This window comes from Trichomycterus rosablanca, chromosome 9, assembly GCF_030014385.1.
Source record: "Trichomycterus rosablanca isolate fTriRos1 chromosome 9, fTriRos1.hap1, whole genome shotgun sequence".
In the NCBI taxonomy this organism is placed as follows: domain Eukaryota; kingdom Metazoa; phylum Chordata; class Actinopteri; order Siluriformes; family Trichomycteridae; genus Trichomycterus; species Trichomycterus rosablanca.
Genome location: NC_085996.1, coordinates 26785966 through 26895648, shown reverse-complemented (window position 1 = coordinate 26895648; position 109683 = coordinate 26785966). Strand labels below are relative to the sequence as shown.

Genomic DNA, 109683 nt, shown 5'->3' with positions numbered 1-109683 from the left:
GTAAACTCCATGCCCAGGAGAGTTAAGGCAGTTCTGGGAAATAATGGTGGCCACACAAAATATTGACACTTCAGGAACTTTCACTAAGGGGTGTACTCACTTTTGTTGCCGGTGGTTTAGACATTAATGGCTGTATATTGAGTTATTTTGAGGGAAGAATAAATTTACACTGTTATATAAGCTGCACACAGAGTACTTTTCATTGTGTCAAAGTGTCATTTTGTCAGTGTTGTCCCATGAAAAGATATACTTAAATATCTGCAGAAATGTGAGGGGTGTACTCACTTTTGTGATACACTGTACATATGAGTCCACTTTATAAAGATACAATATAGAAGTTCTTGGGAAATATCTACCACAAGGTCACACTATTCCATAGACTCAACGCTGATCAGAGTTGTTGAGGTCTGACAGGAATCAAACACTGAGTGCAAATCAGAAATCGATTCCATCACACACCTCGAGGCGTTACAGCTCCACGACCCTAAACTCCAGTCACTGTCTGCGATGAGTCTGGTGTGTTCTCCTTACATATGTGTGATGTCTATATTTTCCCTGGTAATCTGGAGTTTGTGTATTGTGGTATAGTATTCTGGTTAAAAAGCAGTAGAGTAGTAGGACTTAAGGGGCTGATCATTTTGAGCAATATAAATTGCCACTCTAAGAATCTCTGTTAATAACAGTGTTTCAGGCGGTACAACACTCGGTGGATATTAAGGCTAGTCAAGTTCAAATAAATCTGGATGTATAACAGCGAAAAGACACTTTCACAGCATGTAGTACAGTTCCACATCAGGAATGAGACCATTAGTCCATTAGTGCTGCAAAAACACACCAATATGAAGTTGCAAAAAATGTCGTAGTAATTCAAAGGGTGCAAAAAAACATGACATGTTTATGTGTTTGTACAGGTTGTGGCCAAAATAACAGAAACAGTTAAAGAATAAAACAAGAAGTTACATCTTAACAACTATAAACACACCTGCAAAAGTTGAGGTCTATGAGGTTGATTGCCTATCAACAGAATTTGGCAGCTGTGAAGAAGTTTCAACAATCTGCATTTTAAAACATCATAATGCAACTTGGGGGGTAAATTCAAGTACATACACTATATTGCCAAAAGTATTCACTCCTCCAGATCATTGAATTGAGGTGTTCCAATCACTTCCATGGCCACAGAAGTATAAAACCAAGCACCTAGGCATGCGGACTGCTTCTACAAACATTTGTGAAAGAATGGGTCGCTCTCAGGAGCTCAGTGAATTCCAGCGTGGTACCGTGAAACTTCATGTGGCCTTCAGATTAGCTCAAGAACAGTGTGTAGAGTGCTTCATGGAATGGGTTTTTATGGCCGAGCAGCTGCATCCAAACCTTACATGGCGGATGCAGTGGTGTAAAGCACGCCGCCACTGGACTCTACAGCAGTGGAGACGTGTTCTCTGGAGTGACGAATCACGCTTCTCCGTCTGGCAATCCGATGGACTAGTCTGGGTTTGGCGGTGGCCAGGAGAACGGTTCTTGTCTGACTGCATTGTGCCAAGTGTAAAGTTTGGTGGAGGGGGGATTATGGTGTGGGGTTGTTTTTCAGGAGTTGGGCACGGTTCCTTAGTTCCAGTGAAAGGAACTCTTAATGCTTCAGCATACCAAGAGATTTTGGCCAATTTCATGCTGACCAACTTTGTGGGAACAGTTTGGGGATGGCCCCTTCCTGTTCCAACATGACTGCGCACCAGTGCACAAAGCAAGGTCCATAAAGACATGGATGAGCGAGTTTGGTGTGGAAGAACTTGACTAGCCTGCACAGAGTTGTGACCTTAACCCGATAGAACACCTTTGGTATGAATTAGAGCGGAGACTGCGAGCCAGGCCTTCTCGTACAACATCAGCGTCTGACCTCACAAATGTGCTTCTGGAAGAATGGTCAAAAATTCCCATAAAAACACTCCTAAACCTTGTGGAAAGCCTTCCCAGAGGAGTTGAAGCTGTTATAGCTGCAAAGGGTGGGCCGACATCATATTAAGACTTATGGATTAAGAATGAGATGTCACTCAAGTTCATATGCGTGTGAAGGTAGACGAGCAAATACTTTTGGCAATATAGTGTAAGTAGTATATAAGTCATGAAAAATTAAAAACGCTGTATTGTTTCCAGAACAGTGAAAAGTCATGGCAGCATATGTCATACATGGACGAATGACATGAATTACATAACACCTCAAAATTACAACTTAAAGGAGAATGATTGGTGTAGCAGTAAAACATACTAGCTCACTAGTGCTGAGACCTCAAGCAGCCGGCTAGGCTCCTACACACAGACATGATTGGCCAACATCTGCCGGGTGGAAGAGCCTTAGGGATTCCTCATCACTGCTGCAATTGTTTGCTGCACCTGCAAAGAGACTGGGGATAAAGCAGAGCAGTGCGTGATTTTCCATACATGATAGTGATCCCTGTGTGAACCAGTGTTAATTTCGTTGATGAATGATTTTCGTCATAGTTTTTGTCAACGAACCTTTTTTTCATGACGAAAACGAGACGATGACTAAATAAAAACTACAAAAAAAGATAAAAACTATGACGAAATGAATCGACACTTTCATCAACGAATAAAAACGAGACGAAAATGTTTGGCAGGGACGACATCCAATCAGAACTGATTTAGTTTTGTGGAAGGTAGGGACAAGTTAGAAAGAGATCCAATCATAACTACTTTAGCGTATGTGGAGGGGCGGGACAAGCCGGGTAGCCATCCAATCAGTACTAATCTTTCGCACAAATTTGATCTATACCCGGGAAGACCAGACTAGCCTGTGAACTGTCTTTACTCATGGAACTAGGTTAACTCCACAATGTCAACAGGGAGAAACAGGAGAGCCAATATATGGACACATTTCTCATTTGACGTCGTGAAAAACAAGACGATGTGTAAACCATGTGGGGCGATCTCGGGTAAAAACACAACAAATCTGAAACATCTGGCACTGCTGGCAGTATAATGTCACAGCTGCTTTTATGGTACCCAGTTTTATAAAGAATGTAAAATGCAATTTGTTATGAACAATGCATATATTTTTCAGGCAGAGCAGGCCTACTGGTCATTAATATTTTGTTATTGTTATGCTCAATAAGCAAAGTCAGGTAAATAAAGATGTTTAAAATACGTTAAATCTGTTTTTGTGTGTATTGCACATTCAAACATTAATAATATTCCATACCTGATTAAAAATGTTTCATTTTGTGTAAGTGTATATAATGACTTAAATAATTTAAGGGAAGTGATAAAAAAGCATTTACATTTTACACCCTTTATATGTATTTTAGGGCGGCACGGTGGCTAAGTGGGTTGCGCTGTCGCCTCACAGCAAGAAGGTCCTGGGTTCGAACCCCAGGTGGGGCGGTCCGGGTCCTTTCTGTGTGGAGCATGTTCTCCCCGTGTCTGCGTGAGTTTCCTCCGGGTGCTCCGGTTTTCTCCCACAGTCCAAAGACGTGCAAGTGAGGTGAATTGGAGATACTAAATTTGTCCATGTGTTCGATATAAACTTGTGTAATGAATAACTACCGTTCCTGTCATGAATGTAACCAATGTGTAAAAACATGACGTTAAAATCCTAATAAACAAACAAATATGTATTTTAGTCGACTGAATTGACTGTAGATTTAGTCGACTATATTCTTATGATAATTAGTCGACTAAAACTACACTAAAACTAAAACAATTCAGATGACTAAATTATGACTAAAACTAAATTACATTTTAGTCAAAAGACTATGACTAAAACTAAATCAAAATTTGCTGTCAAAATTAACACTGGTGTGAACCCGCTTTTTGCAGGTAAAAAGAAGAGGTCGGCCTCTACTCGGCCAGGTTGGGGGTCTGCATCAGTGGAGGAGAGATATGTCCAAAGTTAGTGGATACAACTAAATTAGGAGAGAATGTGGAAGATGCACAAATAGAATAGAAAAATAAAGTAAAGCTTAAAATATAAACACAGTATTGACCAAGCACCTTGGTGATCCAGTCCCAACAAAAAATTGTACTGTATATCATGAGCTTTGCTAACCTGGAATTCATCACAGGGTTGCCTTTTTAAAACATTTTGTAACAAAAACCACTGTGCAGTGATTACCTGCCCCTTGAGCATTAACTTTATTTTCTGGACAAATTTTTGGACGATGCCAAAAATGTATTTAATCCACAGTGTCTAGTGTCAAAGTACAGTTTGATTAGTGAATCCTGTGATTGTTTTGCATAATCATGTAACAAAAAGATGAGATACATGCATTTAAAAAGATACATGCACTCTGTGGTGCAAATTTTATTTCAGGTCATATTCTTGCCTTCATACACTGCTAAAAGTGTTCAAGTGATCTGATGAACACCACAGACAGTTCCTTGTAGAACCAACAAAAAGTGACAAATAATACCATGAATCAAAGGGTTCTTTATGGAACCAAACATGATTCTTCTATCTCTATCATCATAGAGAACTTTTTCAAGCCCAGTGTCATTCAAAAGTACATTTTATTTATTTACACATCTATAGTACTATCTTCATCCTGACCGGGCATGCATTTATCATAGGGTGTCACTCACACACCCATCTAATCACACATTTATTTACACACACTCTTAGGGTGGCACGGTGAGTCAGTGGGTAGCACTGTCGCCTTACAGCAAGAAGATCCTGGGTTCGATCCCCAGATGGGGCAGTCCGGGTCCTTTCTGTGTGGAGTTTGCATATTCTCCCCGTGTCCGCGTGGGTTTCCTCCGGGTACTCCGGTTTCCTCCCACAGTCCAAAGACATGCAAGTGAGGTAAATTGGAGATACTAAATTGTCCATGACTGTGTTCGATATAACCTTGTGTATTGATGAATCTTGTGTAATGAGTAACTACCGTTTCTGTCATGAATGTAACCAAAGTGTAAAACATGACGTTAAAATCCTAATAAACAAACATTTACTTTTACATTTACATTTTCAGCATTTAGCAGACTTTACTCAGACTTACAGAAGTGCTTCTATAGTGAACATTTTATTTCTCAAGTTTATTTCAAACAAACACACACACTCACTCACTCACTTAAACAGTGACAATTCAGATCAACCAGTCTACCTACTGACATGTCTTGGGGAGGTGGAAAGTGGACAAATGTACAAAGGTACAAAGGTACAAAACCTTCCTCTCTTATACTTCGGGTCTGTGTGGATTTCTTTAAAATGTGTGTGGAGTACTACTAAAAATATTCATAATGGAATAGCTTCTATAAATTTCCCCCAGATGTAAGAAAGTGAATTTGAGTGTTTGTGTGTTGGCCTGTGAAGGATTGGGGTTTTTTTTACAGCCAGACATAAACTAACCAGTATGAATAAGCTCATAAAAATGCAAATGAATGAATAAATAATAATAATTTATATGGTTTTAAAAGTTTACAATAATAATAATCACATTAGGTGTCTAGCATCCTAAAATGAAAACTAGGCTGGAGCCAGTGCAGTTATAAAACTGTTAATAATTGTGCGACTGGAGATGAGATGAAAACAGAAGTAACCCGGGAGATTTTCCCCGCCACTCAGGCTGCTGGGATGCAGCGCAGTGGGTGTTATAAATAGAAAGCGGTGCTGATTAGAAGCACCATGGCCATGGCCTTTGAGTTAAGCGCTTTAATTCCAGCTCCAGCCTTTTGTTCCGAGCTTCGTTTGAGCCCGAGCAGCACTCTGCTACCGATCCTGAGAGCAAGCAGGTGGTTAGGATCACACATCGCATTCATCTTTTATTCGTGCACATCTGTCTCTACATTGATTATCATCGAACCAGCGTCTGAGTGGATTATTTTTTACTTTGCTACGATGAGGTTCAAGAGGCACTATCGATGATGAGCGTTCATTCGGGTTGTGTTAATTGGTCCACCAAGGGGGGCAATTGAAATTCTATTTCTTGCACAGAATAGAGCTTTTAGGTAGCAAGAAAATAACTCTGAATGAACAGGGAGTGCACTCTAGTGCTCTTTGGCAAGTTCAAGATAACAGTTACTAAAATTAGAAGAAAATTACCAATGCAAAAAAAGAATTTGAGCAATAATGAGCAGAATCAAACATTCTACTGCGTATATTTATTTTAAAGCTGGTGTTGGACATCCCATTCTGAAACTATAGGCAATAATTTAAAGTTTCACACTTACTGCAAACCTCCAATCCTTTGAAGATAATGTTGTGCATATGTTCTGTCATTCATTGGTATTGAACAAGAAGGCCTGCCTTCAATTGATATTCCAATTATACTCAAAAGTGCTCAGTGGGGTTGAGTTCAGGGCTTTGTGAAGGGCAAAACTTGTCTTTGTGGACCTCACTTTGTGCACAAGGGCATTTTCATGCTTTAACAAGAAAAGGCATTCCCCAAACTCTTGCATCATTTTCTTGCATCATATATAATTGATTTTACACACAGCAATGGCTATGTCTCAAACACCTGAATTCAATCATGGGTATATAGTGTATCTTACTGCAAGCAATTTGCACAAAAAACAGTTTGTATTGCCAATTTATAGTTCAGTCCAGTAAACCGGTCAGTTTAATGGCTGCAAATGACCAGCTGATACTTGTGTCCTACCCAGCTGTTGGATTCAAGAACACCATGCAACTTCTTTTCTACCAGCCTGGTCTGGCACTCTGTAGAGTCACCTCATTGCCTCTGCACCGCCTACTGTCTGGTCGAGAATACAGTGCAAACCACAAAGGAACACATAAAGCCTGGCATGATAAGTCATTGCCTGTTATAATGCCATTGTTTGCATTTTTTATTTAAACATTAAATTTAATAAACAATCTTGTTTAAATGTCAGTATACTGGGCATTACATTACCATGAATTGACATCAATATTAAATACTACAGTCAGCAATAAACAGGTGAATTCGTGTCAGGTGACGGTATCATGATAGGGTTATAGAAAATTCAAGAGGAATCCAAAAATTCTCAAAGCATGGGTCAAAGATGGGTCATAGCACACCACTTTGAACTAAACTTACTGAGAGAATTGTAAATCAATTAAAATGCAAATGATTAAGGCTTTTTTTTTTCCATGTATCGTACATAGTGTCAAAAGATTCTAAGAATCCAGAGAAATCCCAGACTTGTAGGGCAAGGCTGGACACCACTTGTAACGGTTTAAGGGCTATGACGGGGCGAGAGGGGCGGACACACACGCAGAGATGTATACACAAAGATATTTGATAATAATAAAAAAGACAAGACAGGGGACTACACAAGACAAGACACAGATACAGACATGTGGTACCTATGCTAAGCTACATACAAACTAATCATGAACAAGGCTAAATGCTAACTACTAAACAAACAATGCTAAATGCTAATTTAATCTAAATATACAAGAACCCTAAACCCGAAGCTAAACAAGAACTAGACAGGACTAAACATGAATGAACTTAAACAGGAACAGAACTAACCAAGGTTTTAATAAGACAAACAGGCTAGGACTAGGACAAACACAGGGTAAACAGGCTAACTAGGGCAAACATGGCTAAACTAGGCTAAACAAACAAAAGGCTAAGGCAAACGAACAGAGACAAGGGTGAAACAGAACTAAACGGGCTGAACAGACTAAAAGACAAGAACAAACCAGATAAGATCAAAATCCAAATTAAACTGACAGTTACAGAAAATAGTCTCCAACAGCTGTCCTCCAGCTCCCCTCTTAAATAGGAACAGATGGAGCTAATTAGCTGAAGGGAGCAATCAGAAATGGGGTGTGGCAGGAGACTGAGTGCTCCCGGAGAGATTGGCGTGGCACCTATATAAGTCCCTCCAGAGCACAGAACCTCCAATCGTGACACCACTGCTCTATAAGAATGACCTTATGGAAAACTATTGTCACTTAATAAAGTCAGCTGCTGCATTAAGAAATGCAACCTGAAATTATATTACACAAAGAGAAAGGCATACTGCATACTGGAAATGCATGCTGTGGTCAGATGAGTCCATGTTTCATCTTGTTTTCAGGAAAAACAGACATACTGTTTAAAAGCCAACTTTTGTCATGGTATAGGGGTGCAAGATGTTATTTCAAGAAAACAATACCAAGCTTTATTCTGCACACATTACAACCAGAGTGTGTGTTCTAGAATGACCAGCCTGTAGTCCAGATCCATCTCCTATTGAAAATGTATGATGCATCATAAAGACAACAGCAAACGCATAATGTTGAGCATCTTGTATCTACTGCCAACGGGAAAATTTCACTTGTAAACTGCAAAAATAGTATAATATAACTCCCAAATGATTAAAAAGTGTAACTAATAGGAAAAGTGATGTAAACTTGTCTCTGTCCTAACTTAGCCAGTCAGCTTACTGGAATACATGTCAAAAACTGAAGTCCCTAAGTGCTGTGCACCCACACAACCTATTGCTTTGACATAAATGCCTTGCATGCAACCTTAAAATGTGCATTTAAAGTCATTTGACATTATAAATGCTACTTTATCTTGCTCTATTCTCAGTACATACAAGCCCTTGGCCTAAAACAGTTACATTACTCTAACAAAAAGATACTAAGATATTGCAGATGTAAAGGAATGAGGAATGTAAACACAAAGCTGATTTAAAAGTCATCGGCACAAAGTTTGAAGAATATGTTTTTTACAAACATACTGTAAAGCTGTTAGCTGGGTGGCACAGTGGCTCAGTGGGTAGCACTGTCGCCTCACAGCAAGAAGGTCCTGGGTTTGATCCCAAGGTGGGGCGGTCCGGGTCCTTTCTGTGCAGAGTTTGTATGTTCTCCCCATGTCTGCGTGGGTTTCCTCCGGGTGTTCCGGTTTCCTCCCATTGTCCTATAGGTGCCTAACTGCTAGGATGCATAAACCAGTGCATTGTAGTGCCGGTCCCAAGCCCGGATAAATAGGGAGGGTTGTGTCAGGAAGGGCATCCAGCATAAAAACTGTGCCAAATCAATAATGTTGATCAGGATCCGCCGGCGACCCCTAACGGGAGCAGCCGAGGAAATAGACCGTAAAGCTGTTAGCTAACACAGAAATCTAAAGAGAAGATACGTTTTTTGGAGTTGTTACATAGTGCAGATTGAGAGTAGAATGAGAAATCAACTTTAAACTCCACAGGGTAAAAATGGACCCCCAATAGCACAATTTTCCAATGTAATGTAAAAAGCTTTCACCAGGCTGTACCTGTAGGTCCTAGGGTTAGGGTCCTATGCATTAGGTTTGAATTCATGCAATTCTAAAGCATTGGTTTGCTAAAATCAACAGTAGTTCCCATCAAAACACACTTTTATCTCAATTAAATGTTACTTAAAGAAAATCTCAGCTGAGTAGTAGCGCTCCAAAAATAACAGTCAGTCAGGTGATCACAGTTCCGCAATGTGTGTGTGTGTGTGTGTGTGTGTGTGTGTTTGTGTGTGTTTGTGTGTTTGTGTGAACGATAGACAAGGCAGAGGAATGGGAACAGGCAGCTTTACATGCACCAGTCTCTTTGCATTATAATTGGATAGTAACAATTGACAAGGAGACACACAGAGAGAGCGAGCGAGCGAGCGAGCGAGCGAGAGAGAGAGAGAGAGAGAGAGAGAGAGAGAGAGAGAGAGAGAGAGAGAGAGAGCAAAAAAAACACAGGATGACAGCTTGCATTTTGGAACCTCCGTCCCTCATTCTGGATGGCTGATGGGGTGATGTCTCCATAGTAACAGAGAGTGAAATATCCCCACACCCTTTTTATTACAGCTTATGTGGTGTGGTACTGTGGTCTATACCACCAAAATACACAAACACTCACATGAACACACACAAACACAACTGTATCCAGTACAGAATTGAAAAACTAGGGACCTTTTACTTTAGGCATTATTAAAGTAATGAAACTAATAAAACTAATTTGGCAAGTTAACAAACAAAAATTATTATTTTTAAATACAAAATTATTTAGGTTTAGAGTTGTACTATGCAGGCTGAATCCAGTTCACTCCTTCTTTAAAGCAAGCACTTGCCTTTAAGCCGAAAACTGGGTGTTTATAAGTTATAGAATAATAATGCAATACCACTATGGTACCAGTGCCAGAAACCATGAAGCAGAAGCAGCAATAAATCATTTGATTATCTATTTTATAAAATAAAATTTATAACAAGAATTTTTTTTCTATGTTATTTATGCATTTTCTCCCATTTTTCCCAATTTAGTGTAGTCAATATGTCCTCCACTGCTGGGGGATCCCTGATTGCAGTCGAGGTGGGTATATTGCTGCTCACGCCTCCTCCGACCTGCATTTGAAGACCCCACCCACATAGTCTGGTCATCCCGCCCTAGCAGAACTGTGTCTGCTGCAGGCACTGCCAATTATGCCCGCTAGATGGCACCCAGCCGACCGGTGGCAACGCAGAGTTTTGAACCGAGGAGTTCAGAATCTCGGCACTGGTGTGCTAGCGGAATATCCGGCTGCGCCACCTGGGCGCTAAGAATTTGTTTTTAAATCGTGATAAACATCAACCTGTACTTTGTATTTCTAGTATTGAAAGTGAATTCAATCTATATAGGTATCTATTTGACAGGTATTTAAATAAAGTCAGTACAAAGACAACTTTAGTTTAGTGAACTAGATAATGATAATAATAAGAAGAAGAAAAAGAAGAAGAAGAACAATATTATTGTTATGCTACTTCTAATTATTATTTTCATTATTATTATTTCTTCCTCTTATTATTATTACTAGGCACTACTAAAACAAGCTAATTAAAATCGTTTAAAATCTAATTGTTTTAAAGTTCAACTCCTTAGCCCACATAAATGAAATGGTGAAACCTCCAAATCAACATCTGGAAGTGAAACCATTCGTCATAACCAGACATGACACTGTAGCACTTCCAGTGCCTGCTGGGGACATTGTTTTACTTGCTTGCTGATCCACCTACATATGAACCCCCTGACTTCCTTTCAACACCTGTCTTGAGCCGGCCACCGGATTCCACGGGGATGTATTCACACAGCCATCCATTTTCAAGCTCTTTCACAGCTCCCCTGAATCATTTTTGTTTCAAAGACTGGGCCGTTGGTGGATCCTCTTTTTACACTCAATCATGATACCATTACCTTTAATATAATCAGTTCATTATTGTGGAATTTTTCACAATGGTGTAATTTGAATATTATGTACACTTTTTTTGCTCCTGTTTCGCCCTCGTGTGTTGCAAGCATCTAACTCAAAATTTGTTCATATTACAATAAACAATCAAGTCAGAGGCACTCAGGTGGGACGGTGGAAAGTTACACTAGCACACTAGCACTAGAAACAGTACTGCAGAGTTAACGGGCAATCAGGCATCTACATACAGACATTATTACATACATACAGAAAGGAGCGGATTGCCAAGACCCAGTGATGAACTGGCATCCTGTCCGGAGTGTGTTGCTGCATTGCGCCCAGTTATTCCAGAAAACCCGGACCTGGATGAAGTGGCCCTGACCAGGATGAAACGTAATAAAATATGAAAATGAAATAGAAGTAAATCAAGTTGGTCAGCCAAAAGATTAAAAATAAGAACTAACAAATCACAGATTCATATTTATTGCATTTAACAACATATCTTTTATAAAATATATCTATTATAAAATAATAGAAAGAATTCTCTCCTAAAGTGTTTTGTTTGAAAGACCATGTTCTTAAAAGGCATTACAAGGACAGGCAGACACTATTAAGTAAAATGTCAATATGATATAGTTTCTGGTAAAATATAAAAGTGTTAACTGACCCAGAAACGCTCCTTTTGTTCTTTCAGTTTCTTTGGTTTACTTGATAGTCTGAAGATGTGTGAGACTGTCCACTCCTGAAATAAGTCATACAGTCCCTGGCCTTTACAACATCGCTTTATCCTGGTCAGAGTCAAGGCGAGACCAGTTTCCAAAAGTCCGGTTTCCAAAAATAGACCTCAGCAAGAAGCACACAATCCATATTGTTTGCGCTGATATGCAATGAAAAAGCTGTAAAAAGAAGTCCAAAGAAAATTATCTGGGATTGTCTGCTCTGCAGTGAGAGTTGGACGTAAATAAATATTTTTGCAATGCAACATTGGTATTATGGTTTAGTGTGGACGATAAGTTCACAAATACTGTAAACTGGGGTCGCTCAGGTGGTGCAGCGGTAAAAACACATGCTGGAACCAGAGCTGGGATCTCAAATACACCATATCACATCTCAGCTCTGCCTGCCGGCTGGGCTGAGCAACCACATGAACAACGATTGGCCTGTTGTTCAGATATGGGTGGGATTAAGCCAGATAGGGTCTCTCTCTCATAACTAATGCAATTACGACCTCTGCTGGCTGATTGATGAGATGAGAAAATAGTGCTGTCAGGGTGTGTCTCTCTGTACACAGTGCTAAGCTGCACTGCACTGGTCACAGTGTAGGTGATAAGATGCATACGGCATGCTGCCCATGTGTCGGAGGGGGTGTGGGTTAGCTTCGTTCTCCTCAATCAGAGCAGAGACCAGCATTGGTGGAGACGAAGCATGGCGCAATCGGGCAATTTGATGCGCTAAAAGGGAGAAAAAAGGGGAGAAAATGCATAAAAAAAAACAAATACTGTAAAGCTTGTGTGGATGCCGATGTATTCTGATAGAAACTATATTTTTCTGAAGCCACGCTTGTTGACATTTACAACTCTTCGCCGTGTTTCCCCTCATTCTGTATCTTGCGTTCTCATTGGCTGGAGTTGTTCAACAGTTTACACATAGCAAAACCTAGCAGTGTTTCTAATTTTTACGTTAGTTTTAGAGTTCTGCTAAGAAGAACAAGCTAAATGCCATTCACAAAGATGTAAATGTCAAATTAGCTTATGACCACTTATATTATTTATATTTATTGATATTTTACATATGTTTAGTATGAATTATTCTTCCCAGTCTTCCCCTACCACTACGATTCCTATGGAAATGCTACATTTGTTTTGTTTTCTTGTCCATTTGTCAACGCACCTCTTCTGATATTGGTTCCTTTGTTCTTTTTGTACACCTGTTCCCCATTATTCACTAATAGGTCAGTGTAATTACACCTTTTGTTTCCCATTGTCCTGTGCAAAGTATTGTAGCTTATATCGTGTCTTTGAATTCTGTATCTTGGTTCTCTACGTCCTGCTCCTGATCCATTTTCATGTGCAATGTTCCTTGTCCTGTTTCCATGTTGTTGTTCTGTGGATCTTCTAGTGTCTGGTGATGGACCTCGATTGTAATTTCTGTCTTTTCCTTAATAAAACTATTTTTAAACATAGACAAATGTGTCTGGTTTCTTTTGTGTTCCACAGGACGTGACGTTAGGTTCGGGAATTTGCATTTAGTTTAAGAAGTTGTGTGATAGTCACAAATCTTAACTACAGTCCCCAACAGAACCATTTTGATAAATAATACATCTAGTTTTAACACACACTTAAAAATATCAATCTAATTACTGCATGTTTTTTCTGGGTTAAAGCACTTTTCTCTTTTACAGTGTTGGGCGGCACGGTGGCTAAGTGGGTAGCACTTGTCGCCTCACAGCAAGCAGGTCCTGGGTTTAATCCCCAGGTGGGGCAGTCCGGGTCCTTTCTGTGTGGAGTTGGCATGTTCTCCCTGTGTCCGCGTGGGTTTCCTCCGAGTGCTCCGGTTTCCTCCCACAGTCCACAGACATGCAAGTGAGGTGAATTGGATACACTAAATTATGGTTGACATAATCTTGTGAACTGATTTATCTTGTGTAATGAGTAACTACCGTTCCTGTCATGAATGTAACCAAAGTGTAAAACATGACATTAAAATCCTAATAAACAAACAAACAAACATCATCTAGTACTTAGTATCACAGACAATGTGAACTCATCTAATGCTTACATTTGTAACAACCTGGCATTTTTCACTAATAAACAAAAAAAACATACTTCAATATTTTATATTCTTGCACCCTTGTTTGATGGACAACGAAAAACGTTATACTTTCTATAAACATGAACATCAAAATTGACTTCCGGTAGATCTCAACAGCACTTCTGAGAGAAGACAGACTTATAAACAGGTTTGTATGTTCCACTGTGCTCAGGTGTGTTTCTGTTAGTCAGTACCTTAGAGATATAACATGAAAGTCCAGTGGGAATTTCTTTAAAAGCTATGTCAGGTGTGACTGGAACTGTCACATAAAAAAAAAATGTTAGAAAGTAATAAAGTGACCAGCTGGATTAGAGAAAAAATCATTCAGGACACTGTGGTTGATGATTGTTGTTTTTGGGCACAACATTTTTTTTAACATATTTAACAGTATATATACACCAACTAGGCATAACATTATAACCACTGACAGGTGTAGTGAATAACACTGATTTTCTCTTCGTCACTGCACCTGTTAGTGGGTGGGATATATTAAGCAGCAAGTGAAAATGTTATCCTTAAAGTTGATGTGTCAGAAGCAGGAAAAATGGGCAACGTAAGGATTTGAGCGAGTTTGACAAGGGCCAAATTGTGATGTCTAGACGACTGGGTCAGAGCATCTCTAAAACTGCAGCTCTTGTGGGGTGTTCCCGGTCTGCAGTGATCAGTGTGTATCAAAAGTGGTCCAAGGAAGGAACAGTGGTAAACCAGCAACAGGGTCATGGGAGGCCAAGGCTCATTGATGCACGTGTGGAGCAAAGGCTGGGCCGTGTGATCCGATTCAACAGACGAGCTACTGTAGCTGAAACTGCTGAAGAAGTTAATGCTGGTTCTGATAGAAAGGTGTCAGAATACACAGTGCATCACAGTTGCAGGGCTGTTTTGGCAGCAAAAGGGGGACAAACACAATATTAGGAAGGTGGTCATAATGTTATGCCTCATCGGTGTATAACCATAAATGGCTGGAAATGACAAAGTGTTCTTTTACTTTATATTAAATTATATATTAATTATATTGTTGTGACAGTTAAAGTCAAACTAAGAACACTATAACATGTTATCATTATATAATATTACCCTCTGTTGTTCTTTATTTGATAGTAAAATGCATATCATCCCTCATAATGACCTTCTGAATTCAGAATTTGGAATAATTTGTACGAGTCCATGTATTTTTGTGTGTTTACAGGTTACTGGTCTTCATTTAAAGAGAGCATCAGACCTTGAGTGTTAATTTATTGTAAAACAAACTTGTAGCCCTGTGAGAGCGTGTAGCTAATCCCTTCTGTAAACATCAGAGGCTGATAATTCTGCACTTTAGCTAAGAGTATATGTATATGCACACACACACACACACACACACACACACAGCTTTTCTCTGAATGGATCTCAGCAGAGCAGCTTAAAAAGTGCAAAACATAAAACAACTAGCATTAGCTTTTTATTTTTGGTTCCCTTTAGATTTTATGATCTTAAATATTTATCCATTAGCTTTATCATCACAAGTAGAATACAGAACAACATCCATGGAGACCCACACCCATACACACAGCTTTGCTCTATTTCTACTAAACAATTTTAAGAAAAAATATATGTGACAAGTTTAATACCTTAGTAAAAACAGCGAAGCTCCTGCAAGATCAAAAAGCAACCTTTAAGCAATGAATATTTTGTAATCCACCTCCTGGCATGTGGGAGGAAAACGGAGTAATCTGAAAAAATGTACACAGCCACAGGGAGAACAGGTTAAACCTGGGTAACATGGGGCTGTGAGGCACCTACTGCCATGCCACTAAATATACAAGTTTTTTTATTATTTTTATTTATTTAGCCTTAACTCCAAGTTTTCCATGCTCAGGTAACCCTCTCTATTCCAAGATGAAGAATTTCTGCCCTGTTCTTCCAAGTTTATCAGTCTAATTTAGTGCAATATGAAACCAAATGTTTACCATAAATAAATATTAACAGATTCATGATATACACTAAACCATTTAGCTAATACCTAACTAACTGCAGAAAATTAAATGGAAAACTCAGTAAAACTTAGTATCAAAACTAGTACTGATTTCATACAGAACATTTACAGGTCTGTGAAAAATGTGCAGTGGTACCTCATAACTCAACGTCCCCTAAACTTGAAATCATTCAAAAATTGTCAAGAAATGTGCACATTTAAACTTGACGTTTCCCTTAATCTCGGCGTCTAGGCAACTGCAGTTTTGTTCAGCGCTCAGCTTAAGCGGTGTGGTAAAACATCTTCAAAGTGCAAATATGAGACGAATCTGTATTTGTGTGCAATAACCGTCAAATTCACTCCGAAAGCATTAACATGTATCTGTGTTTAGCTGGATTTTCCTCCTGTTTTACTTTTAAAAATCAGGACTGCAGGCAGGCCAGTCCAGTACCCGTACCCTCTTCTTCAGCAGCCATAGCTTTGTGATATGTGCAGCATGTGGTTTTGCATTGTCTTGTTGAAAAATGCATGGACGTCCCTGGGAAAGACGACGACTTGAAGGCAGCATATGTTGCTCTAAGATCTAAATGTACTTTTCTGCATTAATGCTGCCATCACAGAAGTGTAAATGACCTTTGACAAGGGCACTGACACCGCCCCATACCATGACAGACCCTGGCTTTTGGACTTGTTCCATCCTAGATCCTCCGAGCCCAGAGAAGTCGATGCCGCTTCTGGACATGGTTAACATAAGACTTCTTTTTTGCACAGTAAAGTTTTAAGTAGCATTTGTGCATGTAACTCCGTATTGTAGTCCTTGACAAAGGTTTGCCAAAGTAATCCCTCACCCATGTGGTTATATCAGCTATTGTTGAGTGATTCCTTGAATGGTTTAATGATATTATGCACTGTAGAGGGAGAAATATACAAATCCCTTCCAATCTTTCTTTGAGGTACATTGTTTTTAAACATTTCAATCATTTTCTCACACATTTGTTGACAAACTGGAGATCCTCTGATCATCTTTGCTCATCAAAGACTCAGCCTTTCCTGGATGCTGTTTTTTGTACCAAACCATGATTACAATCACCTGTTGACATCACCTGTTTTTTCACCTCATTACTAGACCTAAATTGCCCCTGTCCCAACTTTTCTTGGAATGTGTTGCAGGCCTGAAATGCAGGAATGGATGCTTATTAATAAATGAAATGAAGTTGAGCAGATAAAACATGAAATATTTCAGGTTCCTGTCTGCAATCAAATAAAAGTCAAAGTAAATGTAAGGAACACTGCATTTTTTTTTTTGCATTTTCCATACCGTCCCAACTTTTTCTGATTTGGGGTTGTAAATTTACACTTATGAAGACGTGATTTAATGTCTGTAATTATTCCATTTTCATTTCCACAGTGCTGTTTCCACAGTTACAGCAGGCTACTTTTAGAGCAGGCCAATGTTTGCCGTACAGATTGTCTTATTTAGCAAAGTCTTTCTTAATCTCATGTCAGAACAGCAGGGTAAGGGCCAGCCTTTTGTTTAGACAGGGACAAGAATTGGCTTTAGAATTAACAGCTCTTCACATTTTTTAAACATTCAAAATGTAACATTTAATTTGGGGGAAAAAACAAGACATTGCTAGAACTCTTTGACACAAGTATGGGCAAAGATGGGGAAAACGAGACCTTAATCCCTTAAGAGCTGGGAATTAATTTGATTACAAGACTCATTTAGTTTCTAAGAGGCAAGTAAAAACCTGTCTGCCTCGGGATTTGGGATTAAGAGCACTCTAAAGTGAGAGGAAAAAAATCCACCCTGGGTTCTTTGCAGCTTTATCAGTCAGATTTTCAGTTTTTTGCAGCTGATTTAATTTAAATCTGATAATTATCAAGATTTTTATAAAATGAGATGAAGAGATTACGCCGGAGAAAAAAATGTAGTGCAAAAGAATGGTCCACAGAATTAAAGATGAAACCCACTCATTAATATCAGTGCCCTATTTAACAAGTGGATACAGCTATCAGGTGCTACTAGGTGCTATTAGGTGCCTAAAATCCTGCATGTAACCTCAGTAATTATGCATTAGCAGCAGAAAGCACTTTACTGACACTGTACTACCATAGCGGTCAAGTAATAAAGAACCAACAAATTAAATACATGTGCCTAATTAAGTACTTCATATATTAATACGAGGGTTTTTCAGGAACACCAGCACTGAGTTTCTGAACTCCTCGGTTCGAAACTCGGAGTTGACACCGGTCGGCTGGGCGCCATCTGGCGGGCATAATTGGCAGTGCCTGCAGCAGATACTAATTGGCCACCATATTTGCAGGGTGGGGGTCGGACTATGTCTGGGTGTGTGCGTCTTCATACGCTGTGTAAGGACCCTGATTGGCGGAAGAGACGCCTGTGCAGAATGCAGGGGCGAGAAGAGGAGGGATGAACACGTGTCGGAAGAGGTGTGTACAGTGATGTGCTCTCCTTGGGTGCAATCTGGTATCGCTCAGCAGCGGAAGACAAAATTGAGTGTGCTAAATTGGGAGGAAAATGGGGAGAAAATGCATAAAAAACCAAAAAAACAAATGACAGTCACTTTCCAATGCATTTTCCCCAGCGTCATACCAACGTTTTAATGCCATCAGCAAAAAAATTTTTTTGGTTAAGCATGTAGCCACTGATGCACCTCTGCTTTCACAACATCACATGAAAATGTTCCCCTTAAAGCTTCTTTGAGCGGCCTAAAAAAGAGGAAATCAGATGGCGCTAAATCCGGACTATAAGCTCCCTCTCAGTTTCTCAGACACATCCAATTACTACTCCTCCCACCCTTACAGTTTCCAATGGAAATATAAAAGTGTGGAAACTTTTTGAAGATCCCTTGTATAAAGAGACACTACATAATGAAGATCGTTCTGAGAGCTAGAACAGGAATATGACAACATGTTTCCGCCGACATTAAGGTATAACATTTGCATAGCTACATCGATAATAGAACAAAACTAGCACCACAACATAGAAAGGCACTTGGGTGGTAAAAGGCACTAGCACACTAGTCCTGACATCTTAAACTTGTGAGTTTGTTTCTCAGCTCTGCTACTGGCAGGCCAGGCAGCTACATAGACAATGACTGGCTTGTCAGCAGGTGAAAATGCCAAAGGGGATTCCTCATAACTGATTGCGCCTGCAGAGAGATGGGGAATAATGGAGATCAGTGTGTGACTGTCTGTGCATGATACGGATCTCCATATGCTATTGCACACGTGTCCGAGGGGGTGTATGATAGTCACGATCATAAGTGGTGATCAGCGGCACAAATGGACTAGATCTGTCGTCCCCAACCACCGGGCTGCGGACTATTTATTACCGTGCCACACAGAAAGAATGAATCACTAGAGATCGCTAGAAAAGCAGTTTTCATTGCTTCTATTTCGGGTGTTATTGTCTTATTGTCAGCCCTAGGTGGGAGCAGCGTCTCGTTGCAGTGAAAACCGCTTATTTTACATCGTTTGTGAGCAATATTATTAAATAATATTAAATCCTCCCTTCCCCGCCGGTCCGTAATATCTTATATCTTATATGAAACCGGTCCGTGGTGCCTAAAAGGTTGGGAAACGCTGGACTAGATTGACTAGATAGGGAAAAAAATGGGTAAAAATACAGTGTATCACAAAAGTGAGTACACCCCTCACATTTCTGCAAATATTTTATTATATCTTTTCATGGGACAACACTATAGACATGAAACTTGGATATAACTTAGAGTAGTCAGTGTACAGCTTGTATAGCAGTGTAGATTTACTGTCTTCTGAAAAGAACTCAACACACAGCCATTAATGTCTAAATAGCTGGCAACAGAAGTGAGTACACCCCACAGTGAACATGTCCAAATTGTGCCCAAAGTGTCAATATTTTGTGTGACCACCATTATTATCCAGCACTGCCTTAACCCTCCTGGGCATGGAATTCACCAGAGCTGCACAGGTTGCTACTGGAATCCTCTTCCACTCCTCCATGATGACATCACGGAGCTGGTGGATGTTAGACACCTTGAACTCCTCCACCTTCCACTTGAGGATGCGCCACAGGTGCTCAATTGGGTTTAGTCCATCACCTTTACCTTCAGCTTCCTCAGCAAGGCAGTTGTCATCTTGGAGGTTGTGTTTGGGGTCGTTATCCTGTTGGAAAACTGCCATGAGGCCCAGTTTTCGAAGGGAGGGGATCATGCTCTGTTTCAGAATGTCACAGTACATGTTGGAATTCATGTTTCCCTCAATGAACCGCAGCTCCCCAGTGCCAGCAACACTCATGCAGCCCAAGACCATGATGCTACCACCACCATGCTTGACTGTAGGCAAGATACAGTTGTCTTGGTACTTCTCACCAGGGCGCCGCCACACATGCTGGACACCATCTGAGCCAAACAAGTTTATCTTGGTCTCGTCAGACCACAGGGCATTCCAGTAATCCATGTTCTTGGACTGCTTGTCTTCAGCAAACTGTTTGCTGGCTTTCTTGTGCGTCAGCTTCCTTCTGGGATGACGACCATGCAGACCGAGTTGATGCAGTGTGCGGCGTATGGTCTGAGCACTGACAGGCTGACCTCCCACGTCTTCAACCTCTGCAGCAATGCTGGCAGCACTCATGTGTCTATTTTTTAAAGCCAACCTCTGGATATGACGCCGAACACGTGGACTCGACTTCTTTGGTCGACCCTGGCGAAGCCTGTTCCGAGTGGAACCTGTCCTGGAAAACCACTGTATGACCTTGGCCACCATGCTGTAGCTCAGTTTCAGGGTGTTAGCAATCTTCTTATAGCCCAGGCCATCTTTGTGGAGAGCAACAATTCTATTTCTCACATCCTCAGAGAGTTCTTTGCCATGAGGTGCCATGTTGAATATCCAATGGCCAGTATGAGAGAATTGTACCCAAAACACCAAATTTAACAGCCCTGCTCCCCATTTACACCTGGGACCTTGACACATGACACCAGGGAGGGACAACGACACATTTGGGCACAATTTGGACATGTTCACTGTGGGGTGTACTCACTTATGTTGCCAGCTATTTAGACATTAATGGCTGTGTGTTGAGTTCTTTTCAGAAGACAGTAAATCTACACTGCTATACAAGTTGTACACTGACTACTCTAAGTTATATCCAAGTTTCATGTCTATAGTGTTGTCCCATGAAAAGATATAATAAAATATTTGCAGAAATGTGAGGGGTGTACTCACTTTTGTGATACACTGTACATCTAATGGAAAGCCTATGCAGGAAGGTTGAGTGTTAAAGCAGCAACTCTATATTAATGACTGTAATTTTGGATTTGATGTTTGAGTGAAGGATGTCCACAAACTTTATGTCCTGCAGTGTAACTGACCGTTTATTTTAAATTCACTCACAATTAACAGTCACAAAATCCAGACTTCCATTACATTACACGCTTAGTCTTGTGAATGCATTAGCAGGCCAAGCAGAACTGATAAGAGCTATTAGCATAATTGACTAAATGTTAGCTGCAAGCCTAAATGAGAGTCTGTCGGCCTGGCAGAGAAATGGACCTGCAGGCCTCAGCTACACAACCAAACCAGACCTTGAGAAAAGGATAAGAGGACGACAGTGGGGGGGAAAAGACATTCTGAGGAGACGTAACAGCCAAAATAAACATACACTGACAATTCAAGGAGTACTTTATATTAAAAACAGTGTTTTTTTACACTGGGGTAGGAATCTTACATGGAGGAACTTAAGGGTCAATAATAGGGCCCTACTAAATTCACTAGAAAATGTGCTTGTTTTTCAAAAATCACAGATTTCACAGATTTTTAAAGAGAAGTGCCACATTTCACAGCAGTCATTAAATAACACTCATAAATCTATTGATAGAGTACATTGAAGCTACAATACAGAGCACAACCTACCTTAATAGTTGAATGTAAACCTAGAACATCCAGCGACGGTATCAAATACGAAAACACACGTCCGTGTTTTGACACACCCTCCTCTTTGTCCACAGAATTGGTTGGGAGTTTTCCAAACTCACTTACCTGAGTAGTGTTTTAGCTGCTTTAGACTTCGACATCTTGGACATTTTGACTAACCGATTGCTAACTGAATTGCCGTAGGATTGCTAGTGTAATAGGCTTTTCTGTGGTGTAGTGTACTGACATTGTTTGACATATGTGTTTTGTTTTGAGTGCATTTTGTCCCTTTGGTGATTCCATAACCAGTGTAAAAGTGTGCTTCTGTACACACGTGATCATCTCTCTGTAGTCTGTGCTGTGCCGCAAAAGAAAAGTAAAGTATCATGCTCCCAATAATTTGCCTATGTACAGTTTATTCCTTACTTTATAAACTGAGGACTACACTAGGACCACCACATAGTGCAAATTAACCAGTAAACGTGAGGCACTTGAATGCTAGGAATTAGGTAGGGCCTTAGTTATTATGTATCCAATGAGATGCTCCTCTTACAACATGACAACAGCAGGTTGTAACGCCGCCGCAGGGGGAAGCAGGATCATTTACAAATCAGCAACAGTACATACAAGGACAAGTCAAACAGAAGCAAGGTAGGTCATTTAACCAACAGTTTACATTAGGCAAAGCTCAAGTCATGGTGTTACAAGAACAGCATGGAAGGGGGCTAACAAAGCATGCAGAGAAACAAATGAACTACAGTCAGTAATTGTAGAACTACAAAGTGATTCTATATGGTAAGTGGAGATGATAAAATGGACAGTATGTGTAGAAACAAGGATGTTATGGTTGATCGGTGTATATAACTGCTTTATCCTATTCAAGAACAAGATATATGCAAATATTCTTAATGAAACTAATTTATTAAGATATGCACAATTAATTATCAAGTAAGGCAATTACTAAGAAGTAGTTTGTTGGAATATGCATTTATTTTTAATAATTTTGGAGCCTTTGAAATTTGGATACACGTTAAAAAAGTTTAAGAACCCCTGACCTACAAATTGCAAACCAGGGAAAAGTGTGTGTGTGTGTGTGTGTGTGTGAATCAGATTGGGTTTTGGGTTGAAATCACATGGAGATGCAATAATCCTTGTGTGGCAGTGAGATTTGAGTCTCTGAGCAAAGCTTTTTCCTATTTTTAAATCTCTTAATCTGCACATGAGGCTTCAGGAGAAAGATACACACTCACATTTATGTAACACATTTCTATAGATGCACAGCCTGCATAAAATAACACATTCTACATATTTATACAAATGTTAACATGTCTATAAACTGGCCTAGATAGATATTCAAATTTTTACTCTCATTAGAATGCCAAGTTCTCTGAATTTTCATTCATAAATTCACTTATTTATTCATCCCGATAAAGGATGCAGTGAGGAAAATACGATATGAATATGCACAAAGGAAACAACATCTGACATTTCATACTAGCAGGGCAGCCTAAATGCTTGAAAGAAAGCTGCATGTGTCACTTGGCTGTGTTTTAAATTACACACAACTGTACTGAATAGAATGTCAATTCGTACAATGTCCAAAGTACTCTGACACTAGGTAGTACACTAGGCAATTTAACATGTAATTAAAGTTAGCTAACTTAGCATACTATGTAGCAAGTGGAATTTTCATGTAAAAACCAGCAAATCCTTAAATTCTCAGCAATATATAGTAATATACAGTAGCCGCTCAGGTGGCGCAGCGGTAAAAACACACTCTGTTCACCAGAGCTGAGATCTCGAATACATCGTATCGAATCTCGGCTCTGCCTGCCGGCTGAGGATGAGCGGCCACATGAACAACAATTGGCCTGTTGTTCAGATAGGGGCGGGATTAAGCCAGATGGGGACTCTCTCTCAGACTAGTGCGATTATGACCTCTGCTGGCTGGTTGGTGGTGCCTGCACGGAGATGGGAAAGAAGTGCGGTAGGGGGTGTGGCCCTCCGTGCACAGTGCTGTACCGCACTGCGCTCGTCAAGTGAAGGTGATAAGATGTTCCGATTGCTGTGCACGTTTCGGAGGGGGCGTGGAGCAGCCTTGTCCTCCCCAATCAGGAGCAGGGACCAGCATTAGTGAGAGGATGATTGACGGGTAGAAATTGGATGCGCTAAAAGTGGGAGAAAAAGGGGTAAAACATAATATATATATATATATATATATATATATATATATATACAGTGTATCACAAAAGTGAGTACACCCCTCACATTTCTGCAAATATTTTATTATATCTTTTCATGGGACAACACTATAGACATGAAACTTGGATATAAGTTAGAGTAGTCAGTGTACAACTTGTATAGCAGTGTAGATTTACTGTCTTCTGAAAATAACTCAACACACAGCCATTAATGTCTAAATAGCTGCAACATAAGTGAGTACACCCCACAGTGAACATGTCCAAATTGTGCCCAAAGTGTCAATATTTTGTGTGACCACCATTATTATCCAGCACTGCCTTAACCCTCCTGGGCATGGAATTCACCAGAGCTGCACAGGTTGCTACTGGAATCCTCTTCCACTCCTCCATGATGACATCACGGAGCTGGTGGATGTTAGACACCTTGAACTCCTCCACCTTCCACTTGAGGATGCGCCACAGGTGCTCAATTGGGTTTAGTCCATCACCTTTACCTTCAGCTTCCTCAGCAAGGCAGTTGTCATCTTGGAGGTTGTGTTTGGGGTCGTTATCCTGTTGGAAAACTGCCATGAGGCCCAGTTTTCGAAGGGAGGGGATCATGCTCTGTTTCAGAATGTCACAGTACATGTTGGAATTCATGTTTCCCTCAATGAACTGCAGCTCCCCAGTGCCAGCAACACTCATGCAGCCCAAGACCATGATGCTACCACCACCATGCTTGACTGTAGGCAAGATACAGTTGTCTTGGTACTTCTCACCAGGGCGCCGCCACACATGCTGGACACCATCTGAGCCAAACAAGTTTATCTTGGTCTCGTCAGACCACAGGGCGTTCCAGTAATCCATGTTCTTGGACTGCTTGTCTTCAGCAAACTGTTTGCGGGCTTTCTTGTGCGTCAGCTTCCTTCTGGGATGACGACCATGCAGACCGAGTTGATGCAGTGTGCGGCGTATGGTCTGAGCACTGACAGGCTGACCTCCCACGTCTTCAACCTCTGCAGCAATGCTGGCAGCACTCATGTGTCTATTTTTTAAAGCCAACCTCTGGATATGACGCCGAACACGTGGACTCGACTTCTTTGGTCGACCCTGGCGAAGCCTGTTCCGAGTGGAACCTGTCCTGGAAAACCGCTGTATGACCTTGGCCACCATGCTGTAGCTCAGTTTCAGGGTGTTAGCAATCTTCTTATAGCCCAGGCCATCTTTGTGGAGAGCAACAATTCTATTTCTCACATCCTCAGAGAGTTCTTTGCCATGAGGTGCCATGTTGAATATCCAGTGGCCAGTATGAGAGAATTGTACCCAAAACACCAAATTTAACAGCCCTGCTCCCCATTTACACCTGGGACCTTGACACATGACACCAGGGAGGGACAACGACACATTTGGGCACAATTTGGACATGTTCACTGTGGGGTGTACTCACTTATGTTGCCAGCTATTTAGACATTAATGGCTGTGTGTTGAGTTATTTTCAGAAGACAGTAAATCTACACTGCTATACAAGCTGTACACTGACTACTCTAAGTTATATCCAAGTTTCATGTCTATAGTGTTGTCCCATGAAAAGATATAATGAAATATTTGCAGAAATGTGAGGGGTGTACTCACTTTTGTGATACACTGTATATATATATATATATATATATATATATATATATATATATATATATATACATATAGGAATAAACAAGCTATTTATTTATTTATTTATTAGGGTTTTAACGACATGTTTTACACACTTTGGTTACATCCATGACGGCATTTAAGATTCATCAGTTCAAGTCTTTAATGTCAAACACTGTCATGGACCATTTTGTATCTCCAGTTCACCTCACTTGCACGTCTTTGGACTGTGGGAGGAAATTGGAGCTCCCAGAGGAAACCCACACAGACACTGGGAGAACATACAAACTCCACATAGAAAGGACACAGACCGCTCCACCTGGGAATCAAATCCAAATACCCTTATAGGTGTGTCTACAGGAGGAACTTGGTTTTTTAGTTAGTTTTTAGTGTGTTTCTTATATGTTTTCATGTTATTTGTAAGAACAATCAAAAATGTCAAGTGCATCTTTAAAAAAAACATGTTTTTGAGTTCTTCTCTTTACATCGAGAATGTGCAATATTCTCAGGATAGTAAACATACAATTGGATCATTTATATGGCCTAACCACACTAAGCACACTAGGAACAAACTTTTAAACCAAAAACTGTCTGGAAGATGAACAGCAGGTGTTTTTTTCATATATCTACACACACTTAGGTCCATTTTTGTGTTTAGGAAACACAGAGTCTGATTCCAATCAGAATCATGCACTCCAGCCCCTCTCCTCCCATCCTCACTTTCCCAACAAGCCCAGGCTGTGGTGCTGCTCAGATTGGTGTGAAATCGACATTTAATGGAAGTGTGTGTGTGTAAGCTTGGTGTTGTGTGCCTCAAAGGATTTGGGGCTTTGTGTGTCAGAAGAGATTCGCATTGTGAGTGTGTGTGCCGTTAAGCTCAGATTGGTGTGAAATCATGGTTTAATGGCCAGGAAATGGTGTTATTTTTAGAGCAGAGAGAGTCGTCTCTGAAAACACCTTGTTCGTCGCTTCAGAAGCTAATGAGCCACAGTGTCACCGGGAGACCAGAAACACGCATAGATACATCCTTATTAGAATCAGTTTTATTAGCCATGTACAATAGACTTACGAGAAACTCGACTTGGCAGCTGCTGACAGCTGTAAGGAAATCACACAGCTGCAAACTCAGTTGGCAGCATTTAGGTACCTGGTACATACACTAACTGGCAGGTATACATTTACTCACAGCAGCCCATCTGTTACTATTCACAGCTTCTGTTCAATCCATTATTTCAAATACACGACCACAGACTGACTGAATTTCTGCTGACTGAAGTTTTTCTTTCTTTTTATTACAGTGTACACTGATCAGCCATAACATTAAAACCCACCCCCTTGTTTCTACACGCACTGTCCATTTTATCAGCTCCACTTACCATATACAACCCCTGGCAAAAATTATGGAATCACCACTCTTGGAAGATGTTCTTTCAATTGTTTAATTTTGTAGAAAAAAAAGAAATCACAGACATGCCACAAAACTATCATTTCTCAAACTGTCAACCCTCTGGCACTAAGAAACAATAAAAAAAGAAACAAATATAATAGTTGTGGTCAGTCACAATTGCTTTTTTTTTAGATCAAGTAGAGGAAAAAAATATGGAATCACTCAAATCTGAGGAAAAAATTATGGAATCATTACAAAACACTGCACCATTATTACTTTGTTGCACCACCTCTGGCTTTTATAATGGTTTAAACTCTATGAGGCATGGAGTTAACTAATGACAAACAGTATTCTTCATCAATCTGCCTTCAACTGTCTCTTGCTGTTGCCAGATCAGCTTTGCAGGTTGGAACCTTGTCATTGACCATTTTCTTCAATTTCCACCAGAGATTTTCAAATGGATTGAGATCCAGACTATTTGCAGGCCATGCCATTGACATTATATGTTTTCTTGAAGGAAAGTTTTCACGTCCTTTGCCTTATGGCAAGATGCATTATCATCTTGAAAAATGAAGTCATCATCACCAAACATCCTTTCAACTGATGGAATAAGAAAAGCGTCCAAAATGTCAATGTGGACTTTGGCATTTATTGAAGACCATCTCCCCTGTGCCTTTACCCGACATGCAGGCCCATATCATCAACAACTGTGGAAATTAACATGTTTTCTTTAGGCAGTTATCTTCATAAATTTCATTGGACAGACACCAAACAAAAGTTCCAGCATCATCACCTTGCCCAATGCAGATTCGCGATTCATCACTGAAGATCACTTTTATCCAGTCACCCACAGTCCACGATTGCTTTTCTTTAGCCTACTTTAACCTTGTTCTTTTCTTTTTAGGTGTTAATGGTGGCTTTTGTTTGGCTTTTCTGTATGTAAATCCCATTTCTTTTAGGTGATTTCTTACAGTTCAGTCACAGACATTGACTCCACTTTCCGGCCACTTGTTTCTCATTTGTTTTGTTGTGCATTTTCTGTTTTCAAGACATATTGCTTTGTTTTCTATCTTGATGCTTTGATGTCTTACTTGGTCTACCAGTATGCTTCCCTTTTACAACCTTCCCATTTTGTTTGTACTTGGTCCAGATTTTAAACACAGCTTACTGGGAACAACCAACATCTTTTGCGACATTCCACAATGATTTATCTTCTTGAAGGAGTTTTATAATCCTCTCATTTGTTTCAACTGACATATCTTGTGTTGGAACCATGATTCATGACAATCTGCTTTGTGCAACAGCTCTCCGAGGTGTGAGCACTCTTTTTAAACTGAAGAATAATTAGCAAATCTAATCTGCTGCAGATGTTTTGTTTTTAAACTGCAAATTACAGTGATTCCATAATTTTTTCCTCAGATTTGAGTGATTCCATATTTTTTTCCTCTACTTGATCTAAAAAAAAGCACTTGTGACTGACCACAACTATTATATTTGTTTCTTTTTTTTATTGTTTCTTAATGCCAGAAGGTTGACATTTTGAAAAATGATAGTTTTGTGGCATGTCTGTGATTTATTTTTTTTCTACAAAATTAAACAATTGACAGAACATCTTCCAAGAGTGGTGATTCCATAATTTTTGCCAGGGGTTGTAGAAGCACTTTGTAGTTCTACAATTACTGACTGTAGTCCATCTGTTTCTCTTCATACTTTTTTAGCCTGCTTTCACTGTTCTTCAATGGTCAGGACCCCCACGGGACCACCACAGAGCAGGTATTATTTAGGTGGTGGATGATCCTCAGCACTGCAGTGACAATGACATGGTGAATGTAAAATGTAAATATGTAATGATCAGACACAGCAGCGCTGCTGGAGTTTTTAAATACCGTGTCCACTCTATTAGACACTCCTACCTAGTTGGTCCACCTTGTAGATGTAAAGTCAGAGACGATCGCTCATCTATTGCTGCTGTTTGAGTTGGTCATCTTCTAGACCTTCATCAGTGGTCACAGGATGCTGGCTATGGGGCACTGTTGGCTGGATATACTTTTGGTTGGTGGACTATTCTCAGTCCAGCAGTGACAGTGAGGTGTTTAAAAACTCCAGAAGCATTGCTGTGTCTTATCCACTCATACCAGAACAACACACACTAACACACCACCACCATGTCAGTGTCACTGCAGTGCTAATAATGATCCACTACCCAAATAATACCTGCTCTGTAGTGGTCCTTGGAGAGTCCTGACCATTGAAGAACAGCATGAAAGGGGCCTAACAAAGCATGTACAGAAACAGATGGACTACAGTCAGTAATTGTAGAACTACAAAGTGCTTCTATATGATAAGTGGAGCTGATAAAATGGACAATGTGTGTAGAAACAAGGAGGTGGTTTTAATGTCATGGCTGATCGGTGTATGTCTGCAAGTATCTACATGAAGCCACCACTACTATTAAAATACACTTCTTATACACTTATTATATATAAAAAAAACATTGATAAACATTGATACACCACCTTTTCTCAAAATCAAATGATCATTTAAAACACTGGACACACAGGTAAGCCCTCCTCTAATGGCAACTCTGTTCACGGTGTCAAACACAATAATGCCTTTCTCCTGCACCTCTTTATAAACTGTGACAGTTCACCATGGAGAGACAAAGAAACGGAGGAGGGGTTTTGGGGGCTAGCTTTCAGATGGACCTTGGAATCTGGCTTCAGAACCGACAAAATCAAGGTGACTTTATGCCACAGGATACATGCAGTCATTCTCTCTATGGCACGTGACGGGTTGTTAGTGATGACTTGTCATAGTGAACCAATCAGTAAAAAACATTGTCTTATTGTCCATCATGCTTTTTCTTCTGATGTTTACTTAAAATAACTAACAAACAGTTGATAGTTACAATACACTGCAGGTAGTGCAACAGTTGGATACACTAGCTCACTGAAGCGCCTGTCAAACGCTCTACAGCAGAACTGGCCATGTCTTAGGGAGGAAAAAATGGATGTAGAATAACAATTTTTTAAGCAACTTGACCTGACTAGTAGTATTTTTTTCTATTTATTTAATTTATGCATTTTCTCCCTATTTCTCCCGATTTAGTGTAGCCAATTAATCTTCTGCGGCTGGGATTCGCGATTGTGTTCGAGGAGGGTATATTTGCCTGCTCCATGCCTCTTCTGACGCATGCACAGTCCCTTAACCCCTTCTTTTTCACCCGTGCTTTGGTGGATGCTTTGGTGGATGCGCACATGAGGCTCATCCACTTCTGAACAGGTGCCTCGGTCTGCTATTCAGGGTACTTGCAGTAGTATTTAGTCCAGCCTTTTTCCCCACACCAGACTCGATGCAGGCACTGCCAATTGTGCCTGCTAGATGGCGCCCAGCCGACCGGTAGCAGAGCTGAGATTTGAACCAGTGTGTTCAGAGTAGTATTTTGTTCAAACAGAATAAAATATAAAACAATATAAACCGTGTGCCACATAGCAACATGGGTTCTGGGGATCTGGGTTTGATTTTTTCCTCTACTTCCTCTACAGTGACTGTAAGGGGTCATTTCATGTAATTTCAATAGACAGCATTTGTAGTACAATATTTTTCAAAATGTGACTATTACACCCTCCAAAACTGCATATTCATTAAAAAGCATTTGTGAGGTCAGGCATTGAACAGGAATGCATGACTAACAATCAATTTTTCTATGCATGCCAAAGGTGTTCAATACGATTGAGGTCACGGCTCTGTGCTGGCTCCTGAAGTTCCTTCTCTATGTGCATAGAGGCATGGTTATGCTGGATATAACAGGAAAGGACATTTTTATACACCAGGACATTGATGGCTGAAACACCTGAACACAATTATTAGAAATGGTTTCCACAAACTTCTGATTCTACAAGTTTCATAAATGCAAATCAACTAAAATTAGTTTGGACCTACATGACCACAAGTACACAAAAAGAGTTCTGTATGATTTGGTAGTGGCAGAATCCTGATGAGAGCAAATGTTGGGCCGAAAGGAATCGTTGTTCTTTATTAAGTATTAATAAAAATTTATATTTATCTATTTATTGGGATTTTAATGTCATGTTTTACACACAAGATTCATCAGTTCAAGTTTTTAATTTGGAGACAATTTTGTATCTCCAATTAACCTGACTGCATGTTATTGGACTGTGGGAGGAAACCAGAGCCCCTAGAGGAAACCCAAGCAGACACAGGGAGAACATGCAAACTCCACACTGAAAGGACCTGGACCTGTCTACCTGGGAATCAAACCCAGGACCTTCTTGCAGTGAGGCGACAGTGCTATCCACCGAGCCAATGTGTCGCCATGTGAAAAAATATACTTATGTAATCCTATTGTAATCCTATTTCTTATATTATTAACAAAAATGTAAAGCTTTATTTAATGTACACATTGACAACCATGTTTCAGCAGCTTCTTTATGACAGACCTGGTTTTGGTGATTCTTGCATTACATCTAGATACATTTCCTCTAAGAACAAGGTGACATTTTGTTTTTTTCTTTTTGACCATGAAAAGAGACTATTGTTTCATGTTCTTTTTATTGAATGCAGTCAAACTAGCCCTATATGTATAAGTAAAAATACATCACCAATCATTCATACATTCATTGTTTGTTTTACCGCTGCTTTATCCTATGCTTTATCCTATTCGGGGTTGTAGTGGGTCCAATTCAATGGGCAAAAGGCAGGAAACACCCTGGACAGGTCACCAGTCCATCACAGGGCAAACACACACACACACACACACACACATAAACCTAGAGGGAGTTCTGTATCTCCAATTAACCTGACTGCATGTCTTTGGACTGTGGAAGAAAACTGAAACACCCGAAGGAAACCCACACAGACACAGGGCGAACATCAAACTCCACACAGAAACAACCCAGACCCCTCCACTTAAGACTCGAACCCAGAATCTTCTTGCTGAGAGGCAACAGTGCTACCCACCAAGCCACTGTTCCGCCCATCACCAATTATAGTCAATCATGTTTATTAACAAGGAAATAGGAGGGCATGCCAAAAAATTTAATTACTTACTATAAAACGTTTAAAACCAACAAGTTGCTGCATGCGGCTGTAAATATATTTTTAATGCAGCATATTTTTTGAAAACCCACAATAAACTTACAAGAAAACGTCCATGCATTACGTTTCAAGTTGTTTAGTCACAGAAGTAGAACTGATGCAAAAATCATTAAAATCCTGAGGACTTTAAAACAAATAAGTAGATATGTTCATGTATTTAAGATTTGATTCATGCTTTAAACATTTGCAGTATTGATTTTAAACAAATAATTAAAAAGTCAGGTAACATTAGGATATTTTAACTGCAAATTACAGAACAAATGACCCCTTAATTGAAATAAAAGGTTCTGCATAATTTCAGGTGCACGTTAGGAGACAATTATAATTAAATATTAAAGACCATTTTATAGTGTTCTGTAAAACCAGGCTTTTTTGGAAGATGAATCCCTTTAGACATCTTTGCTTTCATCACATGCCAGGGCAGGGGGCAGGGTGCTGCCACACGGACCCTCAAAATGATACCTGATAGAAAGAAAGTGCTGTTTAAGAGTTGTAACAATACCTCATGCTCCTTGAAAACCAGAAATATTACAACACAGACACTGCCTCACAAGTGCTTTAAATCAGGCAGGATGAAAGCCTTCCTCAAAATAGCATGTATTCATCTCACATGCAGGTATTCAATTTATGGTGCTTCAGAAGAAAGGGAAATGTGTGACTCACTAAAAATCTCAGGTGTTTATACTTCAGACCTCACACAGTAATATGCAAGAAGAGCAACACAGTTAATTTGCAGGGTGAAGAGGTGTGTGTGTGTGTGTGTGTGTGTGTGTGTGTGTGTGTGTGGAGCTTACATAAAGCGGTTGGTGGCAGGTGTGCATTCCATGTTAAATTCAGCCACAGGCACTCCTCTCGCTGCCACCTGAGGAGCAAACATGGCTGCTGGGTAAACTATGGAAGACGTACCCACCTGGAGACAAGCAAACAGATACACAATTTAAGATGTGCGATGTTTGTTTTTTAGCTTTTTTGAATGCTATAGTTGCCCAAAGTTGTTGGATATATATATATATATATATATATATATATATATATATACAACGATATATACAGTATATATATATATACACCGATCAGCCATAACATTAAAACCACCTCCTTGTTTCTACACTCACTGTCAATTTTATCAGCTCCACTTATAAACACATATATACACATATAAAAGCACTTTGTTTGTTTTGTTTATTAGGATTTTAACATCATGTTTTACACTTTGGTTACATTCATGACAGGAACAGTAGTTACTCATTACACAAGATTCATCACTTCACAACACTTCACATGCATGTCTTTGGACTGTGGGAGGAAACCGGAGCACCCGGAGGAAACCCACGCGGACACGGGGAGAACATGCAAACTCCACACAGAAAGGACCCGGACCGCCCCACCTGGGGATCGAACGCTGCCCACGGGGTGCTGTTGGCTGGATATTTTTCAGCAGTGACAGTGAGGTGTTTAAAAACTGCAGCAGAACTGCGGTGTCTTATCCACTTATACCAGCACAACACACACTAACACACCACCACCATGTTAGTGTCACTGCAGTGCTGAGAATGATCCACCACCTAAATACTACCTACTCTTTAGTGATCCTGTGGGGGTCCTGACCATTAAAGAACAGGGTGAAAGCAGGCTAAAAAAGTATGTAAATAAACAGACAGACTACAGTCAGTAATTGTAGAATTGATATATATCACAGAAAGATATGACAGTACGGAAAATGCAAATGCAAAAAGGCCTGCAACACATTCCAAAAAAAGTTGGGACTGGGGCAAATGTAACCACATGGGCACACATATGTATATACACACACATATACATACATATATACAGTATATATATAGTGTAGAGGAGGTAATTTGAATGAGAAATTAATAACATAATTAATTTAATACAATACAATAACAATTAATTGTTAACTTGAATACATAATTTAAATAAGAAACATGAGAAAAACAATAATAAAAAAAATAACTTGGATTGTTAAACGGTTACTGCCATATAAAAAGTGTGACACCAAAGTGCCGTACTGCTGGTACAGGAAACCACAAATAAATGAAAATTGCCAGAACCAAACAAAAACAAAGGCACTACTACTACTGAAGTGCAATGCTCTACCATAAAATCAATAAAGCCTAAAGACTCACCTAGATTTAACTCAGCAGGCAAGCCTAATTATGTAAAAAAAATAATTCCAATGAGAGCCAGTAAGACTCCCAAAGATCCAAAACAATTACATTTTAACTTAATTATGGATATGAAGCACAGCACATTATATCCGGTATTACTGTATAACCTTGATTCAGTTGCTATTTTTTAATCTACATTACCAAAGCAGTTTCGGCCTGTTTACTGTTACTAAATTCAACCTATCGCTGCATGACCAAGTTAGACTGTGTGATGCAATTTTTATTTTTTTATTATTACTTTGAATGTAATCTTTGTGTAATACTTTTTGTTCCCAAGACAATATTAAAAATAACACATAAAACTGGCCATGCCTGATGACAGGGCCTATCATTTTATAATAACTACTCTCGTGTTGTCACATAGAGCTTAAAGATACCAACTGAATCTTTATTTTTTTATTAGCATGTTTAATTAGTACTTGTAATTAAATGTTTCTTACAGATTCTGTTTAAAATCTATACTCAAAGCTAAACCGGGCCCGCTCAGGTGGCGCAGCGGTAAAAGACACACTGAACACCAGAGCTGGGATCTCGAATACATCGTATCGAGTCTCCGCTCCGCCTGCCGGCTTGGCTGAGCAGCCACATGAACAACGATTGGCCTGTTGTTCAGATAGGGGTGGGATATTAATAAGCCAGATAGGTACTCAATTACCACCTCTGCTGGCTGATTGATGGCTCCTGCACAGAGACGAAAAAAGAGTGCTGTCAGGTTGTGTCTCTCCGTACACAGTGCTGATCCGCATTGCACTTGTCAAAGTGTAGGTGACAAAATGCATACGGCTGCTGCCCATGTGGCTTTCAGCACGTAGAGAAAGCCACTGGAGCTGTAACTTCAACTGACTAAGTGTAATATAATTATGACAACCCAAGTATTTATGTGCAGTATGTCAGCGTACTAATTCTAACTTAAATCATGTAAAAATAAAATATCTGTGACTGCACTCACCACCAAGCAAAGATCACATTTATCCAGCTCCTGATCCACTCTGGTCAGAACGTCAGGATCCAGCGATTCTCCAAACCACACTACATGAGGTCTCAAAAGACCACCACAGCCTTGATTCTCACATCTACACACACATTCACACATCATTATAATTCTTCATTTTATTTTAAATTGATATCCTTTTTAAAGCAGTGTGACCAGCAAAAAATACATCTGACCTTTATCATTTGGATGGAGCAATATTACATGTGGTAGTAAAATAATATTGCACCTGAGATAATAAGCGTATTGAATGCAAGTTCAATTACTTTTAATTAATATTGCCATAACGAGTAAATTGCACTAGCTCACTACTGCTAGCTGGGATCCAGAGTGAAAAACCCCAGCAGTGCTATCAGCCGGTCAGGCATCTACATACAGACTTGATGGGCTATGTCAGAGGAAGGGGGTGGCCGAGGCCTCTCGACGGACTGGCGTCTTGTCCAGGGTGTGTTACTGCACCATAAATCTCCTGGCAATTCCAAGGAAAACCAGACCCACCGCAAACCTGACCAGAATATTTATTTATTTATTTAGGACTGTGGGGTACAGGAGCAGAACTAAATGGTTTCAAAATGCTCCTCAGTTTAGTTTAGTGCCCCTGCTGCACTCATTCATATGTATCTGCTGCCCTCTACTGCATTACAACTTTCATTACTTCACATGCCCTGTTGATTACTAGCACTGAACTACAGTTACAACTTCAGGATTCTTAACGTCATGTCAGCTGCTATGGCTGTTATCATGGATGAATACAAGGTTCCTTCTTTAAAAAGTCAAAGTGGGGGTCGATATGTTTCTTTATAGGAATTCATGAAAAGACTTTATATGGATTATAAGGATGCTTGAGTAACTGTGAGGGTGTAGGGTTTAACTGATTTTTTCCTCATATCTTATATGGTGTTCTAAGTCCTAGTGCTTCTAAGAATTTAGGAAGTTTGGGGGGGGGGGGGGGGGGGGGGTTTGAGGTAAAGATTTCTTTTTAGCTGTTTGTATTGTAACATTTTGTTCTGGTGTTATTCATCTTTCGGCATGTGTAGAGAACGTGGGACAAGTGGGGGCCTGGTCTCCCTTTAGCAGGTAGTTATGAGTGAGTTTTCCTATACAGCATCTTGTATAAATAATTTTGGGGTATTGAATTCTGTCTGTTTTTATAGTAAGATGAATCTCATGTTTTTGGCTGAGTTTACTGGTGGTAAAAGTTTCCCATACCTCTTGCCAAGCTTCTGCAGTGTAAGCTTTTATGGCTGGTCTAAGATCAAATTGTGGGTAAGGACACTGTACAACTATAGAATATACACCGATCAGCCATAACATTAAAAGCACCTCCTTGTTTCTACACACATTGTCCATTTTATCGGCTTCACTTACCATATAGAAACACTTTGTACTTCTACAATTACTGACTGTAGTCCATCTGTTTCTCTGCATGCTTTGTTAGCCCCCTTTCATGCTGTTCTTCAATGGTCAGGACCCCCCACAAGACCACTACAGAGCAGGTATTATTTGGGTGGTGGATCATTCTCAGCATTGCTGTGACACCGACATGGTGGTGGTGTGTTAGTGTGTGTTGTGCTGGTATGAGTGGATAAGACACAGCAGTGCTGCTGGAGTTGTTTTTATATGGTAAGTGTAGCTGATAAAATGGACAGTGAGTGCAGAAACAATGAGGTGGTTTTAATGTTATGGCTGATCAGTGTATATTTCATGCATTAATTTGGGTTTCATAATTAATTAGGGTTGCAATGGGTCAGCTATCAATTGGAAACACTGGAGCCGAGGCAGAAATACACCCATACATTAACATATCTACTTACAAACACCTCAGGATGGTGAGAGAAATGCAGATTACCCAGAGAAAACTTACATAGCCATTGGGCGAGGTATATTTTTCATACTTTTAACTGTAATATACAGTACACATACCCAGTTAATTGTGGTTACATATACACACCTGGGCAGATCCTTCACTGGTATTCTGGCATCCTGAGCTTTGGGGTCAGGTGCTCTAGAGGAGAAAGAAAAACAGATGTGAGTGAATGAAGGTACCAACATTCATGTGTGTGTGTGTGTGTGTGTGTGTGTGTGTGTGTGTGTGTGCTGGTGTGGGTCACCATATTTACCCTTTTCCCTCCAAAGCAGGGCAGATCGGGCTCTTATAGTTGGCCTTGACTTCATCACAACTTGTACAGCGAGTTTTAAACAGGCTACCTAAAAGGAGAAAAAGCAGAAAGAATATTATTTATTTATTTTATTTATTAAAATTTTTACAGCATGTTTTACACACTTTGGTTACATTTATGAGAGGACAGTTAGTTACTGGTTACACAAAATTCATCAGTTCTTTTATGTCAAACACAGTCATGGACAATTTTGAATCTCCAATTCACCTTACTTGCATGTCTTTGGACTGTTGGAGAAAACCGGAGCTCCCAGAGGAAACCCACCCAGACACAGGGAGAACATGCAAACTCCACACAGAAAGGACCCGGACCGCTACACCTGGAAATCAAACTCAGTGCTACCCACCGAGCCACCGTGCTGTCCGGCAAATGTTAAATTAACCCGAAAATGAGATTGGACGTGGTGTGCTGTGATGTATCTCACCATGGATCTCCAGGACATTTCTGGAACCAGCTCGATGGTGCAGCTCATCAATGTTCTGGGTGATGACCACTACAGAGCGCCCCTGCTGGCTAAGAAAAGCCTCACATTCTGCTATGGCCAGGTGTGCAGCGTTCGGATCCTTACTACCCATCACCTGTGTAAAAAATATCCTTTTAACTATGATATAGATTTATGACAGTTAGGAGTATAGTCATGTATTATTATAATTACAGTGGATATAAAAAGTCTTTGCACCCCTTTTACAATGCCAGGTTTTGTGATGTAAAAAATAGTCCAAGATTTAATGTGACCTATAATCTGTGCAATTCAATTGGTACAAAACTGAAATCTTCTAAGGGGGGAAAAACCTGCAATAGGATAATTGCATAAATGTACACACCCTTATTTTTTGTTGAGGCACCTTTGAATCTTGAATCTTTTTGAGCAAAAGTCTATCAGCATGACACATCTGGACTTGGCAGTAGAGATGTAACGATACACTCTACCCATGATGCGATACGATTCACGATACTGGGTTCCCGATACAATTAAGACAAATGATGTTTCCTTTTATTGTTTCTCTTTAAAATAAAACAAAATAAAGTATTCATGCTTATCTTTTATTCATCTAAATAATGAATGCCCTTTTATTTCTGAGGTAGGTGCAAACTATGCAAAACAAAGCTGGTTTTAATTTTTGTGTAAAAAAAAATATATAGCACCAGTGCCCTCTGCTGTTTAAAGTAAATATCGATTCATCTTAAATGAATAACCGATTCAACTCGTGGCACATTTGCACCGATTTTTAACTGTCTTGTGGTGCATCGTTACATCGCTACTTGGCAGTCTTTGTCCACTTGAAAAAGCACTCTAATTGCTAGGGCATCTCATGTGCACAGCCCTCTTTAGGTCACTCTACAGATTTTTCATTTGGATTGAGCTCTGGTTGGGTCATTCCAAAACTTTGAATAATGTTGGCAAGTATTTGAAAGCCTATTCGATAGCCTTTTGTTGCATAGACATTCCAATGCTGGCTCTTAACAATAAGGATCGGAGCAAAAAAAACATTCGTAATCGGAAGAATGACAGTAACCTACATACAAATAATATACACAACCTTCTAAAGACACCATCACAAAAAAGCAAATCCAATTACTGGAATGTATTAATGTATGCAGTACGAGGTTTTACAAATGATGAAGAAGGTCATAAGTACTACACACAATCTTCCACTGGTATTAGTCTACCTCCCGTCTGTAGTGATAAAACTCCCACACCAGAGATGGATCACGAGAGAAGGCACCAGGGGTGGCCAAATCCTGCAATCAAAATATAGTGATGTTTGTCAATATATTTATATATGGCTTAAAGCATGTAGACACCTGACCATTAGATTATTGGACTACTATTTCAAAACTATGAGCATTATTATTACTGAGTTAGTCCTGCCTTTACTGTCCTGGGAAGGTTTTATTCAAAAATAAAAGTGTCTGTGGGAATTTGTACACATTTAGTCAAAAAAGTATTTGCAATGTCAGACAATGTATGATGAGAAGGCCTGGCATGCAATTAGCATTACAATCCATCCCAAAGGTGTTTAATGGCATTGAGGTATGGGGCTCTGTACAGACCATTAAGGTTCCTTCCCAATAAATTTGATAAACCATGTTTTTATCTCACTTTGGGCACAGGGGCACAATCATGTTGGAATATGAAATGGTCCTCTCCATACTCCATATTTATTTATTAGGATTTTATTGTCATGTTTTACACACTTTGGTTGCATTAATGACAGAACAGGTAATGGCTGGTTACACAAGATTCATCAGTTCACAAGTTTAATGTCAAACAGTCATGGACAATTTTGTATCTCCAATTAACCTAACTGCAGGTCTTTGGACTACGGGAGTAAACCCATGCAGACACCGGGAGAACATGCAAACTCCACACAGAAAGGACCGGGACCTCCCCACCTGGGGATCGAACCCAGGACCGTCTTGCTGTGAGGCGAGGCCTTTTATACTCCAAAGTCATAAGTATATCATTTATTTTATATGAATGTGGCTAAAACACCTAAGGTTAATATTCATGAATTAGCACGGGTGTTCACATACTTTTGTACTCTGTATCACTCATTTACTAAATAGCTGTGCAACATTTGCATAAAAACTTAAAAACAATACATGTGAATGAAGAATGGGTATACTACCTGAGCTTGCCATTTCCTCCAAAAGCCACCGGCTCCTCTAAAGGTTGGCACACCACTCTCTGCACTCACTCCAGCTCCAGTTATTATTGCTATGTGTTTGGCCTTAGCAAAATCTTTACGAAATTTTGCCAGATCTGCACCAAACACACACACACACACACACACACACACACACACACACACACACACACACATACGCGTTTATGTGAAAAATGGGGACGTAAGAGAAACCGCAGTCATATCAGGACCTGCCTTTCTAAAGGTCCTGGAAACAAAATAAGACTATTTTTTGGATTTATTTAGCTCACATATCATCTCTGTCTGTTGATTTTTTAATTTTTTTACTTTTTTAAAAATTTTATATTTTTCAGGTTTATGTTAAATTTTAGGACTTAATTTCTGGTTTATGTTCATTTTTAGGACATAAAAGCACACACACTTTAAAGTCAGTTACTACTAACATATTTGGGACATAAAGAAAACTCAGGACCACATCGACAACAATTAATAGAGTACGATTAAGACACAGCTTGTTCTTATTATAAAAAACAAAACAACTAAATACTTATGATTTAAAACAGAGTTTTTAATATAGTGCCTTTTATAAACATGTAAAAGACATCACCATTCAGCATGACTTGAGAGTAACAGAAATATTGACTGCTTTTAACAAAGCTGCTTATCATTTAGACTATCAACATTGTAGTATGCATAGATTTATAAAACAGAATTATCTAAACACGATATAAAAGTGCAAACAAAATGTCAACAGATGTGCTAATATATAGTGAAGAAAATAAGTATTTGATACACCGCCGATTTTGCAGTTTTCCCACCTACAAAGACTGGAGAGGCCTGTAATTTTTATCATTGGTACACTTCAACTGTGAGAGACAGAATCTAAAAAAAAAATCCAGATAATCACATTGTATGATTTTTAAATAATTAATTTGCATTTTATTGTATGAAATAAGTAATTGATCACCTACCAACCAGCAAGAATTCTGGCTCTCACAGACCTGTTAGTTTTTCTTTAAGAAGCTCCTCCTATTCTGCACTCATTACCTGTATTTATTGCACCTGTTTGAACTCGTTACCTGTATAAAAGACACCTGTCCACACACTCAATCAATCACACTCCAACCTCCTTACTATGGCCAAGACCAAAGAGCTGTCTAAGGACACCAGGGTCAAAATTGTAGACCTGCACAAGGCTGGGATGGGCTACAGGACAATAGCAAGCAGCTTGGTGAGAAGGCAACAACTGTTGGTGCAATTATTAGAAAATGGAAGAAACACAAGATGACTGTCAATCTTCCTCGGTCTGCTGCTCCATGCAAGATCTCACCTCGTGGGGTAAGGATGATCCTGAGAAAGGTCAGTAATCAGCCCAGAACCACAAGGGAGGACCTGGTCAATGACCTGAAGAGAGCTGGGACCACAGTCTCAAAGATTACCGTTAGTAACACACTACGCCACCATGGATTAAAATCCTGCAAGGCACGCAAGGTCCCCCTGCTCACGCCAGCACATGTCCAGGCCCGTTTAAAGTTCGCCAATGACCATCTGGATGATCCAGAGGAGGCATGGGAGAAGGTCATGTGGTCAGATGAGACTAAAATAGAGCTTTTTGGTATCAACTCCACTCTCTGTGTTTGGAGGAAGAAGGAGGATGAGTACAACCCGTCCCAACCGTGAAGCATGGGGGTGGAAACATCATAATTTGGGAGTACTTTTCTGCAAAGGGGACAGGACGACTGCACCGTATTGAAGGGAGGATGGATTGGGGTCGTGGAAAGCGAGATTTTGGCCAACAACCTCCTTCCTTCAGTAAGAGCATTGAAGATGGGTCGTGGCTGGGTCTTCCAGCATGACAATGACCCGCAACTAAGGAGTGGCACCGTTAGAAGCATTTCAAGGTCCTTGAGTGGCCTAGCCAGTGTCCAGACCTGAACCCAATAGAAAATCTTTGGGGGCAGCTTAAACTTAATGTTGCCCAGTGACAGCCCCGAAACCTGAAAGATCTGGAGAAGATCTATATGGAGGAGTGGGCCAAAATCCCTGCTGTAGTGTGTGCAAACTTGGTCAAGAACTACAGGAAACGTCTGACCTCTGTAAAGGTTTCTGTACCAAATATTAACTTCTGTTTTTCCATTGTATCAAATACTTATTTCATGCAATAAAATGCAAATTCATTATTTAAAAATCATACAATGTGATTTTCTGGATATTTTTTTTTTAGATTCTGTCTCTCACAGTTGAAGTGTCTCTACGATAAAAATTACAGGCCTCTCCATTCTTTGTAGGTGGGAAAAGTTGCAAAATCAGCAGTGTATCAAATACTTATTTTCCTCACTGTATAAAACAGAAACATATCTGAACACGACATAAAAGTGCAAATAAACATCAACAGATGTGCTGTACTGTGCCAAAGTCTTGGGCATTTTATGTTTTTCATTTAATATTCTGTTTTTTTATTTGTTTTATTGGTCACTGCCCTTTGTAGTTCCACTATTACAGACTGTTGTCCATCTGTTTCTCTCTTTCTTAATCCCCTTTACTCTGTTCTGTAACTTTCAGTACCACCACAGAGCAGGTGTTATTTAGGTGGTGGATGATTCTCAGCACTGCAGTGACACTGAACATGGTGGTGGTGTGTTAGTGTGTGTAGTGCTGGTATGATGGGAACAGACACAGCAGCGCTGCTGGAGTTTTTAAACACCTCAGTATCACTGCTGGACTGAAAATAGTTCACCAACTAAAATGCTGTAGGCCGCGTAAAAAAACTCCAGCAGCTCTGCTGTGTCTGATCCACTCGTAGCAACACTACACACACTAACACACCACCACCATGTCAGTGCCACTGAAGTGCTAAGAATGATCCACCACCTAAATAATACCTGCTCTGTCCTCGTAATTGTAATAGGAAATTGTAAAGCTGCTTTGAGACAATGCTTCATTGTAAATAAATTTTACTTTGGTCTTGTGGTGGTCCTGACCATTAGAAAACAGAGTAAAAGGGACTAACATGGAAACAGATGGACTACAGCCTGTAATTGTGGTACTACAATTACTGCAGTGACCACTAAAATGTAATTAAAGTATTTTACACAGTACTTTAGAAACAGTGCTATCTTTTAAGAGTGGTAATTCTGTTTTTGACATAGTATTTAACAGCTGTCCAGTCTCGATTTCTGAGTGCATGTGGTTCAGCAATGATGCATGAGACACGGTCTCTCTTTATGGGGACTGGACAACTCTGAATAAATGTCAGAAGATGTTTCTCAACAGCATTTACTTCTTCATTGCTCCACTTTTTCCTGTCCTTCAGGATACCTGATAAAGGAAATGTGTGCTTTGTTAATATCATATTAATATGGACTTAATTTGCAGTGCCTATAAAAAACTTTATACTCTATTCAAATTATTTTCTTTTCTCACATCATACCATGACAATAAAAATGTCTTACTTTTTTAACTGTATTTACACATTATAACACAAACTATTAACCTTGCATGAATAAGTAATCAGTCCATTAGAGTAACCATTTTTAAGTTGCTCAGGTACAACCAATCACCTTTCAGATCTTATCCTTCAGTGACCTGGTACTGACCTAAATCTAATGAGGAAAAAAAAAAATCGGTTGATGGATTTGAAGAGAGCAGTTTATTGCAGGTCCCCACGAAATTTGACTAACTCAAACAATTTTGCAAAGTTTGTTTGTTTATTATGATTTAAATGTCATGCTCAGTGATAGCTCAGTGGTTAAGGTACTGGACTAGTAAACAGAAGGTTGCCGGTTCAAGCCCCACCACCACCAAGTTGCCACTGTTGGGTCCCTGAGCAAGGCCCTTAACCCTCAATTGCTTATCGTGTTCAGCTCATTGTGTAAGTCGCTTTGGATAAAATTATAAAAAGGAGGGCGAAAAGGCAAAGATACTTCAAAAACAACTGAAGTTGGAGATTAAGGAGGGGAAACAAGCCTACAAACAGAGAGTAGAACAACAGTTACAACAGGAAGGAGTGCGTCAGGTCTGGAATGGCATGAGAAAGATCACTGGTTTGAAACAGAAGGAAGGAGGGCTGCTTGATGGTGACCAGGACACAGCTGAGGACCTGAATTTGTTCTTCAACAGATTTGAACAATCTACCTCACAATGCCTTCTACCTGTTGCACACAATGCCACCTTGTCATCAGTAACCACACCCTTAACACTTAAACCATATCAAGTGAAAACTGGATCGACTTAAGCAGGGAAAAGCAGCTGGACCTGACGGAATCTGCCCCAGGCTGTTGAGGATTTGTTCCAGTCAGCTTTGTGGCATTTTCACACACCTTTTCAACCTGAGCTTGCGTCTACAGAGGATCCCCACTCTGTGGAAAACTTCCTGCTTGGTTCCCGTTCCCAAAAAGAGACACCCAACAAATCCCAACGACTACAGGCCTGTCGCCCTTACTTCACATGTTATGAAGTCGCTAGAGAGACTAGTCCTTGCTCACATCAGACCCAGAGTGAAGGAACACATGGATCCTCTACAGTTCGCCTACCAACAAAACATCGGCGTGGATGATGCTCTCATCTATATGTTACAGAGGGCTCATGCTCATCTGGACAGTGTGGACACTACTGTGAGGATTATGTTTTTCGATTTTTCATGTGCCTTCAATACTATACAGTCCCTGACAGAAGTTCTGTCGCTTATCCCTGTTGTGGAAACAAAAGCTTATAACCTGACTTTAAATTCATCCATTGGTTTTAGAAATGACTCATATGAAAGCTGAAACCCTCCCAAATGAGGTTTAATTTACGAAAATAAATTTGCTTCACTGCAGAAATATTGATCATTTAATGAACACAGAAAGGTCAGATTTCGGCAAGACAAAAGTTTTGTCGCCTTGTCATATAATGCACCCAATCCTAGTTTACAGCCTCACCTGTGCTCACTAATTGATCGGTTAATTAGTGGGTGTGTATAAAAAGAACCCCAGCACCCCAGACCTTCACTTGAACTGCAACTTCACCTCTGACAACATGCCAAAAATCCACCCTGCGACCAAAGCCTTGATTATCAAGAGGCTGAAGACCAGATCCACTGCAGAGGTGGCTGGCACCTTTAATGTGTCTCAGCGTCAAGTACAAAGAATTAAAAAAAGATTTGAAGAGACTGGAGATGTTTTTGACAAGCCCAGGTCCGGCAGACCCCGCAAGACGACTGCTAAGGAGGAACGTTTGTTGGTTAGAAAATCCAAAGCCAGCCCCTCTTCCACTGCAGCAGAGCTCCACCAGGCCTGGTCACCTCAAGTCCCTGTGTCAACTAGAACAGTTTGTAGGATTCTGTCTCGAAATGGCCTCCATGGTCGAATCAGTGCCCAGAAGCCAGCACTAAACAAAAGGCAATTAAAAAACCGTGTGGCATTTGCCAAGGCCCACAGCCTGCTAAACGGATGGACGCTGGAAAAGTGGCAGAAGGTGGATTTCTCAGATGAATCTTCAGTTGAATTACACCACAGCCGCCACAAATACTGCAGGAGACCTACTGGAGCCCGTATGGATCCAAGATTCACCCAGAAAACTGTTAAGTTTGGTGGTGGAAAGATCATGGTCTGGGGTTACATTCAGTATGGGGGTGTGCGAAACATTTGCAAGGTGGAAGGCAATATCAATAGCCTAAAACATCAAGAAGTATTAGCTACCTCTTACATTCACAATCATAAAAGGGGTCAAATTTTGCAGCAGGATGGTGCTCCATCTCATACATCCATCTCTACATCAAAGTTCCTCAAGGCGAAGAAGATCAAGGTGCTCCAGGACTGGCCAGCCCAGTCACCAGACATGAACATCATTGAGCATGTTTGGGGTAGGATGAAAGAGGAAGCTTGGAAGACAAAACCAAAGAATCTTGATGAACTCTGGGAGGCATGTAAGACTGCATTCTTTGCTATTCCTGATGACTTCATCAATAAATTGTATGAATCATTGTCGAACCGCATGGATGCAGTCCTTAAAGCTCATGGAAGTCACACAAAATATTAAATATGGCTCTAATAGCACCACAACTTCATTCACCAATGTTATGAAACATATCTTTGTATTTGAAGTAAATTATTTGTTTGATTTTCACATTACTTTTTGTGGGCGCAAATCTGACCTTTCTGTGTTCATTAAATGATCAATATTTCTGCAGTGAAGCAAATTTATTTTGGTAAATTAAACCTCATTTGGGAGGGTTTCAGCTTTCATATGAGTCATTTCTAAAACCAATGGATGAATTTAAAGTCAGGTTATAAGCTTTAGTTTCCACAACAGGGATAAGCGACAGAACTTCTGTCAGGGACTGTACAACCTGCACGGCTAGGTGAAAAGATGCTGAAGATGAATGTGGAACCAGCTCTAGTCTCCTTGGTTTTGGACTATCTATCTTCTAGACCACAGTTTGTGCGACTTAAAAACTGTGTCTCTGTAAAAACCTTGAGCAGTATGGGGGCCCCACAAGGAACAGTCCTGTCGCCTTTCCTGTTTACGCTGTATACATCGGACTTTCAATATAACTCTGTTATTAAGAAAACAACTGTTTTCTTCAGAAGTTTTCAGATGATTCAGCAGTCGTGGGTTGTATTAGAGCAGGATGTGAGCAGGAATACAGGGGCACGGTTAAGGACTTTGTGGACTGGTGTAGCAACAACCACCTACAACTAAACATCACAAAAACCAAAGAGATGGTGGTGGACTTTAGAAGGAGGAGGAGGGATCCTGAGCCAGTTACTATCCTAGGAACTGAGGTGGAACTTGTACCCAGCTACAGGTACCTTGGAGTTCAGCTGGACAACAAGCTGGACTGGTCTACACACATGGAGACGGTGTACAAAAAGGGGCAGAGCAGACTGTACTTCTTAAGAAGGCTGAAATCTTTTAACATCAGTAGGCCCCCTTTGTGCACCTTTTATCAGTCTGTGGTGGCCAGTGCTCTTTTCTTTGGAGTGGTTTGCTGGGGTGAGAGTGCTAGAACAATGGACTCAAACCGAATAAACCACCAGATCAAAAAGGCCAGCTCCATAGTGGGGTCTGAACAGGACTCAGTTCAGCAGGTAGCAGAGTTAAGAATGCTCACAAAGCTTAACTCAATTATCAAAAACAATTCACACCCACTTCACTCCCTGTGGAGGTGTTTCGACAGAGCACCTTCAGTCACAGACTGATTCCTCCTAAATGCCCAAGAAGGACGGGCCCTGCTGAGTCTGGTTCCTCTCAAGGTTTCTTCCTGTAATTTTCAGGGAGTTTTTCCTTGCCACAGTCGCCCTCGGCTTGCTCAACAGGGGTTTTTGTATCTGTTGGTCCTGGATTTTGTAAAGTTGCTTTGAGACAATGTCTATTGTAAAAAGCGCTATGTAAATAAAGTTGACTTGACTTGACTGACTTGACTAAATGCAGGACTGAACGCTACAGAAAATCCTTTCTTATAACTGCTATCAGACTGTTTAACAATTCACAATAATCCAAATAAACCATTTATAAGAAATACCTACTTCTGTATGCTATGCATGCACCATTAAACCAATGGTTACATACAGTGTATCACAAAAGTGAGTACACCCCTCACATTTCTGCAAATATTTTATTATATCTTTTCATGGGACAACACTATAGAAATAAAACTTGGATATAACTTAGAGTAGTCAGTGTACAACTTGTATAGCAGTGTAGATTTACTGTCTTCTGAAAATAACTCAACACACAGCCATTAATGTCTAAATAGCTGGCAACATAAGTGAGTACACCCCACAGTGAACATGTCCAAATTGTGCCCAAAGTGTCAATATTTTGTGTGACCACCATTATTATCCAGCACTGCCTTAACCCTCCTGGGCATGGAATTCACCAGAGCTGCACAGGTTGCTACTGGAATCCTCTTCCACTCCTCCATGATGACATCACGGAGCTGGTGGATGTTAGACACCTTGAACTCCTCTACCTTCCACTTGAGGATGCGCCACAGGTGCTCAATTGGGTTTAGTCCATCACCTTTACCTTCAGCTTCCTCAGCAAGGCAGTTGTCATCTTGGCGGTTGTGTTTGGGGTCGTTATCGTGTTGGAAAACTGCCATGAGGCCCAGTTTTCGAAGGGAGGGGATCATGCTCTGTTTCAGAATGTCACAGTACATGTTGGAATTCATGTTTCCCTCAATGAACTGCAGCTCCCCAGTGCCAGCAACACTCATGCAGCCCAAGACCATGATGCTACCACCACCATGCTTGACTGTAGGCAAGATACAGTTGTCTTGGTACTTCTCACCAGGGCGCCGCCACACATGCTGGACACCATCTGAGCCAAACAAGTTTATCTTGGTCTCGTCAGACCACAGGGCATTCCAGTAATCCATGTTCTTGGACTGCTTGTCTTCAGCAAACTGTTTGCGGGCTTTCTTGTGCGTCAGCTTCCTTCTGGGATGACGACCATGCAGACCGAGTTGATGCAGTGTGCGGCGTATGGTCTGAGCACTGACAGGCTGACCTCCCACGTCTTCAACCTCTGCAGCAATGCTGGCAGCACTCGTGTCTATTTTTTAAAGCCAACCTCTGGATATGACGCCGAACACGTGGACTCAACTTCTTTGGTCGACCCTGGCGAAGCCTGTTCCGAGTGGAACCTGTCCTGGAAAACCGCTGTATGACCTTGGCCACCATGCTGTAGCTCAGTTTCAGGGTGTTAGCAATCTTCTTATAGCCCAGGCCATCTTTGTGGAGAGCAACAATTCTATTTCTCTCATCCTCAGAGAGTTCTTTGCCATGAGGTGCCATGGTGAATATCCAGTGGCCAGTATGAGAGAATTGTACCCAAAACACCAAATTTAACAGCCCTGCTCCCCATTTACACCTGGGACCTTGACACATGACACCAGGGAGGGACAACGACACATTTGGGCACAATTTGGACATGTTCACTGTGGGGTGTACTCACTTATGTTGCCAGCTATTTAGACATTAATGGCTGTGTGTTGAGTTATTTTCAGAAGACAGTAAATCTACACTGCTATACAAGCTGTACACTGACTACTCTAAGTTATATCCAAGTTTCATGTCTATAGTGTTGTCCCATGAAAAGATATAATGAAATATTTGCAGAAATGTGAGGGGTGTACTCACTTTTGTGATACACTGTACCTCAATAAATACTAATTTTGTATGCTATGCATACACCATAAAAAACTTTACATGTATATAGTACCATACTGTACATTTTTATCTTATTGCTTGTTTTACACTGTAAGTTAATGTTGTATGTATACAAGAGGTTGTTGTTGTCTGAGCTGCTATAACAAAGAAATTTCCTGCAAAGGATCAATAAAGAATCTCTCTCTCTCTCTCTATTTATCTATCTATCTATAAGCGTCTGCTAAATGCCTAAAATGTAAATGTCATGTTTTATACTTTGGTTACATTCATGACAAAAACGGTAGTTACTCAGTACACAAGGTTCATCAGTTCACAAGGTTATATTACACACACTCATGGACAATTTAGTGTCTCCAATTCACCTCACATGCACGTCTTTGGACTGTGGGAGGAAACCCGGAGCACCTGGAGGAAACCCACGCAGACACGGAGAGAACATGAAAACTCCACACAGAAAGGACCCGGACCGCCCCACCTGGGGTTCAAACCCAGGACCTTCTTGCTGTGAGGCGACAGTGCTACCCACTTAGCCACCGTGACGCCCTACCTCCAAAGTAACAGCTTTTAGGGAAGAAATAAATTCTTTCTTGTTCTGTTAAATTTAGGTGCAGCATTGGACACTATAGATCATAACATTCCAGTAGGAATGTCAGTGTTAGGTTCCATGCGACAGCTGGTTAAGTTTGGACATGGCACTAAAGATGTACAGTGGGGCCAAAAAGTATTTAGTCAGACACGGATTGTGCAAGTTCTCCTACTTAGAAAGATGAGAGAGTTCTGTAATTTTCATCATAGGTACACCAACTATGAGAGACAAAATGAGAAAAAAAAAAAACCTTTGTTGGCAATGACAGAGGTGAAACGTTTCCTGTAAGTCTTCACCAGGTTTGCACACACTGTAGCTGGTATTTTGGCCCATTCCTCCATGCAGATCTCCTCTAGAGCAGTGATGTTTTGAGCTGTCGCTGGGAAACACGGACTCCACAAATGTTCTATGGGGTTGAGGTCTGGAGACTGGCTAGGCCACTCCAGGACCTTGAAATGCTTTTTACGGAGCCACTCCTTCATTGCCCGAGCGGTGTGTTTGGGATCATTGTCATGCTGGAAGACCCAGCCACGTTCCATCTTCAATGCTCTCACTGATGGAAGGAGGTTTTGGCTTAAAATCTCACGATACATGGCCCAGTTCATTCTTCCCTTAACACGGATCAGTCGTCCTGTCCCCTATGCAGAAAAACAGCCCCAAAGCATGATGTTTCCACCCCCATGCTTCACAGTAGGTATGGTGTTCTTGGGTTCTTCTTCTTCCTCCAAACACGACGAGTTGAGTTTTTACCAAAAAAGTTCAATTTTGGTTTCATCTGACCACATGATATTCTCCCAATCCTCTTCTGGATCATCCATATGCTCTCTGGCAAACTTCAGACGGGCCTGGACATGTACTGGCTTAAGCAGGGGGACACGCCTGGCACTGCAGGATTTGAGTCCCTCTCGGCGTAGTGTGTTACTGACGGTAGCCTTTGTTACTTTGGTCCCAGCTCTCTGCAGGTCATTCATCAGGTCCCTCCGTGTAGTTCTGGGATTTTTGCTGACCGTTCTCATGATCATTTTGACCCCACGGGATGAGATCTTGCGTGGGGCCCCAGATCGAGGAAGATTATCAATGGTCTTGTATGTCTTCCATTTTCTTACAGTTGCTCCCACAGTTGATTTATTCACACCAACCTGCTTGCCTATTGTAGATTCACTCTTCCCAGCCTGGTGCAGGTCTACAATTTTCTTCCTGGTGTCCTTCGACAGCTCTTTGGTCTTGGCCATGGTTGAGTTTGGAGTCTGACTGTTTGAGGCTGTGGACAGGTGTCTTTTATACAGATAACGAGGTCAAACAGGTGCCATTAATACAGGTAACGAGTGGAGGACAGAAGAGCTTCTTAAAGAAGAAGTTACAGGTCTGTGAGAGCCAGAAATCTTGCTTGTTTGTTAGACCAAATACTTATTTTCCACCATAATTTACAAATAAATTCTTTAAAAATCCTACAATGTGATTTCCTGGATTTTTTTTCTCATTTTGTCTCTCATAGTTGAAGTGTAGCTATGATGAAAATTACAGACCTCTCTCATCTTCCTAAGTAGGAGAACTTGCACAATCAGTGGCTGACTAAATACTTTTTGGCCCCACTGTAGCTAAGTAGCTCTGTAAGCAGCTTCTAAAAGTTCTGTTATCACCCAAGTCTTTTGATGTGTGCGAGAGGGTTTTTTACCTTTTTTTTATTTTTTTATTTATGTATTTATATAGGGCAGTTGTAGCCTAGTGGTTAAGGTACTGGACTAGTAACCAGAAGGTTGCCGGTTCAAGCCCCACCACTGCCAGGTTGCCACTGTTGGGCCCTTGAGCAAGGCCCTTAACCCTCAATTGCTTAGACTGTATACTGTTACAGTACTGTAAGGGGTCCAAGGGGGCGTGGTCCGGGGGTACCTCCTGGAAATGAGTTTTTGCAACTTGGGATGTCTGGTATTACCACTAGGTAGAAACAACAATTTTACCTCTGCTTTAGTCAGGTCTTCCCTCTCATCAGTATCCAAAAAAGAATCGTGATCAAATATGTCACTGCTCTTTACGGTCTGAAGATCATCATTTACATTCTAATAGAAGAAAGATATTTAAACTCAAAATCAAATTACAAAATATAAAACTTATTATGAACAAAATAGAAGATTGATTTTTTAAATTGGATTTTAATATACGCTAAGCTACAATATCAGGACTCGACACACACACACTTTCTGGTAATGACATTATCAGGACCTTGTAGACTTGAAGTAGAAAATCAGCCTTCACCCCAAAAAGTGTCTAAGAAAGTCATTTTCAGGACCTCCGTTTACTGACTGTTTAACTGGTTTAAAGTGTTTATTTAGGTGGAATTATTTACATTTTGTGTGTTTAAATAATGCATGTTTACCTTCACCGCTCTGATTTCTCCTCTCTGCCCATCAGAACAGTCAGGTTCAGCAGGTGACTTGCTTGTTTTTGTCTTTTCCTATAAAGTTAGAATGAAATAAGCTATTAAGACATTACAGTAGCATTAATAACACCAATCTATTGTCATAAAACACAATTTATAACCAAAATATGGTTAAATATTAATACAATTTATTTAATATACGCTAAGCTACAATATCAGGACTCGACACACACACACTTTCTGGTAATGACATTATCAGGACCTTGTAGACTTGAAGTAGAAAATCAGCCTTCACCCCAAAAAGTGTCTAAGAAAGTCATTTTCAGGACCTCCGTTTACTGACTGTTTAACTGGTTTAAAGTGTCTATTAAGGTGAAATTATTTACATTTTGTGTGTTTACACTGTGTTTAAATAATGCATGTTTACCTTCACCACTCTGATTTCTGCTCTCTGCCCATCAGAACAGTCAGGTTCAGCAGGTGACATGCTGGTTTTTGTCTTTTCCTATAAAGTTAGAATGAAATAAGACATGAATACATTACAGTAGCATTAATAACACCAATCTATTGTCATAAAACACAATTTATAACCAAAATATGGTTAAATATTAATACAATTTATTTAATATACGCTAAGCTACAATATCAGGACTCCACACACACACACTTTCTGGTAATGACATTATCAGGACCTTGTAGACTTGAAGTAGAAAATCAGCCTTCACCCCAAAAAGTGTCTAAGAAAGTCATTTTCAGGACCTCCGTTTACTGACTGTTTAACTGGTTTAAAGTGTTTATTAAGGTAAAATTATTAACATTTTGTGTGTTTACACTGTGTTTAAATAATGCATGTTTACCTTCACCACTCTGATTTCTCCTCTCTGCCCATCAGAACAGTCAGGTTCAGCAGGTGACATGCTGGTTTTTGTCTTTTCCTATAAAGTTAGAATGAAATAAGACATGAATACATTGCAGTAGCATTAATAACACCAATCTATTGTCATAAAACACAATTTATAACCAAAATATGGTTTAATATTAATACAATGTATTTAATATACGCTAAGCTACAATATCAGGACTCCACACACACACACACTTTCTGGTAATGACATTATCAGGACCTTGTAGACTTGAAGTAGAAAATCAGCCTTCACCCCAAAAAGTGTCTAAGAAAGTCATTTTCAGGACCTCCGTTTACTGACTGTTTAAAAAAGACTATTTTGTTTTTCTGAGTATCTTCTTTGTCTTTCAAAGGACTCCTGTTGCGAAATAAGGTCCCCCCGATATTCAAGGACAAAGCTTCCTTTTTCAATAAGCACAAGGGCAAATACTCCCCTGCCTAGCATAAAAAACAAACATTATTTACTCTAAGAAAAAAACTGTTTAAATATCATTTAGTCGATTAAACACTACTTAAAAGAAAGAGACTAAAATAATACTGCAAAACTACTGTAGAAAAATTAGACCTACCTTTATACTCGTTAATAAATCTCTCTTCAAACCATGGTTTATCTGTGCCTGAAAGAATGTGTTCAACAGCATCTTTTGTGGGGCTTCGCCTAGTTTTTCTTGACATCGTACATCCATACAGAATCCAATTTGAAGCTATGAATTAAAAGAAATGCATTAAAAATATAATTTATAACATACTTATTCATGACCAAATAAATCTAACCACTTAGTGTACTGTAAAATTATGAAATAAATATGCCTCCCTTTATCCTTATTGATGATGTGAGTACAGAAGTACACTCTGAACCCCAGTAAACATGCATTACATTTACTGAACAAACAGTGAACACAAATTACAGTATTACAGACCTGACAGGGCATAAAGATTAAGCATCAAATTTGCAAGGTTTAGGCCCTGTTCTTGCATATGCTTATAATATTTATTATAACCTGCCTTATTTCCTATTACCCTCAAATAGTGTTTCAATTTGAAATAAAAATAGATATCCTCAAATTAAAAAACTTTTACTGTGTGCTTTATTTAGGCCTTTAATCCACTACCCTCTCTGTACATGTTCCACTTACATGTTTAAAGTTTAAATACATGTTTAAAGTCCCTTCTCTTACTGTGTGCTTTACTCAGGCCTTTTAATCCACATGTTCCTCTCCTACATCACTGACTGATATTCTCCTTCTCACTTTCTATATACCATTTTGTCTTCATTCCTTTACAACATTTTTGTCTCCTCCATTTTTAACACAATTTGTATAACTTTGTTTTACATTGAGCGTTTTCTCTCCTTTCTTTCTATAACGCTAAGTGAGCACACAGTATGCTGTTTCCACTCTTTTAAACAGTCCTAACACCTTATATTTCTTTGTAATTAATAAAACAAAACGAAACACTAATGTAAATTATGCCGTTTTAAAACATTTAAAACACAAACTCGTTTGTACTCACCAGAGAACACAGTACACTGTCCCAAAATCACAAACGATGACGTCATTTTCCCGGGAAAATTCACCTTCATCCAAAACGATTCCGTTTTTAGGATTCGACTCCAACTCTCGACTCTACCGCTTGAATCAATCGAGTTGACTCTTCCAGTGACTTCCATTCACCAGCATGTATCAGTTTGCAGGAGTCGATTCCGACTCCTGCCTTTGAAATCACTAAAGTTGACTCCTCAACCTAAATTAATTTTAAACCACACCGCACTAAGGTAAAAGATAAAGAGCGATCTATATCCATATGTGCGCGCGTGTGTGTGTGTGTGTAAAATGCAAAATGTCAGTGTGTTGGCTACACAAAATGATATACACAAGTGATATACTGTACATGTGTTTTAATGTATGAATTTATTTGATGTTTCCATAAAAGTAAAGTGCTGGTGTTAGTGTCGCTTCTTTGCTTTGATTAATAGTCTATTGGTTCACATTTAAAGACAAGAATATGTCTGTGCTATGTTTATCTTTTCCTTAATTCGCGCTAAAGCATAGCCTGATATGCTAATGCAGGGTAGCCTGCTAACACTGTGTATTGCAAGCGTTATTTCGTGACGTCAGGAAGAGCCGCCATCTTGAAGTGGGGTAAAACTTTTTCGAGCGTCCACTAGTTGGCGTGCACACTCGTGAGCCAAAAGTGCTACACCCACACCCCAGTCTGTTTCAGGCCTGAGAGAAATTTTAGGACATCAAAAAAACTCAGAGCAGATACGTTTTAGAGCATGCTGAACACGATAGCGTGGTCAGAAAAATCAGGACCTCATTTTAGGTCCTAACATGCGCTGAGGTCCTGATAGTGTGGGTGTGTTTTCTGATTCAAGTCCTGACTTTTCACAAAAACACACGCACACACACACACACACACACACACACACACACTGTAAGATCGAGTAGATGTGTACTTACTAACAGAAATATACAACAATGAATATTTGTGCTTTATGTGCATCTGCTTTACCAGAGCTTGGTCTGGCCATCTTAGATGCTCTCCAGCTAAATCCAACACTGGCACAAAGGTGAAAGCTTACTGCCCTGCACGTTAGCCTCTGTAAAATCATTAGGGCTCTTGAATCACAATTAACAGCTGAAATCAAAACATATATGGTACATTAAAAGTTAGCATAACACAAAAAAAAGTAGGGAAGATTAAGTACTTTGGCAAACAAACACTCTAGTAAAGTTGGACAAAACATATTTTATGATACAATTAGTTAAAAATTCAATTTATTGGCACCATCAGTATAGATCAAGTGTCTAATACACTAGCCCACAACCCCAGAAAGAGAGAGAAGGCTAGATGGGATATCAAAACGTTGTCTTTTCTATAGTGGCCAGTGATAGCTCAGTGGTTAAGGTACTGGACTAGTAAACAGAAGGTTGCCGGTTCAAGCCCCGCCACCACCAAGTTGCCACTGTTGGGTCCCTGAGCAAGGCCCTTAACCCTCAATTGCTCATTGTGTTCAGCTCATTGTGTAAGTCGCTTTGGATAAAAGCGTCTGCTAAATGCTGAAAATGTAAATGTAAATGTATAGTGACTCCTTTCTCGTAAAGGCCGAAGCGGTAGAGGGATACAAAGAGGACAGCATGTTACTTTTGTGCATGTTAGGGCTTTTAGGAAAAATTATCTGCTAGCCAGTGTAAAACTGCAGCGGGAAGCTAAATGTCAGAGAAAGCCAGTGCTATCCTGTTGCGAGGGTGTCATGCAGCTGGCAGGGTTTGCCAAATTGCACAGAGAAATTGAAAGTGGGACAATGCACAAAGGTGCCGCATCGTCACGGCAGCTCAGTGGGTAGAACCGTCACCTCACACACAGCAAGAAGGTCCAGGGTTCGATTCACAGGCGGAGCGGTCTGGGTCCTTTCTGTGTGAAGTTTGCATGTCCGCGTGGGTTTCCTCCGGGAGCTCCGGTTTCCTCCCACAGTCCAAAGACATGCAAGTGAAGTGAATTGGAGATACAAAATTGACCATGACTGCGTTTGACATTAAAAACTTAAACTGAAGAATCTTGTGTAACCTGTATCCTGTCATGAATGTACCCAGTGTGTAAAACATGACGTTAAAATAAGAAGTAAACAATGCACAAAGTGAAATAAAACATAGTAATAACTTCATTAAATGGAACTGTTCGAGTCTAGCTAGAATCTTAACGTACTCTTTTGGTCATGCAACTGCAGTGAGTTAAATAATAATTTTTTTGACGAGAGAAACAAAATCGCAATGCATAATTTATATTTGCTAACTAAACCACCTAAAACACATCAAGTCGTGTTAACGCTTTCTAACGGGTAAAATAGGAGCTTCTGAACACAACATAACACTCTGACAACCAACCCCGTCCTCCCTTAAACAAGTGGTCGTGTCGTAAGTTTATTTTATTCACGAATAAAATGAGTAATCAATTAACATTATAAACTTGAATAAAATAACTAGCGTATATTAAACAGTTTTCGAGTTGCTAAAGATTTAGTCCCCCGTAGCTGTTGTTCTGTTCAAACGCTGAAATAAATCACAATTACATTTGTAAACAGTAGCCTCTGTATAAACTATAAAACAGCTGATTCGACATCATTACATTTAAATACAACAATAAATATCAGAAACATTTTTTTTCAGAAATGCTCTGATCTTACCGCATTCGCTGCTTTATTCAAATATGTATGTGTGTACAATATACTATTCTACATGAATCATTCATGTGAACATACAGAGCGTGAAGTGAAACTGCTACAGATCGACTGTGGCACAAATCGTGTCTCAAATCGCATACTGCCCTACTTGATAGGGTGTTAAAATAAATTCTCCACAAAAGTCGCTATTACAATTTTTGATATGCTAGCTAGGAAGTAGAATTAGATTTGAGACGCACCCAAAGCGCATGTTTACATCCTGAATCGGATCACGTGGGTTTTGTAATGTGACCGGGAGACTCTTCATGAGAACAAGGCTAGAAAGTGATACATGCGGAGCACCCGGAGGAAACCCACGTGGACATGGGGAGAACATGCAAACTCCACACAGAAAGGACCTGGACCGCCCCACCTGGGGTTCGAACCCAGGACCTTCTTGCTGTGAGGCGACAGTGCTTAGCCACCGTGCCACCCCCTTGTGTAATGAGTAACTACCATTCCTGTCATAAATGTCTAATAAACAAACAAACAAAAGGGGCTGGGAGCAAAGTTGTATTAGGAAGATTCAATCTTTGTTTACATGTTTAAAAACATCTCGCAATTAAAACGAAATGTACTTCTTACTAATGTGGAACTAATGTATCATTTTTCTACCCATGTACTGTGTCAAAGTCTTTAACACACTTTGTGCCAATTCTTGATACTTTTGAGCCAGGCAAGTAAATTAATTCTCGTTCAAAAATGTATTTATTAAATTTTACTATAGTTCATTAAATAAAATGCATACTATGTAAAATAAAACTACATACAATGTGTAGTTCTAATTATTGTCAGAAAAAGAAATAATACAAACCACAATTAGTATTATGGAAATTAACGCACCTTACACACTTTGCGCACCTTACACAAATTCACAAACTTTGCTAAAAGCGTAAGTCAGTTTTGTGAATCGGAGCATGCGTAGAGAGGCTTTCATTCCGTGCGTGTGTTTTGATGTATTTAATTTTATTTTAAATTAACAATGACATACAGGGGTTGGACAAAATAACTGAAACACCTGGTTTTAGACCACAATAATTTATTAGTATGGTGTAGGGCCTCCTTTTGCGGCCAATACAGCGTCAATTCGTCTTGGAAATGACATATACAAGTCCTGCACAGTGGTCAGAGGGATTTTAAGCCATTCTTCTTGCAGGATAGTGGCCAGGTCACTACGTGATGCTGGTGCAGGAAAACGTTTCCAGACTCGCTTCTCCAAAACACCCCAAAGTGGCTCAATAATATTTAGATCTGGTGACTGTGCAGGCCATGGGAGATGTTCAACTTCACTTTCATGTTCATCAAACCAATCTTTCACCAGTCTTGCTGTGTGTATTGGTGCATTGTCATCCTGATACACGGCACCGCCATTGGATGCACATGGTCCTCCAGAATGGTTCGGTAGTCCTTGGCAGTGACGTGCCCATCTAGCACAAGTATTGGGCCAAGGGAATGCCATGATATGGCAGCCCAAACCATCACTGATCCACCCCCATGCTTCACTCTGGGCATGCAACAGTCTGGGTGGTACGCTTCTTTGGGGCTTCTCCACACCGTAACTCTCCCGGATGTGGGGAAAACAGTAAAGGTGGACTCATCAGAGAACAATACATGTTTCACATTGTCCACAGCCCAAGATTTGCGCTCCTTGCACCATTGAAACCGACGTTTGGCATTGGCACGAGTGACCAAAGGTTTGGCTATAGCAGCCCGGCCGTGTATATCGACCCTGTGGAGCTCCCGACGGACAGTTCTGGTGGAAACAGGAGAGTTGAGGTGCACATTTAATTCTGCCGTGATTTGGGCAGCCGTGGTTTTATGTTTTTTGGATACAATCCGGGTTAGCACCCGAACATCCCTTTCAGACAGCTTCCTCTTGCGTCCACAGTTAATCCTGTTGGATGTGGTTTGTCCTTCTTGGTGGTATGCTGACATTACCCTGGATACCGTGGCTCTTGATACATCACAAAGACTTGCTGTCTTGGTCACAGATGCGCCAGCAAGACGTGCACCAACAATTTGTCCTCTTTTGAACTCTGGTATGTCACCCATAATGTTGTGTGCATTGCAATATTTTGAGCAAAACTGTGCTCTTACCCTGCTAATTGAACCTTCACACTCTGCTCTTACTGGTGCAATGAGCAATTAATGAAGATTGGCCACCAGACTGGTCCAATTTAGCCATGAAACCTCCCACACTAAAATGACAGGTGTTTCAGTTATTTTGTCCAACCCCTGTATATTCGGTCACTATTAAGAATATACATATTTACTCACGCAACAAGCACAACTATGTGGTATGAGTTAGCAGCTTGGTGATGGTAACGTATTACCTCAGAAGTGACTAGAAAGTAAAGCACCCTGAAACAAGAAATCAGACCATTTTAAACATCTGAATTTATCTACAACCCTACTGAGAGCAGCTACTTACAAAAATGTATGAATTATAATATTAATATGATGAGTTTATTATAAATACAGAGTGCTTGAAGACACAGAAGTCACTGCAATTAGCTTAGCAGCTAACACTAGCGACTAAGCTAACACGTAATGTCAATGTTGTTGACATTGGATATTCACTCACAGCTGTAATGTCTTTCGTAGTTAATGTACTGCACACAGTGCACAAGTCTTTACTGTATATCTCTCATAATAATAATAATAGTTATGGTGTATGTGTCATTTGGGTTTTAATCAGTATATCAGCTGTGATATACTATCAGTTGGCTAGGCTACGTATAAACATGTTAACATGGCTGTTCTAACCTCAACCCAAATATAGATGGTATCGAAACTTCAGTTTTACCTTTTCTCCGCTATGTCCAGTACATTTCTCCCGTTTCATAAAAAGTAGAGACCATAGCTGTGTCCGAAATATACTGCATACTTCCATACTGAACAATATGCCAGAGCGAGTAGTGTGTCCAAATACGTAATATTCATTAAACAGTACGTGAAAAGTACCCGGATAACCTGCTGCATGGGCAGGCACAATACGGTTCGATAAACAATCCCATTATTTCTAACTGGAGCTGATAGATGGCGAAAAGCAGAAAGTCGACTGAGGAGAGATATCTAGCATGTTGAATATCTGGATCAGTCGGTTGCGACTGGCAATGAGTGTGGTGAGGGGGATAATATAGTTTCTATCAGAATACATCGGCACACACACGCTTTACAATATTTGTGAACTTATCGTCCACGCCGAGCCATAATACCAACACTACATTACAAAAAATATTTATTAACCTCCAACTCGCTACAGAACAAAACAATCCCTGCTGGTCATGTTGCCAAATCCACTCGTATTCATTTATTTTTCTCTTTGATTTTACGCTGCACATCAGCGCACAAACAACTTTGATCGCTCGCTACTTGTTGACGTGCATTTTTGGACGTGGTATCATTAAACTTCTCTTCACTTCTTGCGTTTGTTTTTGTGACAAAACGTATTTTGGTGATAGATGGTGTAGTGTGAAACCCCCTATCGCCGATCAGTCGTGTAGTGTGAAAGCCACACCGACTTGAAAGACTCCCGATTACAAGAGATCCAGTCATGTAGTGTGAACTGTACAGCGACCTGACAACTTGGAAAGTCGTGTAGTGTGAACTTGTGCTCACCTTCACTTTTCAGTTTAACAGTGAAGTACTGCTTTCTCCGCTCGATATGCCTCAGTGCTCAAAACACAACATGGAAACGTGTTGGATTTTATTTTCTTTAGTATTTAAGCTCCTGTAAACATTAATGCTTATTTACTCTTCTTTATATAGTAAGTCTCACCGGAGCTAGAGCTAAACAACTGGACAAGTTACCTCAGCAAAGATCCACATACGGCGCAGAAACACCACAAACATTCTGACAGAACCCGGTTCATTTGGTCAAATGTTCGTTTATTATCAACTGTTATATTTAATGTGTACAAATTATTATTTTTATATATAAAACTGCATTAAATTATTTCATTTAAATATAAATAAGAAATATTATAATACGCATCAAAATGAATTATGTGAATCCTGAGTCAGTTTAGTGATTAATTTATGCCAAGTTTACACTACACGACTTTCGGGGTTACCAGGTCGCTGTGTAGTTCACACTACACAACTAGATCTCTTGCACTTGGGAGTCTTTTAAGTAGTTGTGGTTTTCACACTACACGACCCATCACCAGGATAAGTCGGTCTGGTCTCCCAAACTACGTTTTGTCACGAAAACAAATGCGAGAACTAAGTGACGAGGGGTTTAATGATACCACGTCCAAAAATGCACGTCAACAAGAAACGAGCAATCAAAGTGGTTTGTGCGCTGATGTGCAGCTTAAAAGCAAAGAAGAAAAATAAATGAATCCGAGTGGATTTGGCAACGCAACCAGCAGGGATTGTCTATTCTGTAGTGAGTTGGAGGTTAATAAAAAATGTTTGCAATTCAGTGTTGGTATTATGGTTTGGCGTGGACGATAAGGCTACAAATACTGTAAAACTCAAGTGTATGCCGATGTATTCTGATAGAAACTATATTATTACCCTGTCCCACGTTTTTACATTTCCTCCCCGGGTTTCCAAACCCCGTATCTGGCGTTCTCTTTGGCTGTAGTTCGACACCGCACTCACTGCCAGTTGGCTGACTAATCCAGATATCTAGCATGCTAGATATTTTACTTCAGTCTGCGAGCCGCTGGGATGGAGTCGGTGAACAGTTCACACATAGTGATGGAGAGCCGAGTTGGAGCGCTGTGTGGGGATATTTCACGGTATTTCAAGAAAAAATAAAATAAAAAAGAATTTAAGTTTTCAGAACAATTGTTCCCCAGTGGTAAAAACATGAAAATGAAATCAAATTACCGTTCTCCAGGATGTTTTGCATGGATATCGGGTATAAATGTTCATGTAAGGCCATTTATGTCTGGCAGTAAAAACATGACACACTCCTGCAAAGTATATGCTTGTGGTTTCTAGTTAACCCAAAAAAACCCTCAATAATAATAAAAAAAAACATTGCAAAGCCAATATGCCCAACTGTTGTAGTTTTTTTTCTGTCCACACAGCTGTTTTTCAAACTATTTAAATGTAATGATCTATTATACTCCAGGCTTAGTTTTACTTAACCAGGAAGTAGGCTGGGTCTTTTTTCTGGCAGAACTGGAGAAACGAAACTTATCAGTCTTGTTTTGTTCACAGCACTTGTCTCTTATTCTCTACTTGTTTCCATTGGATTTACTAAAATGACAGAAGCTGGTGTTTTGGTAAGCCTAGATGAATTCAGCTGTTTAATCTGTGTGGATTTACTAAATGATCCAGTGACTTTACCTTGTGGGCATAGTTTCTGCATGAACTGTATTAATAACAGATGGGATGAAGATCAGATGGGTGTCTGTAACTGTCCTGAATGCAGTAAGACTTTTAAACCTAGGCCTGATTTATGCACAAACTGCATCCTAGTGTCATTACTGGAGAAAATAAAGACAACTGGACTCAGGGATTACTGCTGTGCTACTTCTGAAGATGTGGAGTGTGACATCTGCATAGGGAGGAAATGTAAAGCTGTCAAGTCCTGTCTGGTGTGTCTGGTTTCATACTGTAAAGTCCATTTTCAACCTCACGATAAATCCCCAGCCCTGCAGAAGCACACAGTAATTGAAGCCACTGCAAATCTACATGAAAAAATCTGCCCACGGCATGGGCAGCTTCTGGAGGTTTTCTGTTGCACAGATCAAAAATGTGTCTGCTGTTCATGCACTTTGGAAGAGCACTGCGATCATTCAACTGTATCAATTGCAGCCGAGAGGGTTAAGAAAGAGGCAAGTAAATATCTTATGGCATGCACAAACAGTAAAAGTTATTAACTAACAAGCTAATACATGAAAACCTTGTTTATACCCTTATATTTATTAGCTCTAGCTTGCAAGGAAAAGGTTGTAAATTATCTTGGAGTGTAGCCTATAAGATTGGAAGAAAAGTATGTCAACCCATTATCTAACAACCAAAGATTAAAAGTGTGGGAAGTGGTGTCCTTCCCCATCTTTTTATGTAAATCATGCCACAATATGAATATTTAAATTACTAAAGAGATGCATGCAGTTGAAAAAGACTACTGCACAAAAAATACATCAATCAAGAACCCAAGATTTACTTTATAAGATTTTATAACTGTTGAACTTGTTGACCTGGATGTTTCACATTACCTCTGGGATGTTCTGTGAATATATGAGGCATAAATTGTACTTTATGGCAGAAATGAACAACAGCGTATCTTATGCCAAGTTCACACTACACGACTTTCTAAGTTGTCAGGTCGCTGTACAGTTCACACTACACAACTGGATCTCTTGTAATCGGGAGTCTTTCAAGTCGGTGTGGCTTTCACACTACACGACTGATCAGCGATAGGGGGTTTCACACTACACGATCTATCAACAACTGGAATCACAGATGGGCTTCTCTGGTCTTCCAAACTACATTTTTTCACGAAAACAAACGCAAGAAGTCAAGAAACATTTAATTATACTACGTCCAAAAATGCACGTCAACAAGTAGCGAGCGATCAAAGTTTGTGTGCTGATGTGCAGCGTAAAATCAAGGAGAAAAAAATAAATGAATCTGAGTGGGTTTGGCTACATGAACAGCATGGATTGTTCTATAGTGAGTTGGAGGTTAATAAATATTTTTTTGCAATGCAGCGTTGGTGTTATGTTTTGTAGAGAACGATAAGGTACAAAATACTGTAAAACTTGTGTGTGTACCGATGTATTCTGATTTAAACTATATTATGCCTCTGTCCCACCTTTTTACAACTCCTTCCCGGCATTTCCCCTCACACCGTATCTTGCGTTCTCACTGGCTGTTCGACATAGCACTTATTGCCAGTTGTGCGACTCAGATCCAGATATTTGACAAGCTAGATATCTCTCTTTGGTCGCCGAGTGCTCAGCGAGCTGCTCGGATCGAGTTGTTGAGCAGTTCACATATAGCGATTGAGAGCAGAGTTTCGATCGCCTAGCAAACGCCGAGTTGCTCTCAAGCTGGCAAATCTAGCGCCGACCAGTCGCCGAGCGTAAATCAGGGCAAGAATCATGTAGTGTGAACCAGGCATTAAGCAACACTAATTCCTTTTTGCAACTGTAAAGGATGGTTGAGGGAGTACCCCCTGGCCTTTCTTCTCATTGTTGCTCAAGTTTAACCAGCAGCTGTAGTAAGGTTATTGCTGATAAAGAAGGTTCTACCTGTTACCAGTTTACAGAGTTTACAGGTTTTTTTTAGTATAGACTATAAATAATTATTTGATATGCTTGTAAAAGGTAATTTACAAAGGTAAAAAATACAGTGATTCATTTATTTATTTATTGCAACTTCTGATCTACAGTGTATCACAAAAGTGAGTACACCCCTCACATTTCTGCAGATATTTAAGTATATCTTTTCATGGGACAACACTGACAAAATGACACTTTGACACAATGAAAAGTAGTCTGTGTGCAGCTTATATAACAGTGTAAATTTATTCTTCCCTCAAAATAACTCAATATACAGCCATTAATGTCTAAACCACCGGCAACAAAAGTGAGTACACCCCTTAGTGAAAGTTCCTGAAGTGTCAATATTTTGTGTGGCCACCATTATTTCCCAGAACTGCCTTAACTCTCCTGGGCATGGAGTTTACCAGAGCTTCACAGGTTGCCACTGGAATGCTTTTCCACTCCTCCATGACGACATCACGGAGCTGGCGGATATTCGAGACTTTGCACTCCTCCACCTTCCGCTTGAGGATGCCCCAAAGATGTTCGATTGGGTTTAGGTCTGGAGACATGCTTGGCCAGTCCATCACCTTTACCCTCAGCCTCTTCAATAAAGCAGTGGTCGTCTTAGAGGTGTGTTTGGGGTCATTATCATGCTGGAACACTGCCCTGCGACCCAGTTTCCGGAGGGAGGGGGATCATGCTCTGCTCAGTATTTCACAGTACATATTGGAGTTCATGTGTCCCTCAATGAAATGTAACTCCCCAACACCTGCTGCACTCATGCAGCCCCAGACCATGGCATTCCCACCACCATGCTTGACTGTAGGCATGACACACTTATCTTTGTACTCCTCACCTGATTGCCGCCACACATGCTTGAGACCATCTGAACCAAACAAATTAATCTTGGTCTCATCAGACCATAGGACATGGTTCCAGTAATCCATGTCCTTTGTTGACATGTCTTCAGCAAACTGTTTGCGGGCTTTCTTGTGTAGAGACTTCAGAAGAGGCTTCCTTCTGGGGTGACAGCCATGCAGACCAATTTGATGTAGTGTGCGGCGTATGGTCTGAGCACTGACAGGCTGACCCCCCACCTTTTCAATCTCTGCAGCAATGCTGACAGCACTCCTGCGCCTATCTTTCAAAGACAGCAGTTGGATGTGACGCTGAGCACGTGCACTCAGCTTCTTTGGACGACCAACGCGAGGTCTGTTCTGAGTGGACCCTGCTCTTTTAAAACGCTGGATGATCTTGGCCACTGTGCTGCAGCTCAGTTTCAGGGTGTTGGCAATCTTCTTGTAGCCTTGGCCATCTTCATGTAGCGCAACAATTCGTCTTTTAAGATCCTCAGAGAGTTCTTTGCCATGAGGTGCCATGTTGGAACTTTCAGTGACCAGTATGAGAGAGTGTGAGAGCTGTACTACTAAATTGAACACACCTGCTCCCTATGCACACCTGAGACCTAGTAACACTAACAAATCACATGACATTTTGGAGGGAAAATGACAAGCAGTGCTCAATTTGGACATTTAGGGGTGTAGTCTCTTAGGGGTGTACTCACTTTTGTTGCCGGTGGTTTAGACATTAATGGCTGTATATTGAGTTATTTTGAGGGAAGAATAAATTTACATTGTTATATAAGCTGCACACAGACTACTTTTCATTGTGTCAAAGTGTCATTTTGTCAGTGTTGTCCCATGAAAAGATATACTTAAATATCTGCAGAAATGTGAGGGGTGTACTCACTTTTGTGATACACTGTATCTAAAAGATTTTGTAGTTTAAATATTTACAGTATATGTGACAGTGATGGATTTATAAGGATATATACTAAACTGTAGCCTAGTGGTTAAGGCACAGGACTAGTAATCCAAAGGTTGCTGGTTCAAGCCCCACCACTGCTAGGTTGCTGCTGTTGGGCCCTTGAGCAAGACCCTTAACCCTCAGTTGCTCAGACTGTATACTGTAATGTAAGTCGCTTTGGATAAAGGCGTCTGCTAAATGCTGAAAATGTAAATGTAAATATATGTTTTCCTAAAGAAACAAGTGGTGGAGACACAAAACAGCTACAAACAGAGAATCCAAGAAAGAGAGGCGAATCATCAAATGCTGATGGAATCCATACAGAGATTTAAGGTAAATGCATATGAACACGAACTTTCAAAGCTTTGCTATTTTAGTCAATTCCTAACATGTCTTAAACTTTTCAATGTGTATATCAACAGCATTCTGCACAGGAAGCAGTGGAAAACACTGAGAAGATGTTTCATGAGCTTATTCGGTCCATTGAGGAGAAATGCTCAGAGGTGATAGAGCAGATCCGGGCTCAGGAGAAAACTGGAGTAGGTCATGCTGAGGAACACCTAAAGCAAGTGAAGCAGGAGATTGATAATCTTAAGAGAAAAGATCATGACTTAAAGCAACTCACACTTATACAAGATGACATCCTTTATCTCCAGGTAATGATAAGTTCATACTACATGACTTTCAAAATGGTCAGATCACTGTACAGTTTACACTACACAGCTTGATCTCTTGTAATCAGGAGTCTTTTAAGTTGTGGTTTTCACACTACACGATTGATCAACGATAGGGGGTCAGACACTACACGATCTATCATCAGGAGGAATCACAGACGAGTCTGTCTGGTCCCCCAACCTACGTTTTGTCATGAAAACACATGTGGGAAAAGCAAGGAGAAAAAAGAAATGGATTGGGTTACATGGCCAGCAGGGATTGTCTGTTCTGCAAAGAGAGTTGGAGGTTGGTAACGTTGGTATTATGGTTTGGCATGGACGATAATGTCACAAATACTGTAAAGCTTGTGTGTGTGCTGGTGTATTCTAACAGAAACCATATTATGCCCCTGCCCCACACATTTACAACTCCACCCCCGGGTTTCCCCTCACTCCGTATCTTGTGTTCTCATTGGCTGTAGTTCGACACTGCACTCACTGCCAGTCACAACCTGATCACAAAACCCCTATAAATATTTAGCATGGTAGATGTTTTTCTTGAGTCTGCGAGCGATCTCCAAGCAGATCGGATCGAGCTGTTGAACAGTTCACTCATATCGATTGAAAGCCGATTTTCACACTGAGCACATTTTCGTCACTGAGCAAAAATCAAGTAGTGTGAACTAAGCAAAACATACATGTCATAAACCATAACAATGCCCAACACTAAATTGTTTATTTATTGTGTATTATTTCTCTTTTCCTTATAGGTGTTCCAGTCTTTACATGGTTCCAGCCTACCTGATTGCCTTCCCCTGGCCAACATTAATACAACATACTCATGTGAGGATGTAAATATGTTTGTCTGTAAACTTAAAGAAGAAATTGATAATACCGTAATTTGTCCTTATTCAACTTCTCCGTGCTCTATCGTTGCCCAAAAACCTGAGCAGATTTGTACACCCAACGACAATTCTGTATCCGATTCAAGACAGGACATTATCAATAATCCATTTGGGAATTCCTCTAAGCCTGCCACTGAATGCCAGCCCACATTTAATTTTGGGTTTCAATCAAAACCTGAGCCTTATTTTCAGCCTGCTCCTGAATTCCAAACCACCTTTAATTTTAAAGGTTTTTCCAATACTCCTACTAAATTCCAATTTAACTTTGACTCCAAATCAAAGGCTGGCACTCAAGCACAGATTGACCCTGGGCACATTTTAAAGCCTGCTACATTTGGCTTTGGGACACCTTCCAAACCTGCTACTGAATCACAATCCATTTTTGGGATGTCTTCCAAGCCTGATACTAAGCCCAAATTCAGCTTTGGAACGCCCTTTAAGACAACCACTGAATCACCATCTTTCTTAGGGATGTCTTCCAAGCCTGCTACTGAGTCCCAATTCAGTTTTGGAACGCCCTTCAATACCAATACTGAATCTCCACCTGTCTTTGGGATGTCTTCCAAGCCTGCTACTGAGTTCCAATTTAGCTTTGAAATGCCGTTCAAGACCAATACTGAATCTCCACCAGTCTTTGGGATGTCTTCAAAGCCTGATACTGAGCCCAAATTCAGTTTTGGAACACCCTTCAAGACCATTACTGAATCTCCACCTGCCTTTGGGATGTCTTCAAAGCCTGATACTGAGCCCAAATAATAAATAATAACTGACTAAATTAATAAACCACATAATAAAAGTAATATAACTAGAGATATACGAAAACGAGACCAGTGCCAGCATGGACATTGCAAGTGGGCATGTTTCAATAGATTTGTTTAATTCTACTGTAAAGCATTTCTCCCAAAGTAAAGAAACAATTCATATTTATTTGTAAACACAACACTAATGTTTTAACTTTCTTTGTACTTTTGTCAGTTTAATAAAGCATTCACTGATTCTTGCGTTTATTACATTTTCTAAAAATTTCCAGCTTTCGAAAAAAGGGGTTTTAATATATGTATTACATTTAAAACACACATCAGATCCCGATGAACGAAAGATTTAAGTTTAAATCTTTACTGATTTTAAGTGTTTTATTTGTTGAGAAGAAAATGATGTAACACTGGTCAATGAAAACCAAAATCATCAACCCACTAAGGCCTGGATTTAAAATCACACAGAAAATCAAAGTAAAAAATAAAATCACAGACTGTTCCAATTTCCACAACTTTTATCACGACAACACATACTGTGTTGCCCCCATGTGCCCCTATGCACTTCCAACAACATCCCTGATGATGTTGGAAGTGCATAGTCCAGGGCCAGTGATAGCTCAGTGGTTAAGGTCCGGGACTAGTAAACAGAAGGTTGCCGGTTCAAGCCTAGCCACCACCAAGTTTCCACTGTTGGGTCCCTGAGCAAGGCCCTTAACCCTCAATTGCTCATCGTGTTCTGCTCATTGTGTAAGTCGCTTTGGATAAAAGCGTCTGCTAAATGCTGAAAATGTAAATGTAAATGATGAGATGGCAGATAGGGGATCTCCTCCCAGGCCTGGATCATGGCATTAGTGAGGACCTGGGCAGTCTATGGTGCTACCTGCCAGTGTTGGATGCACTAGTACAGGGGTTTTCAAACTAAAAAAATGGGTCCCTGAAAAAAATAATAATAAATGAATTTTAACAGGACCATAAACATGAGCTTGAACACGAACGCCCCCTTGTGGAGGTTTTACGTTGTAAACCATTTCTCTCAGTGTAACGGGCCATGTCCTAGTATCTCCCCCCCAAAAAGTACCATCCCGAATACATTAAATACGTATGGGGTGTTAACAAAAAAGATGATAACAATAAACCAAAAGCCTCTTAGGTAAGTGTTGTTAAAAAATAAATAAAAAATACATTTGAAGCAGTATTTCCTGCACTACTTTGATATTAAATAGGTGGACCTTGGCATGGAAACATGTTCTTGCTAAAGTACCTTTTAAAACCTATTTACATGCAGTTAGACTAGTTTTATGCAGCCTACAGGGACAGTTTGATTTAATGCAATAATTCACATCAAGGGTTATTTAATTATTTATTTTCACTAACCACATCATGTTGAAGTTGCAGTGTTGCAATGAGGCCAGCTGCACCCAAAAAACTGAGGGAAAGGCAAGAACCACTGGAGGCCACTGGAGTTTCTTTAAATCAGTAATGTTAGGAAAGGCCCTCCCTAAAATTGCTGAAAAATTAGAAACATATAATTTCCATTCGATTACACCTGTTATCAACTGTGGCCGAAACACATTAATAAAAAATTAAAAGGTGTGTCCCAATACTTTTGTCCAGATAGTGTATTTTACTGCCTCATTGTAAAACCATGTATCGTTGAATTCTAAAGTGTACATACAATTTTAGGAGACATATTTCAAGGCAGATTTCTGCAACCATGTATTTTCTGTGACTGAATGACAACACATATCTTTTTCCCCAGTCTTACACAAATTTATAGTGGGCTTTTATGTATTTAGTGGGACTCCACTGGAAAAATCTACCAACAGCAACTTAAATTACTGAATTAATGATGTGAAAAGTTATATGTCTTACTTGTTGCATTGGCTTCAGCTGGTGACTTCTCCATCACCGTATAACAAGCACTTGGAGTAGTGGTAGATTGCCACGGTCACAAAGAAATGCCAAACTTCATCTTACGCTGAAAGGAGATTTGTCTGGCTGGTCAGATGTAACCACCAAAAACAGGCCTGTCATAAAAAAGGTGCTCAAGGAACACTGGTGTCACTGTCCACAGTCAATGCTTCAAAGGCTTCAGTGCAAGAAATGTAAACAGCAACACATTTTAGTAGAGCTTTAATGTGACAATTTTGGATCAGGGGATTTTTCCTTGGCTAGGTTAAGCTTGCATTTACTGTGGACTGTGTCACCAATGTTCCTGGCAAAGAATTTTGTGGTGGTTCTGGGATATACTGTATCTGACCCTCCTGACAAGTTTCCTCATAACCTAAACTGAGAGTTTGGGTTTTTTCCCCAACCTTGGCAAGATACCACTGTTTCATTTACTGTCCAATGGGTGCAAACAAACTATCTCAAAAAAAAATTTCTATTTTATTTATGCATTTTCTCCCAATTTAGCATAGTCAGTTTGTCTTCTGCTGCTGGGGGATCCCTGATTGCAGTCGAGGTGGGTATATTGCTGCTCACGCCTCCTCCGACCCATGTGCACCCCTTAGCGGGACCCTTTTTCACCCATGCGTTCTGCATAGGCACCTCTCTATCTGCTAATCACTGTCCTTTCACAGTGTTTGAAGACCCCAACCACATAGTCCGGGCATCCCGCCCTAGCAGAAACGTGTCTTCCCGCTAGATGGTGCCCAGCCGACCAGTGGAAACATCAAGTTTCAAACCAAGGTGTTCAGAATCTCGGTGCTCATGTGCTAGCGGAATATCCCGCTGCGCCACCTGGGCACTCTAGCCCTATTTCTATAAGAATAAAGAAGTCACAAAAAAAAAAATAAGGCGACCATGCCACACAGTTAAATTGTTACAAACAGAACTTTTGGATCAGTAAATTAATTATATAAGTTGCTCTTTATTTTGACCCAAACAATTTTCAGAAATCCCTGAATAAACCTTAATTCATGTTTTTTTAAAGCATATTTAAATCCTTGTCATCACAAACAGTTGCAACATAAATTATTCCATTTCTAGGAAATACTTTCAATTAATTTTAATCATAATTTATACTTTATAACACTTGAACAAATAATAAAGACTTAAAATAAATTACCTGAAAAATGGAAGACTGACCATAACACAATGAATTCCTTCTTCTCATGCATGTATTGTTGCCTAAAGACCCTTTACCATAAACAAAATGAGATAAGTGCATGGTGTGAAATGCATGTAATCATTAATCAGAGTTAAATACATTTAAATACAATTTACATGATGCTTTGTTGGTTTAATCTAGAAGTCAGTGATCGATGCTCCATCATTTAACAACAACAGTTTTTGTAACCACAGGTTTTTGTGAATGTTATGTACATCAGATCAAGTCACTATATTTTGTAACATCACACTAAACAGAGCAGAAAGAACGTTTAAAAAAACTGACCAGTACACTATTAGATGTTTGACAACAGTTCCAGACGTCAAGGTTCTTGCATTGTGTTCCTAGTGAACAATGTATCCTTCGATTCAACGGGAGCTACAGCAAAATCAAATCTTAGTGAGGTTCTCTGCCAGGTAATACAGGCTGTAGCCATTACAAACAATGCAGCACAGGTTACAGAGGGACGACAGGAGGTGGTAAAGCCATAACCGCTTGCTTAGCTGCTTGTACTTGGGGTCTTTGTCACACAGTTTGGAGTAAGCCTCGCGATTAGATGAGAGCCCAATATCCTGGCCCAGTCCGCAGGCCTGCTCAATCAGGTGCATGTCTGCCATGATCTCGGAGGTCAGCTGGCCAAACCACTGGGCATTCACAGCCGCCACCGTTACACACACGAAGAAAATAAAGATCTGCCCAGCAATTGAAAAGGAGGAAAAAAGTATATGAATTAAATCAAGGTAGAACAAAAGTAACAGCAGTTTCTAAAGTGTCTACCTCCTTTATATGGGGGGTAGAGGCATGGTTATGGTTTTACCTTTAAATTGTTTGTATATTTAAAGTGAACATATGCACCAGAGATACAGTAGTGTTCAAAAAAAATAGCAGTGATTTTAAAAAAGCGAATAAAGCACAAAATCATTATAATAACTTTTATTTCCATAAATGCAAATGCACTGAAAATACTACACTTTCAATTCTAATTCAAATCATTAACAAAATTTAGCCAGTTTGTGTTCATCCTTTACAGAAAGTTAAGAAAAATGAATATTAGGCTGTTCAAAAAAATAGCAGTGCCAGCATTTTTCTTTAAAAACTCAAAAAGTTTATCTATAACATGAAAAAATGTTTGAGGTTTCACTTTACTTTAAATTACTGAACTAATATTTAGTGGCATAACAATTGTTTCTGAGATCTGTGTTGCATGGAGTCGACCAACTTCTGGCACATCTGACCAGGTATTCCAGTCCAGGATGATCAGACTACATTCCACAGTTCTTCTGCAATTTTGGGTTTTGCCTCAAAAAATGTGTTTCAGATTTCAGCCCACAAGTTCTCTATGGGATTGAAGTCAGGGGATTGGGCTGGTCACTCTATTACCTCAATCTTGTTTGTCTGTAACCAAGATGTTTTGGGTCATTGTCATGTTGAAACACCCATTTTAAGGAAATTTCTTCTTCGACATAGGGCAACATGATCTCCTCAAGTATTCTGATATATTTAAACTGATCCATGATCCCTCGTATGTGATAAATAGGCGTAACACCATGGTATGAAAAACATCCCCATATCATAGTTTTGTACCACCGTGTCTTCACAGTGAACTTTGGCTTAAATTCAGTGCTCGAGGGTCATCTGACATACTGTCTATGGCCACTTGACCCAAAAAGAACAATTTTGCTTTCACCAGTCCACAAAATGTTGAGCCATTTCTCTTTGGACTAGTCAATGTGTTCCTTGGCAAATTTGAACCCATTCAGGACACGTCTTTTTCTTAACAACGGGACTTTGCAAGGAGTTCTTGCTGGTAAATTGGCTTCACTTAATCATCTTCTGTACTCACAGGTAACTTCAGATGTTTCTTGATCTTTCTGGAGGTGATCATTGGCTGAGTATTTGCCATTCTGGCTATTCTTTGATCCATTCGAACAGTAGTTCCACGCTTCCTTCTGCATCTTTCAGGTTTTGGTTGTCACTTTAAGGCATTTGAGATCATTTTAGCTGAGCAGCCTATCATTTGCTGCACTTCTCTGTATGTTTTTTCCATCTACAATCAACTTTTTAATCAAAGTACGCTGTTCATCAGTACAATGTCAGGAACAACCCATTTTACCCAGTATTTCAGAAGGAAATGTGCTATGACCAGTCTGTGCAACATTTGCCACCCTCCTACCTTAAATAAGGGTCAAAACTGACACCCGTTCTTCTGCAGAATGAATGACTTCACCAATTGAACTCCTCACTGCTATTATTTTGAACAACCCCCTTTCAATCAATGCTTCGATTACTCAGAATGAGTGGCATGCATGTCCTAATTGTTGGGTTTGTTTTGTTTTCATTACTCTACTACACTTTCAAGTAAATTATTTGCTATGTAGAAATAGCATTTCTACTAAAAACAGTGATTTATCAGGTTAATGGTGTTGGACTGCTATTTTTTTGAACACCCCTGTATTTCAAATAATCAAAAAGTGGCAGAATACTTGTTTTCCCCTTAGGGTAAAATGTAAATCTAAGTCCAAAGCACAGCAGCACTACTTATAGTATTTATAGTACTAATGTTTAAACAGTAAATTGCAAATAACAGATAAAGCTGCCCCGGGTAAAAACTCCACCCTGCATACACAGCTCTCACTAAAGCTGTTGGTAGCACTTAAGTCCTGATATTCATCCAATCTTAAACATGTGCATGTTAAGTTTTCAAAACATTACATTTGCCTGTAATATCAATGTGTGTTTTAGTGGTTTAGTAGTGTAGCTATTGCCTTGCTTCCGCATCTGCATACCTGAAAGGCTTCTTTTTCATCCAGCAGGTCACTTGGATGGTACATGGCAAAAATAGCCAGGCTGAAGAAGGCACAAGCTGAGCCAATGTGCAGGTAGAAAGGGAAGAGTCGACTCTGAATGAAGCCATAGGTGTGCCTGTTTAGATGGCTGTCCATCACAAAGCCTGAAATAGCACAACAACTCAAAATATAATTTACCTAAACATTTACATAAATGCTTAGCCATATATAAATGACTGGATTCTTTACCACATACACTTTAAGGATTATGTATGCCAATGTCAACCACTTAATAATAAGATAATAGTAATTATATATAGCACCTTTCATTCAATACATAATACACAATACACATACGTAATACAGATATAACACAATACATAATTTGAATGGCAGTTGTGGGTAATTTAGCTTCATTCCCAAACTACCTTTGTGAGACATTGTACTCTCACAGATAACTTGTATTTAAGTTATGACGGGAGGTTTAACCCCATCCCAAAATATTTTGTGAGACCCTAGATTACATTCAAATAAAATTGTTTAATGCAAATAAAATAATAAAAGATAACATCATATTAAAATGCTCATTTAAAAATATGTCTAGCTGTTTTTTTAAACATGTGTAATGATTGAGAGGCTCTTAGCTTCTGATGGCTGGCCATGATGGCTTAATGCAGATTCCTCAGTCTTTAACTGTATTTGGGAACCACTAACGTATTGCTGCTCGATAATCTAAAATCCCTGGATGGAACATGTCTAGTAACTAGTTCACTAAAATAGAAAAAGAAAAAGTAAGACCAAGAAACTGCTGTTTAAAAACCTATAGAAGATTTTTTAAATCAATTTTAAAAGACAGAGGTAGCAAATGGAGAGATTAAAGTGCTAGTGTAATATGATCCCACTTTGCTGTAAGTGTCAGGACTGTGGCAGCAGCATTCTGAACTCAATGCAGGTGTCTAACAGAATGCTGGCAGGGACCATAACATATTCTGTGTAATCTTTATCCTATACAAAAGAGTATGACTGGAAAAAAAGAAAATAATTAGTAATTAGTGTTAGTGTCAGATAGTGTTAACCTGCTGTCAGATACTTTAAATTCACACCAATGTTAAATAATCTGTTAAATAGACTCTCACCAGAAATAAAGGTGACCCATATCTGCATGCCCCAGAACGTGGAGAGGAAGATGAGGTGGAGGAGTTTAGCAGTGACAGGAAGTTCTTGATCTGTGGACATGTTCAGGGCATCCAATCTGTAAAGTGCTGTACATTCCACCCCTGCTCTCCTCTCTGCAACATTATAAGGTGAGACAGTAGCAAACATATAAGATGTTACATTTCTTTAACAATAAAGAATTCCTGACATCAGAATAGAAATGGGCCAATCATGACATCCTGTTTATCTTTAGCACCATCTACTTACAGGGGTTGGACAATGAAACTGAAACACCTGTCATTTTAGTGTGGGAGGTTTCATGGCTAAACTGGACCAGTCTGGTGGCCAATCTTCATTAATTGCACATTGCACCAGTAAGAGCAGAGTGTGAAGGTTCAATTAGCAGGGTAAGAGCACAGTTTTGCTCAAAATATTGCAATGCACACAACATTATGGGTGACATACCAGAGTTCAAAAGAGGACAAATTGTTGGTGCACGTCTTGCTGGCGCATCTGTGACCAAGACAGCAAGTCTTTGTGATGTATCAAGAGCCACGGTATCCAGGGTAATGTCAGCATACCACCAAGGAGGACAAACCACATCCAACAGGATTAACTGTGGACGCAAGAGGAAGCTGTCTGAAAGGGATGTTCGGGTGCTAACCCGGATTGTATCCAAAAAACATAAAACCACGGCTGCCCAAATCACGGCAGAATTAAATGTGCACCTCAACTCTCCTGTTTCCACCAGAACTGTCCGTCGGGAGCTCCACAGGGTCAATATACACGGCCGGGCTGCTATAGCCAAACCTTTGGTCACTCGTGCCAATGCCAAACGTCGGTTTCAATGGTGCAAGGAGCGCAAATCTTGGGCTGTGGACAATGTGAAACATGTATTGTTCTCTGATGAGTCCACCTTTACTGTTTTCCCCACATCCGGGAGAGTTACGGTGTGGAGAAGCCCCAAAGAAGCGTACCACCCAGACTGTTGCATGCCCAGAGTGAAGCATGGGGGTGGATCAGTGATGGTTTGGGCTGCCATATCATGGCATTCCCTTGGCCCAATACTTGTGCTAGATGGGCGCGTCACTGCCAAGGACTACCGAACCATTCTGGAGGACCATGTGCATCCAATGGTTCAAACATTGTATCCTGAAGGCGGTGCCGTGTATCAGGATGACAATGCACCAATACACACAGCAAGACTGGTGAAAGATTGGTTTGATGAACATGAAAGTGAAGTTGAACATCTCCCATGGCCTGCACAGTCACCAGATCTAAATATTATTGAGCCACTTTGGGGTGTTTTGGAGAAGCGAGTCAGGAAACGTTTTCCTCCACCAGCATCACGTAGTGACCTGGCCACTATCCTGCAAGAAGAATGGCTTAAAATCCCTCTGACCACTGTGCAGGACTTGTATATGTCATTTCCAAGACGAATTGACGCTGTATTGGCCGCAAAAGGAGGCCCTACACCATACTAATAAATTATTGTGGTCTAAAACCAGGTGTTTCAGTTTCATTGTCCAACCCCTGTATATCAATGCATAAATACCACAACACTAACCTGCTCTGGCAGAGGACAGTGAACCTTTTCTAATCCGGTTTATTAACAACAAAACTCACATGCAGCATCACAGTGCATGTGCTGTTAAATATTGCATTTTCTAAATCAGGTATTTGACAGCACCAGTTTAGAGTGATGAGAGTCTTTTTTTCTTTTCTTTTTATAAAGCCATTACAAGTTAAAAACTCATCTAATCTTTTTCAATCTTCTCTGACAGTGCCTTTAACTTTTTCTTAAGAACATTTAACTATGTACATTCAAAAAATACATTGCACTCTAAACAATATCATAACAAAAATAAATAAATAAATAAATAAATACAATCTAATATAAACAGTCATACATTTGAATTCCATTGTGATCAAAATAATAAACCTCTCAGTTGCCAACTTCTATACACATTCTTGTTATCACATCTGGTCTCATTTCTGCTAAATACTTTATCCATTTACTCCAATGCTTATTGAATACATCCATTCTACTATTTACTGAAAAAGTTATCTTCTCCATTAAATACATTTCTTTAGTTAGTTCTATACAGTAATTTAAAGTTGGTCCTTCTGATTGTAACCATTTCCTGGTCAGTGCCTTTTTACTAGCTGCTAAAAGCACTGCCAACTAAATATTCATCTACTTGTCCCATATCAGGGGGTATTGGAATACATCCCAAATATAATACCTCACTACACATAGGAATCTCTCTTCAAAATATAAGCTGTAGAGCTTCCTAATAAATATGCAAATAAGCTTAGAAAATCCTTTCAAAAGTTTGTTTGTTTGTTTATTAGGATTTTAACATCATGTTTTACACTTTTGGTTACATTCATGACAGGAACGGTAGCCACTAATTACACAAGATTCATCAGTTCACACAAGGTTACATCAAACACAGTCAGGGACAATTTAGTGTCTCCAATTTACCTCACTTGCATGTCTTTGGACTGTGGGAGGAAACCGGAGCACCCGGAGAAAACCCACGCAGACACGGGGAGAACATGCAAACTCCACACAGAAAGGACCCGGACCGCCCCACCTGGGGATCGAACCCAGGACCTTCTTGCTGTGAGACGACAGAGCGACCCACTAAGCCACCGTGCCACCCCCTTTCAAAATAATATATGTATAATAAATAAATAAATGAAGCAACTAATGGTTCCTAAAGGTCTGAAAAAAGTGTTTTGTATAAGACTATTTTGGCTTTTATCTACTTTTAATGAGTTTATGCATAGTGATTAATCAGGTAAGATTCTCCTTGCTGTTCAGTTCATGTTCTGCCTTTTTTTATCTGTTGTCACTAATAACTACTGTAAAGTAACTACTTTAAATTCTTTAAAAATCCTACAATGTGATTTCCTGGATTTTTTTTTTCTCATTTTGTCTCTCATAGTTGAAGTGTACCTATGATGAAAATTACAGACCTCTCTCATCTTTCTAAGTAGGAGAACCTGCACAATCAGTGGCTGACTAAATACTTTTTGGCCCCACTGTAGCTACTAAAAATATGAACTAAAACCTGTGAATATCACCCCACTGTTACACTGGTGAATCGTGCTGCTTCGTGCGGTTATTTAAGAGGCTTATAAAAGAAAAAGAAAAAAGAAAAAATTAAGAGGCTTCCAGTCTAGTGACGTCAATTCAGTGCGCAGTAGCATTAGCTTACATGTGGCAATGTTCATATTTTGACTCTTCAACGACTTTGTAAGAGGATCCAGTGATAATAGACAGAAGAATCTCCATAAAACAAAACGTAACAGCTCTGGAACATTTTTTATGGCTACAGGATGCGAGAGAGGCAATTTTCGAAATCTCCATTCATTTTTCCCATTCAAAATTTCTCTTAGACCCGGGTTACCAAATATGGGCATAACAACATGGCATGGACTACAATATGACGACATGACTTCAGTGGTCTATTACACCTGCAAAATACAATACTATTGAAATAAAGTAGGAAATAATAGAGAAATATGAGAGTTATTGTTGTTTCTGGTAGATACATTTTATAAAAAAAGAAGGAAATTTATTATGGTGTATAGTAAAGCACACGTACTGTTAGGGCTGTCGCGCTAACCGCAATTTTGAAATACCGCGGTATAGATCAGCCAACCGCAGGGCATGCCAAGCAACCGCAACGTTTTTTCTTTTTCTTTGTTGCAAAGTCCATCTTGTTTTACGCTTACATTCGGGCGTAATAAATGTTAAATAAATTCATAATGAAAATGAGCTAAGAGTGTCATTTTCCCGCCACCTGTTCGCATCCGTTGCTGCTGAGTGTCAGAGTTTGTGTTTTAAAATGGAAACAATGGCAACATTAATTATAGGCAAGTTTATTAATGATCAAATTGAGTTCACACTCAATAAAATACTTGTAATTAAGACTATATTCAAACCTTAAAAAAGCCTTGGCGAACTAAAACACTTAATGACGGTTAATATGGCAGTGCAGCCTGCAAATATTCTGTTGCTGGCTTGCTGGAATGATTTAAATGTATTTTTTCGTTGAATAAAAATGTATTGAAACAAATAAATAACTTGAAATGTAGTATATATTGTTATGTTAATTATACCTACTAAATAGATGGTTAATAGCGGCACGACAACCGGGCTAGATTTCCTCTGCTCTCTAAAGTCGCATGCAGGTACAGTACACGTGTATTAGTGCAGCGAGCACACCATCAGAGAGAGTTTTTAGTGCTGCCGGGAACATCGCTACCCCACTCAGATCCTCTCTCAAACCACATCAGGTGAACATGTTGCATTTAAAATATTTAGCCTAAACACTTTTTTTTTCGTTTCACAGTGTATATCTAGCCTAGGCTAGAAGCTAAATTTAAACCTTTTTTAATAGAGAAAAGACACGCATCTTAGCTTTGTTCTGTATTTAACAATAAACACGCATTTGATTTGTCTTAAAGCTGTCTCATCTGTGTCATTACTAAGGCAATAATATACTGAATCGTAGCCTAACAACAAAGCTTGTTTATATAGCTCTAAAATCCAGATAAATTAAGTAATAAAAAAAAAATAATAATAATAATTGGCGATATTACCGAAAACCGCGGTGTTGAGCCACGCTGAATACCGCAAGGGGAAATTCTTTCACCGTGACAGCCCTACGTACTGTACTGAAATGTGATGTGTGTTTTATGTACAGTACTACTGTGTATTGTTGTTTATTATTGTTTATTACAGGAATGTCTATTCTATAATTTAAGATTTAAGGGAAAATATACTTGTATTTATAACAGAAAAGAGCATTTAAGACATTAGAAAGGTTAGGTAAGGGGGTGGTTTGGGAGGTCTGGCACAGATTAATTCTATTTACATTATTTCTTATGGGAAAAATAGGTTTCACTTAGGAACATTTTGACTTAAGAACAGCGCTTCGGAACCAATTAAATTCAATTCGTAAGGGTCTACTGTACTTGACTTTAGAATACATTTGATTAACAGCCACTGCAAAATCAATAAACACCATGACTGTCAGGTGAACAATATGGAATAAGTATGATCTGCTCTCAAAAAAAGACAAACCTTTTATACTATTTAATTTTAAATTAAATTAAATGAATGAATGGTGTTAAAGTTTTAGGGGTCACTGAAGTTCAACAAAGCTGCTATTAGCTGATATTACGCATTTTGTGTGCGTTCACAATGCTGTCTGGTATGTATATTCATTCATTATTCTTCAATTTACACCATACTAACTTAGTGGGTATACAATTACTGACTGAAACAATTTTCACTTTTTTACGCATTTATCACGTAAAGGAAACCCCATTTCAACCTTGTACTTACCTCTAAATTTACACTGCACTGTAACGTTACCTCAGACATAGCCACGTTTACTATACAGCTGCATGTTATTTATTTTAAATTCCAAAACAGAAAGCTTTACTCTTATTAAGACTCTTGTTAAACTCTTTAGTGTGTGTTGTTTAAAAGGTAGCTATATGTAAATTTAAGGTGTTTAAGAAAATTTCATTCGCCGTGTTAAACTTAAAGGAAAACTTTGACTTAAAATACAGAACCTGCTTAGCCAGTTAGCTTTCCTAGCTAGCAACTTTCAACGGAATTTGGAGAGCAAGGTAAATTAACAATATATTCCAGTGTTTCGAATAACAACAACTTTGTGCACGGGTTGTTTGTAAAAGTTGTTATAATTTCATGTGTATAGAAAACACGTAAGGATATTTGTGTTAACAGTGGAACCTACCTGGTAATATATGGAGAAACAACTCCAGTAAACCGGTTCGTATACACACACACACACAATCACAGCAACATTGTGGGAGGATCACGGTCGTGTTAGTGTGAGTTGAGTTGAGTTCAGTGGGTGTGTTGAACTGGAATTGACACTTTCAGCCTCAAAACGTATGAATGTAGGATAGTACGCATTAAAGGAAAATATTATAAAAAGAAATGAAAATGAGTCCAGCCATAAGGTCAGTGTTGATTAAAATTCATAAAATGTATGATATGCTAAGTACTAAGTAGGGTGTTCTGTTCTGTTACACGTGCCATGAGGTTTACAAACATGTTCTAAAACTGCACATAAAAACATTAGTTATTTAATTAATAAAATTAATTTTAAAAAATCATGTTAATATTTGTATTTTTTTCATTTATTTATTTTAAATTTTTCCCCTTTTTCTCCCCTTTTAGCGCATCCAATTGTTCAATTTGCATCGTGCTTCCTCTCTGTCTATGCCGAACCCTGCCCTGACCGAGGAGATCGAAGCTAACCCATATCCCCTCCGAAACATGGGCAGCAGCCGGATGCATTTTTGCCACCCACACACCTAGCGTTGCATGCGGAGAGACACACCCTAAGGGCACTCTTCCTCATCTCTGTGCAGGCGCCTCTAATCAGCCGGCAGAGGTCGTAATCGCATTCTGACAGAGAGAGACCCACATCCGGTTCTTTGTCTCGCCCCCCAACTGAGCAACCGGCCAATCGTTGCTCATACAGCCACTTAGCCTCGAACCGGTAAGGCAGAGCTGGATTCGATACGATGTACTCAGAATCCAGCTCTGGTTGCAGCGTGTCTTTTTACCGCTGCGCCACCTGAGCAGCATTTATTTATTTCTTCTTGGTTTTTTTTTTCGAACAATGTGCTAATCATTCATTGTTTAATGTAACCTCTTGTTATATTTTAGTAATATTTCTTTATATACAGGGGAGCAAATATGTATAAACACTTTAACAAAAGAAAAACCTTTATTAATGTTAACTGCACTTGATTATTAAATATAAGTCACTTTTGAACATCATACTACAAGTTGCTATGTTGCAAAAAAATCAATTTACAGTATAACTTCATCAAAAGTCCATAGATAGTCCATCTATTAAAGTATTTTACTTATGTCATCTCATCCTCGTACAGTCGTTACAAAGTTTAAAGGCAGTAATTTAATTTACTTACTTTAACTTTAATAAATAGTTCTTCTTTACTATGTATATGCATTGCATTAATCTTGTAAGCACAATGTCTATAATATCATTAATAAACATTAATACATCTAGCAATTCTTTTTGTGACAGTTGTCAGAATGTTATCAGGCCTTTTAACTTTCATTAACCTTTAAGTCTATGATTAACCTTTTTTAATTACATGGCACTCTTTGCAGTACATTTATTATACTTCTTAGTTGTTGTTCTGAGCCTAAAATATAAAAATAAACCACAGAGACACGTCTTCTGCATTGAAATATACTCTGAGGCAAATAAAAGTCCACAATTTTTAAGTTTTTTTTAAATTATATATACACTGATCAGCCATAACATTAAAACCACCTCCTTGTTTCTACACCCACTGTCCATTTTATCAGCTCCACTTACCATATAGAAGCACTTTGTAGTTCTACAATTACTGACTGTAGTCCATCTGTTTCTTTACATGCTTTGTTAGCCCCCTTTGTGTGGTGGGTCATTCTCAGCACTGCAGTGACACTGACATGGTGGTGGTGTGTTAGTGTGTGTGGTGTGAATCAGACACAGCAGCACTGATGGAGTTTTTAAACACCTCACTGTCACTGCTGGACTGAGAATAGTCCACCAAACAAAAATATCCAGCCAACCTCACCCCATGGGCAGTGTCCTGTGACCACTGATGAAGGTCTAGAAGATGACCAACTCAAACAGCAGCAATAGATGAGCGATCGTCTCTGACTTTATATCTACAAGGTGGATCAACTAGGTAGGAGTGTCTAATAGAGTGGACAGTGAGTGGACATGGTATTTAAAAACTCCAGCAGCGCTGCTGTGTCTGATTCACTCATACCAGCACAACACACACTAACACACCACCACCATGTCATTGTCACTGCAGTGCTGAGAATGATCCTTCACCTAAATAATACCTGCTCTGTGTGGGTCCTGACCATTGAAGAACAGGGTGAACGCAGGCTAAAAAGTATGTAGAGAAACAGATGGACTACAGTCAGTAATTGTAGAACTACAAAGTGTTTCTATATGGTAAGTGGAGCTGATAAAATGGACAGTGAGTGTGAAAATAAGGAGGTGGTTTTAATGTTATGGCTGATCAGTGTATATTCCTGTCACATGTAGTTCAGCTGGAGCTTAAGGTTCCTCAGTCACTACTGTTAGAATGACTAGAAGCATAGCAGGAGGTCCTGATTCCATGGTTGCTAGGAGGCAAGGCATTAATTCTTTATTTCAAGTTGTCATAGTCACAAGCTTCTCAAGTACACAGAGGCTTCAGGTAGAATCTGCAAGTGTGCAAGACTAAAAATGTCAGCAAAAAAGTTTAAAGGCGCACCGTTTGGAACACAATCCCCCAGGTAAAACCTGTTATTTGTTTTTGTCCTCAATAATAATAATAATCATCATTATTTAATTTATCCACTTTCAAACTTTTCTACATTCCAGGTTTTGTGTGTCGGCAGACCTTAATGCAAAAAAGAGGATTGAAACTTACACCTATGTCTGCAACTGCAGGAGAAATACTAGCCTGGTAAAGAGTTTACACTAAGTTAATTACACTTAAACTTACTAATAGCCACATTAACTGTGTCACCACTATCTGGCTGTGTAGCACTGTCAGTCCAAACATGAAACTGATTCATTAGTCACTTGTGGATGGTAAAGCAGCTGCATGCTATTTCACTCCACATTAAATAACAGCTTTTACTTATATCTATTATGTGCAGATTGTGTTGGTTAGTGCTCTTAGTGTGTTACATTCTGAGTGTGTGAGGCCTGTTTCTCAGGTAAGGAGCAGTGCACCTGAAACATATAATCCAGTCAGTGGGGACTTTGGCACTCAAGCAGTGCAGGAGGGGATGCAGGACCCTGGCTGGAGGAGGGTACAAGACACTGTCTGTCTGGATAAGATGCCACATCTGCCTTACATGGATGTATGGGAGAACAAACAATTTTTGGTAAGTGAAAATCATGCAGGAGAGATTAGTAGTTTTGTGTTAGGGACACTGGAATAATTTACCACATATGCAGTTCATTTAAATTCCGTAAAGAATCCAATACAAACACATTTATTTTATTGCTTGGTCATTTTTTGACTCAGTGTGTAGATGGATGGATGGATGGATGGATGGAAGGACAGACGGACGGACAGACAGACAGATAGATAGATAGATAGACAGACACCACTAAATACAAATTAATCAGTTATTTGATAGACAGATCAAATAGATAGATCTACACCAATAAATGCAATTCAATCAGTAATTTGATACAGACAGACAGACAGACAGACAGACAGTCAGACAGACAGACAGATAGCGCTACGCCACTAAATGCAATTTAATCAGTAATTTGATAGACAGACAGACAGACAGACAGACAGACAGGCAGACAGACAGATAGATAGAAAGAAAGAAAGATAGACAGATAGATAGAAAGATCTACACCACTAAATGCAATTTAATCAGTAAATTCTTTGTACTGTATATTCCAGAAAACGAAGGTTGGTCCAGGCACGTATAGAATTGCCAGTTTCATTGAAGAGATGCTAAAGAAACCAGGCAGCATGAGAGGAATCTGTGAAACCAGAGAAGAACGCTTCAAAGACTGTCAGGTACACAATTCTGTCACTAGATGAAAAAAGTATTGCCATCTGAATAAAAGTGATCAGACAATAGTGTGTTTGTGGGGTGGGGGGGTCTTATGGGTCATTTATGTAAACATCCATCTAGCCTATCTAAAACACACCCAAACCTAACAAGTGCATAAAGCAATGGGTCGTACTAAAAAGCTTATTGATCTACAAAATGGCACTGTCATTAAGTGCCTAGCATGTAAAAACTGTTTGTGCTCAGATGCACCAGTGTCGATTTCCAAACTGACTCTTGAAGTACCAACAGCATAGAAAACTGTTGTCTGGTTTCGTCATGTCACTCTTCTGGCATTTACTATATAAAAGAAAGTTTAAAAGACTCACTGGATTAACTATAACTGAATATGTATTTTTGTGATGTTAAATGCATTGATAAGGATGTACCGGCACCCTCAGAATTATTGAATATAATTATGTGTAAAGATGTGGTTAATTAGCTCAATCTCAAATTGACAATTTGAAATAAGTCCAACCTTTCGTTAAAGTAAATTCAGAGAACATTAAAAATATAAATACATATATTTTAAACAAAACTCTGCTGAAATGCTTGATGAAACTGGAAAATACCTAAGCACTTTTAAATACAAGATTCCTTTAGATCCTTTAGGCTTTCGCATGCTTTCCTCTTTAGTTCACCCCACAATTTTTAGCTGGTTCAGTAGACTGGCAAATTATATTGGCAAAAGTATGATTGTGGTCTTCAAACCATTTTTCTAGGTTTGAAATATATTTTCAGTGACCTGCTGGACAATCAAACAGTGACCCAGCTGAGCTTATTGACAAACTGGTAATTTAATTGATTCATTTATGCTCACAATGTTCCCTGTGCTGTTTTAGCAGAACATAACAAAACATCAACCATACTTAACAGTGGGGTTGAGCTTTTTTTTTTTTTTTTTTTATAGCCATTTCTCCTTTTACACCAAACCTGTCTTCTGTGTGTTGCCAGAAACTAAATTTTTGGCCAATCATTTTAGAAAATCTCATTCAAGTCAAAGTCAAGCAGCATCAAGTGCTAAAGTTTGTGCATAGATGAATGAAAAGGCTGCAAAATACATGTCTTTTCCTCCAGGCAGGTTCATCCCAGCTCTGTTTCCAGTGTATCGCCCTAACTACTAATATGTATTTATAGAGACCAATAATTTCAAGCCATAGTTCGTAAATTATAGTATTTGATTAGTGTTATTATTCTAAAAAAAATCAAGGTAAGGGTAATTAACAAAAAAACATTTTACTTAATGTGCCAGCATTGATTTTATGTGTCATGGTACAAGTATGCATTGCTTGGTGTGTGTTTTAGAACATAATCCCGGGTCCAGGCACTTACGGAATTCCCTCAGCTCCACAGGAGTGCAAGAGGAGGTCTTTGGGGACCTGTTGCAGCAGCATGCAGAGTTTTCCAGATAACACTGTGGTAAATAAACATGACTCTATCAGGCTGATATTCTAAATATACTGGAAATATGGACAAAACTTTCTAAACTTCTGAACAAATTATTAAATTAAATTTGATGCCATTCAAATTAAATTGGTGTCTCATTTGTTGGTGTCTTGTTTAGCTTTCCACTAGTAGACTTTATTTATTTGCTTTAGTTTAGCCACACATTAAAACATAGGTAAGTTTAGGCTCGATGTTAGTTGGTAAGACCAGTTCACTTTCAACAAGCTCATATTTGATGTTAGGCTTGCATTCTGTGGACATTTCCACTTCACAATAATATAATTTACAAATAATCTTTAGAAATGTGACTTGTTAAAAAGAAGAGGCATCCTTTAACATATCGAAGTTACTTTGGTTGATGTTTATTGTTAGTGTTTTTAGGATCTAATGCTTGATTTTACAGACCTGTTGTAAGAGATCATACATCTGTACCTACTTATCAGTGATGATCCCATATTTTTAGTCATGCATTGTATGTGCTACAGAACTGTATTTAGAATACAGTGATTTATAAACTCTGTTCCTTGTACAGCAGCAGGACAGTGGTTTGGGCCCAGGTACCTACAATCTAAAGAGCTTCACTGATGTGCTCCTGAATCGCAGAGTTAGCAAGAGAGGACCGTATGACCTTTTCACCAGCTCCAGAAACAAACCCATTGCTTATGGCTACTTTGCTGCTCCCGTGAGTCTAATAAAATAAAATCATTTTTATTGCTCATGCTATATGGTTGTCTTATGCATTGTTTTAGTACTCAGTTTATTAAAATACTTGTAATCATTTTTTAATCATGTTAATGTTAACCTATGACAAATAATGACAATAACAATAGCATTCTGTGTCTGCTTTTTAGAAAATGGTAAATCTAAACCCGGGGGAGTACACTGAAGAGTTACCAAAGTTTGATGAAGAGCTGCAGAGGCAAGAGAAGAGGAAACAAGGGGTGTTTAGCAATCTTGAACAATACCCTGCCATTCCTACTGAGAGAATCTACATATCCACTTTGGCTCAGTGCCCACGGCCTGCGGTACATACACAACACATTCATCAACATCTGTTTAGCCACACTAATTGACATATCATACACTACAAATTGCAACATGTTAATAATTTAAAGAAATACACTGCACATAAGTACTTTTTGATTGCTGATTATTATGAGAGAACATCTCTATCCTGTCAGGAGTCTCTTTCAGCAGCAGTTCTTAACCTTTTTTTCTCTTAGACCCCTTTGTGTTCTGAAAAAAATGTTTTTCTGGGACTCCCTTGACACGGGTTATGATATTATCCTTTGCACTTTTGTGGTGAGCAAATCAAATATGTGTCCATTCTCAAAGACCCAGCGTATACTATAGGTAGTTTAAAATAGACCTGTATGACATTATAAGAAATCTCTTGTATGCCAATAGCCTATTGATTTTTCCATCCCATCATGTATGATTCTTTTTACTGTTATCAATTAAATGCAACCAGACCCCCTCTCTAGGCTTGAGGTCGGCTCCCTTATTAAGAACCACTGATCTACAGGGCATGAGGGGTCACTGATATGTTAGAGTGACATTAAAAGGAGTTAGACAAATGGGTGATACAACTATGAAAGTGATCATATTCTAAGACCTTTCCAGTCACCTGATATCAACCTAAATTAAAATCTATGGCAGATGTGGGACTTACATGTTAAATGGTGCTTTCTACGTTTTCTACTAAGAATAGTTTAATCTCATCACCTTATTAGGACATTTCGTGTTTTATCAATTTGTCACCATTCTAAATGTTAAATAAAAAATACAAATTTCTGATTTCATGAAAATGTAAGGCTGGCATTTTGGAAACATCAGGCCAGCTAGCTAACTGCTAAAATGCTAAAGTATTTTACATTATTCACAGGCTCACAAGAGCAAAAGTTTTTGGATATTTATACCATTAATAGTAGCAATTCCTTTTAAAATACATTTTATTGTAAGATATTTGGTGTTCTTTCTTACCTTAAGCAACAAAACTGCCTGATATATACAAGAACATTTCAAGATTTTGGCTGCATCCCTGACCACATATTGGGGTACTAAATAACCTGTCACTTCAGTACACGACCATGGGGTCATCATTATGGAATAGTTTGATCATCAGCAATTACACAATATTGACTAATTTAGACAGTATACACAAGTATCCTGGATGAATTAACCATATAATTATTAATTTTTGTTACCCGCACTCTTACTTCCTACAACTTTGTACCTTAAATCTTGTTGATCTCATATTTTGTTCTCTGTCTGACAGACGTTTCCCAGCCCGGGCTCATATGAAGTTAGTCCTAAGAAACCAGTGCATGAGTTCAGTGGTGCAGTAGCTCCATTCCTCTCCTCTGCCCCCAGGATGAGCAAGAGAACAGAGGCGCTGCTGAATAAAAATCATGTGAGGTCTACATCACATTTAAAATAATACATTAAATAGCATTTCTGGTTTAAAATGAGTCATACATTGTAGTTAGTTTTTAATTTACTACCCAAGAAATTATATTAACATTCTACTGTAATAAAATTATGATCAATAAATATGCAATACTGAATATGCAACAAGGAAAGACTCGTCATGTTATAATAGCAGATTAGTCTATTATAATCTCAACAATTGTAACTAATTGCATTCAAATATGTAAACAATTATTTGAATGCAAGAGTAAAAATTTAGCCTAGTCTGCATTCCAAAGAGCTTAATAGTAATATTAGTACCTTGCCAGTGGTACTGTAGAGCAGCGCACATGAAGCCTTTTCAGATGCTCATTGGTGTATAGCCATAGTAAGACATTGCCTTAACTTGGGTAATATCTCCCAGGTGATCAGGTTGTCACACCCTTAAAGTAGTATAAAGCTTTGATGTAAGGACATTTTCTTGACCAACTTTTAGTTTTTTGTAGCTTCCTTTATCCAAACAAGGTTCTTTGTACAAACTTTGAAAACCATAATGTGTTGTTGTAAATGTTGTATGCTAAGGAAAAATTTAATATTAAATATAACTTCTTTGTGTTTCTCACAGAACCCGGTTGGACCTGGTCGCTACAACTTGTCAAGTTCTAGTCTGAATACATCCAGTAATGGTCACAGGTCATCGTTCATATCTGGCACCGAGCGCTACCCACAATGCCCTGCAAGAGACAAGTCCCTCCAGTAAGCTACTCTATATAATTCTAAATATACTCTATATATTCTAAAGGGCCAGTACTGCAGAGAGCATCTTACATCATCAAACAAACCTGATTCAGAGTTTTAATTTAATAGCAAGAACATCTCATGACTGCTTTGTTGGAGAAAACACAATTTTAGTAATACTACGGCCCTTCAGAAACTGACACCCCATATCTATACATTTAACAAATAATGCATTACTTTCATAAATAGTGTAGTTACCTGAGATCTTAAGCTCTAGTTTAAATCCCAGTTGGTGCTATTGACCTAGCCTAACAATTGGCTGTACCTGAAGAAGGGAGGTCAGTGGAGCCTCTATAGTTCTTGGCTTTGTTGTAAGTTCCAGGAGCCTGCACTAGTGATGGATAATTTGAGGGAGGTGTAGCGTGTCTCTTTGTACGCACTACAGCTCTGTGTGAAACTCTAGAAAATGCAAAGATGTCTGAGGGGGAACATCATATTCTTCTCAGCTTTCTTTGCTACAAGCAACAAATAAATTACAGTAGGGGAATTGATTAGGAGAAATAAAAAAAAAAAGCAGTTTGAAAACTGAAAAGCATCACTTTTATACATTGAAAATATATGTATTTTATCACATTACTCTGTAATGTTGCCTTGTTGATAATTGTGTTTTGTTATAAAAGTTAAACATGATATATTAAAAAGTAAATTCCTTTTATTTTCTGCTAGGGAGAGACTCAAACCCATCAATGTACCTCTGGAGAAGAGATCTTTCCTCCTGCAACCTGAGGGTCCATTTAACGATGTGAGAATCTGTTCTTCAGCATAGATGAACATTACCAGTTTGCAGACTCCAGTACATTCACAATTAATACTGCCTATAATAGCTGGATTTACTTGTGGGAAGCCATCGTTTAAACATACATAAAATTTCTCTGCATGATACATCAGTATGTGTCATTTGTATAATGCACTTTTTATAAGAACATCGAAAATGTATAGAAAAAGAAGTGTTTCGCTTTTTCATTTCTGATCATCGGTCTGCCCAAGTTTGAAAACCGGGGCCTAGTTAATAATAGTATACATGGATTTCACTGTGAAACTGCTCCACTTGATTCAGGGTTGGGGTGGGTGCAACATCACCAAAACACACTGGATGCCACACACTTAGTTACTCATAAGGTGGGAGGAAACCATAATGCTTTAAGGAAACCCACATGGACACAGATAGAACTTATAAACAGTGACCATCGTGTCATCAATGGATATTGACAAAGAATAACATTTAGGCTGTATTAAGAAGGAAAATGCTGGACATAAAGAAACCTGAAAACAGTCAGATTCTAGACTAGAATGTTACGGTATTTGGAACAAAGAGCAGCACAAGTGGATTAACAGGAGCACAATTTAAAAACAATCAAAAAGTCAATATCCTGTGTTGTATACAGATCACTAATACTAATCCTCAAAAAGCCGGCAATGCACTTTATTCCAGATCAGAATCAAGATTTGTTTCTTCATGAAGAAAATGAAGGTGGTTTATGTAAGGCACTTGTGGCAAACAAAACCTGTTTGACAGACGGTACATTAAATGCTTTACATAGCAGTGTGATATACAGTGATTACTAACAATTACAAAATTCATCAGGTAAAAGCCTGAAAACATATTTAGAAACCACATTAAAACTGCTTTAAGATATATAAGGTCATTTCAAATACCCCAATACTTATAATAATAAGAAATGTAATTTTAGAATTTATATATGTATATATATCTTTGTTTTTAATAGTACATTTAATAAAATAATGTCTACGTGGTTAATTTGGTTAAAACAGCTAAACTTTTAATGGAAGTAATTGTATTATAACTTCATGAAAAAATATTTTTTTTTATATGCGTCACAAATACTGCAAATTTTATGAAGTGTATGAAAAAACTACCTTGAAAATGTAGTCATTTAAATTTTGAATTTCTAAGTGTACAAGAGCTTCTAAATGGACATTACTTACTGTGGTATAAATTTAAAATAAAGGGGCCAAATTACATTGGTCATCTTATCAACTTGGGGAATATTTTTTTTAAAAATCACAACAATTTAAACTGAAACAAAAGTGAATTGTTAGAACAACAGTTACAAATGGAATTCCAAAAGTTATGGAATCATAAACATCGTTTTATGAATTAATGTACTATACCATAGTTAACAGAGACCAGGTATTAAAGAAAGCATAAGTAGCATTGCTCTCTGGGTGGTAGAAATATACAGACATATGTGTAAAAGAGTTTTAAGTAAGTGACATGTTCAAGTGAGCAGCATTTCGAAAATGAGGTGATGGCTGGGTTTATGTGTTTTAATAAAAGCACGTGTTAGTTTTTATTAACTGTACTCCAGTTTCCTTTTACCTTCCAAACTATGCCAGTAGAACTGTTGAACTGACTGCTCCAATTTGCCCCAAGATGAAACTGTGTGATGCCCTGCAAATTGGCGCCCTCTTTTGGGTTTATTTCCACTTTGCATGTTTTAGGTTTCAGTTTAATTAGAGGCAGAATTATGTTTATTAAAGATTAATATATAAATATATATATAACTATATAAACTGTTGTGACCCTACATACAACCTAATTTTTTCTATATTCACTTTGCTTAGTCACTTGGGGCTTTTTGCAAAACACTTTGGCAGAAATTAGAGTTACAATTAGCTTGTTAAAAACAGTATAAAATTCCAATTTGATGGATAGCTGGTAATACTGGCTACGACAGGCTCATATTTAGAAATTCATAGCATTTATGAGGTACTTTTTTTATATATATTTTTTTTACTTTAGTGTCGTGCAGCTTTGCTGATTTTGTCGTAGACTTCAGAAAATGCTCGCTCACAGTCCAGCTCCTTCCTGAGCTTATGATACAACGTACCATCAAACATTTCCCAGAATTCCTGCCGCTCCATGTATACATCAGCATAAAGCATTTGGAAGCTAGAGAGTAAAGCAGAATGAGAAAGTATAATCTATCAGAGCCAGAAGAGTAGAACATATACAAAAAAAGTCAAACATTCACATAGCAGTCTTGAGATTTGGGTGATTTCTGTAAGTTTGAAAAATACTTTTACAATTTAGAGTTCTATGTTTATGAGCTTACATTAGAACAGTGGTCTCTTTGCCAGGGTTGGGATAAAAACCCAAACATCACCTTATACTAAGAAAGGATTTGATGTCAGACAAACAAAATAATAATAATAATAATAAAAACAAACAAACAAAACAAAAAAAACAGGTGTGCCAGTAAATTTAGATGGCTTTAGATCGAAGCCCTGCGATGGACTGGCTCCCTGACCAGGGAGTATTCCTGCCTTGTGGCCAGTGTTTCCAGGAAAATCAGCACCACCACAATCCTGACCATGATTAAGCAGTGGTAACAATGACGGGAAACAAAATTAAATAATGATAAACTCATGATAAAATGATAAACGGTCTAAAATATCTAAATTGGGTTTTTTTAAGAAATAAGTATATGTGGCAAACATTTAGTCACAGTAAAAACAGAAATAATTAAAAGCACAAGACTACCCATTACAAGTCCCTTACAAACAAATATTTACTTTTTATTTCTATAACACCAGGATTTTAGCGTTTTTATAATGCACTTACCCATGAACACTTCTCACAAACTTCTCGAGCTGACGTGTAGAGGAACGAGCCTCAAAATGTTTCACTCGAGGTTCTCCATATGCACCGATGTCCACATACAGTTCATCCTCATTCCCCTTCGGGTGCACCATACCCGGCTGACTGGGCAGTATGAATGGGCACAGCCACAATGGATACACCTAAACACATTCAAACAGAATGTCAATATTGTGACGCATTTTTCCCAGCGTCATACCAACATTTTAATGCCATCAGCAAAAAATTTTTTGGTTGAGGGCGTAGCCACTGATGCACCACTGCTTTCACATCATCGTCACGTGAAAACCTTGTTCCCCTTAAAGCTTCTTTGAGCATCCAAGATGGCGCTCAATTCAGACTATAAGCTTTCTCAGTCACTTGGACATGACCAATTACGACTTCTCCCACCCTCACCGTTTCCAACGAAAATATAAAAGTGCGGAAACTTTTCGAAGATCCCTAGTATAATAATAATATAACCTGTATAATTTAAAACTACTGAATTACAAAATATCAGCATGTCATGGTTGAACTTTTATCTACTTCCTTTGCTGAATCTTACTTGGATGTCTTGGTGGAAGCGTGAGATGGCCATTTGCAGTTGCTTCATGGGCACAAGCATGTCCTGAACCACATGATGCTGTTCGTAGAGTTTGCGAATGGTCTCACCCTGAGTCAGCTTCAGCAAAGAGATCTTTGGAGGAACCATCCAGCCAAACACGTACCTAAACAAGGGGTTATTCCCAAATGGAATGATATCCTGAATGTAGGGACAAGGAAAAAAAATCATGTAAGACAGGAGTTGGGATGAATTTTAAGTGCCTGTGTGAGAAAAGGCGATAAAGCTGTAGGGAGACATTAAAATGTCATACACTTGAAAAACCTATCAGAGAGGCGATCAATAATGTAGAGGTGCCCACTTTTTAAATCATGCCATTTACAATGATTAGAAACGTTCCTAACAGGAAATGTCTGAGTGTGTATCAGTTTGTTTGTGTCATCATTGTAAAGCTATGATAAATCATGACAGACAGACAGCATCTTCCCCCTACACAACACAAGCAGTATCAATTTCTCAAGTAGGAAAAAATCCTTGTAATTTTGGACCATCAGCATACCCACATCATCCTTCAGTTAATGGAATTGAGGAAGACATTAGTGGATGCAAAAAGACTTTGTGTATGTTTGTAAAAAAAAAAAAAAAAAAAAAGACTGAGCTAGTGACAGAAAATGAGATGATTAGGATTATATGATGAAGAGTAACGAGAAACAAGTCTTATACTAATGCATTAGAGGATGAGTGAGCTTGCAGGATCAAGGCTAATGGAAGGTCAATGGAAGAACGCGACCACAGAACCATGTTTAAGAGCATCGTCATGAACCATTAAAGCACCATAAAAGACATACAATATCTGCTCGACAGCAGTGTCAATTTATTAACAGCTGATAAAAGCAACATTACAGTACAATATCACAAAGTAGGGATGTTCCTTATCAGAAAAATCAGTACTGCGGTTGTCTCGACAAATTTCGTAACATTTTAGAATAGGACACTTAGTGTGCCTAAAAGTGCTGAATAAAGCAGTATTCAGAAACACTGGCAAACAGACAAATAGCAGCTTATTGATGATGCTATTATCTTATTTTATCCTCATAATGTAGGTTTTACATGTAAATAACAACTAATGCTTTTAGAAAAGTGTGTGCTGATTACTTTCAACTGTGACAGCAAACCCTACTGTTTGATTATGTTGCTTGAAAATGTGACCTGTGTGGTACCATAACATCAATGTAGGTTGTAAAATGCAGTGTGGTACTATAACATCAATTCAGGTTGTAAAATGCAGTGTGGTACTATGCAGGTTTTTACACAGGACTGTACCCCCATTCACAATTCCAACAGAATAATTAAATTTGCAGATGACACAACATTAGTCGGACTGATCTCCAACAATCAGGAGATGGCCTACAGGCAGGAGGTAGCTCACTTGTCTGATTGGTGTAGATTAAACAACCTGGCTCTTAACACCTCAAAGACAAAGGAGATCGTCATTGACTTTCGAAGGACAAAGGAGATAGACCACCTCCCCCTGCACATCAATGGAGACAAGGTGGAGATGGTGGAAAGCCTGAAATTCCTCGGAGTCTACATGTCTGACCAGCTGACATGGACCGTTAACACCTCACACCTGATTAAGAAAGCTCAACAAAGACTCTTCTTTCTCAGGAAGCTGAAAAAGGCCAAGCTACCACAAAAACTACTAGTAAACTTCTATAAGAGCACAATAGAAAGTATTCTGACCAGCAATTTCACAGTGTGGTATTCAAGCTGCACTGCCGCCGAGCGTAAGGATCTGCATCGCATAGTGAAAACAGCTCAACGAATTATTGGCACAGAACTTTCACACCTGGACGTGTTGTATGCTGGCCGACTCAGGAAGAAGGCTAGCAGCATCATCAAAGACACCACACACTCCGGACACACACTGTTCCAGCTACTACCATCAGGCAAACGATTCAGGACAATAAAAGCACGCACAAATAGACTAAGGAATAGCTTTTTTCCTAGAGCTGTGGCCTCCATCACACACCACAGAACTGGAAAAGACTGAGCACACACAAACACAGGACTACGGGTCACACACGAACTATGCAGCATCTGCACACACACAGTTAATATTTAATATTTAAAGCAAAAATGTAAATTCACGTTACAAGAGAGCAAAGATTTTATTTTTTATTTTTTATCTTTTAGAGTGTAAATAATTTTTTTTTCTGTGTAAATAATTTTAATTACTTGTATTAATACTACTACTGTCTTTCTTTCTTCTACTGCTGCTACTCTATTGGAGAGATGCCACTCGAAATTTAATTGTACTTGTGTATAGTGACAATAAAGATTCTATTCTATTCTATTCTATAACATTAATTTAGGTTGTAAAACAGTGTGGTACTATAACATCAATTTAGGTTGTAAAATGCAGTGTGGTACTATAACATCAATTTAGGTTGTAAAACGCAGTGTGGTACTATAACATCAATTCAGGTTGTAAAATGCAGTGTGGTACTATAACATCAATTCAGGTTGTAAAATGCAGTGTGGTACTATAACATCAATTCAGGTTGTAAAATGCAGTGTGGTACTATAACATCAATTTAGGTTGTAAAATGCAGTGTGGTACTATAACATCAATTCAGGTTGTAAAATGCAGTGTGGTACTATAACATCAATTTAGGTTGTAAAATGCAGTGTGATACTATAACATCAATTTAGGTTGTAAAATGCAGTGTGGTACTATAACATCAATTCAGGTTGTAAAATGCAGTGTGGTACTATAACATCAATTCAGGTTGTAAAATGCAGTGTGGTACTATAACATCAATTTAGGTTGTAAAATGCAGTGTGGTACTATAACATCAATTCAGGTTGTAAAATGCAGTGTGGTACTATAACATCAATTTAGGTTGTAAAATGCAGTGTGGTACTATAACATCAATTCAGGTTGTAAAATGCAGTGTGGTACTATAACATCAATTCAGGTTGTAAAATGCAGTGTGGTACTATAACATTAATTCAGGTTGTAAAATGCAGTGTGGTACTATAACATCAATTTAGGTTGTAAAATGCAGTGTGGTACTATAACATCAATTCAGGTTGTAAAATGCAGTGTGGTACTATAACATCAATTCAGGTTGTAAAATGCAGTGTGGTACTATAACATCAATTCAGGTTGTAAAATGCAGTGTGGTACTATAACATCAATTCAGGTTGTAAAATGCAGTGTGGTACTATAACATCAATTTAGGTTGTAAAATGCAGTGTGGTACTATAACATCAATTTAGGTTGTAAAATGCAGTGATACTATAACATCAATTTAGGTTGTAAAATGCAGTGTGGTACTATAACATTAATTCAGGTTGTAAAATGCAGTGTGGTACTATAACATCAGTGTGGTACTATAACATTAATTCAGGTTGTAAAATGCAGTGTGGTACTATAACATCAATTTAGGTTGTAAAATGCAGTGTGGTACTATAACATCAATTTAGGTTGTAAAATGCAGTGTGGTACTATAACATCAATTTAGGTTGTAAAATGCAGTGTGGTACTATAACATCAATTTAGGTTGTAAAATGCAGTGTTATTTGGCCCTAAACAGACACTACAGTGCAGTAGGAGTGGCTGTGCCAGCATTGCACTCTCAGTACAGTAGAGACGGAGCTCATCGTCATGCCAATAAAGCTACGTTTAACTTGGAGTTTGAGTTATTATATGTAAAGATGTATGTGCATTCCCTTATTTCCAGAAAAGTTAGGACATTTTGTATAATTGATTCTTACAAATGTTGTTGATGCTGTTTGTTGTCTGACTCATCTCTTTATGGACTCTCTCTTTTTTTTCCTCTTTATGGAAAAGAATAAACACCCTTACATATCCTCGTCGGTGTCCTTGTAGGACAGTGGAAGATTCCATCGTTAACAGAGATTTCTTGGCTAGAATATAGGAACTGGTTTAAACCAGCTAGAACTGGGTTTTGGACATCATACAATGCAATTGACACACTTATTGTTACGTGCACCACTTACACATCCAGTAACATTCAATTGTAGCAGTATTCTTGGAGTATTGAAATATGACGGCTAGCAATCATGCTTCAACCACACATTCCAAGCAGTAAGTAATTGATTATGTATTAATACTTCTAGTATTTTTCTAGTATTTTCACTTCATCAAAACATGTTGGCCACAAATTGGTCACATGCACCCAGACTTTTGGATACAACTGTATACATCCACTCTGAGATGTTTTTATGCCTGCACAGACTATTTTAATGGTTCCTAGATGAGTTACCTGTAGCTCCCAGAAGATGCTCCGTGTGTGTCTATGGTAGTAGTGTCTGAGTGGGATGTACTCAACACCCACACCACCCTTCTTCAGGTATTGCTCAACATGTTTAAAGAACCAGGGCTTGAAGTAGTAGCCGATGCAATTGATCTACCAGACATGTAAAACATTAGTAAAATTTGAATTTATCTTATAAAACACTACATTTCTTGAATAATTCACTTGAATAATTCATTTGAATTGAGCCAATCTAATGTTTTATGAAAACCCAGGAGACACCAGGAGAACACACAAAAAAGGTGTAGTCTGTATTCCAAATTAAAGAGTATAAAATAAGTATGACAACAAGTATAAATACATATTAATGCTAGACTTGTATTTCTTATTTATTTTGAGTTAGAATCTCAGCTCTGCTACCAGCAGGCTGGGGCCTATACAGACAATGAGTGTCTTGTCCAAGGGTGGGAATGCTGAAGGGATTCCTTCTTGACTGCTGCAATTACAATCTCTGCTGGTTGATCAATGGCACCTGCACCGAGACAGGGAATAATGGAGATCAGTGCGTGACAGATCTCCATATGAACCAGCCTCATGCAGGTGAAAGGAGGTGGTATGCTACTGCACACGAGTCAGAAAGGGGGTATGTATTAGTCACGGCCCTCCTCGGTCAGGAGTGGAGGTCAGCAGCAGCAGAGGAGAATAGTTAAAAAAAATTTAACTAATAAGTTAAAATAATGGGTAAATAGGAAAAAAGATAAAACATACAATACATATAAAAACATAAGGTGAACTCGGGTGGCACAGGGGTTAATTACGCTAGCCCACTACGGCCAGTTGGGCGTTTACATACAGACGTAATTGGCTATGTCTGATGGGTGGGCAGGGCATCACAATGATTTGGCATCCTGTTCAGGATGTTTTATTGAATCGTGTTTAGTGATTCCGGAGAAACTTGACCCACCGCGGCTCTGACCAGGATAAAGCAGTGGTAAAACATGAAAATCAAATGACAAAAAACTGTATTCTTACTCAAATCATTTAGGCAAACCAGATAAAGCAAAACTAAAGTCCAAGCCGAAAAGCGACCTTACCTTATCAGGCTCTGCATGATCGGTCATAATGCCGGTCATAATCACAGCTTCATCAATGGAATACTGCAGCCCCTCCACAAACTGGTTATTTTTGTTGGCTGACTCCTCTGCAAACTTCTTACAAATTGCATCCAAGCCCTGCACAGCTTCGTAACGCAGTTTTACCCACTTGCGTGCTGGAATGATCCGGATCTCAGCAGCCACCAGAAAGCCCAGGGTTCCACATGACCATGGGACTGAATAGAACAAGTCTGGGTTCTCTTTCTGCTCACAAGGGAGCATACACACAAAAAAAAACAGCTCTAAAATGTTTACTTTAGTTACAAACACAATGAAATTATATAGACAATTTTTAGTATTGAGTATGATGTAAGTAATGACAGTTACAGAGCAACTGGAAGCAGTAGAAACACAACTGCAGTCCAAATTTGGAGCCATAAAAATTAAACAATAATAAATCACTGTTAGAATCGATGTTTTCATTTATTTTATAACACAGAACTAACCACATAAAACCACAAAAATCTATTTTACTATATTTTGTATATTACCACAGCAAAATACTGGTAGCTCTACATCTGAGCCTTACCCTTAAGAATGACTGAGGAAAAAAATTTGAGCTTCATTTGAACAGTATTGAGAGATGGAGCTTATGTAACTTAACAAATTAAACAAACAATTACTTTTAAACTTAAGTTGTATAATGTAATGAACAAAAATGGAAATTTATTGTGAGGAAAAAGTTAGGACACCCTATGCCCTAATAGCTGGTATTTCCCACTTTGGCTGAAATAACCTCAATTAGACGTTTCCTATAACCATCTACCAGTCTCTGACATCGACTGGGAGAAAGTTTTCCCACTCCTCCATGCAGAATTTCTTCAGCTGTGTGAGGTTTGAGGGGTTTCTTGCATGCACAGCCCGTTTCAAATCACCGCAGCATCTCAATAGAATTAAGACCCGGACATTCCAGAACTCTCCATTTCTTTCTTTTAAGCCATTCTTTGGTGGATTTACTAGAACAAAGGTTTTTATGGGGTGTCCTAACTTTTTCACATGATTGTATGTTTGTTCACAAAGGTCACCACAAACAGTAATATTACAGACACACACAGACAATTAAATTTACCTCAGTACACCGGACCAGACTTCCATCTGCCAGTACCAGTTCATAGGCCACACAGATGTTCTGAAACAAGCCATAAATATGAGAAGAGGACTCTATCCCTGTGCCCATTATCAGACCCCCTGAAAGAAACAGAGAGAGGGAGGTAAGAATGAGAGAGGAAAAAGCATCTCATTTTAATACTTTGGCAGTAATGTAACTACTGTAACAGTCATGCTAATAAAGCTCTTTCAATAGAGAGAAAAAAAAAATGAGAGCGATTTGATTTTGATTTTATTTTACTTCATTTTAAGATTTTACTACTGTAATAGTCATGCTAGTAAAGCTCATTCACTAGAGAGAGAAAAAAAATGAGAGAGATTTTTAATGTTTTATTTTATTTGGCTGTATTAAATATACTTTACTGAAATGTAACTTTATTGAATGTACTTTAAATACAAACTAATTTCTAATTTGATGCCAACAACACATGAAGTTTGTGAAATGGTGAAAAACAACTGTTTTGCCATCTACAGATTTTACCATAGCATTATTGAAAGATGAAGATAATCCATCCAAATCCCTGTGTGGAAAGGGCAAGGTCAAAAGACAATGCTGAATTCTTGTGACCTTCAACTCCTTAGCAAAAAACTACAATTTAAAAAAACACCCCATTCCAACTTGTGTGCTGCAAACATAGCCTAGTGGATAGAGCTAAGGGTTGCCAACCAGAAGGTTGAGTGATCAAATCCCAGCTCTGCCATGCAGCCACTGTTGGGTCGTTGAGTAAGGCCCTTAACCCTGTTTGCTCAATGGGCACCTTCAATGGCTGACCCTGTGCTCTGACCCCAGCTTCCAAAGAAGTTGGGATACGTGGAAAAATAATTTCATTGTTTTGTACATGGGTATATGTATACACCGATGAGCCATAACATTAAAACCACCTCTATGTTCCTACACTCACTGTCCATTTTATCAGCTCAACTTATTTGGGTGGTGGGTCATTCTCAGCACTGCAGTGACACTGACATGGTGTAGTGTGTTAGTGTGTGTTGTGCTGGTATGAGTGGATAAGACACAGCAGCGCTGATGAAGTTTTTAAACACCTCACTGTCACTGCTGGACTGAGAATAGTCCACCAACCAAAAACATCCAGCCAACTGCGCCCCATGGGCAGCATCCTGTGACCACTGATGAAGGTCTAGAAGATGACCAACTCAAACAGCAGCAATAGATGAGCGATTGTCTCTGACTTTACTTCTACAAGGTGGACCAACTAGGTAAGAGTGTCTAATAGAGTGGCTAGTGAGTGGACACGGTGTTAAAAAACTCCAGCAGCACTGCTGTGTCTGATCCACTCATACCAGCACAACACACACTAACACACCACCACCATGTCAGTGTCACTGCAGTGCTGAGAATCATCCACCACCTAAATAATACCTGCTCTGTGGTGGTCCTGACCATTGAAGAACAGGGTGAAAGCAGGTTAAAAAAGCATGCAGAGAAACAGATGGACTACAGTCAGTAATTGTAGAACTACAAAGTGCTTCTATATGGTAAGTGGAGCTGATAAAATGGACAGTGAGTGTAGAAACAAGTAGGTTGTTCAACAATTTCATATACAGTCCCAACACATAACATATTCATATAACATGCTATTCATACAATTGCTCTTAAAAATATACACAAAAAAAGACAGCTAGGCCCAAAGTACAGTCCTCAAAAATGTGAAGCCCAGCTCAATCTAATACAGATAAGCTTGTTGTCTTTGTTTCTATTAATGACGGACCCCCCACTCATATCAGTTTATTAACACACTTTTTATGTTGAATTAGAAAGAAAAAAATAGTGGACATTCACATTATGTGATTTAAACAGAAAACACTTTGAACTGTCCTGCTTTCCAACACAGCTGTTGTGTATGTCTCTGAATGAATTTGCAGCAGTGGCAGCAGCAGCAGCAGAGAAAACCATTACCTGGTCGGTGGGCACAATTTCAGCCATCCATAATAGCTTTTAGTATAACAGGCCATTTCCGCACCCAATCTAACCTGACGCACTAAAACAGAGCCATTATTCATTTATAACCCAATTAGGAGTAGCCTCTGATGCACCACACAAGAGATACAGTATCGATCAGCAAGGAACAATGCGTATACACACACCACTTAAAGCTGCGATAGTGCTTAGTGTCATTAAATCGACATCTGGTGAAAGGAAAAAGGAATAAGAAGAGTGGGGAGGGGAGACCACTGAAAAAAGAATAAAAAACTGCCTGCTGACCATTTCGGAAAATGTAAGGCAAGAAAAAGAGGCCAAAATGCTAATCGTTTTATCTAGAATTTGTTTTGTGGACGTACCTACTGTGAGATCATCAAGCTCAGGTAACACAGGCAGTGTCCAACCGATGGAATTCAATAAAGCCGTCACCTGACCCATATTCACCAAAGGTTCCACTCGCACCACCTACACACAAAGGGAAGATGAAATCAGGGTTGCACTGTCCATCTCTCAAGCCCTTTGCATGGCACAGACTGACCAGCTTGTGTTTCACTTAAAATGTTTACTAATCACATAAGTTCCATAATAAGCAAAGGTAGAGAACACAAATGTGCCAAGAGAAATGTACAGATTTGTGAGTGCTTTCGGCTACATAAGAAACATGCTTAATGAAATTATATCCGAGGTTTACTTTTATTGCCCAGTGGATTTGTAGTTAGATCCCACCTGTCTCTTTGTGTCCACCTCCAGGACATCCATCATATTGATTTTTATATTCTTGTGGGTCTTCTTGTATTTCCCCACTCTGAGAGACACAGTGAGCCAGCCAGGACGGCCTGTGCACATGTACGTCTTTCCTCCGTCTTTCTTCCACTCACGAACCTAAAAGAAAATTAAAATAAAAAATAACTTTACCAGATCATTCGTATTTTTGATTATTTTATTGTACAGTGAGGTAATAAATTAAATTGATAAATTTTTAATAAGCAAAATACTGACCAAACTATAGCATTTTCAGTTTCCATTTCTAATCTCTTTATTTCTTATAACTCTAACATAACTGCCAAATTTATAATTCTGCTTTATTTTTCAAACTTTACCTGTATTTTTTATTTAGCAATTAAACATGTTTAATACATTACATTTATATAGCGCTTTTCAACAAACCAAAGACGCTTACAGAGTACAATTAGTAATACAGGGAACAAGTTAACAACGATTGATTGATTAGTTTTAGCGCCGTACCAATACACTGGGGTCATTTATACGGCAGTACTCAAGTTGCTTCTTCACTTTGTGTCATTTAAAACAAATTATAAAAGATGTTTTAGATTTAAATATGTTAAAAAATTAATTATTTTCCCTGGTGCTGTAGATTTAAGCACATTTCGTATCTCATTTTCATTAAAAAAACCTCAGTCTTTCTGAGTTTAGTGTTTTGCAGTCTATCAGTATGAGTTAAATTGTTAGTCTCTCTTTACATCGATGGCAGGTTGGAGCATCTTCCCTAGTGAGGAGATGCTTGTGTGTTAGCTTAGTGTGTCCGATTCGGCATCTTGTGAGGATGGTTTGATTTAGTCGACTGTCCATTCTAGTGTAGGTTTGTCCTACTTTTGGCTCTATTTCGTACAGTTTGTTTTACTGTCCCATTCATTCTGCCATTTGTTTTTAAAGAATGAGAAGATATTTGGAAAGGCGCCTCTGGGGGGGAATGGGTCGTGTAGTAAACAACGAACAAACAGGAAAACAATGATACAAAAGTCAAAATGACAACATATAAAAGTTCGCTGCAATAGGTTAAGATGGAGGAAGACTGTATGCAAGACAGAAGAGGTGGGTTTTAAGATTGGATTTAAATGAGGACAGTGAGTTTAATTGCAGAATATGCGAAGGAAGAGAGTTCCAGAGGCGTGGAGCAAGTCTGGAAAATGCTCGATCACCAAAGTTATGGAGGTCAGAGGAGGGAATGGTAAGCAGACCAACTGTGGAAGAACGAAGAGCATGCACTGGCTTGTAGATGTGGACAAGGTCAGAGAGATAGGACAGAGCAAGATTATTGAGAGCTTTGTATGTGAGGAGAAGGATCTTAAACTGAATACGATATTTTATGGGAAGACAGTGGAGGTTTTGGAGAACAGGTGTGAAATGGTGATATGACCGAGTGTTTATTCATAAGGGCTAACTAATATGCAAAAAGAATTCTTGTTGCTTTAATGCAATGCATAAAATCATACAGGCACTGTTCAAGAGCTTTAATTAACATTCAATCAATATTAGAATGGAGAAAAAATGTCATCTGAGTGACTTTGTAGAAACTTCTCTGTGTTAAAATTTCTGTCATAATTAGCATATCATTAACAATTTACACAGAATAGTGTTAATAAAAATAAAAAAAAAATGGCAGTTTTGCAAGAAGGAAAAATCTTGTTGATGAGAGACTGGAAGAGAATTACCAGAATGGTTATAGTGAATGAGGGCTACAAAAACGTAATTAATTAATTTTTACAACTGTGATGAGAGAAAAAGCATATCAGAACTCACAACATTCTATCAGGACACCACAAGAAGACCACATCCCAATACAGTGGGCACAGGCTTACTAAAAGTGAACTGCTGATGATATTTTCTGCAACATGTTAGGGGTTAAAATAGAACAATAAAGCATATTCTTGTTCAAAGGAGTGAAAAGTGATGTGGTCTTATTAGGTGCATTCTGAGATGCTTTTCAGGTAATCACAGAAGATCATATCAAAAGTTAAACATGGTGGTGGTAGTGTGATGGTGCAAGGATACTTGGCTGAGTCAGGGCCTGGGTGGATTGCCATAATTGAAAGAACTTCTAATCTCGACCAGAAAATCCTGAAGCTGCTGGTGAAAATACTGTTTAAAAAATAAGTTTACTTCTTAGTAGCTTTAAAAACTAAATAAGGTTTTTGTCAGGGTTAATCAAAGTTCTTACTTTAAACAATGCTGAGACATTAAATGAGCAGTTTATGCTTGAAAGACTAAAAGCAATGTGGCAAAATTACAGTTGCAAAATATAAGTCTTGTTTATGTATACACAGTAGACCCTTGAGTAACGAACGGTTTACCATACGAACATTTTGGGTTATGAACGATCTTTTTCAACTTAATGTACGAACAAAAAATTTTGGACCACGAACCGAAATTCGCGAAATGCGTGATGTTACAAACAAGTTGACTCCGAATAGAGAAATATGAGAGTTATTGTTGTTTCTGGTAGATACAATGTATTATGGTGTATGGTACAGCACACGTACTGTACTGAAATGTGATGTGTGTTTATGTACAGTACAGTACTACTGTGTATTGTTGTTTATTATTGTTTATTACAGGAATGTCTATTCTATAATTTAAGATTTAAGGGCAAATATACTTGTATTTACAACAAAAAAGAGCATTTAAGACATTATAAAGGTTAGGTAAGGGGGTGGTTTGGGAGGTCTGGCACCAATCAGGTTTAACTAACGAACATTTTGACTTAAGAACAGCCCTTCGGAACCAATTAAATTCGTAAGTCAAGGGTCCACTGTATAATGAAGCATTAAAAATGAATTCCTAAATAATGTGAGTCGACTGAAATCAGAAGATCCCCTGCTAGACAAAACAAGTAGTGTTAAATACAATACTGTGGACAAAATACACTGGACCATGAGTTTGTTGGACAGTCCATTCAAATGGGCATTAATTTGGAGCCTCCCCATTGCAGCCATAACACTCTCCACTTCTCCCTCCGGCTTGCCACAAGAGTTTGAAGTGTGTCTGTGGGAATTGTGCCCATTCAGTCGAAAGCATTTTTGGTCAGAAACTAACGTTGGAGAAAAAGGTCTGGCTCAAAACCTCAAACAATTTTTGTGGGGTTAAACAAACAAGCTTTGTGCATGCCACCTCAATTTTCACACAGGACCACAGTAATGCTGAAAAGTCCCCAAACTGTTGCCACAAAGTTAAAGGTATAAAATGTAATTAACATAATTAATATTATACACATGTTAGCAATGGGTGTGGCTGAATCACAAGAATGCAATTGTTCAGAGTTAAGTAGTGGAAATGGAACTGTCAGTTTAAAGTGGTAACATTTCAGTTTTTGAATATCCTTGTACCCTGTGCAGCTAAAAAAAACTGTAGCCTGTTATTGAAACAGTGGCTAGTGAAAGATGCAGAGATTACAAGTATCAAAAGTTCTAGTATTTAGTGCAGATAAACAAAATAAAATTACAACTGCAGTGCCCAACTAAACAACATATTGCTCTAGTAGGCTAAAGGGTACAGGATCAGTTCAGCAAGCTCATGTTTTTATACTTTTTCTTAAAAATACTATGAAAAATAAAAAAATATTTATTAATTTATTAGGATTTTAATGTCATGTTTTACACACTTCGGTTACATTCATGACAGGACAGGTAATTACTGATTCATCTGAGTCTTTAATGTCATGGGGCGGCACGGTGGCTAAGTGAGTAGCGCTGTCGCCTCACAGCAAGAAGGTCCTTGGTTCGATCCCCAGGTGGGGCTGTCCGTATCCTTTCTGTGGAGAGTTTGCATGTTCTCCCTGTGTCTGCATGGGTTTTCTTCAGGTGCTCTGGTTTCCTCCCACAGTCCAAAGACATGCAAGTGAGGTAAATTGGAGACACTAAATTGTCCATGACTGTGTTTGATAGAACCTTGTGTGAACTGAAGAACCTTGTGTAATGAGTAACTAGTGTTCCTGTCATGAATGTAACCAAAGTGTGTAAACCATTACGTTAAAATCCTAATAAACAAACAAACAAACTTTAATGTCATGGATAATTTTGTATCTCCAATTTACCTCACTTGCATGTTTTTGGACAGTACTACCCACTGAGCCACTATGCAGCCCAAAATAAAAAATGAAGAAATAACCTATACTGGGTGACTTTAATACACCTCACTTACAGTTACCCAGTTACTGCACACACTATTTTAATTTGAAAACCAGGACAAATTAGCAATACAACCTGGACAGGGTCCCATAAGTCGCAGGGCAGCAAAACAGCATACATTTCACAGCAGCCAATTTACCTAGTGGCATATTAATGTAATGGCAAACCAGTAATCCCTGAAGGACACTCAGCAGAGGACTGACACAAGATTACAAGAACACATGTTGCTGTGCAGCACTCACACTACCAGATGTCCCAGCGTGCCGCTAACGTTACAGAATATACTGATCAGCCATAACATTAAAACCACCTCCTTGTTTCTACACTCACTGCCCATGTTATCAGCTCCACTTACCATATAGAAGCACTTTGTTTACTGACTGTAGTCCATCTGTTTCTCTGCATGCTTTGTTAGCCTCCTTTCATGCTGTTCTTCGATGGTCAGGACTCTCTCAGGAATACTACTGAGTAGTTATTATTCGAGTGGTGGATCATTCTCAGCACTGCAGTGACACTGACATGGCGGTGGTGTGTTAGTGTGTGTTGTGCTGGTATGAGTGGATCAGACACAGCAATGCCGATGGAGTCTTTAAACACCTCACTGTCACTGCTGGACTGAGAATAGTCCACCAATTAAAAATATACAGCCAACAGTGCCCTGTGGGCATCGTCCTGTGACCACTGATGAAGGTCTAGAAGATGACCAACTCAAACAGCAGCAATAGATGAGCGATCGTCTCTGACTTTACATCTACAAGGTGGATCATCTAGGTAGGAGTGTCTAATAGAGTGGACAGTGAGTGGACACGGTATTTGAAAACTCCAGCAGCATTGCTGGGTCTGATCCACTCATACCAGCACAACACACACTAACACACAACCACCATGTCCTGCTCTGTGGTGGTCCTGTAGGGGTCCTGGCCATTGAAGAACAGGGTGAAAGCAGGTTAAAAAAGCATGCAGAGAAACAGATGGACTACAGTCAGTAATTGTAAAACTACAAAGTGATCCTATATGGTAAGTGGAGCTGATAAAATGGACAGTGTAGAAACAAGGAGGTGGTTTTAATGTTATGGCTGATCAGTGAACATTGCACAGTTGAGCACTTTGTACCTGTCTCTGGATGTCCCGGACCCGCTGGTCGTGCAGCTTTGGTGCTGAGCACATCTTAAAGATGATCCAAGCTCGAACATAGTAATAAGCATCAAAAACGACAGACAAGGGCAGAAGAAAAAGACAAACGAAGATCCATCTCTGATGAATTATTACATAATCTAGACCTTTTATTCTAATCCATAATAAAAACAAAACGACTAATCCACTGAGATACCACAAGAGATCCATTTGAACTTTAGTCCCAGAACAAAATTAAGCTTCAAGTAAACCAAAAGTTGTGTTAAAACTACGCAATACCACTTAAAATCTGCTGCCTAGTTAAATATGTTAGAAACACATAATTAGCACCTTGCCTTGCTCGCTTCTCTAATTGTTAAAATTCCCTCAAAACGAGCAACCGCGATTTTACAAACCTGTGTAAGACTGTATCTCAAATACCATCCTAATTCCTACATAGGTTTCACCACATACCGTATTAAATATCAGTCTATACACACTATGTAGTACACTACATGTTAAAAAGAAAGCCATCCAAAAAACCTTAACTGGACTAAGAAAGCCACGCCTATAAATTGCACTGATTGGCCAGTGGCACGTCAGTTCTGTCTTCTCCAGTTGTTGCGTGTGAACGTTTTATCCAATAGGAACGCAGTACGGACCGTCACACCATTGCCCTACTACGGCGTGTTCATTATCATACAGCGCTGAAACTGTTCAAGGTGCGGGTGTTCGATTCGGAACGTTTTTGGTGTCGACTCCGATTTGTACACTAGGAGTTGAGAAATTAAAGAGTCAATTTGTGAGTCGATTCCACAAAATATTTTAGGGTTTTCAAATCCAAAAAAAACTGAATCAGGACTGTAATGTTAATGTTTATTATGTAAACCTGACAGGCACTTTTAACAG

General features: G+C 39.2%; 5 protein-coding genes across 11 annotated transcripts; 2 read left to right on the top strand and 3 right to left on the bottom strand.

Moving 5' to 3' along the window:
* Nucleotides 1-31455: 31455 nt before the first annotated feature.
* On the bottom strand, nt 31456-62258 carry sirt5 (sirtuin 5). 4 transcript variants are annotated; one of them, XM_063002175.1, is made up of 10 exons: nt 57328-57539; nt 55656-55781; nt 40102-40235; nt 39140-39211; nt 37893-38046; nt 37409-37496; nt 37240-37293; nt 35247-35370; nt 32903-33018; nt 31456-32570 (listed from the first exon to the last, which is right to left on the bottom strand). In XM_063002175.1, exons 2-10 carry the CDS (start codon nt 55753-55755, stop codon nt 32498-32500), a joined length of 915 nt encoding a protein of 304 aa, XP_062858245.1. In that variant the 5' UTR covers nt 55756-55781; nt 57328-57539; the 3' UTR covers nt 31456-32497. The 4 variants fall into 4 exon arrangements, with proteins under 4 accessions (XP_062858245.1, XP_062858247.1, XP_062858246.1 ...); XM_063002177.1 differs by lacking the exons at nt 55656-55781; nt 57328-57539 and adding an exon at nt 62206-62258; XM_063002176.1 differs by lacking the exon at nt 57328-57539 and having other exon boundaries at nt 55604-55720.
* ftr63 (finTRIM family, member 63) lies at nt 57021-68941 on the top strand. Its single transcript, XM_063002174.1, has 4 exons — nt 57021-57058; nt 66642-66737; nt 66827-67060; nt 67828-68941. Exons 2-4 carry the CDS (start codon nt 66708-66710, stop codon nt 68716-68718), a joined length of 1155 nt encoding a protein of 384 aa, XP_062858244.1. The 5' UTR covers nt 57021-57058; nt 66642-66707; the 3' UTR covers nt 68719-68941.
* Nucleotides 68942-70983: 2042 nt separating this feature from the next.
* si:ch211-121a2.4 (transmembrane protein 205) lies at nt 70984-81598 on the bottom strand. 3 transcript variants are annotated; one of them, XR_010013727.1, is made up of 6 exons: nt 81554-81598; nt 75752-75904; nt 74616-74779; nt 72115-72521; nt 71788-71858; nt 70984-71480 (listed from the first exon to the last, which is right to left on the bottom strand). XR_010013727.1 is itself a non-coding variant. In XM_063002173.1 (4 exons), the coding sequence occupies exons 2-4, from the start codon at nt 75849-75851 to the stop codon at nt 72219-72221; spliced, it is 567 nt and encodes a 188-aa protein (XP_062858243.1). In that variant the 5' UTR covers nt 75852-75904; nt 81554-81598; the 3' UTR covers nt 71593-72218. The 3 variants fall into 3 exon arrangements, 1 of the variants encoding a protein (XP_062858243.1); XR_010013726.1 differs by having other exon boundaries at nt 71788-72521; XM_063002173.1 differs by lacking the exon at nt 70984-71480 and having other exon boundaries at nt 71593-72521.
* On the top strand, nt 81501-90966 carry LOC134320654 (ciliary microtubule-associated protein 2-like). Of its 2 annotated transcripts, none has more exons than XM_063002171.1 (11): nt 81501-81588; nt 83909-84141; nt 84230-84314; nt 84571-84741; nt 85278-85397; nt 86737-86850; nt 87410-87559; nt 87729-87902; nt 89156-89290; nt 89912-90042; nt 90751-90966. In XM_063002171.1, the coding sequence occupies exons 2-11, from the start codon at nt 84092-84094 to the stop codon at nt 90848-90850; spliced, it is 1230 nt and encodes a 409-aa protein (XP_062858241.1). In that variant the 5' UTR covers nt 81501-81588; nt 83909-84091; the 3' UTR covers nt 90851-90966. The 2 variants fall into 2 exon arrangements, with proteins under 2 accessions (XP_062858241.1, XP_062858242.1); XM_063002172.1 differs by having other exon boundaries at nt 81511-81588; nt 84022-84141.
* Nucleotides 90967-91486: 520 nt separating this feature from the next.
* On the bottom strand, nt 91487-109005 carry dhcr24 (24-dehydrocholesterol reductase). Its single transcript, XM_063002169.1, has 9 exons — nt 108775-109005; nt 103463-103618; nt 103096-103201; nt 100757-100875; nt 99628-99891; nt 98543-98686; nt 94251-94448; nt 93671-93849; nt 91487-92998 (listed from the first exon to the last, which is right to left on the bottom strand). Exons 1-9 carry the CDS (start codon nt 109003-109005, stop codon nt 92845-92847), a joined length of 1551 nt encoding a protein of 516 aa, XP_062858239.1. The 3' UTR covers nt 91487-92844.
* Between the last annotated feature and the right edge of the window lie 678 nt (nt 109006-109683).

What these genes read in the sequence shown, in the direction of transcription:
- sirt5 (XM_063002175.1), bottom strand. Translation starts at nt 55,755, where the DNA reads ATGATTTTACAGAGGCTAACGTGCAGGGCAGTAAGCTTTCACCTTTGT. An exon ending in GGAGGAAATGGCAAGCTCAG is followed by an intron (nt 39,212 to 40,101) that starts GTAGTATACCCA and finishes TTTTGATTGCAG; the next exon opens with GATTTGGCCACCCCTGGTGC. An exon ending in AAATGTCCTGGAGATCCATG is followed by an intron (nt 37,497 to 37,892) that starts GTGAGATACATC and finishes TTCTCCTTTTAG; the next exon opens with GTAGCCTGTTTAAAACTCGC.
- ftr63 (XM_063002174.1), top strand. Translation starts at nt 66,708, where the DNA reads ATGCTGATGGAATCCATACAGAGATTTAAG. An exon ending in AATCCATACAGAGATTTAAG is followed by an intron (nt 66,738 to 66,826) that starts GTAAATGCATAT and finishes GTATATCAACAG; the next exon opens with CATTCTGCACAGGAAGCAGT. An exon ending in ATGACATCCTTTATCTCCAG is followed by an intron (nt 67,061 to 67,827) that starts GTAATGATAAGT and finishes TTTTCCTTATAG; the next exon opens with GTGTTCCAGTCTTTACATGG.
- si:ch211-121a2.4 (XM_063002173.1), bottom strand. Translation starts at nt 75,851, where the DNA reads ATGTCCACAGATCAAGAACTTCCTGTCACTGCTAAACTCCTCCACCTC. An exon ending in ATGGGTCACCTTTATTTCTG is followed by an intron (nt 74,780 to 75,751) that starts GTGAGAGTCTAT and finishes GTGCTATTTCAG; the next exon opens with GCTTTGTGATGGACAGCCAT. An exon ending in ATGAAAAAGAAGCCTTTCAG is followed by an intron (nt 72,522 to 74,615) that starts GTATGCAGATGC and finishes ATTGCTGGGCAG; the next exon opens with ATCTTTATTTTCTTCGTGTG.
- LOC134320654 (XM_063002171.1), top strand. Translation starts at nt 84,092, where the DNA reads ATGTCAGCAAAAAAGTTTAAAGGCGCACCGTTTGGAACACAATCCCCC. An exon ending in GCAGGAGAAATACTAGCCTG is followed by an intron (nt 84,315 to 84,570) that starts GTAAAGAGTTTA and finishes CCTGTTTCTCAG; the next exon opens with GTAAGGAGCAGTGCACCTGA. An exon ending in AACGCTTCAAAGACTGTCAG is followed by an intron (nt 85,398 to 86,736) that starts GTACACAATTCT and finishes TGTGTGTTTTAG; the next exon opens with AACATAATCCCGGGTCCAGG.
- dhcr24 (XM_063002169.1), bottom strand. Translation starts at nt 109,005, where the DNA reads ATGGATCTCTTGTGGTATCTCAGTGGATTAGTCGTTTTGTTTTTATTA. An exon ending in GCTTGATGATCTCACAGTAG is followed by an intron (nt 100,876 to 103,095) that starts GTACGTCCACAA and finishes TGTTTCTTTCAG; the next exon opens with GGGGTCTGATAATGGGCACA. An exon ending in ATCATGCAGAGCCTGATAAG is followed by an intron (nt 98,687 to 99,627) that starts GTAAGGTCGCTT and finishes CATGTCTGGTAG; the next exon opens with ATCAATTGCATCGGCTACTA.